Below are 144,179 nucleotides of genomic sequence, written 5' to 3'. Positions count from 1 at the left end.
CCTTTCACAACATGAATTACTGTTGAAGCAAAGGAATCAGCAGACAGACCTCTTAACAGGAGTAGGAGACAATGGATAGAGGCCCCTGTTTCCCAAACTTGAGTCATTCAAGTGCCACCTTCACGATTTGGGTTCTACCCACATATCAAATCAAATTATCATTATTTAGCATTTTATATTATACGTTTCACAGTTTTACTATAATAAATGTCTTTTTAGAAGGACTTTTTCTCCTACTATGGTTAATAGAAAGCCATTGTCAAATATATAAGGTAACTATGAAAAATACAATAATTTAAGAGCTCTACCTGTGTGAGTCCATGTATCACCCCACATCCCGCTGAGTTCTTGAGTATGAGTAGGGGAGTGCATACATACACAGAGATATGGTTTTAGAAACACTGGAATTACAATAGATGTTTTTGGCTGAGCAAGGCAAAGGCCAGTGAGATTCAGCAACATTCTCCCTCCATTAGCTTACAGTGGGCATGTGGTCTATAGCTCCTTACCTTAGACTAAAACATGAAATAAAACTATGGCCCCAAAAGACTTAAGGAATTTATTCACCAAAGGGCATATTCATATTTCATGCTAGTATAATCTTCTTATATATCTGAGGGTTATTATAGAAATCTGTGCAGAGAAGCATCATATTTTCTAAGAAAATGCATCATTGGAATCTCTTCTGACGTGTGGTCACTGTGCCCTTTGACAACTAACCTTCACAATGTTAATCATCTCATCTGTTTGAAAGGGACTAAAATGGTTGTTCCGTTTACAGTTTAATAATGCTATCAAAAGGATTAATGAGAGAAAACCTCTAGAATACTTTAAACTCTCTCCAAAAAGGCAGCAGTAAAACCGCAGGTGCCTCTTGTGAACACACATTTGTCTTCTTCCCATAAACTCATCCTGAAGGACACCAGGCTTCCAGCTTATATTTAATTGGCTGATTATGTTGTCACTCTTGAAGCTCCTTGCCAAGTTACAGGGAAGAGTTTTCTTGGAAACCGTAGTTTCCAAACTTTCTCCAGCTATGCAGTTTAATTACACCAAGCAAAATGACAACAGAGCTCATAATTAGCCTGGAGATTAATTACTGCTGAATCAGTCCAAACATCACAGCTACCAAATTCAACACAGGTGCTTAGGCAAAAAGAAAAGAGTTTTCTCAATACCCAGCAGAAGGTGGACATGGAAGATGTGCTTTATGACTCTCTTCCCATGAGCTTAAACACACAACCTGTGCAAAATGCCTTGTGTCTTTATAGCCAGGATGTCCCTAAGTATTTTAAAAAGAACCAGATCCAAAAACACTCCAAACAGTGATACCATCGATACAGTAATGTACAATGACTGAAACAAATCTTTTTTTCTATGAGAATTTCTGAAACCTAGAGCTCTCTTCCCCTACTCATTTCTTATCTGATTATTGAAGAGTCTAAAAATCCTACATCATTCTTCTACTGCTTTCAGAATTACAAATGAAAGAGCAATAGGGAGATGTGGTTCAATTGGTATAAAGTTTCAGTTATGCAAGATGAGTAAGTTCTAGAGATCTGCTATACAAAATAGTGCCTGTAGTTAACAATACTAAATTGTGCATGTTACAATTTAAGAGGGTGGATCTCATGTCAAATGTTCTTACCACTAATAAAAGGACACAAGGAAATTTTTGGAAGTGATGAATATATCTATTACTTTGATGGTGGCAATGGTTTCATGGGTGTATGCATATGTCCAAATTCATCAAATTGTATGCATTAAATATATGCAGGATTTTTTTTTTTTTGAGACAGAGTCTTGCACTGTGGCCCAGGCTGGAGTGCAGTGGCACAATCTCGGCTCACTGCAACCTCCACCTACCGGGTTCAAGCAATTCTCCTTCCTCAGCCTCCCAAGTAGCTGGGATTACAGGCACGTGCCACAATGCCCAGATAATTTTTTCTATTTTTTTAGTAGAGATGGGGTTTCACTGTGTTGGCCAGGCTGGTCTCAAACTCCTGACCTCATGATCCCCCCGTCTTGGCCTCCCAAAGCCAGTTTTTTAATATATCAATTATATCTCAATAAATCTATTTAAAAAAATAAAGAGAAAAGCAAGTGAAAAACCTGTACCTTGTGTTCATCCTGTGACTCCTGAAAGTGAGTAAGCCCTAGAGTGTCACCATGCTCCCACACAAAGTGTTGAAGCAATGCCAGATCAAACACTCTCAAGCCAACAACCACCTACCTGGAACCTCCTATTACCTCTCTGAGAACTACTAGAAGAGGAAAAGGTTGAGTAAGGAAGACAAAAAAGGAAGCTGGTCTTATTTACAAATGCTGTCCTTTCTTATTTCCTTTTACTTTCAAGTCATTTGAGATACCTTTAAATATACGCAAATCTAGGATCCAACGAAGACAAATTATATCCCCAAGTGATTTTAAGGTGCAACTAGAGTTGATAACGACTGGTCTGGAGGAGTCTCAAAGAGATTGGTCACATTACATAATCACATTCGATTCAGGGGAACCGGCAGCTACATAGTGGAGAAGTAGGGAGGAAGAACAAGGCCAGAATATAGGAAACAGAGAGAATGAAGAGACACAAATCAGGATCCCAGAAGCTTGTATACAAAAGAAATTAAAGGTGTGTAGTAATACACAAATACGTGATTCTTAAACCGTGTAAGAAACAAGCAAACTTGTCTCTGAATCAGAAGCTGATGAGGATTGCGAAGAAGCATTTTTAATGGGTTTATTGGATACATGAGTTTGTTGGTTTGATTTTCTGTTTGCTTATTTATTTGTGCATTTGGAGGAGTGGAGATTTCTTTGTTATTTTTAAAAACCTAATATTGACTAAAAAGAATAAACTGTGTTCATACATCCCAAAGGGAAACCCATGGAAAGAAAAGAGGAAATTTGGAGCAGGCCTTGTGGAATGATTTAAATAAATGAAATGTCTGCAAATGCACAGGTAGGCCTAATGCTTGTATCCTAGCCTACACCGAGATGTGAGGGAAGCTGCTGCAAAGCCATTTGCTTGCACAAGACTGGAGGAGAGAGTACATGGCTGCCAGGAGAGGAATGTTGTCAGAGCGACTTCAAATGAGCACAGCCAAACTCTTCAGCGCTGAGAGGCCGACCACTGTGCAACCAGCAGCACTGCCATCTGCCCAGGCTGCCTTCTCAGTGCTGGGCCAAGCCAAGAGCAGCTCCCCCACCCCACTTTGGAGGATCCAGGGCACGTAATGCTCTAGAACACAATTCTGCTAAAGGAGGGCAGGGGTGGGAGGCCCCAGAGACAAAGACATCCTGCAATAGCCCCGGTGTGTGCAGGCACACATCCCCACATCCATGTGTGTCCTTGCTATGGTAGGGAACAGTGCTCAGTTAAGGGTGTTTCTCCCTGTCCCCTTCATACTCAGATCTCCGGGTCTCCAGGTGGGATGGCTCAGGTCGGCTTGGTGTAGCAGTGGTGTGAAATCTGAAGCTGTGCATTCAAAACTCAACTCTACATCTTACTTACTGGCTGATCATAGGTAAATCATTTCATTTTTATGAGACCCAGTTTCCTCACTTGTAGATTATTAGAGGCTTCCTTGTCTATCCATTTTACAGCTAGAGAAATCGAGAACCTCACAGGAAAAGAAACTACCATCAGAGTGAACAGGCAACCTACCGAATGGGAGAAAATTTTTGCAATCTGCTCATCTGACAAAGGGCTAATATCCAGAATCTACAATGAACTCAAACAAATTTACAAGAAAAAAAAACAACCCCAACAACAAGTGGGAGAAGGATATGAACAGACACTTCTCAAAAGAAGACATTTATGCAGCCAACAGATGCATGAAAAAATGCTCATCATCACTGGCCATCAGAGAAATGCAAATCAAAACCATAATGAGATACAATCTCACACCAGTTAGAATGGCCATCATTAAAAAGTCAGGAAACCACAGGTGCTGGAGAGGATGTGGAGAAATAGGAACACTTTTACACTGTTGGTGGGACTGTAAACTAGTTCAACCATTGTAGAAGACAGTGTGGCATTGTGGAAGACAGTTCTCAGGGATCTAGAACTAGAAATGCCATTTGACCCAGCCATCCCATTACTGGGTATATACCCAAAGAATTATAAATCATGCTGCTATAAAGACACATGCACACATATGTTTATTATAGCACTATTCACAATAGCAAAGACTTGGAACCAACCCAAATGTCCATCAATGATAGACTGGATTAAGAAAATGTGGCACATATACACCATGGAATACTACGCAGCCATAAAAAAGGATGAGTTCATGTCCTTTGTAGGGACATGGATGAAGCTGGAAACCATCATTCTCAGCAAACTATTGCAAGGACAAAAAACCAAATACTGCATGTTCTCACTCATAGGTGGGAATTGAACAATGCGAACACTTGGACACAGGAAGGGGAACATCACTCACTGGGGCCTGTGGTGGGGTGGAAGGTGGGGGAACGAATAGCATTAGGAGAAATACCTAATGTAAATGACAAGTTAGTGGGTGCAGCACACCAATATGGCACATGTATACATATGTAACAAACCTGCCCGCTGTGCATATGTACCCTAGAACTTAAAGTATAATAAAAAATATGTATAAAAAAACTGCAAAAAAAATTAGATGAAGAATAAACAAAAAGAAAGACATTGAGAACCAAAGAACACAAAGTGAATTCCCAACTTCACCCAGCTAACTGACTGCTATGCAGAATCAACACCCAAATTTCCTGGCTTGAGTCATTTTCTTCCCCAACTGTACTCCTCTGCTCAAATATCTCTTCCAGCTCCTTTTTAAGAGATGATCTTAGTGAGAGCTTATGGTTCAAGACAGTGGACTGACTACACGCATCATCTCCACTGCCTCCCAAAAGCCTATTGGATTCATGGAAAATATTTTTTAAGAGGAGAAAGAGGATGGGAAGGGGGGAAAAGTCACCAGCTATAAACCATAAAGTTTGAACAAAATGTGGAAGGTAGAAGGAACGTTGAGATTGGATTGATGGATAAAAATTTTCAAAAGCAAAAAATAAAAAAATTGGTTTAAGTTAAAGGGGATACCCTCATTAATAAGAACTTTGTTGAATATATAGTATATAGATTATGCATTAAATAAGGTATATGTTACATTTTAATATTAAATTTATTAAATACATGTAATTTGTACATAATATGTAATATTACATATATTACAGTTTATAGATATGATAGACTACTGTGAAGCCTTTGTAACACATAGTGGTGAAAATCTGTATATACTGGCAGGAAGGGATGTCAATATAATGTCAAAAGGAGAAACTCAACATTAAAACTGTGTAAATAGCCGGGCACAGTGGCTCGCGCCTGTAATCCCAGCACTTTGGGAGGCCGAGGCGGGCCGATCACGAGGTCAGGAGATCGAGACCATCCTGGCTAATACGGTGAAACCCCGTCTCTACTAAAAATACAGAAAATTAGCCGGGTGTGGTGGCAGGCGCCTGTAGTCCCAGCTACTCGGGAGGCTGAGGCAGGAGAATCGCTCAAACCCGGGAGGCAGAGGTTGCAGTGAGCCCAGATCGCGCCACTGTACTCCAGCCTGGGCGACACAGCGAGACTCCGTCTCAAAAAAAAAAAAAAAAAAAAAAATCTGTGTGAATTACACAAATGTACTTGATGTGTGCATGTAATACACATTTGTGTAGTAAAAGTGTAAGCACTTACACAGTGCTTGCTATGTAAATACCTACAACACTGCCATTAGCACCATTATAAACAGAAGGAAATTGAGACACAGAGAGGTTAAGCAATTTGCCCAAGGTCACAGAGCTACAATAAATAAGTGGAAGGTCTAGGGCACAAATCAAGGCCATCAGCTACTGAGTCAGTGTCTCACAGGTGACTCTCAGCTTGTCAGCAGAACACAGAGAGCTCTGAAAAAGTACCCACCCAAGTCTGACTTCCCAGAGAGGTGATGGATGAAGCATTTCCATTTTACTTTTATATTTCCCTATTGTTTAATAGCCTTCAATAAGAATGCATTCTTTTATTTTGTTTTTAAAATTATTATACCATGAAATTGGCTTTTTTTGATGCACGGCTCTATGAATTATTACACATGTATGGATTTATGTGACCACCAGCATTATCAGGATACAAGATGGATTCACTTTGCCCAAAAAACTCCCTCTTGCTCTCCTTTGTAGTCACACACTCCCCTCATCCCGAAGCCCTGGCAAACACATGACTTCTTGAGAAGATTATGCCATATGTAGTCTTTTGAGATTGGCTTCTTTCATTCAGCATAATGCCTTTTACTTGAAAATTTCTCCAAGTAGTTACATGAACTCATCATTTGTTTGTTTTTATTACTGAGTAGTATTCCATCGTATGGACATACCAGTTTGTTTATCCATTCACCAATTGAAGGACATCTGGGCTGTTTCTAGTTTCGAGTGATTATGAATAGAGCTACTATAAGCACTGGTGTACAGGTTTTTGTAGGAACACATATTTTCATTTCTCTTGGGTAAATGCCGAAGAATGTGCTTGCAAGGTGTTATGATAAGTGAATATTTAACTTTATGCAAAACCGCCAAACTGTTTTCCAGAGTTGCTGTAGCATTTTGCATATCCACCAGCAATGGATGAGAGTTCCAGTTGTCCCACATCTCCATCAGCACTTGGGATCTTCAGTGTTTTTTTCATTATAGTCATTCATGTAGGTGTGTAGGAAGAATATATACCTTATTTTTTTTTTTTTTTTTTGAGACGGAGTCTCACTCTGTCACCCAGGCTGGAGTGCAGTGGTGCAATCTTGACTCACTGCAAGCTCCGCCTCCCAGGTTCACGCCATTCTCCTGCTTCAGCCTCCCGAGTAGCTGGGACTACAGGCGCCGGCCACCACACCCGGCTAATTTTTTTGTATTTTTAGTAGAGATGGGGTTTCACCGTGTTAGCCAGGATGGTCTCGATCTCCTGACCTTGTGATCCACCCGCCTCGGCCTCCCAAAGTGCTGGGATTACAGGCGTGAACCACCGCGCCCAGCCCTGAATGTATGCCTTTTTAAATTAAAAAGAAATGTAAAAGAATTGTACACCATTGGCAAATGTAAGGCAAATAGTTTATATCCTAAGCTGCTAGTAGTTGAAAATATAAATCAGAATTATATTAAATATTTCATTAGTTTATTAAATATTTTAAGCATCTAATATGTACCTGCTGTGCTCCTCATATGCATTAATTTCAAAGCCTTAGGGATGTTCATGTGCTTTACAATTTTTCTTTTTATTTTGTCATTCCTATTTTCTATGTATTTACAATGTTCTCAGTTTGTTTTTGTAATCCAACACTAAAATGTAATAAAAAAGAATAGAGAATAGAAAAGATAATATATTTAATTCTAAATAATTATTACTTATATTAATCATTTGTTATTCAGGAAAACATTTTCCTCTATGGATATACAAGTCAAGATAAGAAGCAGCTCTCACATAGAGAAAACTCAGTTACAGAATTTCGGCTGTTTGCTCCACCTTGAACCCTTCTTTATTTTGTCATATATCAAAAGCATTGTAACAGGCGGAAGAGTTAGTTTACTTCCTACAAATGTCTTGTGAATGCTTGACAATGAGAAATTAATTAGAAAACATATAAAGGCCAATTGATTTTCTGGCTGCCAATTGTCCACTTCGCAGATTATTTATGGAGCCAGAAAGAAAACAGAAAAAAAGGTAAAGAAGTGTGCTTGGGCTAGAAGACAGCAAAGGGGCTGCCCAGGAAATCAATTACAGTCATCCCTGCTGGTTCAGGATTTCCACTGAGTCTTTGCCATGTCCTCCTTGCCAAACCTGAGCCACATAGGCCAAGCGACTATGAGTGGAATCCATCAGCATCCCAAGGACCTCTTTCTCCTATTTTGTGTAGATTTCCAACAACATCTTCAATGATATAGAGAGCAGATGCAGGAAATCACCTTTGCAAATCAAAACCCGCATTACAAACAGGCTGACCAACATGGCCCCAGTCTGAAGAAAAACAGGAATTACTCTCAGAAATTACATTCAATTAAGGAAAGTACTATATTCAAGGAAAGACTTGCACTTCTACCCTAGGGCAGTCTCATGATGGTTCCTGACCTCAGTTCTTCTAAACCACTTGAAATTAAACTAACTAGTTAGAAATGCTTCTCATAATTCTTTTGTGTAGGGTCCTAATTGTTAAGGAGTAGAATTTTAAGTTTGGTTGGATATATGATTTTATATTTTAGTCTAGATTTCACAGATAAGATACTGAGGCCTAGGGAAGGGAAATGGACTTGCTTTAAGACAAAACAATGTCAGAGCAGAATCATAACAAGACAAAAAAGCTTTCACATAACCAGTCCACAACATGGATCAAATTTATTTATTTTGTACATTTATTATGCCTCCTGAAGGAAAGCTATTAAAATGCATTGCTTTGGGAGATTACTGTCACCATCTATGACAAATTGCATTTATTAATGATGTTTCTTTGCAGAAATACCACTCAAGAAAGAAAAAGTGGGAAGAGAAGGGCAAGGAGGAGATCAAAGAGTAGGAAGAAAAGGAGGAACAAGAGGAGGTAGAGGAAGAAAATCCTCAAAATACACATTAAAAACTACTGCAAAGTGATTGGGTCAAACCACTTTTTGATTAAAGTTGTTTTTAAGAATAGGCTCTCATTCTTAATGAGTTCCAGCTGATCCTAAAAGTTTTACAGTTTCACCATATCTTAATTGTATTCTAGTATTCTTGTCACATGAAACAAGATGCATTATACAAGCTGCAAATTAATTTCAATTCCTCAATCAAATTTTAAAGGATGAAATTCAGCCACTCCGCTTTGGCTATTACTATTTATCCAGGAACAACTAATGTGGACTTGGCCTTCAAAGTGAGTAAGGATAAAAAAGGATCCAAGAAAATGGCTGAGATTTCTGGAAGCAAAGATAAGTGATGGATTTTCTATTTCCAAAGAGTTCATTTCTTGGCTCTATGAAAATACATTTAAGTTCATTTATAACTACTCAAATCCTATCTAAGACCCATAGTTAAGGTGTCCCTAAAAATAATACATCCTGATGTGATCTGTCCTCTCTGGGTACCAGCAGAGTGACCTCAAATGCTGGTTAAATTGTCCTTGTTCAGCTACCGCTCCTTAAAATATCTAAATGGATACTTTTAGTTTAGGATTTCATAAAAAATAATCATAACTAGTAATTATTAAGCCTTAACTTTGTGTCATGCACTCTTTTAGTGAATAATGCATGCTAGTTTATTTAATCCTTGAACCCTATAAGGTAAATATTACTGTTATCCTCATTTTACAGCTAAAGAAACTGAAGCAAAGGAGGCTAAGATACAGATGGTAAAAGTCTCCCAGCATATACAAGTGGAGCAGGCAAATGAGCCTGTGCTTGTGAAGAAACAAAACCCATTTATGGGTGAATTATGTAGGGTTTATTAAAGAGTTAACTTAAAGACTTACATGAATAGATAAGGATTTTCAGTAAATTACAAAGTGTTAGCATGGCTAAGCATAGTCTGGGTTTATTATTAACTTCACCTCTCTAGGCTTTTGTTAGAGCTATTAGCAAAAAGTGATTAGAAGCAGATCTTTATCCTGGGTGACACTCCTGTCTTCTTGACTGGTGCTAATTCTATCTGTCCTGCTTCTAGTAGCTCAACATTTGATACTCATTCATGTCATCATTGTTTGGACAGCTCTTTCATAACGAGTATATCTATTGTGAAGCATTTTAACTCCTTTCTATTATTGCACAAATTTCAACCTTTAAAAGAGGGAGCTTTGTTGTCTTAAATCTAAAAATTTCATGTGAAGTTCTATTGCACTAGCTATAGGTTGGCGCAAAAGTTATTGCGGTTTTTGCCAATACTTTCAATTTGCACTAACCTTATACATACTTCTGTCTTCATCAGCATTACATGTATAATCCCTTTAACTGCCATGCCCTCTTCAAATGCCTGCTGAGAAACTGTGAATCTCTTCTGGGTTTTATGGGTCTCCCTGGCTTTGGATACTCCCTGAGTATCACTTAGTTTAAGGGCCTTAGATATACCAGAGCCTCTTAAACTCTAGAATTTCTATATCTCACCTGTGGATTTCATTGAACTGCAGATTCTGGAGCCTGGAATTCTGAATTTCTAACGAGCTCCCAGGGGGAGCTTATGCTACTTCACAGACCATACTTTCAGTGGCAATGACCTAAGAGATTTTTCATTCCTTCCTTACTAATTTCTTGTATCCTCCTCCCATTTCCTGCCCCAGCTGCAATACCCAGGTTATATTATTTTCACATGCAACCAATGTTTTCTCACCAGGTTTTTGGAGTTTTTTCCTCCATTTCTATGGTCACTAACATGTATGTTTCTATGTTCTCCTAAGGACCAGATAATCTAGAAATTTTCTCAAGGTAGTAATTCAGGGCAAGGTATAAGAATAAAAAACCCACTTCTGTTGCGTTAGAAATATTTAATCCATAAATAGACAGGCTGTGAAGTTGCTCTCACCTTGTTTTGTATTTATCCTCTTCTAGCAGCTGAAAGTAGAACTCAGAGGAAATGGAAAATAGATGAGGGGAGGGCTTTGCCCGAGACAGCTTTCATCAGTAAAGTACCAAAGTAATTACTGCACCTGACAAATTTCTACTCCTTGTTTTAGCCCAGTTTTAATAAAAGAAAGATTCAACAATGGTTTATATTACCTGGCATTGCCTTTAATTTTATCAAGTTCCAATATGAAGACTCGCCACGTTTACACTAAAACTGCTTTTTCTCCTGAAGCTCATTTGTGAAGGCAGCCACTGGGGCTTTAATCATCTTTTCTTTAGTCTTTCATTTCTAACACACTGTGATTGATAATGGCTCTCCCAGGACCCCCTGTGAACCAGGCAAATTCTCCATCATGTCAGACCCAGGTAGCCAGTGGTAGAGAAAGCATTCACTAATTAAGAACAGAAAGGCCATTTCAAATACTCTGGCTATAAAGAGTTAGCATTTCACATTCACGGTGGGCTGCATTCAAAGGTAAGGTCCTCTGACCCGATGGACCTGGCTATATTTCACTAAGCTTGGGAATAGCAGGCAAACCCTTGGCATTTCAAAAGTTCTGTTGAAATCTAAGGTAATGAAATGCTGCTCATGTCTGAGAGCTCAAAGCCCTTAGAATAACCTTGTCAGTATTAAGCAGATCACAGGAGTTCAAATCTCAATCACTAAGGTGCCATTGTCTCAAGGAGCACTTAGGAAAACCTTGAAAATGTTTTATGCCTCCAGGATAACTCTTTTAGCATTGATGCTACTTAAAAAGTTCATTTCCTATTATTTTCTCTAAAAACCTATGGCTTATCATTTTTTCGATGATTTTAAAGGAGTCTGAAAACTCAGTCTAATTTGTGGGCAAGATGTTTCAAAATCGATGTTGCAGAAGTATGAGTCAGTAATTGAAATGTATTTGAAATGTGACTTCTATGATGTATATGACATAAAAATACTTAAACGCACCTCATTACAAAATGCTAGGACATAGTAGAACTGTACCTAATATGGTCTTACAGTGCTGCTTTAAGAATTGCGACTGATGGCTGATATAAATCTTCTAAACAAGGAACTGGCCAGATTCTAAGGCAATGCCTCAGACCTCTGCTCTCAAAGTATTGGGGTCGGAACTTTGCATACTAAGGATAGAAATGACCCCCACTAAATGCTCACCTCCAACCAGGCAAAAAATAATCTCCCTATTCCTGAGGTCTGATAACAAGTGTTTTAGTGAAATACCAAAGAATGAGATAGGAGCTAGACACATCATCTCCAAAAAATCCTGCCCAGCAAGGAGAGCACAAGTGTGGGATGGCCACAAACTGGAGAATCACCAGAACAAAGAACTGTGAGGATGTTAAGACAGAAGAGGCAACAAGGAGTTGCTTTCACAAGACTGATGACCATCCTTTAAACACTCATTGGAGAACTATTTGGACAAGGCCAAGAAACTCAACAGTTGGTATTCAACATATATACCTGGCCAAATACATCTGTCAATTTATGAGTGCCTTGAATTGCCTTTGGTTTCTGCTTGTGAGCATAAATAAAAACATATTGGTAAGCAAAAATTTGCTGATTATAGCTGTGTCTTTTTGGAGCACTTTAATCTCTCTATCTACGCACATGCTAAATCTTCCCATGTACGTAGATAGAGAGACTAAAGTGCTCCAAAAAGACAGAGCTATAATCTTAAAATCTCTCCAAAAAGACAGAGCTTTAAATCTTGGGACCCTCAGAGATGTCTTGCCTGGGTTTCAAACACAGGTTTCATTTGTTCTTCCACTTTGGCAGCCCCTGGAATGTCAGGTGTCAGCAAAGCTGTCTGAGGATGACTCTGCAACCCAAAAGCTGCTATTGTGCCCTCCTTGAAGAGAGCCACCTCCACTAGCTCTTAGTCTTCCAGGAAACCAAGAGTGGTTCATGCCCTGAAGATGACAGGACAGTCCTGCATGCCCTTTACTCTTGTTTGAGCCATATTCCATGCAGAAATGCAGAGGTGCTCTCTCTTTCCTTAGGACACAAAACTAGTGTCAGGGGCTGAGCTGAGAAGCCAAACCTTCTTGCCACCTCCACCTCTACGTCTCTGCATCCAAGTATTTGAAGCAAAATCATTCCAGATTCCAAGTGCATTTGTGAAATGCATATATGTAATGTTGAGCTTGAGATTAAGAAAGTGGATTAAAATTTTCTTCTTAGAGCTTAAATTTTGGGAGAGATTACCAGAATGGAAACTCGTATACAGATCAATGGACATGTTTTCAAGGTTAGCGAACAGTCTAACATAAAAAAAAACTAGTCTTCAGACAATGTAAAAATAAAATAAATTGAGTGCCATGGAGCAAGGAGTACAGTAAGGCTTATCAGGGCCACATGCACAACCAAACAAGAAGAACATATAAGCTTTTGAATCCTATTTTCTTTCTTTTATAATAATGTAGAAAAATTTGCAAAAGAATGTGAATTTTGAAGTGGTCCTTGAGGCAAATGTACTGTACATTTTCATATTTGAATATAATGTTAAATGTATTCTATACTTAAATTCTTTCCTAGGTAACTGAACACAAGTCCATACCCATGCAAAATGACAGTTGAGAGTAGCTCTCCCAAGACAGACAATAACTCTGGAGAGTGCCAGCACCCAGCCCCCACCTGGGATTGCCATGTACTGACTGGCAGGATATTTAGGAGTGAGCAGGTAGTGAAGGATGCTGGGAAAGGAGGTGAGAGTTCTTATTGCCCATGACAGAGAGGGCTCATCAATATGTGGGCTTTTCTCAACAAAAACGCCTACCTATTTTCTAAAAGGTAGTTGGTGACTGAGACAAAACCTAAACATTTCTTCTGACCTAATTATACACATTCATAAACAAATCCCCAAGAAAAAACAGGACCCTCTGTAAAGCAAATGCTCTCTCCCCTCTCTTCCAGCAAATTTTCTCATCTTCACCTGAAGTGAATGTGGTAGTAACATTAGTATTGTTGTATTGAGAATCTGAGCATAAAGAGACCACAAAAATAAACAAATTATAGTCCATTAATTCTCAAGAATGGACACCATGAGACTATTGGCCTCTTGGCAGCTTGAATCATTATTTGCAATTATTATACATAATATAATTCTATGTATCCATGCCTTTTGCCATGTGACTTAGAATTCTTGCCCTGCTGCAGTTGTGCTGAGCTTGGCCATGCAATTTGCCAATGGGTTGTGGGTGAGAGATAGTGAGAGAGTTCAGGGCTGAGGCCTCTGGTGGTGCTATTTCTTTCCATTTGCTCTCTTGCACTCCTGCCATTTGCCATATGAAGTGTAGGCTCTGAACAGTTGCTGGTCCAAGGAGGATGAGAAACTCATGGAGCTGACCCAAACTCAACATGTGCCACAGCCTGGGCCTGGAACCTGGATCCCAAAGTCTAGCCTCACCCAGTCAAAGTGCATGAGACCCATAGACATGTGAGCAAATTTTAAGGATGCTCAAAATGCAACACTGTTGCAGAAATAGCTGAGCAATACACTCTACACGCCTGCTCCTGGTATGGACATATGTACATACACATGGTTCTTCACTACAAGTGGTTGAGTTCATAAAGTATAATTGCAATCTATTGATGATCTACCTAAAACAGGCTAGAAGCATCTTTCTAAATTTATGCAGCAGTGGGCAACATCTAGCTTCTTTAATTCTATAGCACAAACTTGCAAAGTAGTACAGAAATTTCCCATATAATTGTCTGTTTCCACTTTGTGCCAGGATACAAATTTTCTTCATTTCTCTCTTACTAGCTGATCATGAGATTACATGATCACTTAGCACATCAATTCTTCAAAGGGGGCAATTTCAATTACATGGAAACCTCCCAACATTGTCATTAAGAAGGAAACGTAGTAGGCGGCAAAATCCCAGGCTAGACACGCATATGGGAGAACTAATGATTACCTCCAAAGTCCACATTTCCTTAATTATAGCATCATGTTCAGTAAAGTTAAGGTTTTGTCAGTCGTTTGCTAGAATCTCTGCGCTTGAAAGGTTTATGCATTTATGGGGGATGGGAAGCTGTATTATTTGAAATTGATACGTTGTACAAGGGGAGGCTACCATCAAAACAGAATGAAATAGATTACACTGCAGTCTTCTTTTTTCAAATAACACATTCTTTTGAAAGAGAGAAAATAAATGAAGAGCAAATCATCTCTTTCATTACACACTTCTAAATCCTGCACTCTTATGGTACCCAAGCGGAATTCACTCTACAGAGTGTACATTCAAACATGAAGCAGCTTGATTGCTAACCCTGACAATTGTGTAGATTAGTAACAACTCTCTACCAAAAAAAAAAAAAAAAGATCAAACTCAATGATGTTTCAAAACAATGTCTAATTTTTTTTAGGGCTCAGATAAGATAAAATAAATAATTTCAGCAAGTGTTTCTTGAGCTAGATGTGACAAGCTATGCCCTTAAATGGAAAGACAGACTCTTCTGTGATTATTTTTTTCTCTGAAGGATAAAATAAATCTAATCTAATCTTTTGCAAACTACTGTATTAAGCTGGGTTCAGTAGCTCTATAACACAAAGGACTCATGCCTGGAACTGGGGGCTGGGAGGAGAGTGGGGGTGAAAAAAGAGAGGAAATACATCCTACTGAGAATGATGGACATGAAAAAATTATTGTCTTTTTTTTGTTGGTTCCAGGTGACCCTGTCACTCAAATGGTCTATATTTTCCTTCTATGTTTGTGAACGGAGTAGGAAATGGGAGAAATATTTGCCAGGGAAAGTATTCTAGCTAAAGCAATATTAGACAGTGCAGTTCAATGGAAAAGGAAATCAGACTGGGGCAGAGACATCTTGGTTCTTATCCTAGTTTCACCCTTAATTTTCCTTGGAGCTTTGGATATGTCAGAACTTTTAGAGTGACCGAGGTTATTAGAATGACAGAGGTTCAAACCAGCTTCTGGGTCTCCATTTTATCACCTGTGAAATGAATAACACCTAAACTACTTACTTCCACTGGGTATAGATAACCAGTACTAAAAAGACACGTAAGACAATGCTATGTAAACAATATTATTCTTTCCACATCTCTATTTGTATTTACGATTTGATCATATATTTTATTAATATGGCAGGTAATACTGGCCAAGAGGTGAATGAGTTACTCTACATGGCTCTAACTAATGCTTACCAGAAACTATTTTTCAAAAACAGATGCCAAACAAGTTTTACAATCTGCCTCAATTTAGCTTTCTGGAGTCATTCTCCCAAACCATTCACCATGTGTCTAGTTACCACAAATGGTTGTCATACCTCAACTATTTACTTTCTGTATTGATTCATGCTAGTTTCCCTGCCTAAATCCCTTCCCCATCACAGTCCCTGACAAAAGGTCTTTGGAGGGTATCCTCTCTCATGATACGCACTTCTTGAATGCTTCCTTAAGTTTTATATTACCCTTGCTCCCCAAATCCTCTCTCAGCTTCTCCTGCAGTATCCTCTTTAAGTCTTCCCTATTTATGTCACCAGCTGTCTATCAGGACATACCAAACTAACTCCCACCCTGCCACCCACCCACCCACAGAATGCCAAAGGTTCAGACCAGCTCATTCCATGTCCCCTATACACGAGTGCCTTTGGCTTCACCTGGTACCAATGGAGGCTTCTGCAGACTCAGTCTGGGGAGAAAGAGTGGATTCTAATTGGGAGAAAGAGTGTGATTTAACTACACTCACCTCCCTCCACCAGCTTTACTAGAAGGGGTTAAGGGGTGGGCGCAGGGGCGGCAGTTCTTTCTAAGAAACCCAGAGGCAAACATAGCTGGTCTCCATCCTAAGTCATCTTCTGGAGACCACTTGGCCTGGTGTATCTGAGGACTGCTCTCCCTACCCACACCCAACCCAGGGAGCAACTCATAGGACTGATTTTGTAAACCCAACTTCAACCCAACACCCGATGATAACTCCTCCTGACCATATTATTCTGAAGTTTCACTTGCTATCTTTCTGGGTCAGCTTTTATTTGACAGAAATCAGTATAAACTCCTGGAGACAGCTAAGATGATGACTGGTGCAAAGTTCATGCCATCTCTCCGATTACCAGGTTTCTGCCCTGGTTGAGGGAGTGGGGGATTCATTTCATCCCACTAACAAGGAATCATTTTACCACAAAGGTGTGTGTTTCATAGGAAGCACAAGACCACAGTGAATTGCACATATAAATAAAGTTTCCCAAAGAAAGAGAAAAAAAAGAGGAAAAATACCTGCTTGTGAATTCTAACAAGAGCACTTGATGAATTGAGAGTCCCAGTAGGTTCATCAAGGGTGTGAGTGTCTCAGAAGAGTCTGGATAATGTGATTCACCTTATCTGACTCTTTCCCATCGAATTAATGGAGGGTTTAATTTAGATTGTGAATATGTAATCGAAATATTCTTATTCACAGAATGATCCAATAAAAATAAATTCATTGCTACATCATTCATTCAAATCTGAGATAGACAACTGTAAACCTTTTTATCGACCTTGTGCCCATCATCATAGGAACAAAGAAGGCAAAAAGAGTATTTCTGTATCTTTCTCAGAGAATGGAAACAGATGGTTTACGCACAGGCATTCCATAAGTACTACCATCTTCACAGACATGTAAATGTAGGCTCAATGGTGAAGGGGTTAATTATCTCTTTACTATCCCTGTTATATACTTACTTTGCCTTTCTAACTTTGTCATTTTGTCTCTCCTTTTTTTCTACTACAAAAATTCAATCTTTGGATTCCCAAAATACAAGAATCTGTGAGGCACCGGCAAGTGTCCTGGACTTTCAGGACTTGTTATTAATGCTTTAGGATAGAATCCATCTGAGATAAAACTCTCCGATCGGGACTTGATTGTTAACCGCTTCCAACATGTGACCCTGGGCACATCACTTACCCTCTTGCTGCTGTGTTTCTTCATCTGGAAAATGAAAGCACCATAATAAGGGCTTCCTGCCTCATAGGGCTGTAAGGAAGGGTCATGATTAATTCATTTCCCAGATGCAAAACCAGAATTATACAGCACAGTAATAAAATAGAAGCAATGAAAACACAGATATTTTAGGATTCTTAAACTACTGAGATGTATGTATTTATTTAGCTTTCAAATGCAATAGAAGACATATTTCAAAAGTTAGGTATTACTAAACTTTAAACTGGAAGACCGATACTCATTGAGAGAGCGTAGGATTGACCATCTTATGAGTCTTGACCTCACTATTGCCTTCTCCTCACCAGTTGACTGCATGAGCTTGGGAAAGATGTTAACCCCCCAGTCTTTCATTTTCCCCATGCTCAAAATGATGAGTTGAATTTGCTGTCTCCAAGTTCCCTGCCATGCCAGCAGCTCACAAATTTCTATTGTGGTGAAAGGTCTTCTCCTTTCTTCCATAAACATCAGTAGACATTGCTTCATTTTACCTTATAGCTTATATTTCAGTGGCCAGGTATGCAATGATAGACCAGAATTATTTCTGTGTTTACCAACTTGGGACCCTTTTTGAAATAAAATATTTTGTTTTTCACATTATAAAATAAACTCCAAAATAAAATTATATGAAAATGTTTTTAGAAAGAAGGCAGTAACCCATTATTTTACTTCTCTTTTTTGACAAAAATTTGGTAGTTTCCTTCATAGTTTTATGAGAATACAAATTAATATATATTATTTTACCAATGCAATGTGAAATGAGCACATCATGGGGAATGGAGCCTTCATCCCCTCAAGCATTTATCCTTTGGGTTACAAACAATCCGATTAAAGTATATATACTGTATTAGTCTGTTCTCATGCTCCTAATAAAGATATACTTGAGACTGGGTAATTTATAAAGGAAAGCGGTTTAATTGACTCACAGTTCCACATTGCTGGGGAGGCCTCACATTCATGGTGGAAGGTGAAGGAGGAGCAAAGTCACATCTTACATGGTGACAGGCAAGACAGCATGTGCTGGGGAACTGTCCTTTATAAAACCATCAGATCTTGTGAGACCCATTCACCATCACGAGAACAGCACAGGCAAGAAACGCCTCCACGATTCAATCACCTCCCACTGGCATCCCTCCCACAACATGTGGAAATCATGGAAGCTACAATTCGAGGTGAGATTTGGGTGGGGACACAGCTAAACCATATCACATACCTATTATGAGACTGTCTTTGTTTTTGGAAATCCTTCTTGGCCAGCAAGTACAGATCTATTTTATTTGTTTTTAGCAGCTGTATTATATTCCACTATGAGCCTCTACCATAATATGGGCATCCTTTTGATACATTTTTGTTTCTAATTTTTCTCAATCAAAAATGTTCTGTTCAGGGCCAGGTGCGGTGGCTAACGCCTGTAATCCCAGCACTTTGGGAGGCCGAGGCGGGTGGGTCACCTGAGGTCAGGAGTTTGAGACCAGCCTGACCAACATGGTGAAACCCCATCTCTACTAAAAATACAAAAATTAGCCTGGCATGTTGGTGCATGCCTGTAGTCCCAGCTACTCAGGAGGATGAGGCAGGAGAATTGCTTAAACCCAGGAGGCGGAGGTTACAGTGAGCCGAGATTGCACCACTGCATTCCAGCCTGGGTGACAGAGCGACACTCTGTCTCAAAAAAAAAAAAAAAAAAAAAAGTTTCATTTAGATCATGGACATAGAGGGTAGAAGGGTGGTAACCAGAGGCTGGGAAGGGTAGTGGGGATCTGGAGGGGAGGTGGGGATGGCTAACGGATACAATAAAATAGTTAGAAAGAATGAATAAGACCTACTATTTGATCACATAATGGGGTGACTATAGTCAATAATAACTTAATTATACATTTTGAAATAAAGAGTGTAATTGGATTGTTTGTAATCCAAAGGATAAATGCTTGAGGGGATGAAGGCCCCATTCCCCATGATGTGTTCATTTCACATTGCATGCCTCATGCAATGTATCCCATAAATTATCTCATGTACCCCATAAATATATACACCTACTAAGTATCCACAAATTTTTTTAATTAAAAATCATTAAAAAAATTATTGGCTGGGTGTAGTGGCTCAAGCCTGTAATCTCAGCACTTTGGGAGCCCAAGGCGGGCAGATCACGAGGTCAGGAGATTGAGACCATCCTGGCTAACACAGTGAAACCCCGTCTCTACTAAAAAAATACAAAAATTAGCTGGGCCTGGTGACAGGCGCCTGTAGTCCCAGCTACTTGGGAGGCTGAGGCAGGAGAATCACTTGAACCCAGGAGGCGGAGCTTGCAGTGAGCAGAGATGGCGCCACTGCAGTCCAGCCTGGGCAACAGAAGCGAGACTCCGTCTCACAAAAAAAAAAAAAAAAATTATATCTGTTTAGAATATCCTTATACCTACATCTTTACACATGTAAATGACCATTGCAGAATAATTCACTCAGAACAGTAGCTTGAAATCATATTTTGGGATGTGTTTCAGTTTTTAATAAGCCTACATGTCAGCATGCACAACTTATTCAAATATGGCCCAACACCCCATCCTATAAGGCAAATAAACAATGTACAAAACATAAGTTATTGTAGATGATAAAAAAAATTAGCCATTTGCCTCAAAAAGATATCTTTTTAAAAATGTCTGCCTTTGTTTGCTATAAATATTCATTTAAATACATAAAATATACTAAGCAGCATTTTGTCTGCATCCCATCAAGCAAATTCATTGAGGCATAAGGGCTATATAAGCAGTGGAGCGGAAGACCATGCTATTACATGGATAAATGCTCCAGAGTTACTGAAGCAAGACAGAAACAATTGCAGGAACATGGGGTTCAGAATACGCTGAGGCAACCATGTTTGTGGGCAGAGGAAAAGGAAGGGGATTGCTCATAAATAGGAAAACCAGGGATCCCGTGATATTCCATAAAATTAAGTTCAAGTGTTTAGTTTGATTCAGATAAATCATTCCTGTTATGCCATCTGCCTATCAGATATTTTATATTCATCAGGAAGCCATGGCCATTTAACAGACATATATAATGGAACGCTTTATAGGATGATTTTCTTGTAATCACCCAAAGATCTAATAGGGTGGTTGGCCTGCTTCCCTAATAAAATTTAAATAGCTTTTGCCTCAGGTCAAAGTGAAGTCGCCTGTCCTAAGAGTTCATCTGTGACATGCATAATAGCTGCCCAGTCTCAAGAGGCCATTTGAGATTACTGCTTCTGTCGGGAAAATAAATAATCACAACACACACACACACACCCACACACACACACACACAACCCAGAGGCATTGCAAGCAGCAGTTCACTAACCAAAACAAATTGCAGCCTGTAGTCGTGTCTTTGCCCTACTAAGGCCCCAGAGAGCAGCACAACCTCCTTGTATGGCCCCCTGGCTTGGCACACCTGATTCTTCCGTTTCCCACTACAGAGGCAGACTTGCCCTGTGAATGAGACCCCAGCCAGACTCCAGCAGCTCAGGGACTCTGCAAGCTCCGTTCTTAGCTCTCAAGCCCTCAGGCTGTGGCCTTAAATCTCTAGTGTGGTTCCGTGGCTTCCCTCCCATTTCCTACCACTCTGCAGCTTCATCCATCCTTCTGTTGTATTTTCTGTTTGGCTTTTAGTGGTGGCTTCGACCTTAAACTCTGACTTGGGAATCACCCCTCAGGCCCATTCTCCAATGCTGAGGCCAGATCCCAGGTCCCAAGGCCCTTATCTGGAAGGAAATTGGGCCTACCAGGTGATGATCATCTGACTGGCTAATCACATAATAGAAGTGTGTATACACACATACACACAAGTTAATACATGTTTCCAACTATTTATGGTTGAGCCTGCCCAGTTACTTTTACAAGTAAAGCTCAAAAGATTTCCCCTGGACTTGCCTCCTCTGCCTCCACATCTTGGATCCATTTTCTCATCGTCAATATCTTTCTATCCCTGTGGCATTAAAGTTTAATGGCTAAGGCTGCTCTAGTATGTTTGAGTTCAAGTCCGACACGAAAAAGTCTCTATGTCTGTTCCTAAATTCCAAGGAATATATTTGATTGTATTTTACTGTCTTTAAATCTATCTCATGACATAATCTGAACCAATTGTTGTGGGCAGAAAATTTTTAAACATCGATACCTCCAAATTTCACCTGAAGCACATAGATTTTAAGGATTGGAGAGAATCTCCAAGGAAACTCCAGATGTGTTGCTGGAAGAAGAGAGAATAACTGATCAATTGCTTTATATTTTTGTGCCAATTATTTAGATTAAGAAGTAGTTCGAGGCCGGGCGCGGTGGCTCACGCTTGTAATCCCAGCACTTTGGGAGGCCGAGGTGGGCGGATCACGAGGTCAGGAGATCGAGACCACGGTGAAACCCCGTCTCTACTAAAAATACAAAAAATTAGCCGGGCGTGGTGGCGGGTGCCTGTAGTCCCAGCTACTCAGGAGGCTGAGGCAGGAGAATGGCGTGAACCCGGGAGGCGGAGCTTGCAGTGAGCCGAGATTGCGCCACTGCACTCCAGCCTGGGCGACAGAGCGAGACTCCTCTCAAAAAAAAAAAAAAAAAAGAAGTAGTTCGATCCAACAGTTCCTAAATCCTCACAAAATCAGACAGTGAGAAGCCTTAGCAATCATCTAGCTCCTGGCTATTCAAAATGTTCCTCATGGACCAGCCACAATATCATCACCAGGAAGCTTGTTAGAACTGCAGCATCTCAGAAACCCTGGACCTATTGAATCAGAATCCGCATTTTACCAAGGTATCCAATTTATACAGTAAAGTTGAAAGTTAATGATCCAGACTTAAATCTCAACGTACAGCTCTGGAAACTGGGGTGAAGCTAATGAACAGTCTTGCTCAAAGTCACACAACTATTAAGTAGCAGAACTGGCACCAGAAATAGAATCCAGGTCTCTTGTCCTTTAGAGGTGGTTTCACTTCAAGTTGACATTACTTTGCATGGTGAACTTTTTTTCTTTCAGTTGTAATGTTTTTAATTATGTTTCTGTTATCAAGACATGCAAATCAGGGTATAAATCATTATGCATTTAGCATAGTGGTTCAGAAATACAATCAAAGAGGCCTGAATTTGAATCTCAGCTCTAGCATTTGCTACCTCACAAATTTGGAAATGTTATTTGACCTCTGAAAATACAGTTCCGTTATGCACCTGCCTCAAAGATTACTCTAAGAGTTGAAAGAGACAAGGCATCTGTATATATTACATATGTTTGAAACTTCATTAGCATCAGAACCCATAGAGCTCAAAAACTATTATTATTTTCCATAGGATAATATTTTTCATCATTTCATTTTTCTTCATCCATGTCTTTTTAGGGATCAGCAATACAAAACAGATAAAACTGATTACCTCACATCAAGGAGAGTATACTCTATCAGAGGAGATAGAGGAGCTACAAATTGAGCTGTGACAGACCCAAAGCCAACAGCATGAACATAGCACCTCCAAAGCACAGAGAGGAAGCAATTAATTTTGTCTAGAAAAGGAGAATAAGACTTCAGAGAAAAAATTACAAGAGCCTGCCCCTTGATGTGAGCCTGGGAGTTCTTCAAGGTATTCCATTAAATTTAGTTTTTGAGGAATTAACAAGCCATTTGGTGTTAACAGTTGGGAGCATTAAAAAGTTAATAAGATTGTCTCTCCATCAGGATCATAGAATCTTAAAATGCAGAGCTGAAAGTGATTTATGATGGCGGCTGAGATGTCTGCCTAATATTTCCCCACTCCCTTGCGGTGAAGTGGGGAAGTGTCACTAGTTGTCAGTGATGAGCTGGGGGCAGAAGTGATGTGTATGGATTCCAGAACAAAGTCCAGAAAAGAAAGCCCAAGAACCCTTATTCCAGGTGGTACACTTACCAGACGGTAGCACTTCAGTAACAGTGTGAAGCAGAGTCACCCACGGCCTAAGTCAGACAGGCTGTGCAAATGAGAAATACATTTTGGTGGTGTTAAGTCATCAGATTTGGGGCTCACTTGTTGCCATAGCATGATGCAGACAATCCTGACTTAACATCTGATGTTAATATTCATGGAAAGTGACTCTTCATTTTACAGTGGAGGGAAGGATGGCTTAGAAGAAGGGGCGGGGAAAGGGACTGGCCTCAGATGAGGTGGAGGATCCGGGTTGTTGCTAAACTTATCTAAATTTTTACTAAGCAGCAATTTATAATAATATTTTACCTAGTCACACGACAATATTTTTAGAATGTAATCTTGAAATCCTCATAAGGACATGCACTCTGGTGTGGCCCATGAAACCTCAGCATGTCATTGGGTCATAATGCATTTCAGTATTGCAAAAACAGTTACGAATTGCCTTAAGCAAAACAGACCCATCTGTGTGTCTTTGCGTGCTACTTCAAAGCCACCCAACATCTAAAACCAAACTTCTCAGGAATAAATAGGCAACAAGGTTGAGTCCCACAGAGTGTCATCTTTAACCTCCAGCAAATTTTTGCAGCTGAGTGGTAAACTCCTCCCAAACATTTCTAATGGGAGGCTGACAGACTTCTAACAAAAGCAGTTCCAATGTGCCACTATAATAACCTACTTCTTTTGATTGCATTTATTTTTAATGATTATTTTCCCTGTATGCCAATCCAACCTGTGCTGCCAACCAGAGAGAGGGGGAGGGGAGCGGAGGAAGCCGAGGACCCAGTATGTTGTCTTGGGCTACACTGCCACCTAGAGGTACTAGGATAACCAACCTACTGCTGTCAGGGCAACGGCAGCTGTGGAGTTAATAGGAGACCTTTCTTCCGCTGTATGGGGCTGGGCAAAAGAACCTACATTGTTCCCTCAGTTTCACTTAAACGAAGCCGATTATGAAATCAAAAAGCATGACCATGGGTATGTTCGTGAAAATTATTATTGGCCTGGAAGTGGGAGGTCCTTTAAGGAATGGTTCTGAGGGACAATTGGAAAACGGTTTTCTCTGCAGTTCTTTTCATTACAGAGGTTAGATTTGATTTGCAGCTTGAACTGCAATTTTTCTTCATCATTCCATTTGGAAATGGAATGTTACAAAAGTCTGAATATGTCCACATGGTCAGAACTGCAATTCGATTGCAAAAATGGAATTTATTTATTTATTTATTTTGAGACGGAGTCTCGCTCTTTCACCCAGGCTGGAGTGCAGTGGTGCGATCTCGGCTCACTGCAGGCTCCGCCCCCCGGGGTTCACGCCATTCTCCTGCCTCAACCTCCCGCGAAGCTGGGACTACAGGCGCCCGCCACCTCACCCGGCTAATTTTTTTGTGTTTTTAGTAGAGACGGGGTTTCACCGTGTTAGCCAGGATGGTCTCGATCTCCTGACCTCATGATCTGCCCGCCTCGGCCTCCCAAAGTGCTGGGATTACAGGCTTGAGCCACCGCGCCCGGCCTTATTTGAAAGTTACTAGAATCAATTCAGAGGACAAGAAGTATTGTGGGGACAGAAAAATGGAAAAAGCCAATGACAACTTGTTGCATACTTAAGTTCTGCAAATGACAGAATTGGACAGATATATTCTTGATAACTGTCTCTATCTTGAGGGCAAATTCAAAAGGCTTCTTGTTGATAAGGTCTTTAATTGGCTTTCTCCTCACGTGATGTCAATTTGTGCACAAATGCAAACCATTTTAAAAAAACATAAGAAATTTGTATTTCATAAAGAAATTATTTCAACAGTATTAACACAACCACCAGTTCAGGGAAAAGATAATTTCGGCAGGCTTTTGCAAAGATAATGATTTAGTCAACATTATTAATGATACTTGCAATAGGAAACAGGTAAAAAAATTGAAACAAATCATTCCTGACCCCAGGGATTTTCAGCTGCAACCTCTTCATGACATTTTAAGCCAGTAATAATGGCTCCTCCTTGAACTTAAGGAGCACATGTACATCAGTAATGCATTCCAGGGACTACAGACTATGTGGCTGCCTTTGTTTGTATAAATTCTGTGAGAGCAAAAAATGATGTGGAAAGGACAACAAAGCAAATCCACAGAAAAGGAAAAAAAGTATTTTGCAGTGCAAAAATTTCAAAGCACAAAATTCAAAACTAGGCAAATTAACAATCCCACTCCTTGGAAGACATGGTCATTTACAGAAGGGCAAAATTTGCCACAGTTAACTGTTTGTATTTTTGAGGACTCACTAGGGTTCTGGTGAGAGGCGACAGCGTGCTGGCAGTCCTCACAGTCCTCGCTTGCTCTCGGTGTCTCCTCTGCCTGGGCTCCCACTTTGGTGGCACTTGAGGAGCCCTTCAGCCCACCGCTGCACTGTGGAAGCCCCTTTCTGGGCTGGTCAAGGCGGGAGCCAGCTCCCTCAGCTTGCAGGAAGGTGTGGAGGGAGAGGCGCGAGCAGGAACCGGGCTGCGCGCGGCGCTTGCGGGCCAGCTGGAGTTCCGGGTGGGCGTGGGCTTGGCGGGCCCTGCACTCGGAGCAGCTGGCCGGCCCTGCCGGCTCCAGGCAATGAGGGACTTAGCACCCGGGCCAGAGGCTGCGGAGGGTGTACTGGGTCCCCCAGCAGTGCCAGCCCACCGGCGCTGCGCTCGATTTCTCACCGGACCTTAGCTGCCTTCCCGCGGGGCAGGGCTCGGGACCTGCAGCCTGCCATGCCTGAGCCTTCCACCCCCTCCATGGGCTCCTGTGCGGCCCCGACAAGCGCCACCGCCTGCTCCATGGCGCCCAGTCTCATCGACCATCCAAGGGCTGAGGAGTGCGAGCGCACGGCGCGGGACTGGCAGGCAGCTCCACCTGCAGCCCCTTTCTTTACTTTAAAAAGTAAAGAAAGGTATGTGTTTCGCAGATTGCTTGACACCTGGCCAATGATTAGAGAGGATGTTCTTTCTAGTTATTTGCCAGGCTGTTTTCCCCACTCTCTGCATAGAACACTAAATGAACACCAAATGAAGTGAAGTATGTGCTAGTTAGGTTAAGGAGTGATACAAACGTGAGCAACAATTTGCAGAGATTTGTTTTTTCTTCTTAAAGAATCTCACCGATAAAGAGCATGACAACTTTATTCTGTAAAGGGATTTGCTCACCTGGGAGCCTTGGGCCATTGGGAAGCTCTCTCTGCTTCCCCTCACCAGCTGTCCTTACTCTGGAGAGGAGGCTGCAGAACGCTTCAAAATGTTAAAAACAAAGAAACGACACTCAGATGAACTGTAGTCAGAAGAAAATTAGTTTCTCTTCAGTTGTGTTTCCTTAGCCTAAGGTGACTCTGTATATGGGTAATGGGAAAAACCAAAAAAAGAGGAAAGAAAAAAGAATGATTGAGGAACAGTTCTAAAGAGATGAACAAAAGCAGAAAAGCGCTTCCTTCACAGTGCTGGTGGTGTCTAGGAAGGAGCTTAAGGTGGTAGTCATTTACTAAATGAGGTGTTTAAATATATCAGCTCTCAATTTCTAGGAGATGGGGTGATGATGCATTTGGATAATCCAGGACGCTTGCTTTTCTTTTACCCATTAGACATCAGAATTTTTGCCATATTACAAAGTCTTAAAAGTCTGAGACCTGAAAGGACTTTAAGGTAACGTTACTGCTAGACTGTGAGATCCTAGAGGGCAGCAGCTGTGTCTTGTTCTTCTGTTTGGTCCTCTCCTCCTTACTACACACACACACACACACACTTGAAGCAACAGAAGTTGATCCTCTCCCAGTTCTGTAAATCAGAAGTCTAAAATCAAGGTGTTGGCAGGGCCAGGCTTCGCTGAAGACTCCAGGGGAGAATCCGTTCGATCCCTTTCTCTTGGCTGTTGGTGTTGCTGGCAGCCCTTGGCATTCATTGTCTTGAAGACACATCACTCCAGTCTGTCACATGGTGTCCTCCCTGTGTGTGTCTCTACATGTTTTTCCCTCTTCATGTATGGACACCAGTCACATAGCGTTAGGGCCCACCCTAGTCAAATATGACCTCATTGTATTTTGAGGACATCTTCAAAAACTTGCTTCCAAATTAGGTCATATTCACTGCTACTGGAATTTAGGTTTTGGCATATATTTAGGAAATATATAATTTGCAACAGTGCCTTAATGAAAAAATGAGTAAATAAGTACATACTTCACAGAAGAAAGGAGGAAAACAGGGAAGGAGGGAAGGAGGGAAAGAAGGAAGAAATGAAGGAAGAAGGGAGGGAGGGAGGGAAGGAAGGTGATTTTTCATAATATTTAAAATATTCTATAAAGAGAAAATAGCCATCTCAGCTAAGTTTCCTGAGTTTATGTTCTGATGAGTCATTATGTGATTTGTATTCCTTTGTAAAACTGTCTCACATGAACAAATCTTTCCCCCTAAGTCTAGTGATTAATTTCCTATCTTTATGCCTATTAGGGTTCTTTTTAAAAAGAAAATTACCTGATAGTCAGTGCTGTGCATTAAATGCCATTAGTAGCTTAGTTTAGGATCTTGTTTACTTGTTTGTTAATGAGGGAAATAATTTTATTTCTATGCTTAAGAGAATCACTAGTAATCAAGTCATATGCATCCAGTTCTTCTTCCCTTCTCTGACTTGAAGCTTAGCCCTATGTCCCTCTGTACCCACCAAAAAGAAAGAAAAAAATACAAAGAAGGAAGGATGGAAGAATGGAAGGAAGGAAAAGGAGAGAAAAAACAAAACAAAAAAAGAAAGAGTGGAGGAAAGCAACCCCACACTGTCGGTTCTTATTGCTACAAAGCAAGAGGAAGTGTGGTGTCTTGAACTACCAGTCTGAAGACAGGAGGCCTGGGTCCTGGGTCCAGTTCTGAAACCACAATGACAACCACAGGCTACCCCTGATTACCAGCTACTTCACCAATTAAAACCAGTGTGTGCGTAATCTCCAAACTCATTCTCAGCACTAGTGCTTGATAACTGTAACCTGAGAGCCTGCTCATGGACTGAATCTATGGAGATGACAAGGTTTCTCCCCGTCTCTGCTCCCACCACTGCCCATTGAATTAGGAAATCAAGAATTAGTTCTTAGGAGAACTGCAGAGCTTCCAATAGCCAAGACTAATGGGAAAAAAGACCCTATAGAAACTATAGTCTTTCTAAAACAAGAACTGCAAGAGTCCTGATCCACCCCAAGGAAAAGACCATTAAGACGGTCGCCTTGAATTTGAAACATAACATTAGCCACCTTACAGTGTCATCCCCTCCTTCCAAGCACTTCAGCCCAGTGAGTTCAGACAGTAGAAAGGGTGGATGTTTCCCGGGTTTTTTTTTTAAACACACACTATAATCATTAAGTCATGAAGTATTTTCTTCTCCGAGAGCATTATGACTTAAAAGTCTGGGTGATCTAGTTTTTGTTTAACTTTTATTTTTATTTATTTATTTTTTAAATTTAATTTTATTTTAAGTTCCGGGATACTGTGCAGGATATGCAAGTTTGTTACATAGGTAACTGTGTGCCATGGTGGTTTGCTGCAACTATCAACCCATCACCTAGGTATTAAGCACTGCATGCATTAGCTATTTATCCTAATCCTCTCCCCCCAACTCCACCACCTCCCGACAGGCCTGGTCATGTGTTTTTCCCCTCCCTGCCCTGTGTCCATGTGTTCTCATTGTTCAGCTGCCACTTATGACTGAGAGCATGCAGTGTTTGGTTTTCTGTTCTTGTGTTAGTTTGCTGAGGATGATGGCTTCCAGCTTCATCCATGGCCCTGCAAAGGACATGATCTTATTCTTTTTCATGGCTGGGTGATCTTTAAGACATCCACTGGCTGAGGCAGGGTACTGTAGTGCAAAGATTCCACTAGACCTAGGTTTGAGTCCCAGCTCTGTCATGTTGGCCCTTAATTAACTTTGTTAAGCCACTCAACTTGGCTAAGCCTGTTTCCTTATCTGTTAAAACAGGAGTTATTGCAAGCATAACATGAGAAAACATGTCAAAAGCTTGTAGGACACAGTCAACACTTGGGAAATACTAGCTTTCCTATCTACAATAAGAAATGGATATCTTATCTGTGCCTTCCAGAATGTGAGCTAAGCACAAGTCTGATTGATACTCTATGGGTGGATTTCTAGCATCCTTTACGATAGACCATCAGCACACAGTCAGTTGTATTATGCCTCCATGTATGTTAATAATTCCTCTGCTTGATCAGTACTCCCACTGACATTTCATTGAGTCTAAAATCTCAGGAGTTATAAACTTCTCAAAAGGCCATATATGTTTATAGCTATTTGAACAACTTCTAAAACAATAAGAAGTACGAAGTAGACAAACCAGTGGCTGGTGGGGAAATCCTGTGGGAACCCACATTCTCCTACTGCTAAACAGCTGGAATTTACTACTGCTTCCATTTTCTCCAGTTGATGAGAAGATAGCCTTTTCTATGATCTTGTGAACTGACCAATATGTTCTTCAAGAATAAGAAGTATACCTTCTTTGTTTTATTTTTCTCTCCAGCAGTTCAAAGACTTCTCTTCCTAATCAGTGCTGCATAAATGTTTAGTTGGCCAAGTCAAGTTGTGGTCATTTACATAAATTTAATGTTTGAAATGACAAGTTGCTCACTTACTGCTCTCAAAGGACATTTAGGAATTTTTAAAAATCAACACACCTCATTAGAAGGTTAAAAAGAAAAATATTAAGGAATAAAACTTCTTCCTTTAAAAAATTTATGTCACTTAGTAACATGGAAAGCGAAAACTTGTGAAAATAAAAAGATAATCATATATAATTATTGCAGATGTTGCAATAAACAGAATAATGGATCCCCAAAGTACAAATCCACAGAAAATCTGAATATGTTACCTTACTGTCAAAAGGGACGTTGCAGAAGTAATTTAGGATCTTAAAATGGAAAGACTCTCCTGGATTATTTAGGTAATCTCAATTCAGTCACAAGCGTCCTTGTAAGGGAAAGAAGGAGGCAGGAGTGTCAGAGTCTAAGGAGATCTGAGGACAGAAGCTGAAACTGGAATGATGCCATGGCTGGAAGGGGCCATAAGCCAAGGATTGCAGGTGGTGTCTAGCAGCTGGAAAAGACAAGGAAGGGATTCTCCCCTAGAGCCTCTAGAAGGAAGGCCATTCTGCTGACACCTTGATTTTAGCTCATAAGACCCATTTTTGTATTTCTGGCCTTAGGAACTTGCATTGTTTTAGGTCATGAAGTTTGTGAGGACTCATTAGAGCAACAATAGGAAAGTAATACAGATCAAGCAGAAAAACAAGACCTATATAACAAACTAATTTTTTGGCTTTTTGATAGATTAATGGATGAATTGTATAAATGAATTATATATATATAAATTTATATATGTTATACATATAACATATATATTTAATATATATATAATATATAATAATATATATATGTTATATATATAAATTTATATATATATATATACACACACACACACACACACACTATATATATATATATATATATACTATATATGATTTGGGCTCACTGCAGCCTCCACCTCCCTGGTTCATCCAGTCAGGATGTTCCCTATGCTGGCCTGCCATTACAGCACCGTGATGTGAGTGATTCAATACCTGCCCTTCAAGTTTGCATTGCTCCTTTAGAGCTGGGTGCTGGGTGCAAGCATGGTCTGTGCTAAGTCTAGGTTACACACCTAAACCCCAGGTTCAGGAGACAGAGAGAGGCAGTATGCTCTTTCCTTTCAGCTTCTCTAGTGATATGTAGAGTTCTGCTTCCCACTAATATTCACAGAGTGAGAGAATCCCCTTAAAGAAAAGGGTGTCCAGATGCCAGTACCAAAAAAAAAAAGTGGCAAATGTCTACCACAGGGGCTGATCATCTGAGTCATCTAATTTCTTATTAATAGATAAATTTAAAATATGGTGAAGACTCATTTGCCTATGGTTATTAAAAATACCGGCAAGTGACGTAAAAGTGTTTTAATAAAATGCAAATATATGTTAGAGAAAGTTTTCTTTTTTTGTTTTGTTTTTGAGACAGAGTCTCGCTCTGTCACCCCATCTGGAGTGCAATGGCATGATCTCAACTCACTGCAAGGTTCCGCTCACTGTGAGGTTCAAGTGATTTTCCTGCCTCAGCCTCCCGAGTAGCTGTGATTACAGGCATCCACCACCACACCTGGCTAATTTTTTGTATTTTTAGTAGAGACAGGGTTTCACCATGTTGGCCAGGCTGGTCTCGAACTCTTCACCTCAGGTGATCCACCCGCCTCTGCCTCCCAAAGTGCTGGGATTACAGGTGTGAGCCACCACGCCCAGCTGAGAAAGTTTACAAATTGCATTCCATAGAATATTAGTCTTCCTCTTCCCTCCCTCCCTTCTTTTCTTCTTTCCTTCCTTCACTCTTTTCCTCATTTTTTCCTTTATTTCTTAATTTTTTCCTTTATTTCCTGAGAATTTATTTCCTTTATTTCCTTATTTCCTTGATTTTAGCTTCCTAAGAGTTTGTAAGAGACCCTCTGGGTGTATCAGTTGAAAATCGATGGGTTCGTTTTTGGAAACGGCGCACCAGAGATGGGCAGCCTTGGAAGACGAGTGTGAGGTGAGCACTGGACATCCACCAGCAACATAGGCAGGGAGAGTGTGCCACTTTGTGATTCTTTTATTCCTTTCTTTTCTTTCCCTTCTTCTCCTCCTCCCTTTCCTTTTTCCTCCCTCCCTTCCCTCCTTCCCTCCTTCCCTCCTTTCCCTCTTCCTTCCTTCCCTTCCAGTTCTCTTTTCTCTTTCTTTCTCTCCATGGCCAAACACTTCCTCTTGGGACAGATAAAACCAGAATGCAGCATCATGTAAAAAAGACTGCACTGACATACTTGAATTCCCAGGACCCTCAGTTCTTTAGGGATGCCTAATGGCTGGTATCATTGCTTACCAAAGTCTTGAGCTTGATGGAGCTTATGTTGAAAACTGAAGTTTATATTTTTAATTTTTATCTTTCAATTCTATTTTTCCACAAAATTTTTTTTTTTTTTTTTTTTTTGAGATGTAGTTTCACTCTTTGTTGCCCAGGCTGGAGAGCAGTGGCGCGATCTCAGCTCACTGCAACCTCCACCTCCCGGGTTCAAGTGATTCTCCTGTCTCAGCCTCCCAAGGAGCTGGCGTTACAGGCACCCACTACCATGCCTGGCTAATTTTTGTATTTTTAGTAGAGATGGGGTTTCACCATATTGGCCAGGCTGGTCTCGAACTCCTGACCTCAGGTGATCCGCCCCCTTTGGTCTCCCAAAGTGCTGGGATTACAGGTGTGAGCCACTGCGCCTGGCCTCCACAAACTTTTTGAAGTCCTCTCATACAGTGTAGGAGAGATCAGGTTTTTTGAGACTTTAAATATCTTGAAAATGTCATTATGATTCACATTTTGTTAATATTTTGGCTGAGTGTAGAATTACAGGTTGGAAACAATTTTCCTTCAGAAATTGGAAGGCATTGCTTCACTGTCTTCTTGCTTTCTGTGTTTCTGTTGAGATCTATACAAACATTCTGATTCCTGTTTTCTAATTTGTTTTCCTTTTTTTTCTGGAAACTTCGAGAATATTTTTCTCCAGACATATGACAGTATACTCTATTTCCATCCACTCTCCTGGGTTCTAGGTAGGCTGTTTCAATGTAGCAACTCACACTCTTTAGTTCCTGATATTTTGTCTTGAATAATTTATGATGATGCCATCCTATTTTCTCCATTGTATCCTTCTGGAACAACTGTTTTCGGACATTGGACATCCTTCCTCTCCTGTCTTTTCTTTCTTTGTGCTCTTCTTTCTGCAAGACATCCAAATTTATCTTCCAAAATTTATTTAGTTGTTGTTGTAACTTCTATCATGTTTTTAATTTCTAAAACCTTTTGCTCTATGAATGTCCTTATTGATAATACCTTGTTCTTGTTTCATGGCTGCAATAGTTACATCTATCTCTTTATTTTTTTTTTTTTTTTTTTTTTTTTTTTTTTTAATCTTGCTCTGTCATATCATGGATTCTCATGCAATCCCCCCGTTCACCATCTCCTGCTCACTCCATGCTGATACAGGCCCCCACACCCGCTAATTTTTTTTGTTTTTGAACGTTTCCTTTTGCCATGTCTCGTTCCTGACTGTTCCCCCCTCGCCTCCGTGCTGGATTAAGCTTGACCCCGGCCGATTTTTTTTTCTTTGTACTTCTGTTTCTGTGTGATTTTTTGTTTGTTTGTTTGGGTCTGCATTTTCCATGTTAAGAGGCTTTCCACAAATACCCAGTGATCCTTAGATTGCTCAGGGGAGCTAAAAACCTGATTTAAAGTTCTGAATGTGGGGAAGAACTTGTGAACTTTGAACTTTACTGTAGGGTGATCGGGGAGCCATTTGTTGTAAACATACCTGATGTCAGTATCTTTAGGGCTTTCCTCTTGTTAGGTCAGCCCTTCAGAGAAAAGTCTCTCAGTCTCTGGAGGATAAAGGATCAGTGTTCTGAAACCTGAGTGAGGAGTATTAGCATTTAGCATTCGGCACTCAGAATAGATGATGTCATCAATTCTGCCAAATTTTGAACAGCACCAACACATTCATTCGACTGCACCCAGGGGCATCCCTCACTCTAGAAGCCCTTGGTTTTTCTCACTGAAGAAAACACATCACCAGGCTCTGCACAGGGTAATAATGGTGTAGCATGGGAGAATAATCTGTAAGGACAGAGCTGCTTCTCAGGCTGCATTCACACCACTTTGCCTCACAGCACCATTTGAGTACCTACTTCTATCACTTCCTGAGTCTTCTGAGAAATCCAGGAGGTATATCTGAATTGTTCACAACTCTCCCCCAAGGACTGACCTAGGATTCAGCTTTCTTGGGTCTGTTAACTCGGAACTCAATTATCTCAATATTCAATTATCCATCTGCTTTCCAGCTTCACAATTTTGATGGTATTGCCTTCTGTTCTTGTGGATAGATTTAAAAGTCCCTTTGACTCTATTATTAATGGGATTTTAGGGAGGAGAGAAATGATATGCTATGTCACCCTAGAAAGCATTCAATATTTCTGATTCTTAACCAAATTACCCTCAATCTTATGTACAGTTTGCTAATCTGTGGATGTTTTGCTGTTGGATTTGTATGTTTTAGTTTTGCTTTTACCTTTTCTTGCTTCCTCAGTCAGTGTCTATGGCTCTAAAAGGGCTAATTAAACCAGAGTGGTTTCGAGGCAGTAACAAGGCAGGAGGTGGGCTGAAACACATTCCTGCAAGGGCCATATTTTACTTGACCTTCAATACTCCTGGCAGGCAAGAGTTGTGGCCACGTGCATTCTTTTTCTTCTGTGACAGTTATCTCCCATGGTGTTAGCACCATACTCCCCTTGCTTGGAGCCTCGAGGGGAGTGTATCAGTAAACAGAGGTTGGGGTGGAGTGAAGAGGACAGAGCAGGAGGACCCAGCCTCCCTTCCCACAGTGATCTTCCAGGCTGAAGCAGACCGGAGCCGGAGGAGGGAGAAGACTTGGCACCACCAAGTTGGGCTTGGCATTTTGATTACTACATGGGAATTCTCATCTGAATACATATGTTTGCAGCTTAAACATAGTATATGTTTTTAACCCAGAGCAAGGATCCTGACCATGAACCAGCTCATTGGGTGTGTAGATAGAAATCCCTATTTCAATCTTGAATAATACAAAAATATTACGTTTATTTTCACTAAGCTCTAACTGAAACTTGACATTTCATTTAATATGAAAGGCTGGCAACTAAACCTTGGTAGTATTATCAGTACCTGTGAGTGTCACCAAGAGAAATCACAGATATTTATAGTTCACATAAGTCTTGTAGATGTCTTGAAATACTGTTTACCTTCATCCCTATGTCAAAATCATGGTGGTTTTAAGACCTATCACCAGATCTTGTAGTTTCACGTGCCATTAAAGCAACAGTAATCCTGCTAGTATCACAAATTTCAAAAAGTATTTTGGAAACAGTTTTTCAGTATCATTGGTTTTCTTTATGATACTATATTTTATTTTATTCATCCAAAAACATGATTCTGAGAGGTTCCTGGGCTTCAAAGAGGTCTGTGGCATAGTAATCTTAAAACCCTGATCTAGAGGAATCAGAAAAGTCATGAGCCTACTGAAGTGTGCATCCATGGAGGAGAAAGTTTACCTCCCACTCAATAAAGTGTAAAGGGAGACTGGAATCACTGGACATGCCAGGCACACAAGAGAACTGATCATGACAACCCAGTCTAATACAGTGCTGTGATGGGCACTGGGGCAGATATGCACGGAGGAGAGGATCTGGCTCAGACTTTGGGGTAGGACATAGCTGCTGGAACTGATCTCTGAATTGAGGTGTGCAGGATGTACAGAAGTTGAGTAGGGAAACTCGAGTGGACAATAGTATTCCAAGCAGAAAGCAAAGCATAAGTAAAGGGCTGGAGGTGAGAGAGCACGGAGTGTCTAAGGAACAGTTTCCTGTGCCCCAGTGTAGACTTCAGGATGGAGAAATATGAGGAGGCAGAATGTGGATCTTCCTTTTGTTTACAAGTTTGATGTCAACCTCCAACAGAATGTAGTCTCTGTGACAGTCTGTCTTATCCACTGTGTATCCCCACTGTCTAGAATAGTACTCAGGACACAGTGGGGCTCAGTAAATATTGACTGACTTGGTGAGTGAACAGGCAGGAACCAGATCACAGAGAACCTTAGACATCATGTTAGGAAGATTTTAGATTTTATCTAAAGGGTAAAACATCCATTTCTAAAACGATTTAGCAAGAATAGATTTGTGGCAAATGAAATGACATAAATTTTACCCCAAAATCAAACGGGAACTACTCATAAGACTCTCTTTGAAAAGGTAATTATCCAGCTCTCAAGTTCTACTCCATTGCCCGGCAATGGGAAAATGTGCAGGAAAACTTGGACTGAAAGATATTCAGAAAACCAACATCCTAAGGACAATGAGGAACTCTGTAAATCTTAAGTCAAATGCTGTGAAATGCGGCTCATGAACTACCAGCCAGACAGATCACAAATTAAAGGGCCTTACAACTGAATTCCCACCTCTCAAAAAATTAGTATAAACTCACAAATAAATCTTACATGTGGATGCAAAAAAAAATTGCAAAGAAAAATAAATGGTTATTCCTAGAATTTTGCATATGAAAATTTATCTTACCCTGTAATATCAAGTTGAAGTATCTTTATCTTTTTCTCCATTTTCAACTATGGAAACATATTTCAATGCTGGTATCTGGAAAGAAAAGTTGTTCTTTTTATTTTAAATCTTGCAAAATGATATCCTTTCCTGGGGATTCATTCCCATTGTGTGGATTTGGGGATGTATCTATGGGCAATCTTTCTTTTTCAACAAGCTATTAGTCATATTATAAAGTTCGGTTTCCATTTAGTTAGAGAATTCCATTATCCCACTACCACTTTTGCTATCATTTAGATTCAAAATCCCAGTCAGGCTCCAATATTTTCCTCATTCCTTCCACTACTTGATCCTAGCAGCCATTAGTAAATGGAGAGCCTACCCTAATCGTGATTCCATTCACACTTTTCCATTCTAACTTTCAGACCCTTATTTCTCTCTCCTCAATTGTTTCCTCCTCTGTTAATCCACCCTACACAATAACCTATCCTATATGATACCCCAACTTTGTGTCCATTGAAACACCAAGAATGTACGTGGAAGGTAGTCAATGAACTTATGTCAAAGAGAATCCTCTAAAACGTTCTATCCCCCATGTGACCTAGCATACTCTTGGAGTTCTGTTACTCATTGGTGGCCATACCCAGGGTCTTGAACAAGACTGGTGCAGCCAATGGTGCTGCAAAATGTTTTGTTTGTTTTTTTAATTGAGGGCAATCAAAGTGTCAGGCATGATTCAAGCTGTTTACATACATTAACTCATTTAGTTCTCAGAACAACTCCACAAGAAAGGTACCGTTATCATTCTTATTTTACAAATAAAGAAGCTGGGATATACAGAGGTTAAGTCCCTTGCTCATAGTTACCCTACTACGTCTGAGGCCAGGTTCAAACCAGGCAGGCTGGCCTCAGAGCTCATACCCATGGACATTATACTGCCTCTTACTTATCTTGTCCACCATCATCATGTATGTGTGTCTATGTGTATGTGTTGGTGGTGGGTGTTGGCAGACACTCTTTGCAAAGCCTACCTTATTTAACCAGTTAATTCTTTGACCATCCATTCAACAATTAGGACGATTAAATTATCAAGCACTGCACACAACAAAAGGGAGGTGGCAGTAGACAAAGTGGCTAAGGGCATGGGGCATCTGTCTATGTAATAAGTAAAAGGACAACAAGGATGTTGACACATTTTATAAGGTACTACAGGAGTGAGGGCAGGTAGCCTCAGCCCATTGGGGTGCATGGGAATGTGGGGGTAGAAAGAAAGGGGTGAGAGTCAGAGAAAAGGTCTAACTCCTCAGAGGACATGAGGATGGCCAGAGCACTGACATTCTTCTACAGAAGCCTCACTATTCCTGGCTGTCCTGCCCCAAGCTGGTCTACCTGTTGCCCTGTTGGCCAGGATGACTTGTCTGTGCCACAGCACTGAGTACCAGGCGTGCATTCTTCTCTCCCAACACTCGGCTTGCCATGGCCAGAAAAGACAAGTGTTTTAGAGGTATGGGATCAGGCAGGTACATCCTAGAATTAAAATTACTTCAGGGATATCTGCAGTAAAGCTGAAGGAAACACTCAAAAGGCCAAAGGAAGCAAGCTTTATTGAATTTACAACGTAGAAAATATTTGTAGTTCCTTAGACATTTGTATTGCTATAAAAATTACACTTTATGGTATAATTATTAATGGTTTGAAGAAAAATAAACAGTGTAAACAAAATATGGCCCACACAATGAAAATGTAAACCATATAAATCAAAATCATAAAACAATTATTCAATACTCAGAGGCCTACTTAATAGATACATATGAATTTTCTTACACACACATACAATAAAAGCCCACAAAAACCATCACTCTGAAGCCGATCACTATACAAATATGAAAATAAATCTTTATCTTTAACCTCAATTTTATCTTCAGCAGGAGGGTTGTGCAACTTGGGTTTATGCAAATCACATCAAGTATTAAATAATCAAATGTCACACATGTCATATAAAGCAGCAAGTGAAAAAAATAAATTATGAAAATGCATGGGCTAAAAGTTAACAGTGAAAAATATCTCCTTATCCAACATTATTTTCCACAATGAAATTAAAATATTTTACAATGTATCAGGATACATTTAAAAAAGGACTGTAGTATAACTGTGATTTTAAAATCTCTTAAAGAAAAACAGGGACAAGGTGAATAACTTCCATAGTAATATGCAAATGTATCAAGTTAAGTCTAAGATAAAAACATTAAATATTTTTGTTCTTACTGATAATGTGCTTTAAATTTGAGAATACCTTCATGAAATCAAAACGTTGGTAATAATCATGCTCTCCCAGCACTGCAGCATACAGAGCTTTAAGAAGCTTCTCTTTAAACATGATTGCTAACTAGAGCTCTAAGTCTCTAATTTGGATTATGTTACCTAAATATTTATCAGGGCTCAAATAGTTAAAGACAATTGGTTGACCATCAAAGGCACTGGTGTAATCTCATCAACTTGGGTATACTGACAGGACAATCCAGAGGTAAAGACTACGAAAATACTTCTGTATTATGGTATACTCTTTTACAGATTGTAAAACAAATATAAAGAGACACTTTGGAGAGAATAAATAAAGGCAACACAGTAACATATAAACTAACACAGTTTTGTGCAACTGCACCAAAACCTAAACATGTGTCCCATATATCAGCATCTATATATATCAGATCCAATCTCATCAAAAGATGCCACTAAGACAAACAGCCATGGCAAAACAAAAGTTTTGCCATGCCACATAAACAGTACCCCTCCTTATTTTGAAAAATTTCCCATATGCAAGACATTCTTTATGATTAGAAATGTAATCTTTTCTTTTTCAGGAACCAGGAAACAGGAATTCATGGTACAGTTACTGAGGATAGAATCAACTTTCCAGCAAAAATATCAGATGTCTTCAATAGGGAGAAGGCATGTTTATAAAATTTAAATGATGTTGTAGCTATTTATAACCTTTGCCTGTAACTATCTGGTCAATTACCATTTTTTAAAAAACTGACGCTTGTGGAATTTAAGGTTCTATCACAAACACCGTGAACAGAAAAAAGATTGCTACATGGAACTGTTTTGATTCAATATAAATAAATGTTTTTAGCTTATATAATACAATAAATAACAGCTATTTTTTAAGTTCCTTCAGCAAGCTACTTGGGGCCTGGACCTAGATGAAGCAAGGTAAATTAGAATCTTTTGTTGTAGCCCCACCCTAGGCTCAAGTGTTGACTCCTTTGGCTCTTAGAGGCATCTCAGTGGGGAGGTCTGGGAAGCAATGCAGGTTCTGGAAGGAGAGTAGGCCCAACCAGGTCATTGGTGATGATGAGCCACTAGTCACATTAAACAAAGGACCCTGACTCACCTTTCCTAATGGCGATTCCTCTTTTACAGACATTATTTCAAAACCATGCATACTATTTCTTTCATTGATTATTACTTAAGGAAGTTAATGTTAGCAACTAGGGAGTTAGGGGACTTGCATTACGTTACAGGTTATGCTTCTAAACCATGGGAAGGTTTGAAATCAGCAGGGATACGAAAATGAAAATTTTGCAAAATGTTAAATCACTCTAAGTACTAGTATTTTTTTAGTGAGATAATTCACAACCATAAAATTCACCCTTTCAAAGTATACAATTCAGTGGTTCCTAGTATATTCAAACAGTTATGCAACTATTACCACTATTCCAATTCCAGAACATTCTCATCATCCCCCAAAGAAACCACATACCCATTAGCAGTCACTCCCTGTCCTCCCTTTCTCAGCCCCTGGCAACCACTCCCTTAAGTGAAGAGTGACAACTTTCCTGGGCACTGTGCTTTCAGTAGTATGTGGCTTTACATGTTTTCATTAGAATTTTTAACATCAAATTTAAACAATGGGCTTTGTAACTATTCTGATATTATGAAATATCCTCTTTTATATACAACTATTTTTGTCTCAAACATGTTTCTTTATACATAAAAAAACAGATGTTTCTGTTTCCATTTTTTTATCAAATTCTGTCCTTATTTCAGAAGTGAGAAAAATCAATACTCCAATATTAAAAAAGCAGGAATAACCACAGTTATTATTATTAACTGTGGGCCACCACACTCTCCTTCCTACTGCTTCCCACAGAGTCTGAGGTGCCAAGGGCTGCAAGGCCTTTGAGGGCAAGCTGCACATTTTACAGATGAAGAAACAGATCCAACATGGGCTTGTGACATGTCCAAGGTCACAAGGCCAGTTAACAGCAAAGTTAGGATGAGAACCCTTTCTTACTAGAACTTTAGTATCAAATATTTAAATGCTGACTTTGTGGGTAACCTAATTCAGCTACCACATGAATCTAATTATGTCAGTTTCCTCTACAGCTTTGATCTGAGCATGTGATTTTTTTTTTTTTTACCATTTTAAAAACATTTACATGTTATCTTTTAAGACCTGTAAGGACATGACTAGTCTATTTAACCAGAGGGCCCAAATCACTCACTGAGACAAAACAAAGAAGAACCAAAGTTCCAGAGGGACCTGAGAGCAGGATTCAGGTTTCCTGCACTGTAACTCTCCATATGACAGTGTCAGTAGGATGTGCCACTCTGTTACGAGCCAAATAAGTAACACAAATTCAGCATTCTGGAAATGAAGACTTCACAGGCCAAGGATGTTTGGGATTTAGCCATTGCAACAATTCTTCATCTGTGGTGACTTTTTGGAATTGGTCCCTGTTAGATTGGTAATGGATTTGCTGTCATCCTTGTCAGTTCTCTTTTTCACTTCTCTGAGAGAGAGATAGAGAGAGACAGAGAGAGAGAGAGATGATTACTGAGGTATAAAAAATAAGCCACAGATGGTTCTGTAGAAATAAAAATAGCCATGCTGAGTGTCTGCATGGCCTTCTAGACATTGTTTTAAATGCTTTATAGGTGTTGACTTAATCTTCATAAGAACCATATAAATTTGCTGTGCCCCATTTTGTATGTGAGGAAATGAGGGCAAAAGAACTTAAGACAGTTCCCTTAGGTCACATTACTACAGAAGTGGGATTCAAACCACACAGGCTGGCTCCAGCACCTGTTTTCTGAGTACAAGGCCACACACACACACACACACGCACACACACACACCCGCCTCCCCTCACTCTCTTCTGAGGTTTCAGGATGCTGCAGAACCTGTGATACACACAGCTTGCTCCTTAACACTCTGGAACCTGGTTTCCAGCTTCATGTAATGGTTGCTGAGCTTAACAAAAGCAATGGTGATTTTATAACCATCCTTTAATTATACATGATCATGAAGGTAACAATGGATTTACCACCATCCTTTTCTGTCATTGTAAGTTTCTTCCAGTATTAACTGCTAGAGGCAAGACTCACAAAAAATGTCTTACTCTCCAAGATCTTATGAAAACCCCCTAGGGAAGTATCCTTCCAGGCGTAGCCATTGGGGATGCTTGTGAAATATGAAGACCAGAAGTCTCACCTTAGACAAGCTGAATGGCTATCTCTGCGGGCGAGATGAGTGCTTCCCTAAGATGGCCCCAAATAATTCTGCCCTTCCCTGTCAGTGCCTGATGCCTCTCCCATCAAGAGGTGAAGGTTTGATTCCCTACCCTCTTGGTCAGAGCTGGTTCTCTACCTGCTTTGACCAATAGAATATGGAGGAAATGGTATTCTGTGGCATCTAAGCCCAAGTGTTTATAATGCAGGGCTGCATCAATCTCTACCCCTTTTGAAGTCCAGGGTTCAAGGAGTCCAGGGTTCCTCAATGGAGAGAGGCCACCAGAGTGGCCCTGGGGACTGAGATGCCACGTGGAATGAAGCCACGAGAAGCACCCTGGTGGCTGACATCCAGCCCGAGCCACAGCCCCGGTGGCCATCTGACTGCAAACATAGGAGATAATCATGCAAAAGCAGTCGAGAAACTTTCCGGCTGACATCCAGCCACCTCTGCCAATTGTGAGAAATAAAAATTGGTTGTTGTTTTGGGCAACTAAGTTTTGGGATGGTTTATGATGGAGCACTTAACTGAAACTACCGGGAATCTGTGTGTCTCCAGCAGAGCCATACTGCTCAACAGAAATACAATGGGATCCATACATGTCAGTTTGAATTGTTTAGTAGCCAGATTTTTAAAAGGTAAAAAGAAATAGGTAAAATTAATTTTATTAATATATTTTATTTAACTCAGTATAGCAAAAATATTGTCATTTCGGCATGTGGTCAATAAAAACACTATTAATGAGATAATGTGTAGAAGGCCTTCAAAATCCGGTCTATAGTGAATGCATACAGCACATCGGAATTGGATTAGCCACATTGTGAGTGGCTAGTGGCTACCAAACTGGCCAGCATAGCTGCAGAAGGTGCCAATAAATCCTACCTTTCAAAATCCACTGCACTGTGAGTTGGAAAGAAGACATCTCAGCAGGGAAAATAATAAACTCTTTCTAGCTATAGGCCAGCTGGTAAATGCAATATACATGTTTTTCATATTTGATATATACCCCAAACACGTACACCCGACAGGAGATGGGTGAGTAGTACTACCCTCACCTCACAGATGAGGCAACAGAGACTCAGGAGAAGAAAGAGGAGACACAATTCAAACCCTAACACCTGGGAAGACTCATTTCAGGCTTCTGACCTCCAAAATTGTCAGATAATAAATTTGCATTATTTAAGCCTCTACATCTGTAGGAGTTTGTTACAAGGACAACGGAAGATTAACACAACTTCCAAATGCAAAATCTCGGTCATTCTGTCATTGAATAAATGCCAAACTTACGCCAGGCTCTGGGACCTTCAGCTAGTGAGCTTTGAGGGAGAGTCAGATGTCTAAATAAATAATTTCGTGGTCCTGAGACAGCAGCTACCACAGATGCACTCTGTGCCCACAGATGTGTTGTGGGCTTCACGGAGATGGGGCTTCATAGAGACTTTTGACATTGGAGAGACCTTTCGAAAGAATAGAAAAGGAGATTCTAGGTGCAGGAAATGGCATGCAGAAAGGCAGAGGCATAAGAGCTTGGCCTGATTGGATGAAGTTTGCTGTGTCTATAGATTATCATTCATTTGGGAAAAAGAGATAGAAATTCAACCAGAAAGGTAGTTGAGGTCAAGCTGTGTATTAGTTCGTTTTCATGCTGCTGATAAAAACACCCAAAAGTGGGAACGAAAAGAGGTTTAATTGGACTTAGAGTTCCACGTGGCTGGGGAGGCCTCAGAATCATGGAGGGAGGCAAAAGGCACTTCTTGCGATCCTGGCTCACTGCAACCTCTGCCTCCTGGGTTCAAGGAATTCTCCTGCCTCAGCCTCCCGAGTAGCTGGGATTACAGGCGCCCACCACCACGCCCAGCTAATTTTTGTATTTTTAGTAGAGCTGGGGTTTCCATGTTGGCCAGGCTGGTCTTGAACTTCTTTTTTTTTTTTTTTTTTTTTTTTTTTTTTTTTTTTTTTTTTAATTTATTTTTTTTATTATACTTTAGGGTTTTAGGGTACATGTGCACAATGTGCAGGTTTGTTACATATGTATCCATGTGCCATGTTGATTTCCTGCACCCATTAACTCGTCATTTAGCATTAGGTGTATCTCCTAATGCTGTCCCTCCCCCCTCCCCCCACCCCACAACAGTCCCCAGAGTGTGATGTTCCCCTTCCTGTGTCCATGAGTTCTCATTGTTCAATTCCCACCTATGAGAGAGAACATGCGGTGTTTGGTTTTTTGTCCTTGCGATAGTTTACTGAGAATGATGTTTTCCATTACATGGTGGCAGCAAGAGAAAAATGAGAGAGAAGCAAAAGTGGAAACCGCTGATAATCCCATCAGATCTTGTGAGACTTATCACAAGAATAGCAGAGGAAAGACCGGCCCCCATGATTCAATTACCTCCCCTGGGGTCCTTCCCACAACACATGGGAATTCTGAGAGATACAATTCAAGTTGAGATTTGGGTGGGGACACAGCCATACCATATCAGGCTGTGATGGGCTATCAGCCACATGCTAAGGAGCTGGGACTCTGTGTTGTTGGTAAGACATCAATGTGGGGTTGGATGCAAGAAAGTAAATATTAACTGGATCTTTATTTATAAAGATTACCTGATTACATGGTAGAGGATGACCTGATATTAGAGAAACTCTGAGGCAGAAATTCTTGCACTAACCCAGGTAGGGAATTTTGAGGCCTGAATCAAAGCAGAAAAAGGGAGAAAGCGAGAAAAATGCATGGATTCAAAAAACTGAAAGACGACCTTCAGAAGCCACTGGAGGCAAGGGGTGAAGCAAGAGAGAAAAGGAATCAAGACTGACTCCAGGTGACTACTGTTTAATTATAGTTTTGGTAGATTCCTGAGAAAGGTAATACAGATTGAGGAACAAGTTTAAAGCCACATGAACACACTAGGATTTGGATATGCAGAGTCACCATGGCTATGGAGCTGCCAGTGGGGGGTTCACTCTCTGCTTATGGAATTTTAAAAAGAGGTGAGGGGTTAAAAATACAAAAACTGGAAGTTACCAGTTAAAGATGGTTCCAGAAGCTGTGTGGATGGAAGACATTAGGCAGAGAGTGAAAAGAAAGAGAGGACAGTTGGAGACCCTGAGATTACCAACATTTAAGCAGCAAGCCAGTGATCCAGGTTGATGGTGAAGAGTCCTCACATTGCCACTTACTGGCTGTGTCACTGAGCAAGCTGATTAAGTATTCTAATTTCCAGTTTCCTCATCTGTAAAATGGATACAATAACCATAATATCTTCACTGAACAATTCACATCTCTCTCTTCTTGTAGATCCAATGGCCTCTATCAGCTACATACCATGTAGCTGCCTGGTCGTATATTGTCATTTTTTTTCTATAATATTAAATTGCAAGGCCAGTCTTTAAATCCCTTGATGTCTCTATTGAACATAACATGGGGCTATGCACATGCTAAGTGCCCATAATGCAGACATTATTGAACCTGAAAGCAAATATTAAGGGGGAAAGTATATACCCACATTTTCATCTGGCCTTCAGCCAAAAATGCAGGCATGCTCCACTTTAAGGAAATTATAAAGATATAATTCCAAACATCTGAAACAGATTTAAGGCTGGGAAAATTAGGGCTCACCAAAATCTACCATATGCTTAACAACTGCAGTTTAAATGACTCAGTCTTATGGAAAGATTTACACCCAATGGGCTCAGCTCTGATGTTGAACTGATACATCAGCTTAAGTTTTTTGTGTTTTTCTCCAATTTCAGGCAGTTGATAATTAAATGCCTCTTGAACTTGAATCTACTGCAAAATGTTTAAAGCCTGTGGTTCTGGTGATGGCAAATTTGCTTACTAATGGGACAGTGGTTATGAACGATGACCTATCAGCACTATATGGAAATTGCATTTCTAGGAGAAACTCTTCCTGGGATTGAGAGATTTTCTAAAAAAATGCAGAATAGTTCAGGTTGTTAACCAAATATTTATGGCCTCCTTTTAAAAATAAATTGTTTCAGACAGTGCAAACCCATACCTTCTCCTAGTTTTATGACATTATATGATCTCACCCTATGAAATCTAAATTGAGAACATACATGTTTTGCATTATACATAAATTTCCCAAGGTTGTAAAACTTCAACAAATGATAATTTTACCTGTGGAGACTATAACATTTCCATTTAAGGGTTGAGTACTTTGAGAAGCCAATCCGAAGGCTAAGTATAAAGCAATTAAAGTCTTCATATGTTTGCTTTATTTATAATTTTTATATTTAACACATCACTAACATCACTAGAAGCCCAAAGCCAGGCCATAATGCAATAACAATAAAACAAAAACCTCTATGCTAAATGATTCGCAAGAAGCTTATCTGATTTCTTTACTTGTCTAAAGCTTTTTAAAATAACTATAACCTATCCATTATGCAGCTGAAATAACCTAGTTATCAAAATGCTTTTGCATACCAGTTGTTTTAAGTAAACACACACAAGGTAGTGTCTAAGCTTCACTGTAAGCAGGGCCAACACCTGGCTGACCCAACATGCCACACAGGAGCAGACGGGGAGAAAGGCACAGGAAACTTACAGCCTCTCCCATCTTTATGACATAATAAAGAGAATCGATTCTTCACCGGGGCACTTTGGAGCCATTTAACTTTAATATGACCCCATAAGACAACCGAGCATTAAACAGTGATTAAGATATTCGGTGGAGTACAGACTGTCATATACAGAGTCATAGGCTCTTAGAATTAGAAAGGACCTTTGAGATCATTTCCTTTAGGCCCCTCCCTCATTTTACAGATTAGAGTTGCCAAAACATTCATGGACACAGGAAGGGGAACATCACACTCCAGGGACTGTTGTGGGGTGGGGGGAGGGGGGAGGGACAGCATTAGGAGATATACCTAATGCTAAATGACGAGTTAATGGGTGCAGGAAATCAACATGGCACATGGATACATATGTAACAAACCTGCACATTGTGCACATGTACCCTAAAACCCTAAAGTATAATAAAAAAAAATAATTAAAAAAAAAAAAAAAAAAGAGTTGCCAAAACAAAGACAGGGACTTGTTCAAGACCTCATAGCTATTTATAAATAGATTTAAGAATGGACTTTGAGCCTCCTGACACCATAATCCTCCAATATGCTAGGGAGCAGCCAGTAACCACATGCAAGGCTTGACCTGCTGCATCCGTTACTGCTGCGTGGGAGCAGCAATGCAGCGTTCCGCTGACCAAGGCTAAGGCATCGCAGGGATGCTCCAAAGACCTGCAGACGCTTCCCCACTGCCATCTGCCCCAGCAACTATATCACTTCCATCCAGCAGTTCTCAGCAACATATGAATAAAACACCAACACAACCATTTGAAAAGTAAAAACCTGACAATTCAACAGTTAATTTGATCTTTAGTGAAGTCTAATTCTGCATTTTACTGAACTCTCCCCTCTTTACTGAATGTAGCTCGTTTAGCCAAAATAGCTGGTGTTCCCTGTGCACCCACAAGTGTGTGGAATCTGTTATTCAACCTGATAGATAAAAGTTTTACTCTGACTTTTTCCACAAATGTGATATTAGCTCATGATTCTCCTACTATTCACAGCCAAAAATAAACAAACAAACATACAAAAAAAAAAAAAACCCATCTAATTTAGTTGAATGTATATGTGTTCAAATATTCACTTTTTTTTTCTTTTAAAAGATGAAACGGTTTGGAGGTATGTCCCCTCCATATCACATGTGGAAATCTGACCTTCAGTATTAGAGGTGGGGCCTCGTGGGAGGTATTGAATCAAGCGGGTGGATCTCTCATGAATGGCATAGCTCCATCCCTTGGTGATGAGTGAGTTCTCGCTCTGAGTTCACAGGAGATCTGGTTGTTTAAAAGAGTGTAGCCCCTCCCCTCTCCTTGCTCCCTCATCATGTGACACCCTGGCTCCCCTTCACCTCCCACCAGGAGTAAAAACTCCCTGAGATCTCACCAGAAGCCAAGCAGATGTCAGCGCTAAATTTCCTATAAAGACTGCAGAACCATGAGCCAATTAAACCTATTTTCTTTATAAATTGCAGTCTCGGGTATTTCTTTATAGAGATGCACAAAACAGCCTAATGCAAAAGGAAAAAATGTGCTAGGTCACATTCAAGGTTAGCACTGTTTTTGCTTTAAACAAAAATGATTTCCAGTGTTGTAGGGGGAGGTGGCTATCTCTCCTAGACTGATGTCAAAGAGGGAAATGTTCAAAGACTCTGAGTGTGAATACAGGGCATCTGCCAAGCCTGCCACAAACTAATGCCAAGCAGGACACCCAAAGTCCATTTCCTGATTCTCTTAAGTGAGGGCAATAGTTTATTCCGCGGCCCTAGTCCAAACATTCTATTAATAGAACTCTATTTTATTAAGCACTATAAATGCCAAGTCATTAATGTATATATGTGTATGTATGTGTGTGTATACGTGTGTGTGTGTGTGTGTGTGTGTGTATCTTTTTTTAAATAGAGACAAGGTCTCACTATGTTGCCCAGGTTAGTTTCAAACTCCTGGGTGCAAGTGATCCTCTTGCCTTGCCTCTCATAAAAATGATAAAAATAATCACTCAGGAATTAATGTCCATCAAGAATCTGTTTCCTCTTGGCCAGCAACTAACACATCCTCCTTCCTGCTAACTTTTCTTTCCTGGATCCAGCAGCCTCCATGTTGCTGAAACCAATAAGATCTGCTGGAATTACAAGTGTGGGCCACTGCACCTGGCCCTAAGTCATTAATTGAAAAACAGCATTAAAGATATTGCAAAGTATTTTAACTATCAATGTTCACTAGCAGAAGAGGCCAATTACCATACTAAAATTAAGATTCTTATAAAACCTTACAAATAATCAGAAAAAGAATGACATGCCTAAAGTTATATTTTAACTTTGTCTGCAATTAAAGATGATTGCTCTGAAATTTGTAATGCACATTTTGATTTTTTTCCTTTTTTGATATTTAATCCCTCTAGGCCAGGAAAGAATAATCTTTTCATTTATGGCAGAAAACTAGGTAGGTGGGAAAAATCTAATGTATAATGTTATTTCCTAAGAATTACTTCAAGGATTAAAACACATACATTTATATCCAAGTTCTTTAATGATGCCATTTTCATTCTATTGTACATCCAAAATACTATTTATTACTAACACTATTGCCTTAGCTTAATAATTACCTGGGTAATAATTCTGACAAAGTGTTTCTAACTGGCATGACATACAATTTGCTTTGTTTCTTTTTCCCCTTTTGCCCGGGAAAATATCATAACAGACAGTTGTATTCATAATAATCCCTTGCGTATAAAATCTGCTTTCTGGAAATGATTCATACACATCAACTATTAGCTTTGTGGTGACATTTTTCAGAAATGTCAACGACACCTCAGATGTACCTCTTTTGTTTGGCAGTAAAGATATTTTGCCAGTGTTGACAGCGACGTTGCCAGTTTTTATAATATCCACATATTTATTTCTCCCACTATGACTGACAGATAAGAGAGTGTTTTCCCGCATATATTCTATCTGCACATTATGGACAAGAAATGTGACATATGCAACAAGTGAAAATTCAATCCTACATCCATTTTCCCAAACTTTACCGAGCAAGGTGCAGAACAGCTTCCACTATGTTAGAACCATCTCTGGCACTTGTTTCACAGAATAATGCCCCATACGTCTGTAGAAAAGAAATACACACAATTAAATGAAGCTCTTCATTGAGTTTCCTGAAATTTTGGCTTTTAAAATCAGCAAAATAAAAATATGTTCCTACTGAGCAGGCTAAGAGTAACTAATAGCTAAGAAACTGAGTTCAGAGTTCAGCAGTTACAAAGAAAATGGTTTAAGCATAGTTACTCCAGGAGCAGTTCCTAGTTGGAGGACTTTTACTTGACATTTAAAAAACAGAACATTTCATGTTTTAAGGTTTTTATTTCCAACAGTCGAAACACGTGCTACCAAATGTTCTTTATCAAATATTCCGAGACAGATAAAAATGAGTTCAATGTAACCACTCAGGAATTAAATGTCCATCAAGAGTCTGTTTCCTCTTGGCCAGCAGCTAACACACCCTCCTTCCTGCTAACTTTTCCTTTCTGGATCCAGCAGCCTCCATGTTTGCTGAAACCAATGGACACGTTCTAGTTCTCTATTATTCAACCTCCCAGCCATAGTGCATATGATATCATGTCACTCTCCTGCTTCAAACCTTTCAATGCCTCCTGTTTGTCTTTAGGTAATATGAAAATGCTTTTCCACGGCCAATGAGGCCCAGCTTCACGAGGCCCCAGGCAAGCTCTGAGCCTCACCTCCCACCTCACTCATCCCCCCTCACTCACAGAGCTGCAGTTTCCCCAGCCTTCCTCTAATTCTCCAGTGTCGGCAAAGCCTTCCCACCTCGGGACCTTTGCACCTACTCTTCCCATCACCTAGGTTCCCTCCACCCTCCACCAGTCTGACACCTACCTACTCTTGGGATTTTTAGGTAATCCTTCCTTGAAGTTAAGATTCAGTCATTCCTAACCCTGAAAAGTTTGTATTAGGACTTCACATCATAAACTTTCATAGCACTCTGCGATCCTCATGCACAGCAATTGCCACAATTATAATTGCTCAAGTTATTTTTGTGTGCCTATCTGACTAGCTGCAGACATTTTATCTTAATAAAGGAGAACTAAGTGTTGTGGGCCTAGGTGTGGGTTAAACAGTCCTGTGTGGGACAAGGGAAGGAGGTGACACTTCCTCTAGAACAGGGAGAATGAGAAAAGCCAGGAAATGGGGAAAAATGCCACAATGGGACCTTTACCCATAGGCCCACAAATCCATAGAAAATCTGCAAACACCACAAAGTAAATGCATTTCTGGTAGAAACCGTCAGTGCTGGTGTTGACTTCTATATCCAGGATGATATGGGGTGAAACAGAGACTGCCTTTGAGGATGCAGGACTGTGGAGGTCAAGAGATGCATAAGGAAGCAAACTTTGGGAACTCTGCGAAACCATGGAGAGGGAATAAAGCTGGCAGGCACCCAAGAATAACTAGATCTCAAAGTGGCTGTGTGAGACCGTGTCTAGCATGTGGATTTCACAAGTTTAACATCTCTCTCCCTCAGATAGTAAACAATATGAGTGCAAGGACTGTTTGCTTTGTTCTCTGCTCTTGGCCCAGCACATAATGAAGTGTTTGTTACATGGTGGATACCAATAAATATGGGTTGAATGAATCTCTTCTGCATTTCATTGCCTAGCTTTGACATTTATCACATTTGGTTTGCAGTTCTATATTTTAAAACAAGAACGATTATTCCAGCTTAAAATATTAAAACTGAAACTTCTTTTTGAAGTTCACGTACATATGCTACAAAGTAGTCCTTTCCTGGTGCTGACGACAGACAACACTATCAACATCAAATCAGACTGCTGCAGTATGAATTTATTTGACCCAAAGTGCATCTGACTACTTGTATAAATAAGACAGGTCATAACAGACCCAGGTAGCATTCTGACATGATGACAGATGACACTGATGGGAGAATAAACAATGCCCATGACAACAATCTGAATAGGAATGAGTTTATTCCTGTATACAAATGCATACCCCAAAATGCATATGCATTTGTGTATGGGAATGATTTTTTGTATCAACTAAACACAAATCTTAGAGAAGAAAAGAAGTCGTCCAATTCCCTTCCACACAGGTGAGACACTGTACCATCTTCTGCCTTTGGCATTATAACCCTCTGAAACCAAAGCCATCTTTTCAAAATAGGACACCATTTTCTTCCTTTACTTGGATTCCAGGACTAGAGAAGGTTGGGGAACTAGGTGAGAGGGAGGAGGAAGATGATGGGATTATTTAGGCTCCTTTTTGTCAGTGATACTCAATGGGAGAAAATGATTATGTGATTGTTTTATTTTCCCAAGGGACTTAATCCTTGGCATAAAAGAGGTGGGAGTCATGGTAGTTCTGCCTGTGTTAAGGACAGATGCCTCAGATGGGGGAGGTTTGTCAAAGGACCTCTCAAGCAAAGGTAGACAAAAGTGAAAGGCCACTGACTTCAAAGCCATTAAACCCCTATGTTCTCTTCCAATTCTGAGGCATCCTCGCTCTTACCATGGCCAGTTTCTCTCCAAAGTGCCCTGGGACACATTTTTGTCCCTCTGCAGCAGCAGTGTCACGAATGTCAGCCTTGTTTCCTACCAGCATGATGGGAACAGTCTCATGGGCTGCATCCTGCCAGGAAGAAAAAAAAATGGGGCACACATCAAACACTGGACACATTACAATGACCACAGAACAACAGCAACAGCAATTACCATTTTCCTTTGCCCCCTTTGTGCCAAATCCTATATAGAGGATATCTTTAAACCTCAAAGTATCTCTAAAAACAGCCATACATCTTCCCATTTATGGAAGAGAGAACTGAAATTCAGAAAGGTTAAATAAGAAGGTAGAAGGGTCAGGGCCTGGGTCCAAACTAACTCCATAACCCTTGCCTTTATATAATGCCCCATCCTTAGATTAATGAAAAGGCTAAAAGGCACTGGGATTAATTAGTTTTATGGCAAAGGAAATACATATCTGTTAATTTCTTATCTCTAGCATACAGAGCACTACAAGCCAATATAAACTCAAAAGGCATGACCACAGAATCATATTTGGCTGTGGTACCCACATAATTTTCTACAACTGTTACTTCAAACAATAGTGATCACAAGTCAAGTTCATTATTACAGTTATAAAACACACAGTAATTTTTCAGCTATAATAAAACAAAAAGGGAGTTTGGAAGTTCCACACTCACTGCTCTCTGGTTTAAAACAAAAGCAAAATATAAAAGTCCTGAAGGTCAACATTTTTCTAAGAAAGAGTCAAGTACCAATCTTTCAAAGTAATGGATTCTAAGATAAGTCTCCCATGTCAGCCTATGCAATTGTCACAGGGTCCCACAGTCACAGTGAAGCTCATGGAATGTGAGACGAGTGTGGCAGACAAGTCAGACCCAGCCCTCCACCAGCTGGACCCACTGGCTGTGTGAGGTCAGGCAAGTCTCTGCAGGTTTCCACTCCAGTATCCCTGTCTGTAAAATGAAGGACTGAATGAGGGCATATCCCACCTCAGCAGGCTATGATGAGAATATAAGAAGACAACCTGACTAGCACAGAAACACAAGTTTCTGGTTCCTAAATAAGAGAAGTGGCAGCCCTGATGAAAACATGTGGAAATTACTCTTTGCAGTGACTAAAGATACCTGCGTACTCATTGGGTTTGGGGCTATTCCTGATACAGGATCAAAAAACGTGCCTCAACATGAAATTATAATTGACTTCCTTTCTCTTCAGGCAACTTTCCTTGGACTGAAGGCTCCAGAGTGTAATAAAATCAAAGGAAAGAAGGGAATGAATGGCCCTCTCCAAAATTAGCTGCTTCACTCATTAATGTGCTAGTTAATTGTGTTCTTTGATGATCTCAGGATACAAGGGGCATAAATTGAAAGTTATTAGTCAACTATTCATTTCAGTAAGCCCAAGAATCCAGGCATCTAAATGACTTCTCAAAGCCACAGAGGTAACGGGCACCTACTTCAAGTTTTGACTTAAATTTATCTCCTTCTCAGCAAGGCTACCTTGAAGAAAACCACAGCCCACTTCCTTATCGCCCGGCCTTTCAATCTGCTCTCGTTTTGTTTCTATAACATTATCACCTTCTAGCATATCATTTCATTTATTGATCTATGTTTGCTGCTTCTCATCTGTCTCCCCCACTAGAACACAAGCTCCATAAGGACAAGGCTCTGTTTTCTTAACAGATATATCCCGAGAACCTAGAATACTACACAGGAACCAGGTAGGTACTCAAAAAATAGTTTTGAATGTGTTAAAATTGGGAAGAGATCTTACACCTCAAGTATCTCCATTCAGCTTTTACTCAAATATTCAATCAATAAAATATTCTTAACAGGTAAATAAATGGCTATAATTTTACTTTATCCATAATTCTATTACAGGATTTTTTAATTCAGCAGTTTTCCATCAAAGTGTATCGATTATTAATTCAGAGGGTCTGTTCACCGCTGACAGTCTACTGCTTCTCAATCCTCTGGCCTATCCCAGTGATCACACCATTCATTTCCACCCATATTTACAGTGGCCATATAAACTGTCCCTGTAGGAGTTCCTCAAATTAGAAACAGTAAGCAGTAAGCCATGGAGAAACTTCACTGTGCCCATTCTTTTTCTAAGGTGAAAGTCAAATGCCATTAGTAGTATGTAATTTTTCATCCACAACAAATTTAAGAATTCATCTCTTCTATAGTTTTCTTCCTTTTCAGACCCTATGAAAAGGTGATACCAATGGCAGAAAAGATGACTTAACGCGTGAAGGTGCTTTGCAAATTATGGCAGTGGGCCACTCTACATAAGGGTTATTTCACTGTGGCTGATGTTGCCTTTTGTGCCTCCTTTTCTTGAGCATAACCCAAAGATTTTAAATAAAGACTAATCCAAAATGTTAACAAAAAAACAGTTTTGCTGTGGATTTTAAACACTAGTATGGATGAGTTAGGGTTATCTGTTATTCTCTGGACTTACTGCTCCATTCCAGGGATCTCCATTTGTTCATTTGAGTAGCCACCGCTCCTCTATGCACTAATTATACCTTGGGATTCCTTTTTTTTTTTTGAGATGGCGGTCTTGCTGTGTCACTCAGGCTGGAGGGCAGTAGTATAATCACGGCTCACTGCAGCCTCGATCTCCTGGGGCTCGGGTGATCCTCCCACCTCAGCCTCCCAAGCAGCTGGGACTAGAGGTCCATACTAACATGCCTGGTTAATTTTTGTATTTTTTGTACAGATGGGGTCTCACTATGTTGCCCAGACTGGTCTCAAACTCCTGGGCTCAAACCATCTGCCTGCCTTGACTACTCAAAGTGCTGGAATTATAGTCCTTGGGATTCCTTCTTGATATCAGAGGCTTCTTCAAGAAATCTTCTACTCACGCTGGTGCTTTATTAAAACAGCAACCACTGTTGAATCAGGAGGTTTGGTTTGAGCCCCTATTCTATTCCTAACCACTAAATAACTCTAAGCAAATGCTACCTATGCTTTCTAGGCCTCAAGTTTCTCATAAAAACTTAGGATAATATGTTTCTTATTTCATTTCTTAGATGCTAGAGAGATGACTATAACAAGGGAAATTTTGTGAAGTAAAAATGTTACATAAATGTAAACACACTTTCATTGTGTTTACAATCATTTCAAGTCATGATAAGTTGGTAGAACAGAGTGCATATTTATTTATCACAGTCAAAGTCTTACTGCCAATTGCAATCAGTCATTTCTCACATTACTTCTTTAGTGAGAAAGAGAACAATAATGCCAGAAGCTAAATTGAGATCAGACAGCAACCAGTCTTCTGTTCAGTCACTACTACAATTTAATGCCTTCTTAAATTACAGATAATATACTTACTCGAAAACTTGTATTAGCCATTACTTTATTTTTCAAGAGAGCATGCTGAACCATAGCTTGAACTGTAGTGTTATGTTAATAACTGTTGGAAGCATGCTAAATGGGGTCAAAATCATTTCCTGCTTTTAAAAATTATTTACCATGAAACCAGAGGACAGGAATGTTCCTCAGGTGAAAGACATCATCTTATTTAACCACAGAAAGCACAGAAGCTACACCCACGTTTAAAATACCAATTGGTATTTCAGTAGTACCTTGAGACATCTAAAGATCCCAAATCACTACCAGAATAAGGTTGAGAAGAGAAGAGAGCTCCCATACAATTTGAACCTTGACGCACACTCATATCCAGGTGGTGTTTCAGCTGTACTTCCCATGCCCGTGGATGCCTCTACATGCCCCCAACTACACTACACACCCAACCACATCGTCTCCTTGTTTGTAATAGCTTCTTCCTAGGCTACCTGGATTTTTACTTGCTTACAATGGGATTCTGATTTCATCTATAAGAAAACCTAGAAGTTTTATTCCCCAAAGCTCCCTTCATTAGTGTCCTTGGCTTCAGGGAAATGTGCCCAAATCCTGAGGAAGAGGTGAATGCTGCCAGTTCTGCCTGTAGCATCCAATTCTTCCTGATGGCTTGGATCAATGGCTCCTAATCAAGTTCATTCCGACAAAGAAGAGCAACAGCATTTTCCAAGATGGCCTAAAACTTCCTCGTGTAATTTTCTGTTTCTCCATTGTGATTTCTTACCTCAATCATATCTACCCATTCTCGTATATTAAGAAAGCTTTTCTCACATGTAACATCATACAGCAGCAAAACACCATCTGCCTTTCTGAAGTAAGACTTGGCAATACTTCTGAATCTGAGAAAGAGAAAACCACATAATCAGTCAGTTTGTGTTGCCTCATTCTTCTTCTCTTTTATACTCACTGTTTTCTCATCTTCTAAAATCAACCCCAATTGAGAAGACTCTAACTGCAATATATGACTGAGAAATAGCCATTTCAAAGGTCCCAAATGACCCAATGAAAGGTAACAGGATGATAATCTGGGTGACTGACTTAAAAAATCCAATCCTTCTCTCTATCAAAGAACCCCAAGAATGTCTACAATCCCCAGAGCATAACCAGGGCAAGGTTGAGAGCACAGTTTCCAAAAATTTCAACCTCAGCAACAAGCTACCAGAACCCACATGTGGGACACAGAGGAGGCTGGAAGGAGATACAAACTAGAAAATACTTATTTTTGGTGGTGGTGGTGGTCAGGGAGTGTTGTGGGTGGGTGGAGGAACTACCAGTGTGGAACGCTGTAACATACCAGGACTTTACATACATGGGGGTCAGGGGATTCACCACTGGAAGAGCACACCTCAACACATGTGCCCTAACTCGAAACCCAGTGCAATATTTTATAAGTATTTTAAATACAGTCATGTCAACCACAAATATTTTTTAAATGTTGAAATTCCCAGTCTGCTAGAGAATACGAGCACCATGGGGGCAGGTATTTGTGCCTGTCTGTCCACCACTGAATCTTAGCATGCTGAATAATGCCTGGTACAGAGGCAGGGACCCCATACTTATGGGTTGAACAATTGAATAGATTTTGTTCCCAAGGAGTTAAACAAGATTAAAATCTGTGCTTAATGCTCTGCTTATCAGTAATGAATGCAAGGTAAGGTGCCATCACCAGATGCAAGTCTGCTATGTGATTTGTGCCTCTGCCCTTAATCAAGGGGAGCTGACTGGTTCTCTTCTCCATCATTTATTGTTCTACAGCCATGGAGTTCCTCAGGCTGCCACTGCACTCAAAAATGCTGCCTCTCTTGTTAGCAAAGGGCACTCTCTGTCTCAACTGAACATGGGCTCAAAAGAAGCTTAAAGATCCTCTTCTCACAGGAGTCATAGGTAAATGAAGGAGATGTGCGAGAATATAAGCATTTTAAAGTTATAATACACTGTATAATTATACATGTAATTGTGCATATAATTATAAAGTATGTTACAATTATAGAATTTTGAGTATGAAGAACATCAAGTGGCTGCAAGGCTTGTTAATGCGAACCCAGGATAGCCCATAGCGCTGCGGAATGCACTTGCCTCTCCTGACCAGCTGTATCCCAGAGCTGCAGAACTGTTCGTTCTCCATCCACAATGAGGGTTTTCATTTGGAAATCAACTCCTGAAAAGGAATATGACAGTGGAGAGCATGATGTAAATAATTCCATTGGCTTTTTACTTTCAAGCCTTCTTTAGATGAGGCAAAAGCCAATAATATACAGCTCAGCCAGGAAGGGAGGAATGAACATGACCTTTAAGGAGAGTGACCTTCAAATAGAAATGACAAGTCAGACCACACGTGTGTGCAGAGGCACCATCTGCAGGTTGGCTGACTTGGGGAATTATTTATGAGCCAAGGGAAAAATCTGTTTTATTTTCCCTGATGACTGGATGAACTCAGTCATATCTGTGTGTGTGTGTGTGTGTGTGTGTGTGTGTGTGTACATGTGTATATGAGTGGGCATGCATGAAGGTATATGTGTATAAATGTATGTATATCTAAACATGTATACATATGTGTGTGTATATATACACACATTAGTGTGCACACACATTTACATGCATCATGGTCTCTGACAACTGAACCAAATACTGTATGTAGTCTTTTTATGAATCAAATTGAAGTAAACTTTCAGCTTTGTTATGTTGAAGAGTGTATCAGAGAACCATAAATTTACAAAGACACTCATTGTAAAGAGGACAATCAGTCTGTTCTAGCATTTCGGGTGATCAAAATAAGAACTCTTTAGACAAAGAAGAAAAATAAATGATAATTTGCATATCTTCATCTCCTTTTACTGATTATTACGCAAATTTGGGAAATCAGGATACTACTTGTTCTATTGTTCTGTTGTGAAGGTGGGGAATGGAGCATATATCTGGCTATGATTTTGACCATAACATCAAATAATACCTTAGTAGAAAGGGTTTTCCTGGCCACCCTGTGTAAAACCGCACCTCTCCCTAAACTTCTTTTTTGTACCTTTTCCCTCCACTGGGATGTAAATGCAGTGCAGGCTGGGATTGTCAGCCTTATTCATGGTGTATCCTTTGTACCTACAACAGCATCTTGTTTTTAGTGGGACTCAGGAAATACATGCTGAATAAATGAATCTGATATCTCAGGCTCTAAATTTGATTCGATTCATCTGATTGGCTAAGCAGATATCTCTTTTGTGTGTGTGTGTGTGTGTGTGTGTGTGTGTGTGTGTGTGTGTGTGGCAGGGTCTCACCCTATCACCCAGGCTGAAGTGCAGTGGTGCGATCTCGGCTCACTGCAACCTCCGCCTCCCAGGTTCAAGCAACTCTCCAGCCTCAGCCTCCCGAATTGCTGGGACAACCAGCACCCACCAGCATGCCCAGCTAATTTTTGTATTTTTGGTAGAGATGGGGTTTTGCCATGTTGACCAGGCTGGTCTTGAACTCCTGACCTCAAGTGATCCACCTGGCTTGGCCTCCCAAAGTGCTGGGATTACAGGCATGAACCACTGCACCCAGCCAGATATCTCTGTCATTTTAGTCTTCCTTTCCTAAAAGCAGGCGTTGGCCAAAACAAGAAGGACCTTTCCATAGACTAGGAGACACACACACACACACACACACACACACATATCTATATATGTGTGCATACACAGAGAAAGAGAAAACTCTTTAACTGAGCATCTGTGTATGTAATCCCTGAAGAAGAGAAAATCAAGCTAAGGAAGGTCATTTTCCCATTATCAACCGAAATAGGAGCCATACCCAGGGTGGCGCTTATATTTTCTCGAAATTCATTCTTGCAAAGTCTCATGAGGAAACTAGACTTCCCCACTGCAGCGTCCCCAGCAAGTACAATCTTGTAAGCCTTCTGTGAGCTAAAAGATTTAGCGTTGTCATCTACCAGGTCTGTCTGGGGGGAAAAGCCACAATGAATGATAAAGGTATTGCCAGTTTTCATCCTAATAAGTAACACTGCACAGAAAATAAGCAGTGTTCATGAACAGGAGTGTCTCGGAGACCACCTACCTGGGGGGAGAGTGCTGAGATGGGCTTTCTTGATGAACTAACAATGCTGCCTTCACTAACAGACCCTTGGGGCTTCCAGTCTAAGATGGAAACCACATCTTCTAAACCAAATGTCTCTTCATCCCTTATGTCAGGAACCTATTTTTTAAAAAATGTCAGCAGTTAAATTAAAAAATGTCACTGGTTAAAAAACAAAGTCTAAAATGTATACGTTATGGATTAAAAAGAAGAAAACTACGCAGCTAAATCAACAGTCAATGCTATTAATATTAGGGAATAGAGTGACACTGAATGGCAAGCTATGAGAATTTCTCCCTAACTCTGCGGAGGAAAAAGCATTTTACTAACTATGCTTTATATTTATGATCTTTAAAACAGATTTCCATGACAGATAGAAGGCAAATAAGGTGACAGATTTCAATCACATAGAAGGCCTAGGAGAGCAGTGGTTTCTGGGGCTTACGTCTGTGTCTGAAGCATCACCTCCAAAGCTCTCCTGCACCCCGTGTGACCTCTGAAATCCCCTCTGGTGCTTGTATTCCACTTCTGAGTCATACTCATTGGGATCTCTCAAGGTAGACAAGCCGCTGTCGAAGCAGCTTTCAGGCAGGCTGTCAACTTCACAATTCGTCCTCTGCAGAGGATCACAGAGGGCCAGGGAGTCACAGTCCTCATCCACATAGGAAGAGCGGGATGACCTGGTAATAAAGGGGAAGACCAACTTACCTGAGGGCTGGAAATGCTCAAGAACGTACAGGCAATAGACCACATGCTATTAGATGGAATCAAGTAGGCCGATATTCTCACTTTTGCTAAGAGCCTCAGTGTATTTCATGATTAGGCATTAGGGGAAATAAAATGCTCAAAGCAGCATCAGTTCATTCTATGAGCAATCAGTTAAGATAAAGACCCTTACCTCAAACACTTAACAAACAAAGCCATTAAAAAAATCATGTTCTTTATTTCCTGATACAAAAAGAATTACAGTACCTAAGACGTAAACACAATCTCAAGTTGTATTCACAAAAACATATGCAGAATATATGAGCCTTTTTACTCTAAGGTGGTCAGACCATATTCTGAACATTGTGTCCATTTCTGGATAACATCTCTACTTAAAAGGGCTGCTGAGGGCCCAAATGGAAAAGGCAACCACAATGTCAGACTCAAGACCCTCAGAGCTGAAAAACAAGATTCAGTGTACTCAACTTAACTCTTAATGGTTTCTCTCTTCAAATACTTGAAGAGCTGATACATGAAGAAGACCACATCCTCTCAGGTTGCACAAGACAAAATAAGATAAGCTTTTCTGGGTGTCATATTTCTAATCAACATGGCGAAAACTGATAGGCAATTAGAAACATCTGATAAAAATATGCAATTAGAAGCATGACTGGAATGTATGATTTGACACATAAGTTTTCTGCCACTAAATGTTGACACACCGTCTGGAAACACTCCTCTGGGAGATGTTTCATAGGGAGGGAGGTGCCTCAGATAAAGGCTGGAACTCCTGACTTCTATAGATCTTACCATTAGTGAAATTCTGAAGATTTTATAAGTGAGGGAGAAATTCACATCGAATAAGAGAATCAAAAGAAAATGTATACATCCCTGTTTACTTTGGCTTTTCCATTTGATTTCCATAAGAATCTAAGTTTACCAATTATGGTTATGACTTATTTACCACCCACTACACCCTGGGCACCATCCTACCAATTTGCTTACATGAATCATTGGAAAGAGAGAATGGGCACGATACATAGGTCTTCAGATATGAGAAACAAGAAGTGGATATGCTTAGATGAGAGAAGGTAAGCTTAATATAATTAAGTATGAGCCATGTAAATCTGAGAAGTCAAAAGTATTTTTATGCCATTAGCAAATGTTTAAAATTAACTAAAAAGATGATTTAACTTTCTCTCAATACTGCTCAATTATAAAGTCTTTATTCTGAACCAAGAATTTTATATCATATCTCAATCTATGTAACTAGCTAGGTGTGTGCACGTGTGCGTGTGACTGTGTGTTAATATACTGTTAATAACAATAAAATATATTGTTAATATATTTTAATATTAATTTATTTATTGTTAATATATATTGTTTGTAACAATAACAATGAAAATATATTGCTAATATATTATTGCATTATTTATAAAACTCTCCTTCCAAAACTGATTTTAGGTCCATCTGTAAAGTACATAAGAAAACCATTCTAATTATAATATACTACAAACTACTTCAGTTCCATGTCTTCATTACTGGTTATGATTTATTTTAAGCCTACTTGTATTTTGACAAGGAGCAAAGAAAACATGAAGTGCTGAATTAAGAATTCACCTGAATAAACATCTAGACTCTAAATTGAAAATATAGGCACACTCAGCATTATGCAATATACCCGTGTAACAAATCTGCGCATGTACCTCCTGAATCTAAAATAAAAGTTGAAAATTTTTAAAAGTCAAAATAGTAAAAATAAAAACATAGGTACAGGTCAAACTTTCTCAAACTCAATTGAACTGCATATCCTTTTCAAAGTCAACCATCTTGCCAACCCTCAATATTTTCATTACAATTAACTATGTAAAAGTACAAAACAAATTAAATCTTTGTTAGAGTTCTTGCAAAAAACAAAGCCAAAATAAATTTTAAAGTTAAAACCAAGCAAAGCTATAAAAACAATATAATTTTATTGTACATCTAATTTGATGTACAACATGCTTTTATTACATTTTTATATTAGCATCAAAAAGAAAATAAAATGTTATCTTCTAATACCAAAATAATCACCCCCCACACACCCAGAAAGGGCATGGTGTTGAGGCTACGGTGGCCTCTCATTACAGCTCAAGGAGGTAGGCACATGAGTGCTACGTCACTCAAACGTGCTGGGGATGTGATGACTTTGTCCCCTAGAATCTTTTGTTGATGAGCTCTACTCCAGTTCTTATGAGCCTTTCACGGTGTCTAATCTTTTCAAAATGAATCATGGTGAAATTTCTGAAATACTTTTCAGTTGTATACCTTTCCCCCCAATTTGCTTAGAATCAATTTTAAATATTAGTCAAAAATGACATCACACATACACATTTTTAAAAATCTATTATTTCTCAATAACAGAATAGTCAGCCATCTATAAATCAAGCCATTAAATTTTTTTATTGAGCAAATCAGTGAACAGTAGAAACCACTTAAACCTGATAGAATATTCTTAGAAATGATCACCAATAAGCCTTCGTAACAGGTCTTCCTAAATGGCAACCTGACCATTTCTAACACCAGGATGTTAAGTACATTATTCTTTTTACCAAAAGTACCCAAATGAAAAGGGGATGAACATGAATCTGAAAGTAACAAAGAAATAGAGAATTGGAAACTTTCTGTTTATGCTTTCACTTCTAATTTCAAATTTTTGACATACTACAAAATTAACTAGCAACACTGGACATATGCGTATAGACATACACATACACTCATGTAATCTCTAAGTGATTACTAGGTCTCAAGTAATAAAAGGCCTAATATTTCACTTCATTTGATTAAACGCAAGGCTAAATTCTAACTTTTGGCAAGCCTCTGTGACTCCTTCAATACAGTAGCTATTTTACAAGGATCTACCAGCCATATTTATATTTGCTTTGAGAGTTTCCCTTTTCTACAACATAGCTCATATAATATTATGCTGAGCTATTAAATATTTACAGATCATGCCAATAGTTTCAACATTATACACCAGAAACACTGCAGCATCATATACCACAAGTCTACTGGTTTCCCTGAAACATCTCTTATTGAGTCTACTTCTAAGAAACAAGACATGATTAGAGATGAGGTAATGATGAGCATATATAAAACCAACTCATAACATCTTCAGGAAATAACTTCGCTCTCTCTGAAACACTTTTAATTTTTACATGATTCATGTTTCAGAACTTTTAACATCATAGAAAATATAAATTAGTGACCAAAGTATATTCTATTATTTTAATCCACCTCCAAGGAAATTTACTTTCCTTTTAACTGTGATTCTGAACTTGAACAAAAAGTGAGGATGTGTTAACATACCTGTCATAGCCTAGAGGTTGAGGGGAATGACCAATGAATTTGGGACTGCTTCTAGAAATTGTATTCCCTGGTGAGATATTATTTATACGCTGTAATATAGAAGTAATTATTTGTTAGTTCATGTAATTTTCATGTAAACATTTTATATACACATCGGTACACATAAACCCACTTTTTAAAACTGTAGCACACTATTCAAACTTCTAATGTAACTAAAAGTGTGTTATACTACCTGAGCAAATGTGAGCAAAAAATCAAGGGAAACATTGCAACGAAGATGACTGCCATAGTACGCTCTCCTCCTCATCCTATCTTACGTCCAAACCCTACTGCACATTCCATAAGGAGTACTGTGGTTCCCCACTTTGCCAGGATCCTGCAACTCAACTTCCTTGAATGTGTCTCTTCTTGAACCATAATTTGGCTTAGTGACTGACTCCTCCATATCCCAATACGACCCTGGAATCTTACACACAAAGCTGACTTCCAAAAGCGGGATAAGAGGCCTTTTGACAAATGCAGTCTGGGAGAGGTCCTTAAAGTTCCAAATGAGCTAAGCTGATTTCTGTAGGAGGGTTTGAAATCCAAGGCTCCCATTCTGAGCATCTCACTGGCATAAAGAATACTCACAAGTCTAAACTCATCCCTCAGACAAAAGCACCCTCTACCTGCTCTCAACCGGGCAGTATTTTATTTTTACCTCTATGGGATTCTCCTACCTACCTGTGTATATCTTAACCTCCTACTACATGATAAACTCTTTCAGGTCAAAGATCACATCTTACACACCTATCTCTAGATTCCTAGGACATCTATAAAAAGAGTTGGTTAACACTGAGACACTTATTTCTCCAGAGGAGAGGCATATTTTTTAATTTGGAAAAATGCTGCCTCGTTTTATTTTATGGAAATATATTCTCATTATTATAAGGACTTACGTGATGTTCTCCTTTAAGCAATTACATTATTTTCATCAACACCAAAATATTCCACCACTAGAAAGAATGAAATACATGATAGAACTACGTGGCATACCAAAGATCTGTTGAACTTGCTATAACTGTTTTCAAGGGCACTTCTAAGGCCATCATTACTGTCATGTAGTTTCCGGTTAGCTGTTCTGCAGAGTAAAGAAACAAGCAGAAAGAGAGTCAAGGAAAGTATAATTGGGGGGTCACTGTCATCACTTTGTTTTCTAGCTGTAACATTCAGAATGTGGAATAGCTTATCATCTTCTGCAACTTTCCACCACTTCCCTTCAAACCTCATAAACTGAGATAATTCATTACTTAAAGTACAAGAACTGAATCGATTACTCCTCTCTCTTTAAAGGTCTCAGGGCCTTGCAGAAGTCAACTGTCTATGCTGTGGAACTCACTCTTCCTTCAGGCAGCCCCGCTGATTGAACAGATTTCATGCGGGTCTTCGAAAGCTCCCTAAATGCCTGAATCTGGCCAGCCAGTTCCCACATTTCAGAGGTCAGGGATGAACGCAGTGTGTTGTATCAGGCTTCATGCTCCTGGCAGCTCCTGCATTCTACGCACAGCTTGGCACTGTTCCACCAGGCACCGTCGTGTAGCAGGTAAACACTTGGGTGATGATCTCAGTCAGGTCTGGGTTCAAATCCTAACTCTTATTTCCATATGACTTAAGCCATTCAAGCTGTCAGAGCTTTAGCGCCCTCTTGTACAGCACAGCTATGATTCCACAGCTCCTACACCACAGAGCGACCAACCTTCCCTAGCTTAAGGCTGGTTCACCCTTCGCATCTTAGCTCAATCCTCACTTCCTCCAGAACACTTCCTTGATCTTCTTTGATAGGCCAAAGCTCCCCTTAGGAGGACATGTACCTTTCTTTTGCTGCATCTCTCTTGTTTCGCCTTTTATATTTATTTCTATGATTATTGATCCATTTCTGTCTTCTTCCCCTAAACTAGCCCCATAAGGGGAAAGAGATTTTTCACCCACTTCCCACTCTATCCTTCGCTCCTGGCATACCTGGCCTGTAAGAGGTGCTGACAAATCTGTTGAATGAATGAATAAAAAAATTAACATGAAGGATTACTGAAATAAATGAACTCAACAACTGCCACAGGTGAGACTTAATAAGCATTCAAAAATGGTGGAAAAAAAAAGGTCAAACCTGACCTGACTTCACTGGGGGGAACTGAAACCAGAAGACAATGCGGCATGGGTGGAAAAGAAAGAAAGAGCAGGCAGAGAGGTAGGTTTTGTGGGGAAGACCCTCAGAGGATGGAACTGCTATAACCTAGTCATAAAGCTGACAGAGTGGGTATATTTCTACTTGGGGAGAGGAAAAGAAACCTAAGAAAAATATACTCCTAAGTAAACACAACAAAATGAGAAATAATTGTGGAGGCAGAGCCCTGTGGCCCCACTAACAGGAGAAACCTGAAAAACTCACGGCACAGAACTCAGAGAAGGCTGAGTGCCCAGGGCCATTCTTCTATTCTTCTTTATAGAGGCATAATAAAGACACACTGGACATATCCCCTGACTTCCAAAGATGTTTAGAGATTTATACTCTATTCCCACATCTGGATAATGTATTTAGGATTATAAGCATCAGAAAGCTAAGAGAAGATGCCCCTGAGAAGAAACAAACACTGACCCACAAACTCAGTGTTCAGAATGTGGCAACTCACGTTCTATGTGTTACATCTTTTATTAACAAAAAAATGAGTGAAATGTAAATGTAATGAGCATTTGATCTGAGAACTTACTGGAGTATTTCAATTTGCCTCTCAAGACTATTTCGATCTTCTGTGTATTCTCGGATTATTTCCAGATCCCTGTAAAATTGTATTTTATGTTTGAGTGAGAATTAAGTGTCAAGTCCCGCCTCACCTATACCTACCCTCCCAGGCCCTTTTCCACCTTTTTCAAAGACGAGTGTCCTTGGCCATGCTTTTACCTTTCCCATGGTAAAGGCCTCTGTGGCCTCAGCAGCCTCCTCTCCTTCTGTGACTCCACAAACACACTCACATCCTGTGCTTTCACCTGTGAGGCTCTGCCCCACCTCTGACATCACAAGCCTAGAGCTTCTCCTCCTCAGCCCATCTCAGTACCCACCAGCTCTTCCATCCCCACCCTCGCTGACCCAGCTCTGTTCTCCATGAGGGCTGAGCCCCCTGAGTCCCCTCTCCTCAGGGCATCTCAGAAACTGTGCCTTCAATCTTCTGAACTTTCCCTACTCATCTAAAGCCGTATCTAATCCCAACTCCATCTATTTTCTCCTTTCCTGTGATTCCTTCCTCTTTCCCTGTCTCACCCTACTCCTGCCCTCCCTCCTCTCCTTACCTAAACCACAGAGATCCCCAAAGAACCAGGCTTGCTAAGCTCATGAGACACTCACCCCGTGGCAATCCCTCTGTTACTTTATGATGGAAGCTCTGGCTTCTTCCCCAAACTGCACTCAGAACACTGGCCCTCTCCTCCAGGCCCTATCCCCCTGAGCACACAAACCTCATCACTAGCTTCCCAAAATGCCCAGGCTATCAGGTTTGGTCCACAATAACCTGTCCATCTGCTTCCTGGATGATAAAAGTACACATTTCCTAATTGTCCATAGGAATTTAAGTTCCTTAACCCAAAATTCGGGGGCCTTCTATTATAACCTTAAATTAGCTTTTAAACTTTTTAATTTTTTTTTAAACTTTTGCTTTTCTATTCAAAATGTCTCTTTCTGCCCTGTGGTCTGACCACCTTTCCCCAAGCTATATCCTTCCCTATGTTCTGGCCCCTGCTTTGGTTACTGCCTCACCTGGAACATCTCTGAGACTTTCTTTTCCCATCTGTAAAACGGACATAATGAAGGTCCCTGTCTCACCAGATTTCTGTGGACTGGATCAGTTAATGCTTGTGAAGGACCAGGACAGTGCCCGGCAGGCGGCAGTGCCACCAGCTCTGAGTTGCTGATGTTGCCATCCTGGCTGTCTCTCTCCCCTTTCCCAGCACAGAGCTATCTTTCTACCAAGGCTCACCTCCAGCATCACCTCTTCAGTACAGTTCTTCACCTCTTCTGAACTAAAACAAAACCTTTTCTGTGATCACACAGCAATTAACCCAAACCATGACTACGTTAGTGGTACTGCTTCTGATATTTTTTAGCTCTTCTGTCGTTAAACCCCATAATCTTTTTGTTTTTTTTCCCAACTAAACTTGAAGTTCTCATCATATATATATATATATGATGTGGGCTCTGTGTTTTGAGATTATATATAAATATAAATATACACTCTCCACTTATAACTCCTTATCTAGGTCAGAGACTTGTATGTAGTAAACAATAATATTTCACTGTTTTCTCTTATAAGACCTTAATTCTGATTAAAGTTTGCAAACAAACCCAAAAAAAGATATTTTTCCCAAGTGTACATGTCCCAGGGGATACACACATATACACATATCTATGCATTTTATATTTACCATCCATATAAAAATATACAGGTCTTTGTTCCTTATATATAAATACGTGTCTGTGAATGTATGTATGTGTATTAGGTTTTATGGTATTAACACCATACTGCAAAACTAACACACACAGAAATTGACTTGCCTACTTTTCCCTTTCTTATGTTTTATGGCCAGGATTCCTGACTTCAAAGCACTTTAATAAGTACTAACCCTTGACACTGTAGGTATATTCCTTTAGCTCCCAGTTAATTCAAACATTTATTAAGCCCTGCACTAGCCTAAACAGACAATAATTATTCTATTTGCTTAAAACATTAAAAACATAAAAAACACTAGGAAACCTGATACTGAAAATAAAATCATTAGAAAGTAAAGAAGATATTAGCAAAGTTAATAACTCTTAATTATTCCATAGCTGAGCTTCTTTTGCCTGGATGATCATCTCAATATTCTACTCAAACTAACAAATAAAATGCAAAGTTCATACCTTTCAGTATTCAGACTCTGATCAGCATAATCACTTTTCAAAGCATCTAATTCACTCTGAAGAAAGGCTATGTTTGTCTGTGCTTCTAAAAGGTCTTTCTTAACTTTCTGGTTTTCCTGGATAAAAGGAAAAGTGAGGGTCATTAGATTCAGATTTTCCTCTGCCTGGGAGAAATGAAGTAAAGTGTCGTGTCACCCTCCCACACCACTCTCATCCTTCCACAACTCTTCAAATCTCAGTGCTCAAAGAACTGTCTGTCAATTCAAGGTAATTTGAAATCAATATAAATTAATAAAGTGTCAAAAATCAAAACCCTCAAAGTTGTTTTTCATTTTTTTATGCTTGATATTTGATACCAAACTACAACAGTCAAGGGTTTATCATTACGTATTTCGACACATTATTGGCAAATTAACTGACACCAACCATTCAAATGCTTGCTTTATTTAATGAGTGCTATAAAATCATTGATAAACATTTTGTGGAATCAATAGTACCTATTACCAGGTACACTGGCTACATTTTACAAATAAATTCTATCACTTAATATTTTAAGTTTTGCACTTAAAAATAAACCAGTGTGATTTGAAAATTTCTGTATTTTCTTAAAATAATATTGGAGACATCCGTTCAAGATGGTGGATGGGGCACATGAATTTGTCTTTTTCCGCTTCCAAAACCTCATTAAAATGAAATGCCAAAGGAAATGAACCAATAACAGTTAAAAGAATGGAAGAGGGGCCCAGAGCATTCAAGTGACTTAAATGCACTTCTAGAAAGTGGAAACTGATGGAAACGTGTTGCCAAAGGGAAGAGAGTGGGAAATGGAAGTCTAGAGGAAGTGTGTTCAAGGTTTTGACACAGAATCCAGAAGGAGACAAGTGACCAGGCCGAACCCCAGAAAGACAGAACCAGATATGGGGTTGGAAAGAGAGATTAAAACTGTATAGTAAGGCACCCTTCCCACCAAGCCCATTCCCTGTCTTACCCTAGCAAGTAACAGTAGAGAGCCAGAGTGGATTCTAAAGACAAGACAGAGATAATCTTTTTAAAACAGAGTGGCTCCTGTAAAAAAAGCTAAGGCTTCTCTCTGAATATCCCTGCCCCACTCACACTGGTAACTGGGGTCCCTTACCAGCTTCACACACAGAACTCCTACGAAGACACTCTCTCGGGAGAGAGGCCTTCAGGTGAGCAGATCTGTTCACACCATCCCACAGGATCCTACACCAGCTGCCTTAAGTGACCAAGCTAGTCCTTCATTTTAAAATATGAACAGATCACCAACAACTGGCAGGTATTTGGAAAAAAATGGTACCTAGAAATGATTAAATTAATAAATCCCAGAGGAGTCCCAGAAAAGCCTATTTATCTAAACAAACTTAATAAATTGTGAGGGGGAATGTAGACATTCTCAAATATTCAAAAACAGAAAATTTCTCTCTCACATGTTCTTTCTGAAGAAATTTCTTGAGGATGTGCTATGGTGAAATGAGGATGAAACCCTCTCCTCCCCAAAAATTGTAATATGCAAAATGCTACAATTCAGTGAAAGGCCTAGTGAAAAGAAATTGCAGAACATATGGGTAGCAAGTTTAAAAAACAATCAGTCCAATAAGAACTGAAATTTTGCCAGGTGCAGTGGCTCATGCCTATAATCCCAGCACTTTGGGAGGCCAAGGCAGGTGATCACGAGGTCAAGAGATTGAGACCATCCTGGCCAACATGGTGAAACCCTGTCTCTATTAAAATTCAAAAATTTAGCGGGGCGTGGTGGTGCGCGTCTATAGTTCCAGCTACTTGGGAGGCTGAGGCAGGAGAATCACTTGAACCCGGGAGATGGAGGTTGCAGTGAGCCGAGATCATGCCACTGTAGTCCAGCCTGGCGACAGAGCAAGACTCCATCTCAAAAAAAAAAAAAAAAAACTGAAATTTTATAGATGCCAAAATTAATATTTTCAGGGAGAAAAACTAAACACATTTGATGCATTGGAAAGAATAAGTAAGTCTTAAGGTATCAGTGATATCATGAAAATGGTAGAGCTTTTTGCAACAAGAAACCAAAAAATCAACCAGAAAATCCAAGAAAAACAAATAACTCTACAAGAATGTCATTATCCAAATACAAAGCCAACTAAGATGTGGAAAAATCTGGAACTAGGAATTCATTTGACCACGAAGCTGGGAACCTTCTAAGTGGAACAGAGATAATGAATGGAGAGAAAGAAATGCAAGCCTCACTCATTTCTTAGCTCTGCAGTGAAAATATTTAGAATCATAATAAAGAAAATGCTCTTTATTTGCTTTCAAATTTGAGAGTTAATCTAAAACCAAAATAAATAAAACTCATAACAGAAGATATATGAATGTTATCAATTTTGTTAGTACTAAGACTAGATGTGGCTGGCGTAAGATGGAAAAGTGACAGAAAAAATAAAACTTGGAGGAAGGGGCAAGGCACTAATATCCTCATCACTAAGCCAGGAATACAGACCAGAGCTGATGTTGGAAGAACACAGGGTTAACTATGTTATATAAAATTTAAGCACTATGTCTTTACTACTTTGTATGAAAAATAAGTAAAAGCTTTCACAATAAGTGGCATATTATTGAGGGAAAAGCCTGCATAAATAATATCTTTGATCAAAGCTATTTTAAGGACTTTTTCTAACTATGGTATTAATTTCTCTTTAAGCTGCTCTTCCTGGAACACTGAAACAAGAGCATGATGATGTGGTCTAACAGGAAGTGCATTTCTGTAAGTGAAAAGGTAATTCTTACCATTGATAAATCATAAATTTGTTTTTTCAATGCAGCCACATCTTCCTTTTGACTTACGCGTTTTGATTGTTCTTCGAGCTGAAAGATCAAATAAAAGTTGTGCGCTTACAAACTCACTTTGAATTGCTTTGGTTAAGTTTAGGACTATCCTTGAATATACATATGAGAATTCTAGAAGTCACCAATTTTCAACATTATGCGACTTTATAAGTCATTAATCTACATAAAATCCATAAGGATTTGAAATTTTGTTCTAAATAATTTAAACATTTGAAAAGGGGTTTTGTTGTGAAATGAACTTTTTTGGAAACAGCCCTTTTTGGAAATCATTCAACTATTAAGCAATCCAATTCTTGCTTTTTTCAGTTATGCTACATTGGAATCTGGATCTTTCTATTTTCCTTTGTATTATCTGCATTTAACACTTTCCATTCTGTATGACAATTATTTAGAAATGTCTTACCTTCCCTCCTAGAGAGCAAGATTTTTTAAGAGCAGAATTAGTGTCAGATTCACCTATGTTTTCTTCATGGTGAGTTCAAGAAATGCTTATTAAATAACTAAAATCAATAAAATCTGAGTATAACATGAAGCTAGAGGCACAAACACACTTGATTATCTAAATACCTATATTTAAGCTTTGCTTGATGATTAACTCATTTCTACATGAGCTTTGCTTGCTGGTTGACTCAATTCTATTACAATTACAAACTCGTTACAATTGTCAGACTAAATTGGTTACACAGCATTTATAACCTGGAGAACAACAACAACAACAAAATGCCTTTCCTACAAACAGCTTACATCCTCTGGGAATGGTGGGGATCTGTTGGTACTCATTACTGGGATGTTTATGCACTGATCAAAATGGATCTCACATTTCACCAAGTCTAATTAGGTGCTTTGATTCTGGACCTTCTTCACCTTGCCAGATGCTATAAAGGGATAGTGTTTACATAACAACGTCATGACTGCCACGAGGCTGACTATGACTGAGAAGAGCCATTGATTTAAACACGCATTTTGACTTCAGAGAAGAAAAACCATCAGGAAAAAATGAGTTTCTCAGAATCAAGGACACAGTGGCAATTGTAACAAATTTGTAAACTATAGCCCTTAATGTGCTCTCAAATAAACATCTTGCTGTTTTGCATAACAACCACATCAGGCATGCAGGAAGTCTGGTATAAGTGAGAAAGCACAAACTGTGTAGTAAGATGGCTTCGTCAGTTATTAGCTGTGTGACTCTGAACAAGTTATTTAACCTCTCTGGAACTCAGTCCTCATCTCTAAAAGTAGGATACTTATACTTTCGTCAGAGAAAGTTTAAGAATTTGATTTTTTAAATCATGAAAAAGAGCTTAGTGAACTGCAAAGTCGATAAAATATCAGTCATTATGGTTAGGAAGGACAGTTTATTATTAATTGCATTTTATAGATCAGAAACTAAAAATCAGGAAGATGATGTGAACTGTCCCAGGTGCTTCAGGGAAAAATGGGTACAGTTTTGACAAGGATTCAGGTCTCCTGACACATGGCCTTTCTTACTGTTCAGACCACTTGGGCCTCAGCATTCGCTGCATCTCTTCTTGTAGACATTCCTTTAAAGATTTGGGAAGCCACAGAAATAAGTCAGCGTAGTGACTCAGTGAATTTGTGGCTCTAGCATAAACAGAAAATTGGTCTATTCAATTCTGTAATATAAGCATAGTATGCATGGCCTAATAACTTTTGAAAATTAGATATAACGTTCAAATTGATATTCATTTTCTAAGGAGGCTACTGGGGAGAATTCTTAATCATCCCAGAGGTTTAAATTGCAATAGTGTATAAAATACAAAATATAGCTAATTGTCACTTAATCTCATCACCACTTTCAGTGATGATTTTTGATTTTTTTTTTTAAGACAGTGACATAATCATGGCTCACTACAGCCTTCCTCTCCCAGCTTCAAGTGATCCTTCTACCCCAGCCTCCTGAGTCACTGGGACTACAGGCATGTGCTACCACATGCAGTTAATTTTTAAAATTTATTTATTTATTTATTTTTGCAGTGGTGGGATCTCAACTATGTCACCCAGGCTGGTCCTGACCTCCTGAGCACAAGCAATCCTCCTGCCTCAGCTTTCCAAAGTATTAGGATTACAGACATGAGCCACCACGCCCAGCAAGGATGATCCTTTTTTAATTATCCATTTTCATTTTAGCTAACACATTCCCATTAGTTATGGGAAAAACAAAAACAGATCCCAGAAGTGTGTCTAGTACAATGCTGGAGCCAGCCTGTACCGGCAGGTTAGAGTCTACTTTAAGCATCTCTTCTCAACCTTAAATTCAGTGATATCAACTTGGTAGCATGAAATCAGTAATGACAGGAGTATTTATACCATGGAAATCGACAAATGATACACATCTCTCCCCTCCCCTCCACCCCCTATACAGCACCTGTTAAACAACTGCCAGAGTATTACTGAGTAAAACAGAACCTGCTCATTAGAAACCAAATAGAGGAAAAGCCAAAAACCAACCACATTAAAAAAACAAACAAACAAACTAATCACATCTTTGCTCACACTTCAACAAGTTCTGCTCTTCTTCAAAAACTGGTGACTCTTGGTGATCAGGGTACCCTAGATCTGAAATTTTCTACTTAGAAGAGCAATATTCAATTTCATTTAATAAATATTCCCTGAATACTTACCATGCACTTTGCAATAAGCTAGCGGTAGGGACACAGGGATATTTGACATGACCAAGAAAAACCATCATGAAGCATGCAGTCTACCAGATACAAGGGACTTGAGAGTACTGAGCTGGTGAAGACCAAGGAAAGCAAACTGAAGTTTTATGGACAGTGGTTGAAGGGATTAGAAAATAATTATTAGATCTATGCAAAAGACAGGTGGCCCCTGGAAACAGAAGAGGAACTCGGGGACCCTTAAAAGTTCTTTCAGGCTGGGTGCAGTGGCTCGCACCTGTAATCCCAAAACTTTGGGAGGCACAGGTGGGTGGATCACCCGAGGTCAGGAGTTTGAGACCAGCCTGGCCCACATGGTGAAACCCGTCTCTATTAAAAATACAAAAATTAGCCGGGTGTGGTGGCGCATGCCTATAATCCCAGCTACTCAGGAGGCCGAGACAGGAGAATCATTTGAATCCAGGAGGCGGAGGTTGCAGTGAGCCAAGATCTTGCCACTGCACTCCAGCCTGGGTGACAGAGCAAGACTCAGTCTCAAAAAAAAAAAAAAAAAAAAGTCTTTCCAAGGAGCTCCTTGATTCTGAAATCTGACCTATCTGCCACTTCAATAGGATTCTGAATGGTTTGGGTTGTTAATGGCTTAGATACACTGAGATGCTGAGGCTGTTCCTACAAGTCCAGCTGCCACATGCCTACCTTTCTTAGCTTTTTAATGGTCACCTGAAGATCTCCTACTTCAGTTTCATACTGACGTCTGAGGTCACTGAGGGCTTCCTCAGCTTTGCGTTTTTCCTAAAAGAAAAATAATATGTTGTTCATTTAAATAGGTTCACCCTCTTAAACAACCTTCAAAACCCCACAGGTGAGAAACATTTTGTGTCAAATTAAGGCTGACTTTAGTTCTCCTTCACAGGGAAGGTGAGAAAGGATATCAGAAGGAAACCAATTGACTTCAGATGCACAGCAATTTTGGAATTGAAACCTATAAAACTGAAAGAAGAGCAGGATCCCACAACCCATATACACACCTCACCCGGGAGTGACACCTCTAAGACTATTACTCACATTGTGATAGAGGCCGTAGCACATCAATCAATTAATTAATTGTTGGCATAATCAGTTAAAAGACATGGCACAGTGAAGGGCTGCTGTGCTTACCGGAATCCTATCATATCATCAGGACTCAAGAAGGCATCCTGGGTCCACCCTTTTCCCTAGAGATGATGCCTTATCCCTAGAGATGATGCCTCATCTAAATCCCAATCACATCACTGCAAATTCCTATGCAAAGTGCTCCCCTGTGGTCTGGTATTTCTCAGGGGTGTCCCTTCAAGTTCTTCTGGAGCAGAGAATGGCAATAAGGCACCCCAGGAGGTCAGGGGATTGCCATTCAGAAGCTCCCACTGGCTGAAAAATCTCTAAATTTCCTTTTCTTTTAATAAATTATATAATTTTATATTTTACATTCAGTATTCAAATAGTTCTATGTTGATAGCCAGTAAAATTCAGTGTACAAATATTCACTGATCACCTACCAATGGTTCTAAGGGACTGGGGACATGGGGACAGAGAGGGGGACAATAAAACTGATGTTCTCAGGCATTCTAGTGGGGAAGACAGAAAAAGTCAATTTCAGGAAATAATACAAAAAAAGAAAAAAGAAAAAACAGGGAGATGTGACGGGAAGTCAGTCTGCTAGAGGATAAGGTAGGGCCTCTCTGCAGCATGCTCCCACATCTGAATACCTGCCAGAGGTAGCATGTCTTACTGCCCACTCATTGGCTGTGGACCCTGGGCAAGTTGCTAAACTTATCCATGCCTCCATTTTCTTTTTAACTATTGTGAGGATTAAATTAAATAATCCTAGTTAAATAATCCATATAAATTAAATAATCCATGTAAATTAAATAATCCATGTGAAATGCTTGGTAGAAGAGCAACATCTTCCCTTAAGGTAACTTTTTTAAAAGGGGCTATCTTGACTTCATCCAGCTTTACAGGTGAGGCAACAAGTATTGCCTGCCTCACATGTGGATGAAGACGCAGAGGCCTCACAATGAGGTGCTAATGAGGCAGCCTTCCTGGCATCAAAATGGACTTGACTGCAAGTCTCTTCATTAGATCCACAGCCACAAACCCAAACATAAACATTTTAGGGTCTAGAAATACTTTATCCAGGCCAGGCACAGTGGATCATAACTGTAATCCCAGCACTCTGGGAGGCCGAGGCGGGCAGATCACGAGGTCAGGAGATTGAGACCATCCTGGCTAACACGGTGAAACCCCATCTCTACTAAAAAAAAAATGCAAAGAAATTAGCCAGGCGTGGTGGCGGGCGCCTGTTGTCCCAGCTACTCGGGAGGCTGAGGCAGCAGAATGGTGTGAACCCGGGAGGCGGAGCTTGCAGTGAGTGGAGATAGTACCACTGCACTCCCGCCTGGGCGACAGAGCGAGACCCCATCTCAAAAAAAAAAAGTACTTTATCCAGAGTTCAATAAAGGAAATGATCACTAGCCTATTTCATTCCCAACCTGTGACAGGTAGATGCTGAGAGATCAGATAAGAGATTGTTACAGTAATGCAGATGAGAAATGGCAGTGGTTCAGATCAATTCTTCACAAACTTCGAGTAAACTGGAATGGAGGGAACACATCCCAACTCATTCTATGAGACCAGAATTTGCCTGATGCCAAAATAAGACAAAGGCATTAAAAGTACAAACCAATATCTCTTCCACATATGAATGCAAAAATATTAAGTAAAATTTAGCAAACTGAATTCAACAATCTGTAGAAAGGATAATACAGGATAACTAATTAGGGTCTATCTCAAGTGCAAGTTTGTTTTAATATTCAAAAATCAATCAATGTAATTCACCACATTAACATTCTAAAAAAGAAAAAACATGATCATGAGACAGAAAAAGTCTTTGAGAAAATCCAACATCCATTCCTGATTAAAACAACAGCAACAACAATACTACTCAGCAAACTAGGAACAGAGGGGACTCTACTGCATTTATAAAGGCATCTATGAACACTACACCCCTAACATCACATTCAATGTTCTCATCTCCTTTACTCTTCTTACCAGTGCAATAAGGCAAGAAAAATAAAAAGCTTCATTCAAGTCAGAAAGAAAAATAAAATGTTTTTATTAATATATTTCATAATCATCATCCCAGAAAATCTGACAAAATCTACCAACAAAAAGGCACTGCGTATAAACAATGTAAGCAATGCTATAGAATATGAGACCAATCTCAAAAATCAAGTGTATTTCTATACATTCACAATGAACAATCAGAAATTGAAATTTTTAGAAATACTATTGACGGTATCATCAAAATATGACATACTGAGTATATCTAATACGTACAAGATCTGTACAGTGAATAACACAAAACATTGCTGAAAGAAGACATAGAGAAATCATATTTTCAATATTGTTAAGACGTCAATTCTCCCCAAATTGATCTATAGATGCAATGAAGTTCCGTCAAACTCCCTGCAGACTTTTAGTTTTTGTTTGCTTTTTTCTTAAAAAGAAATTGAAAGGCTGATTCTATGAAAATTAAACCAATTAAAATAGCCAAAACAACTTTTAAAAAAGCACAAAGTTGAAGAACTAATACTAGTTGATTTTAAGACTTATTATAAACCAATAGGTATCAAGACATACTATAAACCAATATATATCAAGACTTATTATAAACCAGTAGGTATCAAGACAATGTAATATTAGCATAACAATAGACAAATCAATCAATGGAACAGAACACAGAACCCAGAAATAAACCTACACAAATAGAATAAACTATTTTGGATAAAGTGCAAAAGCAATTCAGTGGAAAATGGTTACTCTTGTTTAATAAAGGTGTGGGAACAATTGGATATCTACATGCAAAAAACAAAATATGAACATTGATCTACATCTTGGCACCAAATACAAAATGGATCCTAAATGTAACCTAAAACAATAAAGCTTATAGAAGAAAACATAGGGGAAAAATCTTCGTGAGCTTGGGTTAAAGATTTTTAAAGACCACATGAAAAGTATGATCCATGAAAAAAATTGATAAATTACAATTCATCAAAATTAAAAATTTATACTCTTTAAAAAATACTGTTAGAATGAAAAGACGGGTCACAGTGTGGGTGAAAAGATTTATAGATCAGGTATCTGATAAAAGACTTGCATTCAGAATATAAAAGAACTCTCAAAACAGTAATTTTTTTAAAAAACTATATTTTCAATGAGCCAAAGATTTTTAACAAGATACTTCAGCAAAAAAAAAAAGTTATACACACAGCAAATAAACCTATGAAAAGATCCTCCACACAACTAGTCATTAGAGAGATGCAAGTTAAAACCACAGTGAGATTCCTCTACACACTGATTAGAATTCTGAAAGAATGGGACTCTCATACACTGCTGATTGAAACATATAACTGTACAATCACTCTGGAAATCAGGTCGGCAATGTCTTACAAAAATACGCATTCATCTACACAGATGATCAACCCATTCCACTCCAGGAATTTACTCAAGAGGAATAAAAGTATATGCCTCTATAAAGACTTGTACATGCATATTCATAGCACCTTAATTTGCAATAGCCAAAAACTGGAAATAACTCAAATGTCCTTCTACAGATGAATGGCTAAACACTGTGGTACCCCTACATAATAGAATACTACTTGGCAATGAAAAAGAACAAACTATTAATTACACGGATAAGTCTCAAAATAATTATGTAGAGTGGAAAACGCCAGACAAGAAATAGTATATACTGCATGATTCCACTTCTATACAGTTCTGGAAACTTCAAACTAATCTACAGCGACAGAAAATAGAACAACGATTATCTGGCAAAAAGGGGCAAAGAAAGGAGGAAGGAAGGCTTGTTATGCCTTCAAGGGGCACGAAGAAACTTCGAGGGTGGATAGTTATGCCCATGATCTTGCTTGTGGGAATGGCTTCATGGTGCATACATATGTCCAAACTTCACATATACTGTACTTTATGTGCAGTTTATTGCATGCCAATTATACCTTCATAAAGCTGTTACAGTTTAAAAAAAAAAACTAACTGAAGCAATGCAATATATGCTATATATGCCATAGGAGTCAAGGTCAGGAAAAGGTAAGTGTGGCTAGAGGAGCAGGGGGGGGCATCCAGAAGAAAGTGAGGGTTCCTCTGAGCTTTGCAGAATTTGGGAAGGAGGAAAGGAGTGAAGAGATAATCATCAAGGCAAAGAAAACAGCTGGAGCCAAAGCAGAGTGAGGCACAGTGAGAACACTGGGCCAGAGCTAGGGGTGAAGAACCCTGGGGAACCGAGGGGATGCGCGTGGAATGGAAGGAAATGAGGAAAAATCTTAGACTGGCCTGGGTACGTGATTCCAGGGAAGCTGTGTTTAGAAAGGTGTGAGGTGAACACTGGGATGGGCAGGCAAACAAGTTTCCTCGCAGTGTCAAAGCTGCTCAGCTGGCAGTGAGGTCCTGGACTGGTGTGCTGAGGTGTGGAGACCACATGTATGTGGTGACTGACAGGCCACATGTGTCATTGCTGTGGAATAGAGAAATGATGCTGTAGATGCATGGGTTTGCCACCTCCAGACTGAAGTGAAGAACACTAAAGAAGATGTTGTAACTAACAAAGCATGAAGTTCTAAGTGGGGGCCATGGTAATATCGCCATTACCAACAACAAATTTGGGAGGCATTTATCTGGAAGAAGCAATGAGATATGATGACAGAATAACACATGTGCTTGATAAGTGTTTGATGAATGAATGAGTGCACAGATTAAACACAGCAGATGGAAAGAAAAAAAGGCAGAAAAATGATTTTACCCTTTCCTTTTTACAAAAAGGAAAGTGCTAGCTGAGGAAGGGGTTATCCATTGCTCTGAAGCTGGAACATGAACCTTGAACCATTTACGTGGCTGAATATGACGTCCAGCTTCTTATTAAACTTTTTATAAGGAGATAGGACAACAAAGACACCCCAGGGCATACATGTGGTAAAGCCATTTAAGGTGAAGAATCTAAAAGGAATCAAGAATACACAGAGCCACAGGAAAGAGCAGGACAGTAACAACCAGGGTGCAGCCACCACATTGCAGGCACTGTGCCAGGCACTTTATATAGATCATCATGTTTAATCCCTGTGAAGGCAGGTAGGTTGCATTATCCCATTTTAGAGATGGAATAATAAAGGCTCAGTGGTTGGGTTATTTTTCCAATGCCACCTAGGTAAGATCAGAGCCAGGATGCAAACTAAGGTCTCCCAGATGCCAATGCTCAGGCCACTTGCACATTATTTTGCTGCCACTCAGTGTTAACCAGGCAAATGAATAAACATTAATCACCCAAAAATATTTTATAAGGAAAAAAATTCTTTCTTCAATGGAAATCACTGAAGGTAGCATATAACTTTCAACTTTAAAGGTTTCCTATAATGCTAAATAAAGGTATACAGTCAGCCCTTCATATCCACATGTTCTGCATCTGCAATTTCAACCACTGAAGATTGAAAATACTTTAAAAAGCAATAAAAGTGATGCAGATAAAAATTCAGTATAACAGTTATTCACAAAGCATTTATATTGTATTAAATATTAGGTATTATAAGTAATGCAGAGATGATTTAAAGTACACTGGAGGATATACGTAGGTTGTATGTAAATATACACTATTTGTATAAAAACTTGAGCATGCAGATTTTGGTATGTGGGGTTGCAGGGGAGTCCTGGAACCAATCCCCTGCGGGTACCAAGTGATGACTGAATTCCATTACAAAACACCAAAGTTTGAAGACAGAATTTTAATTTCACTCTAATCTAGATTCAAAGTGGGCAATGGGTGTGGGCAGTGACACAGGTATGGAAAGTCAACCCACCTTCTCTACGAAGGCCGCCTCTGCCTTCTCCCAAGGCCTTGTCTCTGAGGTTACCCCTTCAAAGAGGCCTCTAGCCCTCAACCTAAGCAGCCTCTTCTCCCAGTCACTATCACACATGTTGTTTCTTTACTGCACTTGTCACTATCTGAACTTATATGCTTTACTTATTTATTATTTCTATTTCTTCTTACCCCATCCCCAAAAAACACCACCAGTAAAAATTCCTTTGCTGGGAGGCTCTGCGGGAACCTGGACTTGCTGTACCCATGCATGACATCCAGAAAGAGTGTCTGGGCCCTCTCCATAGAAAGCACCTCATAAAGATCTGCTGAATGAATGGCCAACCCAGAAACTCACGTCTTTCCGTGTCTTATGTTCTGCAGCCTGAATCCTCTGATCCATTTCCTCTTCCAACTCACTCAACTGCATAGCTGCCTTGTCCTGGGCTCTGAAATTCAAAAGGATGCACATCTTTTCATTATACTGTTGAACTTGAAACATGAAGAGAAACTTCAGACTCATCTACGTTAAGCCCTATATATTACAGATGAAGAGAAACATGTCATTCAAAATGATTCCCCATTCCTTCTACATAATAAAATGAGATTGGCAATTTGACCATTTTGGTGTAAAATGATTTTAAAACTAGATACAGTCATGCATTCCTTAACAACAAGTATACATTCTGAGAAATGTGTCTTTAGGAGATTTTTGTCATTGTGTAAGCATCATAAAGAGTATTTACACCAACCTAGCCGGTGGAGCCTACTTTACACCTAGGCTATATGGAATAGTGTATTGCTCCTAGGCTAGAAACCTGAACAGCATGGGACTGTACTGAATACTGGAAGTAACTGTAACACAATGGTATTTGTGTATCTAAACACAGAATAGATACAGTAAAAGTATAGGATTATATTCTTATGGGACCACTGTCATTTAGGTAATCCTTTATTGATCAAAACATTGTGATGTGGTACCTGACTATATTAAATAAATGAATAAATTGGATAAAATGATATTAAACTAGATTGTGGCAAACAATAAAGACATCAAAGTGCTGGGAGGCTCTCAATAAATTCTGAATCTTTTTTTGCTCTCATGACTGAGTTACAATCCTGGATTAAAAAAAGAACTCCGTGGCAAAGTGATGGTTAGATACAATTCTGAAATTTCACTATATAAAACTCACAATGTTATATGTTAAAGTGAGAAGGGAAAAAAAGATCTCAATCATTATTTCTTATTAGTTCCCTAAAGTTCTAAAATGTAGATAAGGTTATCTTTTAGAAAAATTCTGTTTCTGTTATGAGTGCAATTATAAATCACATCTCTATGGAGGCAAAGCACATTGGTCTGCATCTAAACCATGAGCTCTAGAGGTGATTCATTTGGACAAATGACATGCTATTAATAAATGATAGGGCTTATATATATATGATTTTCTGTCTTCTAGTTTGATGGGTCTCTGCTATAGCAACTTACCTGCTTTTGACTTATTTACTCCCTCACAACACAATTTATTCATGCATTGGTTCAACTTCCACATAAAACTCCAAGGAAATATTGTGGGAGGAAAAAGACCCCAAAGTAAAATTTTCAGTAACATTATTATCTTCTGTTCCTATTTACTTCTTCCTCATCTTATAGCCTGTCCAAGGTTATGTTAACCAAGCTTGGGAAGTCAGTTCATTTCTGCTTATAAACACCTGCTATTTGAAGTCTAGAAATTATGTATCTCCATAGCAATGTCTGGTGGTTTTTTTGGTCAACTCTGGGACTGTAAATGGCTAAGGCACATATCCTTTCTCCCTTTGTTATGATCATTTCCCACCTACATCTTCTAGCTATCCAATCCCAAACATCTGGGACTGCTCCATAACAGACTCTTTCTGCCCTATTCACTTCTGAGCAACATTTTTCTTCTTTTGCAAATCAGGGTGATGCATAATGACAGAGTGCTTGCCCCAGCAATTTCTAATTTCTAGTGAAATGTCTGCCCACTGTGACCTAGTCCAGGGCTCCCACCAGGACACTGGGAACCCATTCTTCAGGTGCAGTGCAGAGCAAAATGGCCAAAACCCTCCCCCAGTCAAAAATAGAGGTGAGGATGGATGGCTAAGAATGCAAGGAATGGTTTACAAGTAGCCATTTAAACACTTCCTGAGGTCTTTGATAGCTAAGAAAGGAGCCTTTAGGAGACTTAGGCTCAGCATAGAGGCTGGCTCTGGATCCCCCAGCAGCACAGAAGGGAGTGGATGGGGACACCAACGCAGCTCGAATTAATGTGATGTACTCACTCCACCATGATAAAGCAGCCTAGCTGGTAATGAGAAAATCAAGCATGCCAGTCTGTTTTTTTCCCTTGTAGGTTTACATGGTATTATCTTTAGATGGGGGGCATGTGTATGTGTGTGTACCCACATATCTTTGTGTGGGTCTGTATATGTGTACCTACGTGTGTACCTGTGAGTTTGTCTGTTTTAATATTTATTGGATGCTCTGAAGAATCAATGTGTGTGTCTGCTTGTCACATCTCAAAGGAGGCCAACTCTGGGACTCTGATCCACACTCCAGAATGCTCTACAGAATCTGGAGTTCTGAGGACCACCTTTATCTTCTGGGAAGGCCCCCTAGAAGGCTAATTTGAGAGAAAAGTGGTCAGTCAGGTACTGAAAATGTTCATAAGAAATCCCTCATGAATAGATCAACTTTGGCTTGACTCTAGGACTGCAAGAAAGGTCCTATTTCGTACCACGAATTTAAAATATTTTCTTTCCTACATTGTAATGTCCTTTGGTTACTCCAAAGGTTCAACTAGATAGCTTCAGCATCATGTAGATGGGAAGGATAAAGAGACAGCAGAATTGAAGACAAGTCACCCGCCCCTATGCAGATAGGGCAGCTTCCTGTTAAAAGGGCTGCGTTTATAAGTTCCAGGCAGAAACCAGCAGGGTGCACAGCGTCTTGGGAGCTGCTGGTGGAGCACATGGCAGCAAGGAGCATCCATGGGGCACAATACACAAGAACTGTGACAAGCACGATGCCCTCTCTTTCCCAATATATGCTAAAGGAATGCAGTTTTTCCAGGGGGCAAAGAGGCTGACGTTTGGACTACAACACATATAAATTCTTTTTTTTGCATGACATAGCTGTTAACACCAATAAGACATCCTATGTAAGCTAGCTATGGCTTATAAGAACTGTATTAGAGTAAGGGTTTAATAGTTCTTTGGCTTTCAGTTCAGAGGGGGAGGGCCAAGTGAGGAGGGCTACAGAGTAGAGCCAATGCAGCACTGCTGAGCACCCACCATGTGGTGGGCAGTGTGAGGGGCTCACCCATGACATCATCCACTAAGTCTTAACACCCGGAGGACGTGAAGATATTCATCCTCATTTTGCAGTTGCAGGAACTGAACTCAGGGAGATTAAGTGACCTGCTTGCAAAGTCTCATACACGTAGGTAACAAGGCCAGGCTTCAAATAGTGTTCCTACTTCTCTCCATAAAGTTTCCTGTGTGTTTTAAGCAGCTAGATGTAAAATAAATCTCTAAATTGTTCTGTATCAAGTCACTGATCCTGAAGAGTTTATATAATAGGATCATGATGACCTACTGATTGATTGGTAGCTGACCCACTTCTCCAGTGCTGGCTTAATTTTAAAAGCTCTAGACTCCTGAGGCTCAGGAAGTCCCCCCTATATCATAGTGTGACAATGCAGTTCAGTCCTTTTGCCACCTAGGTCAGAGAGCAAGTTAAAGCACCCACAGGCCACTTATAAAGGAAGGACTTCAATACCTCTTCACCGCAATGGCCAAATTTTCCATTTCTGTGCTTTGAAGTCTGATCTCACGGATGAAGTTCTTTATAACATGTTCATATGGCTGAATTAATCTTGGCTCCACAAGGTTGATGTTTTGGTACAAGGTACTAACTTGCTCTTCTCTGCCAAATAAATAAAGAAAAATTAAACCAATTATAAAATTTTAAAGGCAACTCTGCAGGGGACTTTTAAGAAAGAGAAACATAAATGAAGAACTAAGGAAAGAAAAACCAGCAATCACAGAATGAATGGAAGGAAGGGAAGACAGCAGTCAGGAGATACGGTTGGATTTTTTCCACAATAGGAGATGGGGCCTGCGAGGACAGTGAAAATGCACAGCAAGGGACTAATAAGGAAAGATTTTGTTGTTGTTCCTGCTGTGTATTTCTTAATTTTAATAGAAAGATACATAAATTTACAGAAAAATTAGGTAACATTAAATCAGTTACTTAATTCCATGTTTCACCCACCCCTAATAAGACATGTTTCAGCCTTTATGGTCATAACGGTGGGTGTATTAGTCCATTTCATACTGCTATAAAGAAATACCCAAGACTGGGTAATTTATACATAAAAGAGGTTTTAACTCACTCACAGTTCCACATGACTGGGAGGCCTCAGGAAACTTACAAACATGGCGGAAGGGGAAGCAAGCATCTTCTTCACATGGTGACAGGAGAGTGAAGAGTGAGGAGTGAAGGAGGAAGAGCTCCTCCTTAATTACATCAGGTCTCCTGAGAACTCTTTCACTATCATGAGAACAGCATGGGGGAACCGCCCACATGATCCAAGCACCTCCCAACAGCTCTCTCCCTAGACACATGGGGATTATGGGGATAACCATTCAAGATAAGATTTGAGTGGGGACACAGCCAAACCACAGCAATGAATATACCTATTATGTTATGGTCAGCTAAAAATGACTTCATATAAATTCACATTTTTGTATATATTTGCATTGATGTCAGTCACAATTCTCCTGACACCAAATGTGTGGATTTTTTCCTCATACCAACCAATTCTCCAACATTTCAGAAACCAACTGAGTGTCCAACAATGCAATTTCATTCTGACACTACCCAGAGTTAGCACAGACCCCACAGGTTAAGGGATCAGTCCCACAAGACTGCTCCCCACTTAGATGCCAGTTACAAGTTCCAGGTTGCCACCTACACTTCTGACCAATCACCTATAAATCAGGGGTTCCCGTGACCCCCTCTTCAGTTCCATACTTTGCTTAAATGGCTCACAGAACTCAGGAAAACACTTGACTTAGGTTTACCAGTTTATCATAAAGAATATAACTCAGGATGGCCAAATGGAAGAGATGCTTTGGGCAAGGTAGGGGAGCAGAGTGTGGGTGCACAGAACAACACCCTCCCAGCTCCTCAGTATGTTCATCAATGCAGCAGCTCTCCAAACACTATTGTTTTGGGGGTTTTATGGTGATTGCACTGCACAGACATTAGAGATTACATCACTGGCCAATGGTGATTACCTCAATCTTCAGCTTCTCTCTCCTCCCCAGAGGTCAGGGATGGGGCTGAAAGTTCCAACCTTCTAATCACGTCAGTCTTTCTTAATCTTAATCACGTCCAGCCCCCATCCTGAAGGTCTAGGGGCCCCCGGCTACCAGCCTTCTCACTACCATACAAAAGACACTCATCACTCTGGAGATTCCAAGGGTTTTAGGAGCTGTATTCCAGGAAGCTGGGACAAAGACCAACTACATATTTCTTATTGTATCACACTATTTATTTGTGACAGTCCTTGTAGTTATTATTTAAAATCTTTTACTAAAAGATAAACATTTTCAGAGGTATTTCAAAAGAAAAATTAACCAGATTCAGTAGCTGATCTGATAGAGGATAAAGGAGCCAGCTGGTGAGGCTGGTGGTGTCCTTGACTCACAGTTTAAGAGCTGATTCACTGACAGGAATCTAGCATGATCTATGAATAATATACCCTTTGTGTCTAGTTAATGAAGCCTGTGTAACTCATCTGCTATAGATGGATGCTATAGCCAGGTGTAGGCTTATTAAGCACACTATTCCCCAGCATATCTATGCTTCTCCGGATTGATGGGCTGCATATTGGCCTCCTTGGACATCTTATATCAGAGACTCTGCAATCTGGCCTTCTTCTTCTGATCCTAGTGGATCCCTGCTTGCTAGTATTTAACACAGGCTGTGACTGGGTTGTGACAGCAGCAGCACTTTTTAAAGCAAAGAACATTTATAACAGTTGCAACAAGAAATACCAAAAATTTAGAGAACAGTCAATTCTTTGGGCATGAGATGATAACTTACCATAATACCAGCATCAAATAATTCTATCAATGTTCATTAAGTCCAGAAATGTTGGGGATAGCTAATAATTGCAGGAAAGCCAATCACTTTGACACACTGCCTAATTTAAAAATCACCTACAATGTTTGGATAATTCTTATGTGATCTGGTTCTGTGATTTTACAGTTTCTCCCCTGACAATGCACAACGACTTCTGTCTCCTGCCCCTGACATGGAGAGATTACTCTTCTCCAGGTGCTTGTCTAGTTTTTGGGCAGGCCACTCCAGGAACCAGGAAGTCTGAGAGCATTTCACAGCCAACTATGGTGTGACACCACAGTGACACCAAAGCAACAGCCACAGAAGACCACTCAGAAATCCTGAGCACCAAATTCATACCCACGTACTTGATCAACATTCCTTGGGCTTTTACCCTACTATTCTGTTGAAGGCAGCATTTTAAGATGCTATTAGGGTGCAAGAAAGATGACAATAATCCCAGGCCTCAGTAATTGAAAAGCCATGCAAACAGCCATCTCACAACTGGAAAAGAAGACACAGTCAGATAGAATACAATTCATAATTGTAATAAAAATAGTTATATGTAGCGAGTAGTCACCATATTCCTGGTAATGTGTGAGGAAATGTATATGCATCCTCTCTTCAAATGCTCACCACAACATCATGAAGTACCTTTATTATCCCAGTACTTCAGAATGTGACTATATTTGGCAATAGGTCTTTAAAGAGGTAATTAAGTTAAAATGCGGTCATTAGAGTAGCTCCTAATCCAATCTTACTGGTCACCTTATAAAAAGAGATATGAACCCAGACACATACACAGAGAAGATCATGTAAAGACACAGGAAAAGAAAGCCATCTGCAAGTCAAGGAGACAGGCCCCAGAAGAAACCAACCCTGCTGATATAGTCATCTCAGACTTCTAGCCTCCAGAACTGTGAGAAAATAAACTTGAGTTGTTTAAGCCATCCAGTTTGTGATGCTTGTTACCACAAATACCTAGGCAGTCCTAGCAAACAAATACCGTATAGGGCCCATGGTAACATGGTGGTGAAGTGGCAGAATAAGGATTCAAACTCAGTCTCACTGTGGGCCACCTGATCAACCATAAAATCATATTGCTTCCCTCTGTGTTAACTCTGCTAGAAGAAATGGAATTCAAAATCAATCCATAGACCTAGGAAACACTGAAAAACGTAAGGTACACATTAACTCTGAAGCTTAGTTAAGCCTGGCCCCCCAAGGTGTGTCCATGTGGCTATAAACTCTCCCAGACTTGCTCTTTTTTTTTGAGACTAAGTCTTGCTCTGTCACCCAGGCTGGAGTGCAGTGGCGCGATCTTGGCTCACTGCAACCTCCGCCTCCCAGGTTCAAGCAATTCTCCTACCTCAGCCTCCCGAGTAGCTGAGATTACAGGCGCCCACCACCACACCCAACTAATTTTTTTTTTTTTTTGTATTTTAAGTAGGGATGGGGTTTCACCATGTCTCTGAGACCATGCTGGTCTCAAACTCCTGACCTCAGGTGATCCACCCGCCTTGCCCTCCCAAAGTGCTGGGATTACAGGCATGTGCCACCATGCTTGGCCCCAGGCTTGCTCTTATAAACAAACTGCTTGATCTGTACAGAGGCCAATCATGATTCAAAAGAATTGCTCAAGGAAAATATTATTACTAAACCTGCAGTAGTAAGTCTCTTTATTTGGTGGTATAAGACACAGAAAACTGCCATTATCTTTCCCATCAGAGCTGAGCACAAATTCTGGTTGCAATAGTGAGCCATATTTATTACGGGGCAGTGAAAGAAAAATCTCTACTCTTAGATTGTCCAACGTAATTTCAATGGATCATTAACTTCTTTGCCTTTGTCATTTACTGACTACCAGGAAGATGCAAAGTATAAAAACCTGCTCTTTAATAGAATCCTGCCTGTCAGGGGGTCATTAAGATACCGTCACCTAGGCCGGGTGCGGTGGCTCAGGCCTGTAATCCCAGCACTTTGGTGGGTAGATTGCCTGAGGTCAGGAGTTCGAGACCAGCCTGACCAATATGGTGAAACCCTATCTCTACTAAAAATACAAAAATTAGCCAGGCGTGGTGGCAGGGCACCTGTAATCCCAGCTACTTGGGAGGCTGAGACAGGAGAATCGCTTGAACCCAGGAGGCAGGGATTGCAGTGAGCCGAGATCATATTACTGCACTCCAGCCTGGGTGACAGAGTGAGACTCTGTCACAACAACAACAACAACAAAAAAAAAAGATACCGTCACCTACAGTCTTTGTTTGCTGGCTATCTGTACAACATCAAAATGTTCAGAAGTAGACGTCTCAGTAGATTCCCTCACTTTCTGCAAATTTCTACAATGAGAAAGAAACATAGTGATTTATACATTCTTGGGTAATTTGTTGGTCCTGGAATTCATTACAGATAATTTCAAAAATAGTTTATAGTGAAGTATACAAATAGAATAATTATAGGAAATATCTGCCACTAACAGAAAATATGTCACATGGTTAACTGTTGTGCCAGGACTCCACCACGGAAACTCAACTATCTTGCTTTGCATTACAGGGCACACAGGGAGATCTGATTCCCCAGAACCCTTGGCCGGTAGGTTGAAGTCATGCGAATAGTTCTAGAAAATGGAATGGGTACAGAAATGGTATGTGTTTGCCACCCCCAGGCTTGACCTCTAAAATCGCTTACAAAATCTTCAGCACATTTTCTTTCATTCTTTCTTTTATCTTTCTTTCTTTCTTTCTCAATTTCTCCCTCTCCCCATTGCACCTTCTCCTTCTTTCTCCCTTTCCCACCTTTCTCCCTTTTTCACTCTCTCCCACTTTCTCCCTCATCCTCATCACTGAAGTGAAAAGCTCCAATATGGTTAAGCCTCGTGATAGAACGTGCTTGGATCCCTGAATCACATGGCGGAAAACTGCTCAGGAGAGCTACCTGACCACCTCGATCTGTCAGATACATAAGAAAAAAATGTTTGCATTGCATGAAGCCAGTAAGACTTGTTCTTTGTTACAAAGCCAGTTCTTTGTTACTATCAGCTTAAGCTTAGAAAGTTGGCATTATGGTTTCCTATTTGGGTATTTTATCATCTTCTTCCATATTAACATACTTCCTTACCTCCTTATTTGATAGCTTTACACATTAAGTATGTAATGAAACTTTTATGATCAGGTAAGTCTTAACAATCACTACCCACTCTTCTTTAGAAGGGAACAAAAGGCTATTTTGAAGTATTCATATACCAAAGCAGACATTTATTGATCACCTTATATATGTAGTCCAGGTGCTGATTTAAGCCTTTACATATATTATTCATTTAATTCTCATGACAACGCTATGAAGATGTTATCACTAGTATCCTATTTACTGAGGAGACTTAGGCAAGTATGTCCCTTTAGCAGAGCTAGGATTCCCACTCAATCCACCTGGCTCCAGAGTTGGGCTCTCTAGGGAAGAACTAGCTCTTCACACCAAAAGTAAGTGCTAAGCCAGTTTTCCGGGGTCTTAAGTACATACCTCCATTTAGGAAAATGTAATATAACAAGATTTTTAAAAATTACTTTGGAAGAGGACATGTTTTATTGCTACAAGGATTACCCACATTACAAGAGGACTCCTTGAAAGAATGAAAGCATGAATAAGATAACAATGAGATAACCTTACACAATTTAGTTTACTTAAAGCTATCTGGGGGAAGGACTATTACATGCAGTAGGCACAGTCCCACCTTCCATCCTGCCCCATCTGCCTGTGTGCTTTGCTTGGTCTATACTGTGGAAACGATGCACCTTCTGGGTTATGCCGAGAGACTGTAACATAACGCTCTTGGCCATTCTCACACCTGATAGAAAAAGGAAAAACAAAACAAAACAAAACAAAAAATACTTCCTCATAGCAAGAGATAATACCTGGTCCCTCTACGTCAGATTTATATGCTGTGCCTTGCCTGGGCAGCTAAATGCCTGTGGATTTCTCAACTCAATAAACTTGGCACCATTACTTGGTGCCAAGATAATCTTTTGTTCCCTCACATGAGTGTAGTAGTTACTGGCCTCTTCCGGTGTCCTAGCTTCTGACGTCAAGGGTTAAACAAGCAGAAACGATACAATGGCCACACACACAACTCTGTTTTCTTCTGGGCCTGACCCAGTTGGCACAAGTGAGTGCTGAGAAGGGTGACCAGTAGTGACAAGGCTTGAAAGCATTTTGAATTCATGAAGGACCCAGGGCCTCATCTAAAGCAATTACACTTGCACTCTCAAATACCATGCAGATCTGTTTACAGGTGTACTTGGCAAACACTAGGTAAAGAAAGATTAAGGATCAAGTCGTAAGCATTAGTCAGTCAAGACAAAAGCAGTCTCTGCGTCTGTGCTGAGAGAGCAACCAACACTAATAGACCTAATTTGTGTCTGAAGATATCAAGTGAAATGCAATTAGAGAAAAATGTACCTTGAATTATCAATGTTTTAGATGTTATTTATCTTCTTCAATAAATTATATGACGATTTGTATGAACGATGGTAGCAATGGCTAATTACTGATGAAAACTTCACAACTTAAAATTTTTAAATGATCCCTGGGAAATAAGAACCTTAAATAGCAAATATTCCCATTGAAGCTGAGAAGGAAATTATATGTAGTTGAAGAGAAAACAGGTATACTTAAGATGTATAAAAATGTTTAAAGGTCATGCATTTTCATAAGATTAACATTTTACTCAGAAGATCACATATATATTTATGTTTATATATCTGGAATGCAGTAGGGCTGGTATGTAGAATGCTTGGACACCACTGATCTCAGGACATGCCTGGGAACCAGTTAAGTACAGACAACTTCACTCCACACTAAGAAACACAGTGATCCAGTAGGGTGCTTAGGAAAACTGGCCCTTAGATCCCAAATCATGCTGATTTAAGCATTAAAATAGGGAGCTAAATTATTCAAACTATATGTTTTATGCATCTAAAACCCAGTTTTTGTAAACAAAAGCAGACAGTATTAAATGTCAATGTCTTCATCATTCTACACTAAGGAATGCCACAAGAACATTGATGCTAGGATCCTAACATCTGAACATGAGACACTAAACATGCATGCAATCCAAGGGGCACCATGTGAGATTCTGAAAATAAAATGCTAGGAAGCCAACCGAATTCCTTCCTGCGTAAAGCTCACACGATTGAAAAGTTCTGTGAGGATTAAGTACAAGATGCGCTGACAGCATAGAACAGGTGAACGTGACCAGACCTTGGGGTATTCCCTGAAGCATGCATAGATGTCAACTAGGCAGAAAGAGGGTACAGTAGGGGGTGGTCTCTTCCAGGCATCAATAGCCACAGGCTGTGCACAGCCTCAGGCAGGAGAACTAGGGCTGGAGAAGTTAGCAGGAGCCCCATGAGCACATCCTCAAGGACCGAAGGCGCACTGAAGGAGGTCGGCGGGGATGTCCTGAAAGGATGGGAAGCCATGGCAAGATTTAAAGCAAGAGATGACACGATCGAGTTTGCATTTTCACAGTTTTGGCTGAAGGGAGGAATTAAACAAAGGATTTTGAAATAAATGTGCAGAGACAAAAATAAATCTAAGGCCATTATCATTTAATCCAGAAATGCAGAACTTCAGGAATTGTCACTAGCTTTTACTCTAGGATAGGTAAAATTATAGACAACTAAAATCTGATAGTATAATTATTTCTCCTTCTGGGTAAGAACAAGGAGTATGTTCTTACTAATGTAATACCAGTTAACCTACTTTGATGCCCCAAACAAATCACAGTTGTTTAGTCAGTAAGTGCAAAGGTTTATCCTTTTTCTCCCATACAAGTTAAATAAAAAGTACTCTTTTAAAAATGTATTTTTATTACATAGTATGCATGCTTCCAGAATAAACCCCAAATTAACTAGAAAATAAATTATAAGGGCCAAGTCCTGCTATGCTACTAGAACAGAGCAATATTCATTCCCTTTCTAAAGTTTAAGTCTTGCTTTCTAGACAGGATGACCTCTTCCCACTAATAGAGTTGCCTACGATTGGCTGTGGTCTCAATCTGCATATAGAATGGCTATCTAGCTCTCCAATCTAGAGAAAACAAGCAACGGTCTCCTCAATTTGGCCAGAGCAACCAGCAGACTTAGAAAGACAACCTGGTCCAGGGGCTGAGGCTTCTCTGGCTTCAGTCTTGCTGTTGTCTGATGAGAGGAGTTTCTAATTTACATTTTAAACCACCAATGCCTCATCCAGGGCCCCTTAACCACATACATCTCCTGCAGGTAAAATTCTTTCTGGGTTTGTGTCATCTTGAGAAATATCACTTATCTAAGTACCTATTTTTATAACATTCCCCAAAAGGTATTAAAATGGAAATTTCCTGGAAGATGAGAGAGTTAACTAGATCCATTCAATGTCTAGGAACAATCCAGATTGCAAATTGCTTCCTATTTTCAATCACTGATATTTAGTTACTGGGAGTTCACCAATGGAGGCAGGAAGATAGAAACAGCAGGAAGCATCGTGCTGAAGGTTTACTGCAGGCACAGCCTCAAAACAACTAGGGCTTCTGCAGTCATAAATGAATACAGCACAGGATAAGTGGAATGGCCTGGGCAGATTTAAATGCTTCCTCCACCACATCTAAGCTTTATGACTCAGAGCCAAACACTTTATCTCTCCAGCTTCAGCTTCCTCAACCATAAAGTGGGTATAACAATAGAACCTATCACCTAAGGGTAGCTGTGAGGTACAGTGCATGGTACAATGTTGGTAATCCGTAAGTGTCAGCCATTGTTTCCATCCATTACTACTCTTGACTCCACTCCCCAACTGGGTTAAAAAGAAGTAGATGGTTGTCCCCTGTCCACGTCTGGGTGGTGTTTCAAAAAGGGCTCAAAGGAAGAAAACCTTGTAGTATGGGAGCTCCATGGACAGAAATGTCTTATGGGTGGCAGTACTCTGGGAACTGAAAAGGGAGAATTAAATTAGGTCATGTTCAAGGTCAGTCTGCAAAAGTTATAGTCCTTGGGTACATATCTTTCTGTGAAGCACCAGGTAGAAAATACTTTAGGCTTTGCAGGACATACTATCTCTGTTGCAACTATTTAGCCCTATCACTGCAGTGTGAAAGCAGCCTAGACAATGTATAAATGAATAAGTTTGGCTGTGTTTCAATAAAACTTTATTTACACTAATAGGCAGAGGGATAGCTGATCCTTGCTGTGCTGACCCGTTACTGTCTATTAACATAAGGCCCTGAGCCCTTAATGTGCATGGGGCAATGCAGACCTCACCCTTCCACACTCAGATGAACAGGCTTTTATTCACATCCTGCCCCAGGTCCAGATCAAACTTTTTCATATACAGAAGTTCATTCTGTTGACATTACCGTATGTATGTGCTATACGTGTGTACATGTATATGTAAGAATATGCAGCGCTTTATTTAAGAGCACTTGTCTTGCAATGCACATTTGCTCTCCCCATATTTCTCTTCTATCAACTTAACCTGAGTCAAGTTAAATGTAGGCATAATCTAGTAGTGTTAGTGCAACTAGGTATATTATAGTTATTTTTCATGGAAAAAAATATTCCTACTTTGGCAAAAAAGATAGGAGCTGAGAAGAAAAAAAGAAACATCAATTTTTATGTAAAATTTCTCTTTAGATGACATCTGTCACCTTCCCAGATTTAGGACAGTCCCAGTTTATGCTCGTTGTCCTGCATCCTTTCCACATTAAGCATCTAACTAGAATTTCCCTTTCATTTTAATCAACAAGTTGCATTAACATGTATTACCTATTATTAAACTATGTACCAACTGTACATTTAAACTTACTAACAGTTGCATTAAAATAATCCAGGGTGAATTTGTTGTATCTCCACTTTCACCTGTTAGTGTGTGAGACATCCATGCAGTGAAACAATGGAATAATATGTGGCTAAATCGGAAGATAATCAGGAATAAACCCATCTCTCCTTTCCCGACCTTTTCCAAACACAATGTAACTAAAACTTTCCTTTCGGTGGCAGGAAGCAGAACACTCACACTCACTGATAAAACAAATTAAGCTTGGACAAGAGAAGCTGCAGATAAAAAACTCCTTCAGGACTCAGATGGTGGTGGAGAAAGACTGGAAGCAACTGCCTCGGCCAACCACCTGGAAAGTCAGCCAGTTGTGCTCCTATCTGCAAGATGTGGGAAATGCTGCCAGGCAGCCATGTGGTCAAGTCAGTGGGAAACTGGAAAATTACAAGCATATGAAATATGTACAGAAAACAGAAGTTGGACAGGCCTGCCTCACAGCGATGGAGAGTACCTCAGATGCTCTTGCTACAGTGAGTTGACCTTTTTATATGGTTTAAGTGTATATCTAGTTATTTTATTGGATGGCAATGCTTTTATATTTTGCAGTAAATTCTTCTGGCAGCAACAACCTCAAAAAACAAACAAAAAATGGTGCACGCTTAATAAAAAAGTTGAGTACCCAATTTCCTTTCCTCAAAAAAGTAGATAAATGCATAACTGCTCCAAATGGTTAACTGTCATAGCCAAGAGGAGCATAAGGAGACATGACAACAAAATGGAACGTGGTGTCCTAAATGGATGCTGGAGCAACAACAAAAAGGGGACTTTAGGGAAAAACTGAGGAAATCCGAATATGGACTTTAGTTAATAATAGTGAATCAATAATCAGTTCATTAATTGTAACAATTGTACTGCATCAAAGCAAGATATTAATAAATAAGGAATAGTGAGTACAGGTTACATGGGAACACTATACCATCTTCTTTTTAAAAAAAAATAAAAAATAAAAAGCTTCTCAGTATTATCCTCCACCATGGTGCGCCACGGTGCCCCACAGTGATACCATGGTGCCCTACAGTGGTATCATTAGCCACGTGAAAATCAGAAAATATAAATCTCCTGAAGAAGCAACAGGATCTATGTCTTTTAAGACAACCGTATTCTTCAGAGTCTAAAATTTTACTCATGCAGCTGCAGAAGGCTTATTTACATACCACCCGTGAAACATGACTTTTTTCTTAGGTCAAGAGACTTGTTCCAAATTAATTCTGCACAAACTTTTATTACAGATTATCTTGTACAAATGCAAAGAGTGAAATTATAGCTGTGTATATTGCCTGCACTAGCAGAGAAAGAACTTCAAAAAGGTAAATGAGGCTAGTTTTATATCAGCGCAATGAGATGCTTCAAAAAAAGTAAATAAATAAACAGTTGCATCAATTCCAGTAATGGTTTGTTTTTTTCCCACCTACTGAATGGAATCAACGTTCAGGAAGTTCATTCTGTCAAAGATAAAACATACAATCTTATTATTACGAATGCTATTATAAATTCCGTGAAAAATAAAAGAATGAAGTGTTGTAACAAAAATTATATTTTCATCAAATTAAGAAATCTGTGAAGTAGAAACACACTGGAATTGGTGGCACATATAACTGAATCCAAATACATTTAATATTCTGCAGGCTGAAATGTTATCAAAATTTCAAATATATTTACACACATAATTACATTATCTAAACATTTTTGCAATAGTCATTTTCTCTCTTTGTGGCTTATCACCATTCAGATTTTGGAAATCTTTGAGCCTTTGAAGAAATACTTAGCAAATCATCATAAATGTCCTATTTTTTTTTTGTAAACTAGTCTTCTAAGCTTTCATTACATTTTGTTCAAAATCACTTGGAAAACTTTACTCAAATCACTCAACAGTGGGAACCATATAAAAGCTACCATCCATGTTTGAAGCTTTTTGCAGATTGAAATTAATTGAAAAGTAAGCCTGAAAACAGGAAAACACTAAGGAATTAAACAGATTAAATGATGAGAGTTCAAATGCACAAATGAAATTTTGTAATTATTATCTGGAATATCTGAACTTATGAGAAAGATCTTTTGAGGGTCTTCCTGTCCTGATTAAATTTATATTCTGTAACAATAGGATGGAATTGAGAAGTCCTATAATTTTGATGTATCTAAGTATTGGAAAACATTTAAAAGAATCATAAACAAACACAACTTGATAAGTCTCTTATAAATGTTAATAAATTTGTCAAAGTACTTGTTAAAGCAAGTATTTTGAAAGGAGGTAAAGACATAGAACCTGTGACAGTCATGGACTGAATTATTCACATTCACATATGTTAACATTTACATGTCAATACCAAGACAAAAGAATTTACAACATCCTCCACTTAGAATTTACTCTACAATTATAGTTCAACACTTGAGTGTTTTCTTAATTAAAAAAATTATGATCTACGCAGAAGAGTCAACTGCTGATGTCAACAATTTCAAATTTAATAGTCAAAAAATGAAACCATAACTCTAAAGACTACAAGCAATATTATAGAAAAAATTAAGAATACGACCACATTGAAAGAAGATGTATTCTTCAGAAAAGTACCACTAATTCTGGCATTAGAGATAGATATAGATAATTAGCATTAAAATACGTGAATATGTTCCAGTACTATTTTGCACATGCAATTATTAATATTCACGTAAGTGATAAGAAAATTTTTGCTTCAATGTACATAAACCTTTTATATATTTTACAAATAACTTTATTTTTAAAATTTTTGACTAGAACTAGTATACAGGACCACTATATAATAAAAACAATTTGTCAGATAATAAAATAGTATTTTGATAAAATTATATAATTTAAAGTATATTAGTTATCCTCATTTTATTCTCAAACAAGTCCTGGTTTAGGGAATCAATTCTGTGGCCACTCTAGTTTCCCATCTCATGTCCTTCACTCTTCTTCCATCCTTAGGTGCTCAATGTCCTCAAGTATTTTGTAGAGGGCTCACTACAAAACATGTAACTTTTCAACAAAGAGACAAAGTTCACATGAAGCATGTTTTCTTGACTGATTTCACATCACTGTTCTGGTTTTTTTGTTTTGTTTTTTCAATTTTTGTTACTGCAAAAGTTGAGACACAAATTCTTCCCTCCCTGGTCAAAGTACATTTTAATCTCAGTCTTTGATCAGAATCTAAGCCTTTCATATATGCTATCTAGAAGCCAAATGCTACACATCAGTCAAGGCTTTCCCAAAAGTCACCTCTGAAAGTTGGCCCTGAATACTCCAGCCACAGGGAAATCCCTCCCCTCCTATCCCCTGCCACTCTTTATCTGAGTTCTGTGTATTGAGTTTTCTGTGGATGTTTTACCTTCCTGGTTACCCTATCAGTCTCATATCCATTGTGGCACCTGGCACCTATAGGTTTGACCTGCAGCAGCTTCTCCATTAATAAATGAAGGAGGCAGGAGGTCTGGGGAAGAAGGGCTCAACATGAACTGATGGGGAGAAGGTGGAGTTTTGTACTGGATCTGTGACAGGCTGAGAATTCTGACTCAGAGAGGATAAAGAAGGCAACGGTGGGAAGGAGTGAGCAGGTAAGCCTTGCCTGCACAGGGTTAGGGGGAAGATGAACTACGGGAAATATGATTGCCAAGATAAAAAGGGTCTCCCTGCTGAACACAGTGAGAAAGTAGGAGATTCGAGAAAGCACAACAGATTCCATCTGAACTTTACATGCACCAGCATGCACCAGTCTTCAGCGTACTGCTGCCTACTCCACTATTTTTTCCCTTTTCTCCTTTCACATTGTTTTCAATGGGGATGCGCCCACTATTTACCATATAACAGATGCTAACAAATCTGAAAATAAGTCCAACTCAAGAAACTGTCTGTCTTGCTGGTATCTGGAACTATTTCTGACACGCAAAGGCCCCTTTATTTTGTTCCATGATATGGTTTGGTGGTGTCCCCAGCCAAATCTCATCTTAACTGTAGCTCCCATAATACCCATGTGTCATGGGAGGCACCTGTTGGAAGGTAATTGAATCATGGGGCAGGTCTTTTGGTGCTGTTCTAGTGATAGTGAAAAAGTCTCATGAGATCTGATGGTTTTATAAAGGGCAGTTCCCCTACACACACTCTCTTGCCTTCAGCCACGTAAGACGTGCCTTTGTTCCTCCCTCGCCTCCCAGCCATGTGGAACTGAGTCCCTTAAACCTCTTTTTCTTTATAAATTACCCAGTCTCAGTTATTTCCTCAAAGCAGTATGAAAATGGATGAATACGCTCCACCTCAGATTTGTGTTTTTGTGGGCTGAGGTTGCTGAAATCTCAACATCAGCTGAATGGCTAAACCAATGTATCAAATCTTGAATATATTTTGAATATACTTCAATAATAAATGTGTGGGCATTTTTAACAAAATAATATTTATATTTGTTAATAACATATATGTGAGTTCCAAAAATAAATTACATGACTCTACGGAGATCAACAAAGACAATATATTGCATACATAGATAACTTACCACTAGCTTCTACAAAAGATAAGGATTTGCTTGTCATTCTAAAATCTCCAAATGATTTATTAATACACTAGAGAATCATGAATACCAGTAAAGAACAGTTTTTCTTTCAAAATCAGTACATTCTGGAATATGTAAGTGCATTCTACTTGTTCATTCAATAGCAAATATATTTCCTGAATTAGCACTTATTATATATTGAATACCTACCACTGATTATTAAATAGTTGGCATTTAATTCTGAATTATTACTGGTATCATGGAAAGATAGCTGTTCGGTTCCTCATCACATTTTGTTAACAGTTAAATAAACCTTATGCTCGAATATACATAACACTGGCAAGAAAATTTGTTAGAATTCTACACAACCTGCTTTGGCCTTTTTATTTTATTTTATATATATTTTTTTGAGACAGAGTTTCACTCTTGTCACCCAGGATGGAGTGCAATGGCACGATCTCGGCTCACTGCAACCTCTGCCTCCTGGGTTCAAACGATTCTCCCGCTTCAGCCTCCCAAGTAGCTGGCATTACAGGCATGCGCCACCATGCCTGGCTAATTTTTTTGTATTTACTAGAGATAGGGTTTCAACATGTTATTCAGGCTGGTCTTGAACTCCTGACCTCAGGTGATCCACCCGCCTGGGCCTCCCAAAGTGCTGGGATTACAGGCGTGTGCCACCATGCCCGGTGCTCTGGCCTTTTTAAAAGCCTATTTCAAAGGTTACATTAGTTTGCTATGACAGTTAATGTAATTAAGCATGAAATTATTGTCTATGACATCTTTGAATTATGTTAAAACTATTTATATATGTGATATTATTTCTTTAGTGTCCCAAAAAACATGTCACTGAATTTTATAATCTACTTTTAATTTTAAGAATCACTGATTTTCACCTACCTACCTTGCTACCTAACCATCAAACACAAAGTCAGTAACAGTGTCCCAGTCTGTTTTATGAAAAGATACAAAAATAGATCAAAAGTATCAAACCAAGTAAAATTAGTTGTAGAGATTTTCTTATGAATTTCTTAAACACATTTCCCCTTTGAAATAAAATGCTGCCGACATCTCTAATTTGACATTTCAACAGTTAAGGCCCTTTGAGAGGCTCCTGGTCTCACTCCATGGTGCTTGGGGTACATTTTCCACAAGGCAGAAGCCTCCTGAGACAGACCCCACTGCCCATCATCTGTCCACTCCACTGCTTTCCCAGCAACCTGCTCGAAAGTTTAATTACTTTTTCATTTGATTTTCTGCAGAACGGAAGGGTGATTTTCTGCAATGTGTTTTTAAAAAAAGGTAGCCAAAAATCTCATTAAAATCCGACTTTGGCACATTATTCAAGGATCAGTTGTTCTGCCACTGGTCCATTTTTGTGCTCCCAGAGCCACAGTTCACTAAAAGAGCAAACAGCCTTCAGATCTGCAAACACCATCTGCCAACAGAGTCTGACCTCAACCCCCAAGAAGAGTCAAGAAAAGAAAAACCAGTCTTCCCTTAATTGAGTCATCATCTTAACTCACTGGTTCATCAGATAAGGAAAAAGCAATTTCAGTAAGCTGTATATTTACATTTATCTCAGTTTATATTTTTTTATCCCAAACCTTTAACATTCCATTGGATTGGTTTCCAGCTCTGTGGTCTGAGCTGCACTCCTCTCTCACCTGCTTGGATAATAACATACCCTCTGGGCAGCAAAATGAATGCAAAAGCTACTAAAGAAAATGGAAATAAATGCCTAATTGTTGCTTTAAATCCAAGTACTATACAGAAAGTTGTCATAAAGTTATTACAATAATTTGCATGAGTGGACAAGGAGAATCAACAAAGCAGTAGTATTTGTTTATCTTGGTGTGTAGTTTTTTAAGCATTCCCCTAAGACTCAAAAGAGAAAGGATTAAAAATAATTTCAGTGACCAACATATGAGGTGACTGACAGACTCCAGTGGATTCACTCAGCATGAACTATGCCCACTCCTGGCTGGGCGCCTACTTCTTATTTGTATTCAAAATAATATAACTCCATGTTTTGTGCTTATCTCTCTAAGTGGCTGAATTTCTAAAAGGATAATTTAGAACTACAGTGTCTACTTGAGGAACCTCCAAAATAAACACAATTGAAAAAGGAGTTAATGTATGAATAAAAATGGAACAGGAGTAAAACTACAAATAATATTAATATTATAATTTCAAAATGATGGCAGCACTCCAGCTATCTGAAACTCAGGTATCTGACGCCAAGAAGAATCCAAAAGGAGGTTGGAAAGTCAGAAAAAAAAAAAAAATGAAAAACAGCCTCTGAGACACCCCTGCTTGGTATAGGAATAATCTACATTCAAACAGGGCTTTTAAAACACGATTCTAATGTATCTGATAATTTGTTTTCCAAAACTTCAACAGACAAAAGACCCAGGAAGGAAGGAAGTACTGATAATAGTAAAACGTCATTTGGCAGCCTGACGGCAAGGACAAACACTCCACACAGTAACTTAAAAAGCCAAGCTGAACCACCATCTCCACCAATCCCTGGGGATATCATTCTACTAACTCCTAGGATAAAACTAGACTTCATAGGATGATCCTGAGTTAGCACGGAAAGCTTCAGTGATTTTGCAAACAATTTTTCTGACCAATGCATTGCCCACGTCCACATGCTTACCAAAAGGCTTGGGACAGATGATAACTGCAGTACTATGTGTGACATCCATGAAGTAGAAATTATCCAAATGGACATTTTTAGTAAACTGGATAAATCAATTGTGGTATTTTCACACTGTGGAATAGTCTACATCAATGAAAATAAAAGTTTGAAACTACAAGCTCACAAACATCATGGTGACTGAAAGAAGCCAATGCATTGTATGAACCTATGTATGTAACATCAAAACAGAAGCAAAGGACAATGACTCCTCTGCAAAGAGGGGTCTGCAGTGATTGAGGGGGGACCCTGGGCTTCTGCAATGTAGTAAAATGTTCTGTCTCTTCACCTGCATTCTGATTTATTCAAGCATTCCATCTGAAAACTCAGCAAGCTGTGCACTTACGTTCCGTGTGCTTTTTTTGCATGTGTTTTTGTCTTTGAAGAATACATTCACAAAATATACAAAATACTTGGGAGTACATATGACTGTATCCTTAAGGTAAACTCAGTCATGAACATCTCAAAATTCAGATATCAAATAACCAGAAGCACCCCAAGGCAAAATTTTAAAGTCAGCGAAGTTTATCTCTTCTACCTCGGTTCAGCAATTTTTTTCTGGGTCTTTTCTGCCTTTTTGAAAGCATCTGCCCAGCAGATGTGGCCACATCCAACACTCTCACTTCTCATTTTCTCAGCAGAATTTACTACACACACAAACCATTCAGGGATTCTGTTAAAAAGCAGATGCTTTGGTGAGTCTGCGTTGGGGCTTGGAGTTTGCACTTCTAGAAACGCCCTTGACTAGCAGAGAGAAGATGCGATTTAACACCAGTGCCTGCTGAGCTGCTGGAAACTGAATAATGAATCTAGCAGCTTTCTTGCGGCTGCTTTAGGACCTATACCTGGTGGAATACTTCTGGCTTCCCTGTGCTCTCATATTACATCCCTGTTAGTAACTTCCCACTCGGGGACAAAAACTGGTAGTTGGGCACAGCAGATAGAACTCATTCCTACTGGAAAAAATTTCTTCCTGTTCCTTATTAAAATGTCAGCCTTTGGACTTCTTGGCACAATGCCTTCCTTTCACAGAGCATTTGCAGAAAGAAGGGAAGGAAGGAGTGAGAAGGAAGGAGAAGAAGAAGGGAAGCCAGAAAGCAGTGAATTTGCCCAGGAAAGTCCAGCAAAGCAAAATGTTTGTGTGGCTTGCTGGATGGCTATGGCTGCCCAAATCCAAGATGTATCTTCTGTGAGGTGCTCAGTTTGAAGTTATGATTATTTTGATGAAGAGTGGGATTGCAGGGTGAGGATAGAGGGGTAGGAACAAGGCTGAATAATAAGACCTCTTCTCCCAGAGGGACATCTTAGAGCCATAAGCAGATATAGGGTAAGCCTTTTCTTGGGAGATAAAAAATATTAATAACTTTAAAGTTGACTTAGAAATTTGGTACTTTGTTGTGGAGTGTTTAGGCATTTGGAAGATGGGGGGATATAATATATGCATAGGAATTTTTCCTGATTCAAATAGTTTGAATTTTTCTGTTACTTACAAGCTAGAAGCATTCAAAAATGCTCTGTGATCTTCTCACAACTGAGAATATTTGAAAAACTCTCTTAGTGGCTATGATGGTGAATTTTATTTATGTCAACTTGTCTAGGCCACAGTAGCCAGATACTTGCTCAAACATGTGAGTATGTTGCTGTGAAGGTATTCTGTACATGAGATTAACACTTAAATCAGTAGACTTCGAGTAAAGCAGTTTACCCTCCATAATGTCAGTAGGTGAGTCTCATCCATTCAGTAAAGACCTTAATAGAACAAAGACTGATCTCCCAGGAGAAAGAGGGAATTCTGCCAGCAGATGACCTTTTCACCAGGACTGCAACCTCAACCCCTCCCTGGGTCTCCAGCCTGCCATCCTGCCCTGCAGAGTTTGGACTTACCAGCCTCCACAGTCGCATGAGTCAATTCCCTAAAATCAATCTCTCTCTTTCTAAATAATATGTAAAGATATATGTGTATACATATGGTATATAGATAACACATATATTTTATATGTGTGTCTGTGTGTATGTACATGTATGCACACATACACACATCTTATTGGTTCTGATTCTCTGGAGAACTCTAACTAATACAAATGTCTTAAATCACTGCACTTTCATTAGGGCTAATCAATGTAGACCAATGTACCAGCTTCACAGTGCATATATGCTAGGACTGATGAAAAGAGCTGAATAAGAACTTTAATTGTTACTGATAAGAACCTTAATTTTAAATATCATTCAACAGGGCAGGTCACTTCCCAAGGCTCCAAGTGCTCAGCTATCCCATCATATTTTCATTTTAGCCAGGGTCATTAGGACTCTAACAACCTAATAGATTTCTGAACTTTTGTGGACTAAAGCACTTTTATTATCCTGAAGACAGCTCATTTGCTATAATCTCTTAGGAGAGGGGTGATGAATTATCCTTTTAGACCAATACAAAACCTTGAATCTGTGTACAAAGAATCAATCTGACATTCATTTCTGTCTTTGTGCCTTGCTGGAGCTTCCCATGAGTTCTGTACTCAAAATGTTTTTTTAGGACTTCTCTGCCATAATGCAGGTACCTGCAGCATCAGTTAGCTCACTCCCTAGGTCAGTAAATGAAGGATGCTAAAGCAGAAATTACTTTTCCCAGTGTGCCCCCAAGTAACAGCCACTGAAATGCAAGTCCATTAACAGCTGCACGCAGCAGGCTACAGAGGAATGCAGTGTGGACCTGATGCCGTTTCACACCGTGGTTGTCCTGTTAGCACAGACTGTCCACCTGTGTTGTCTGGGTTCTCTCAGATCCTTGTGCATTTTGTCCTTGCTCCACTAACTAAGCAGCCACAACCCTACACCTCCATTAAGCTACCTTCACCTTCAGAAAAAAAAAAAAAAAAACCTGCAAAATCCTATATTTTCATGTTTAAACGTTTTTTCAGATTATTTTTTAACTCTTAGGCTCAGGGGTACATGTGCAGGTTTGTTATACAGGTAAACTCGTGTCATGAGGCTCTGTTGTACAGATTATTTCATCACCCATGTACTAAGCCTAGTACCCAATAGTTATCATTTTTAAGATACCCACAGGTACTCTGAACTACTGTATTTCTATGTCTGTTAAGAATCTCGCATGACTTTTTTTACTGTGCTAGTATTTTATTAGGATTATTCCTGCTTATTTGAGTATTCCCATTATAGAAGTACAGATATCGAGTTGTCTGCACCATTCCTACTTTTTTTTCCACATGCCCTGTGTATGTTTGCAGAACACTAGGCTTTTCTGGAATGTATACACTGTGTTCAAGCAGAAATGCCTACACTATACTTCATTCATTAGCATCCCCAAGCAAACCATATCTGCCAGTTTGAAGTACATGCTATACCAAGAGATCCCCAAGGAGGAAAAGAAAAAGTATTTTGCTCTGCAAACACTATCACTAGTTTACAGCATTCCCATCAGAAAACATGACACAGGAGTATTCTAAAATAGATTTTCTAAACACATGTGGGTTGGCTCTTCATGAATTCTTCCACCTCAGCTCAGAACAGACTGTAATTCTGTTTGATAGAAGCAAGAATTATGAGGTGACTGTGTCATCCCAAGGGATGAAATGGCAGAGTCCACCAAGCTAGGCAGATGGGCAACAAATCAGGAAATGCTGCCTAAACCTCCCATAAGCCCTTGACCCTTGCACCAGGCAGCTACAGGGAGCTAACAATAGGTGATACTTTCACCACTGCATTCGGATTTCAGAATAAATAATTCCTTTTGTACGTTTTTGCTTTCTATCTAGACATTTAAAATATATAATTGATCAAAGATACTATTATGATGAAATGGCCATCTAAGCATGCGCCATACTTTTATAGTTGTAAATGATCACAGAGGGCATCAAGGCTGAACGTTCCCAGAAGACACCCCAAAACTAAATTTTAAAAATTGAAATTGAAGACAGTGGCTGCTTTTGGTGTGCACGTGGTGGGAAGGAGCTCTCAGAACACGCCATTACCTTGGGTGTTTCTGCCTGGTCATTTAAAAATGAAAGACAAGGACAGATACACGTGAGAACATTTAAGGAACAAAGCTTGACTGAACCTGTTATGAGACTACTCCAAAACAAAACAAAAAAAGAAAAAAGAAAAAAAAAAGAGGAAAAGTAACCCAGACACACAGTTTTTGTGGCTGTTCAAATTTCTTAGCCCTAAAATACAACTTTTGCCTAACGGACGAAGAATTCCAACAATGAAAGAAAACAATACTACAATACCAGAAAATATGGCCTCTTATAACTAAATTCCTTTATTTTTTAATCACAAATCATTTCATTCCAATTAACTTTTCACACGTCTTAAAAACTGTGACAGCCAAGTACTTCCAGCTTCAGATGAAGAGAAAGAAAAATATCAGAGTAATAGGTATCCTGGACATCCCAATGTATTCATAGCTCAGCCCTCCTCCCCTAGGACATACCCATTAGGGCAGCATAACCTGGAAGTAGAAAATATTATACAACAACATCTGTTGAGCCTGAGCAAGATAACTCTGCAAAGTACAATAACATCTAAGAGCAAACAAGAAAGTAAAGATAAACTGTCACTGGGTCAAAAGGGTATCCCACAAACTTAGAAGAGAAATAAGTAACACCATTAAAGTTCTAAGTTAGGATGTCATGGAACAACATGCTCGAATCAACAGGGATCTTCAAAATGAGATCAAACCTAACATTTGAATTCACCAGGGCACATTCACAGGTTGCACACTGGAAATGCTGTCTCTTTAGCTATGCAAAATTGCAAATTTGCACTTAAAATCCAGCATCACTGTCAACATTGGACCTGCATCCTGCATGGCAGCTGCTGTCCAGAGCTGAAAAGTGGCCGAGCTGAGAAGTGGCTTTCCTCCTAGCATATAAAGCAGAGGGCCTTACTGGCCACAGACTCCACATCACTGGGTCATCGTTACCTGCCTGGCTCTGGAGGCCTCCATGTTTGTGAACCCTCCTCCATCAACCACAGCCCACAGTGTAGTAAGAGCGGAAGGAGCTTGGAGGTCATTTGACAGGGACCTGCAGTCCTATTGATGTTGGACTACAAAAGAAAGAAGTTTTGGCACACTTCAGCCTTGCAAAGGAAGGCGTGAAGGCGCCACTTCTCTGTGATAGAGGGGTGGAAACTCCCTGAGTATAGCTGGTCTGTTTGATTTCTGACCACCACTGAGAGCTGGACCCAGGCCATCTACCTCGTGATTCCTGCTACTTTATATCCTCACTGATGTCATCACCTTCTGAATAGAGAGAAGCCAGCCAGGCAACTTGGACTTTTGGCAGGAGACTATTTCTAAGTACTCAGTGCCTCGTGCAGTCCTGGGCATACAGTGGATACAAAAAAAAAAAAAAAATGTTTGTTAAGTGAAGGAATCAATGAGTAAATAAATGAATGAATGAATGAATGAATGAATGAAAAATAGGAAAAACGACAAGAAGTTTCTTCTGTGGGAAAATAACACAGATGTTCCTTGTTTAGGATTGGGAGATTTAAGATTTACTTTTTCCATAGTGTTATGCCCTCAATTTAAATGACAGAGGAGATAAATACACATTGAGAAATGAAACACTTATGTTTTCCAGCCTATACAGTTCTTGAGGATTTCAAGTCCCATTAGAATAATATTTCTCATACCTGATTAATATGTAGACCTTATTAAAGACTCCTGTGAGGCTGTGCACAGTGGCTCATGCCTGTCATCCCAACACTTTGGGAGGCCGTGGAGGGTGGATCACCTGAGTCCAGGAGTTCAAGACCAGCATGGCCAACATAGTACTATCTGTACTAAAAATACAAAAATTAGCCGGGTGTGGTAGTGCATGCCTGTGATCCCAGCTACTCAGGAGGCTGAGGCAGGAGAATCGCTTGAACCCGGGAGGCAAAGGTTGCAGTGAGCTGAGATCACGCCACTGCACTCCAGCCAGGGTGACAGAGTGAGACTCCGTCTCCAAAAAAAAAAAAAAAAGAATCCTGTGAATTCCAGAGTTGACTTAAACATTGCTTATAACACATTACACTTAACTATGAACAAACATAAATCAGATATAAACTTCCTCGTACCAACAGCATCAGTACATTTCTAAAACCGACACACATTTACAAAATCAATGACATCAGAATTAGCAATAGTCAGCTAATCTGACAGGGGATGTAGTTTTCCAAGCTAAATCTCCACAGTCAATGTCAGTGTGGGACTGGCTCATACATGGCTATCTTGAGCACATTTCTATGATCAAAACCCCATTCTCCCACCACTTTTGTATTGAGACCACAGAAAATCCAGCACTCTGTTGTCAGTCACCTTCAGATTATGTGCACACATGGCTCACATGCACAGCCCACCTTTCTGCCTTCCGTTTTTAGCCCATGACAATGCACACAGTGTTGGGGGGCCTCACGAACATAAAGGCAGCTTTTGAAATTGTGTAGCCAAATTTGTAATGTAAGAGTCATCCAAATCTGTAATGCAGGTGATTTGGAATGAGCTCACATCAATTTATTTTACATTATTGCCAAAATGAAAATAAGAATATTTGGTCTCCTAAAACTCCCAAAGATATACGTAAGGACCCCGAAGGGTCTATGGCTCCCAATTTGAGAAACATTCGATGTGAAACATCCATAGTCCAGAATGAGTGGTGTTTTGGTGAGCCAGGAGGAATTTTCCCATTCATTATTCCACATCCCAGATCCTTCAGGTGTCAGAAACTCCTGAGTATTTAAGAAGGTGAGAAACAAGGTCAGGGTCAGGCATGTATAGCACCTAGTGAGATGTCAAGGGCAATGTCAGTATTGGGTGAACTAGAGAAAGGATCAAAGAAACATTCACACTACTGGAGCTGTATATCCTGTTTTTATAAGACATATAGACTAAGGCCTTAAGGGTTAAAATTCACTCTTCTTATAATTACTCTGACAAAAGCAATTATCATTTGGAAGATGCTGAATATTTACAAGTTGAAGCAATGAACTTGTTTGTTTGACAAAATAATTCTAAAGAAATCCTATGTGTCACAGATAAATTCCACCATTAGAACTTCCCTCTGGGAGACAGACAATGTTTACTTTCCATTTTACAACCTCATATGAGACTAATACAGTCAGGTGAGGCAGCACTGAACACTCAGAATAAATATTCTCTTCCCATTTCCCTCTTCTGACTATATACTGCACTCAAGTGCTACCTAAATTGTAGTAAGTTATACATGAAGCAAGAATGTATACTGTATATACTCTCTTAGGAGAGAAAAAGGATTCAAAACACATTTGGAATCACCATGGCACACTAACCTTTCCCCATATGATGCAGCCACTTTCATTTTACAAATGAAAAAAGATTGGATAACCTGGGCAGAAAATAAGAAACAGATAAAGATTTTTACACGCTTAAAGAGATAGGGGTAGTGTAACTGAATTTAACAGTAATTTTAGAGAAGAGTAAATCCCAAGTTCAGGTTCGAGGAAAAGCTAGGGAAGAGTCTGTAGTTCTGGGAGTACAGTCTCCCTGATAACACTAAGTTTTAAGACTTTTTCTTTTTAAGCCTTTTTCTTTTTGCATAAACCAAAAGGATAGAATAAATCATCTTTCTTCAAATTCTGAGAGCAAAGCTCTGAGTAATCAGTGAATTCTGAGGGTCACAGCAGGCCACTGCCCAGATGGCTAACATTGAGAGGCTTCTAAGGACTAGAAGGCCAGAATACCTTTCCAAAATCTGAAAGCCAAAAAGAAATTACTACCTTGAGATTAAATTCAAATATCAGAACCAGAAGTGGCCACCATCCAGCAAGTAGGGCCCATAAAACCTAAGGCATGCACAGATTCACACAAGACCCAGGAGGAAGGATCAAAGGTTCATTCCCCCTAAGATCTGGAGCAAGGCAAGGATGCCCGCTCTCACCACTCCTTCTCAATATAGTACTGGAAGTCCCAGCCAGAGCAATCAGGCAAGAGAAAGAAATAAACCCATCCAAATTGGAAAAGAGGAAGTCAAATTAGCTCTGTTGGCTGACAATATAATCTTATATCTAGAAAACTCTGAAGACTCCTGTAAAAGACTCCTAAGCTTTGATAAACGAATTCAGTTAATTCTCAGGATACAAAAATCAATGTACAAAAATCCGTAGCATTTCTATACACCAATAATGAGCCGTAGTTATTAAGAGACAGGTTTCTCCCACTCAGCAGAGTAATGATACACATAACTGTGACAGAGGACACATTAAAGAGAAAAAGCAAAAAGCTACAGAATAGCAAGTTAGAAAACAAGGAGATACAGATACAGACATAAACAGACACAGATGTTAGGATCCCGGTTCAGAATCCAGAAAAGGTAAAGAAACCTCCAGAAAACCTATGCCAAGCACACTGATAGATCCCAAATCTGGTACTCAAGGTAAACACCCCATACAGTCAAAAGTACCCTTGAACCTCATCTAGGACTTGGGTGTAGCCCACCACCATGTTGCAAAGCTAGAACACATCTTCTCTTTTTGGATGAGAACCAGATATTACTGGCCGTGAGCATGAAAAAATACATACATATATATATAATCATATATATATATTCATATATACATATATACATATATTCATATATATACATTCATATGTTATACATATACATATATATGTATATGAATATACATATATACGAATATACATATACGTACATATGTATACATACATATACGAATATACATACATATACGAATATACATACATATATATTCGTCTTTAAATACCACAAACACATCCCAAAGCACCAAGATGCTCACATGTGGAAGATACTCAAGAGCTGAGATCAAAGAGAAAAGAGCTGATTTACCTCTCTCATCTCAAGGTGGCTCAGGGCCACCTTTCTACTAAGTGGAAAGAGGGGAAACTGAGGCAAGATGGAATCCATCAGTCTCTCTTCCTTTCCCCTCCATCTGATCTCTGTGTTTCACTCCCTCTCACCATGTCCCCCTCTGCCACTCTATCTCTGGCCTTCTCTCCTGCTCTCCGGCTCACTCCTGATGTATTTATGTCTTTCTTTGCCTCTGTCTCTCGTCTCCCTTTTCTATCTTGTCAAGCACCGCATCACGTAAATTAAGGGAGTTGTGAAGCAACTACACTATTACGAAACAAGGCAATCATTCTGAAAAGGGCTAAACTAGAACCCAAGAAGGGGAAATGGAGAAGCAACCCTCACCAGTACTGAAACTTTGCCTCTGCCTACTGGCAGCTACTTGTTTTTAAAAATTTCCCAATTAAATAGGATTGCTGTCCAATGGGTGAGCCTTTCCTCTTGAGTTTAATAAGGTAAGCCGTTTTGCCAATCTCTATACAATTCACATATGGAACATTTTGGTTCCTCTCAATTAAATTTGTTTTTAAATTACCAAATAAAAGAATCTCCTTCAACATTGTGCATGTAGAAACATCGCAAACCGTGTGAAACAGTTAACGGTGCTGATTTTGACGTCTCAACAAATCCTAGCCTAGCACTGCCTGGCAGGTCACCCATCACTAAACCTGTCACACCTTCAGGTACCTGACCTGAGGCTGTCCCTCCTTTGGATACTGTTGGGATACCTGTGCCCACTCACAGACCCACAGTGGTTCCAGTGCCAGCTGCACCCTCACATTCCCGTTTGTGAGAATGTGGGGTTTTCTAAGTTAATTTATCAGCGTGAATCAATTCACAGATAACACTCAAAATTGCTGCAAATGGAGTTGAGAAAACACTGAAAAGCTTCAGCTCTGACTAAAGGTCAGAGAAGAGGCCCTCATCCCTCCTCTCAGCCATCCATCAAATGCTCAATACACACACACACACACACACACACACACACACACACAGCCTATTTCCTTCTCTTGGCAATCTTTGAACACCAAGACTGGCTCACAACAGTAACTGAAAGAAAAGTGAGAGAACCTGCAAAAGAAGTGGAGAAAATGCTCACAGCATGAACTACACTCTCTCTCAAAATGCAGATATGTGAAACAAGAATCAAAGAATACTGATTTATTCTATTCATTCGGCAAACATTTACTGAGTATCTCCTGAGTATGAAACTCCCTTTTCACCAAGACAATGACCTAGGCATCAGAAACTGGCAAGGCTATAAGTTGGCTCTCTGCCCTGCCCCTCCACCCTCAACACCTACACATTTTCTTCCTACTTCCAGGACTTTTCTTAGCCTGGTAGCACCTGCCCTCCCAAATTCTCTTATGTAACTACATCACATTGTCCTGCTGCCTTCACCTGTTGGCTGACCTTATCAAACTGACCGGGAAGTGGTCAAGGCCCATCCTGACCTTGCAGACCCTTCAGACCTGCCATGCTCAGCTTACCAGGTCACATAACTCCTTGGACACTCCTTCCTCAGCCTTCAAAAGAAAAAGTTCCTCAATTTTCTAAGAGAAAATGAACTCAAGAATGACACACATCCCAAAGGCCACTTTCATCCCTTCATGATGCAATATCATCTTCCCTCTAACATCACGATTACTGATGACTGGGGAGTTTAACCCAAAATTGCTTAATATTTTGCTTGAAAGATTCTTTAAATGAAAATCAACAGTGTCATGCTTTGCCTTTATAGGAACCAAACATTTTCCTATTTAATATCCATTCTTCTCAAACTGGATGTGAACACTCCCCAGGATGGTCCTGGGGCAGGCTGTCCCCAGGGATAAGATTGAGTGCCAGGTGGGAAACAAAGCCACAAGTTGGAACAGCACACCTTCCTGGAAAGACAATTCTCCCTTCAGAAGAAACTCTACTTTATATGAAAACAAGTCCCAAAATACTGTATACAAAGATGAACAACTTAATGACTTTTTAAAGAAAAGCTCAAGACTTCAAAGAAAATTCTTGCTTGAAGCCGTCTGTTGGGCTATGTCCACAATACAGGGAGTTTCCTACAAATGTTCTTTGCCTTTAAATGTTCTTCGATGAAGTTGTTGGAAAAATGTTTCATCCACACCATGAGCATCTTGAGGGCATGAACTACATACCATCCTTCTCTTTGTCCCCAGCAACCTAGGACAGTACCTAAGCCAGTATTTGGCATATGGCAGGCAATTGGTAATGTTTGTGGAATACATTTGGCTGAAATAATGCCGACAGCATTATCAATAACAAAAAAATGTTTAAATCACATTTGGATGGAAGGAAGGAAAGGTGAACAGCTGTATGAGGAAGTGAAGTAGAATTAATCCAATTTACCAAAACAGCGGATGGCTGCCATGGTAACAATCTGATGCAGCAACTCAGTTTAGATCTCTTCCACTTGAGCATGAGAGGAAGACAAATATTGTACTTGTTAATCTCACATCAGGAGGTGAGGCTTAGGACAAAAATCTACCAGGTGACACCGGTGTCCATTAAATGTAGTAATCTCTGAAGAATTCGGAAAGGCAACATGATAATAATAATTCCACCAATAATATTAATTCCTGGTTTGTATACTGATCCAGGTCATTTCAATCATTTAAGATTGTGTGTGAAATATTTGTTGCTGAGACTAGACAACTGTGAAAAACAGATCCACATGCATGCATACATCATATCCAATATGATGTGGACTCACCCTGCCTCATTCCTATAATTCTTACTTTTTTTAACTAGCTGCACCCAAACTAAGTTACAGATGAAAGATGACTCAAAGAAAGAGTATAGGTTGTAGCAGTGTTTAAATTTTGCTACTTCCCTGGTTGGGGAGTAACTCATTTGTAAATAATAGAAAAGATCGTTACATACCCACTTCCTCTACACAACCCTTCTATGGCAGTGAGTCACTCTCCATGCCCAATATTCCCCTTACTTTCCAAGCTGGAGGGAGAAGTTGGGAGGAAGAGGTGTGAGGACTTCCAATGAACAAGCACACTGACAACCTTCCAGGGATACTTCCTTTTCAATGTTCTGTCTCAGATGTGCAAACTGCCAACTAAAATGATGCCTTTCAGAGCGTCTTAATAACGACAGCCAGAGCTCAGCAAAATTTCAGCTAAAATCCAAACATAAAGCAGAAAAACACTTACAGCGCTGAAATGGGTGTATCGCCGGGGCATGAAGTGAAAAATAGCAGCTGGAGACACCCACCACACCAAGGCATGGACAAATGCAAACGAAACTCAAAGAAGAAAATCTGAGCCTCTCTCCCTCCAGGCCCTGAAATCCCACCTGCAGGCATCCCCTTACCTCCTGATAATTAAGTCCGTGACTTGACACGTTATTTCTGTCAGAGCAATAAGAGCAGAGAATATACTGTGTCATTTTATAATTTTATTCCATCACATAAAAAGTGAGTTTTTCAGTTCACAAAATGTGGGGTCAGATCTCTGCTGTTTAACTGGGCAAGTCCCTTAACGTCTAATTTCTAGGTCTAAGTTCGGAAATAAGCTAGCCTACCTTCTAGTGATGTTATGAAAATTAAATGCGTGAACTCTGTAAAATGCCTAGCAGGTACATCGATGAATATGTGTCTAGCAATATAAAAGCCCAACAAAGTTTCCTTTTCTATACAGTCTTAGGAAAACGACAAATCAGAAAACTACAGAGGACGCCAAATTGGCAAACAGCCTGGGCCCCAGCCCTGGGATGAGAGCCTAAGGCCTGGGGTAGAAGGTGACGTAACCAGGACGCGGTGAGATGTGGGGCGCGCGCCTAAACTCGCGCGGGGCGCCAGCGGCTGCAGATTTCAGGAGAGCTCCTGTAATTAACACGCTGCCCTTTGCAGGCTCAGGATTCAGCACGTAAAACTTTCTCCCCAAACGCTGACTCTCTGACTCCCTTTTCTTAACTCTAGCGGATCTTGGAAAAGTCAAAGCGAGTAGGTGAAGGAAGACAAGCAACTCACAGAGAAGGGAGGGGGTGGGGCATTGGGTCTGCACACCTGCAAGTAAGTGGGAAGAAGAAAGCAGGAAGCGCCAGAATCACCTCCCGCCCCCAGCTCACACTCGCACCTGGGAATGAACTTGGCTTCGTCCCCGAGTCGCGCCTGGAAATCCTGCCAAGCCCGGCCGGGACTCGCCGGGCCCCACGAGGTGGCCAGCGCCGCGGCCGCGTCCTCGTCGCCCTCGTCCTCCTCGCTGTCGTGTGTCTCCGGCCCCGCCTCAGCCACGGCGGGCGCGGGATCCAGCGGACCCCAGTCCCGGCGCCGCCCCCCGCAGTGGGCCCCGAGGAAGCCACGCGCGAACTCCTGGAAGGTGATGGCGCCGTCACGGTCGGCGTCCAGCCGCTGGAATACTGCCTCGGCGTCGGCCGGCCGCACCCGTAGCTCCGTGCACAGTGCCCGGAACTCCTCGCGCTCCAGACGCCCCGAGCGGTTCGCGTCGCAGGCGGCGAAGACGGAGCGCAGCCGGGCCAGTTCCTCTCCGTCCCCATCCGCCTCCATCCCGCCTGGCGGGTGCGGCCGAGAGGGCTCCGGAGCGCCAGGGGGCGCAGGGCCCTCCCTGGAAGGACGGAGCCACCTGCTGCCGCCGGGAGGCCCGGCGAGTTTGGCTCCTCCGGCTGGTTTGGCCACTTGCGGGAACGTCGGGCGGGGCAAGGAACGTCGGGGGTGGCCGGGCGGCTCCCTTCGACGACGGTTCGGGCCAGCCCCCAACAGGTCCCGGGAGCCGTGGGGTGCGCTCGGGCTCCAGGCACCTCGAAGGAGCGCCTCCCGCGACTGAGCGCCCGCGCGCCGAGGTGTCCCTCACCACTCTCTCGGCGGTTGCGGCTCCGCCCAGCCAGGGAGGAGGAGCGCGCGCCTCCGCTTCTCTAGTTCCCACGCCCCGGAGCCCACCGCTGCTTTCCGCGCAGGAGGGGGAGACCTGGCTGGCCGGAACTGGGGTTCGGGGGGAGCATTGCCTTTCGGCGTAAGAGCTGCTCGGGTAGAGCCCAGCGCTCCGCTTCTCCACAGAACATGCTGGCGCGCGCGTGAGAAGCTAACCGGACAGAGGTAAGGTAGGCAGGGGTAGGATTCCGAATGAGTTAAGTGCATTTTATTATCTTATTCTCGCAACTTGATAAACTTCTTTATATAGAAGTTTCTTACAAACCAAAGTACAAGATTTACCAGAAGACCCCATTCTCAATTTTACTGGCTTTCGTTAACGCATTTTTGTGCGTCTAACGTTAAGGTCCCACTGCTTAAAGATCTTCCAGATCTCCAACTCCACATTTTTTCTCAATCCTTGTCTCCTAAACCTGAGAAGAAATTTGATAAACAAAATCGTTTGGCAGACAGCATTGTTTAAACAAAGACTGAGGTCGTTTTGTAGGTTTTTTTATTTAAACAAACCTCTGTGGAAATTACATATCCAAAGGTAGGTTACCCTTTGGTTTTAAACACTTTTTTCGACAATACTATTGTTCCTTTAATACTGCTTAATGGATATGAGATCTTTAAAATCCACCCATTTTGATCCTTTTAAACACTTTTCCAGGAGACCCTCAGTCTGTCATACGGCTTATGTAACCGTGCCTTTAGGCTATTCTCATAGCCTGTGAAGATACATTTGGCTCATTTTTACTTTATTTACATTATCCATTTCCTCCACATTTTAGACTTTCTGACTATGTATTTTTCTTTTATCTCATTCTGGATTCTCTTTATCGTTTACTTTGATTTTTAAAAAATGTGATCATTAAGTAATTACTGACACGTTCCTGCCAGGCTAGTGTTCTTAAACATAAAGCTAAGTGCTAAACATCTGAGGAACAATTTCCTCTTGAATTGTACAATAAACGTGGTAAACACTAACAGCTTCTGTTAAACTGTAACTACTGCTGATAACCCCCATCTGCAAATTTAACTGGTAAATTATGAGAGGCATTCCATTAGAAGTCCCGGTCTCAGCAACCTAATTGCTAAGTGAATATAGTTGTATACAGTTGGACAGCTAATACAATGAAATGAATCTTATCATTAGTGCAATATAAGTTGTTATTGATTTTGAGCTTATGTGCTTTCCTGTTTATTCGAAAGATTGATTTTTCCATATGAATTAAAAAGTGGCTGGCTTGGTAATGCCTTTAAAGCTTTACAAATGTACTTATTAAACTAAATCTTTGAACTATTATATTTATACTGTTAGCAATTAATGGATATCTATGTCTTTAAAAATAGATGCTTTCATGTTTTTAACTGCTTAGGCAGAAGTGCTTTTCTGAAGACTGCTTGTACAACTTTATTCCTGAATTTTCACGCTGACCTTTGTGCTCATTATTTCTGAATTCTTATGTTATGTGACCTGCTTTGCCCTTTCCCTAAGTCACTTCATTGAAGAGTCATCAAGAAACACGAATTGGCCTGGCACAGTGGCTCATGCCTGTAATCCCAGCACTTTGGGAGGCTGAGGTGGGTGGATCACTTGAAGTCAGGAGTTTGAGACCAGCCTGACCAACATGGTGAAAGCCTGTCTCTACTAAAAATACAAAAAATTAGCTGGGTGTGGTGGCGGGCACCTTTAGTCCCAGCTACTCAGATGGCTAAGGCAGGAGAATCACTCGAACTAGAGAGGCAGAGGTTGCAGTGAGCCAAGATCGTGCCACTGCACTCCAGCCTGGGCAACAGAGCAAGACTACGTCTCAAAACAAAAAACAAAAAAAACCACAAATTATTCCAAATGTCTTGTGCATGCATTTTTCTTATTTCTACCAATATTAATATACTTCAGACCTACGATATCAGTTATTTATCACTGCATAACAACAGTAGTGATTTAAAAATGGTACCATTGTATTTGTTCATAATTCCATTATCATCAGTTTGGGCAGGGCTCAGCTAGGTGGTTTGTCTGCTGGCTTGCCTGGGATCTCTTAAGTGGTTTTCTTGTTGACTCAATTGGGGCTGGATGGTTATAGAGTCTCACTCATTTTTCTGGAAGCTGGTGCTGGCTGTTGGCTGGGCCATGTGTCTTCAGGAAGTTAGCATGGGTTTTGTCACATGGTGGCAATGTTCCAAGCGAGTAAGCCCCAATGTACAAGTGCTCTTCAAGCTTTAGCTTGTGTCATATTTGCTGATATTCCATTGACAAGTCACATTGGCAAGTCACATGGCCAAGCCCTAAGTCAGTGTGGGAGGGGACTACAAAAAAACAGGGATACAGAGAAATGTACTTCATTGGAGGCCCTTACTGTTACAATATACCACACCTAAGGTAAAGGGAGAGCTTCTAATATATTCTCCCAGGCTCCTGTCCTGCCATCCTGTTTGTTCTGCACAACCACAGCTGGACAGTCCTTCTTAAACACCAATTATTCTGTCATTCTCCACTCTTTAATTCACAGTCAACAATTTTGTTTCACAGGGGACATTTGGCAGTGTCTGATGACATTTTTGCCTGTCTTAATTTGATAAGGGGTAGATGCTCCTGGCCTCTAGTAGGCAGCTGCAGGGATGCTGCGGAATATCCTGTAATGCACAGGCCAGAGCCTCCCCTCCTTCCCATTACAAAGAATTATCTAGCCAAAAATATCAGTTGTGCTGAGGCTGAGGAAGCCTATACCCTAACTCATAAACCCCCAGTGGTGCCCCAATAAAAAGAGAACTAAAGGTAAACTCTTAATCCGAGCATCCACAGCCCTCTGTAATTTGCTCCAACTACATAGATTAAATATTTCACCCTTTAGTCTCTATCAGGGCTTTCACTGTCCCCCAAATAAGCCACACTTCATCACATGATTAAGTTAGTAGCTCCTTATTATCAGGACAAAATGTAAATATCAAGCATATCTTTTAGCTTTTCTCTCTTCTGTCTAACCAAACCATTTCCCAGCTTAAGTAAAAGAATTGGATCCTGCTTTTTCTACAAACGTTTACACAATTGCATTGTGACCTGCCACTCACAAATACATCACTAAGTGTGTATGTCAGTTCAGGTATCAGGCAGCAGGAATGTTTTTGAATAACCCCAGCAATATACTCAGGGGAAAGCCACAGTCATATAATCTGTCTCTAATTATTTTCAAGAAACAGCAAAGAGAAAAGAAAGAAATAGGAGGTGGTGCTTTTTTATTTTAGCATCCAGAAACAGCTCGCCAGGAACTGGAGATAACAGAGCAGGCTTTGAGAGCCAATGAATTAGTAGGTAGGGAGAGCTTGCCCATGATTGTCAGCATGACATTTCGGAAGATCAGCTTCCTCTCTGGCTGCTCAAAGATTTTAAAAATCAGAGATAATCTTGTTAGAGCATATTTCTCAAAGCAGTGAAAAGACATCTTTGGAAAGAAATAGTTTTGTGATCAGATACATTTGTAAAACACAAATAAATTTTAGAAAGAATCCTACTATATTCCTTTGAGATAAAGCTGTTCGATCGAATATTTCCTAAATGTATTTGACTATGGTAACTTTGAGTTTTGGGTTTTGGTTTGGCTTGGTTTCAATTTCCGTGAGCTTTCCACAGACTTAGTGCTCTCAAAACACTTGAGGAGACCTCGTGTTAGACAATGACTAGGGTGGTGAGTCATGAGAAGTGATCCTTTTCTCCTACATCATAAATTGGCCCAACTTCCCATAACAGGAACGAGCAATACCACTTTAACCTGCTTTTCAGCTAGTAAGTGGGGAAAGCTTTTAGTGGAAGCCTATTGTAATCCACCCTGTAAGATTTCCTTCAGGTACGAGAGCGCTTCTCAGAGCATGACTTAACAGTGCAGTTACTTTGCCCCAGAAAGATCCGAAATGCCATTGAAAATGGAACTAGATATCTTAGTAATGGCATACCACCGAGGCACCAACTAGTAGGTTCAGGAACACTCTGAAACATACATACCCCTGTAAGAGCTGAGTCTTAGTTTTCTCATGAATATATACTCAGAGCTTACTATTCCTAAGGAAGCTACAGGAAAAAGGTAGGAGATTTTGCAAAAAGGAATGTGTCAGCTTATATCATAGTGATCCACTGACCCTTTATGTAAAGCATGAAAAAGAGAAAATAACACTTATATACTGCTATCCATAATTAGCAAATGTGAACATCCTATGCTATTTGCCTCAGATCTATTTTTTTAAAATAAAGCATTAGAGACCCAGTTGAACTTCCCCTTTGACTGCATATTGTTTCTGTAATTAATATATAGCATTGTTGTGTATGTGTTGTGTTGTCAGTTATCAGACTTTGGAAAATCTTTAATTTAAAAAAATTAAGTATCTCTGTAATGTTTCAAACAATATCAAATACCATTACGTCTTGAACCAGAGGAGAGTTGGCGTTCATTATTATAACTGAGCAAGAAGTGTTGTATTTCAAACTTCTGATCCCATTTTGTGATGACTAAGCAAAACTCAAGTCATTTTCCCACATTAGCAAACTGTGTGTCTCATCCATCTTGCTCCTCTCAGTTAAGACAAAAGTTTGTGTTTTTCATTTATTATTTATATATTTATTTTTTGTGACAGGGTGTCACTCTCTCTCAGGCTGGAGTGCAGTGGTGTGATCACGGCTCACTGCAGCCTCAACCTCCTTGGGCTTAGGTGATCCTCCCGTCTCAGTCACTGGAGTCACTGGGACTACAGGCATGCACCACTACTCCCAGTTAATTTTTTTTGTATTTTTTGTAGAGCTGGGGTTTCTCCACGTTACCCAGGCTGGTCTCAAACATCTTGGCTGGAGATCCACCTGACTTGGCCTTCTGAAGTGCTAAGATTACAGGCGTGAGCCCCCATACCTGGTCGCTGTTTCATATATATGCAAGAAGTAGAGAAATCAAATCTAATAAAAATAAATGGACCTCAGTTCACTTTTGGACAGCAGAAAAAGCAAACTGTGGCAAGCAGAATTCTACAATGGCACCCTGGTTCCCACTCCTTGGTGTACATGCTCTGCATGAAGTGAGCAGGACCTGTGAATATGATGGGATAATCACTCCTGTGATTACATTATGTTATATGATTCCATTCCCCTCCTGGCTTTGAAGAAGTGAGCTGCCATGTCATGTGAACACCAGGTGTCTAGGACCTGAAGATAGCCTCCAAGGAGCTGAAGATGTCACCCTGCTGACAGCCAGCAAGGAAATGGGTACCTCAGTCCTATAGCTGCAAGGAATTGAAACTTGCCAACAACCTGAATGAATTTGGCAGAGGACTCTGAGCTTGTGATGAGAACACATCCCCAGCTTGAAATCAAATCGACATATTGATTTTAGCACTGTGAGATACTGAGCTGAGAACACAGTTCAGCTGTACCTGGACTTCTGAACCAAGAACTGAGATGATAAATGAGTAGTGTTTTAAGTTGCTAAGTTTGTGGTCATTTGTTTACAGTAATTGTAAACTAATACACAAGTGTAAGTTTTCTTGAAGAAAAAAATGGGAAAGGAGGTAAGTGTTAAAGGATCAAAACTCTGACAAAAGGCTAGTTGCAGAACATGACAGGTTGTTGCACTGGAAACTATTTGTCATGCAAGTTTACGTTAAAATAAGTAGCTTTTGAGGACTTTCATTTTCGGTCTTGTAAACATGCCATTTAATATTGTCCAACTGATAATACTTCTTGCAAACAGAAACTGTTAAAACCTTTAAAGCAAATATTACTGTAGAGAAGAAGTAATGTGTTATGAAACTGTGAGGATACCTAAGAAAGATCCTACTTAAGTTTCTTCAGCGTAAATAAACTTGAGCGTTTCAACCACTGTTACTGAGAATGAAATTATTTCTTAATCACTTTTAATGAGGTAAAATTTACATACAATAAAATGCACCCATTTTAAAGTATAGTTTAATGAGCTTGCACAGATGTAAACATCTGTTTAACTCCTACTTAATCAAGATATAGAATATTTCCACAATGCCAAAATTGCCATTGACCCCCTTCCCATCAATCTTTCACCCAACTACAGACCCCAGGTCACCACCAACCTACTGTTGCTCAATATAGATTTAATGTGATATGTCTTTTCTAGAGTTTTATGTCAATAGAATTGTACACTATGCACTCTTCCATGCCTGGCTTTCTTTGCTCAGCAGAAGGTGTTTAGATTAATTTAGTAGTTCATTTCTTTCTAGTAATGAGTAGGATCACATTATACATTATACCACAGAGTGTGCATCCATCACTTTGTTGATTGACATTTGGGTCACTTCCAGGTTTTGGCTAATGTAAATAAAACTGCCTTGACTATTCCTGTACAAGTCTTTGTATTAAGGAACATACGTTTTATTTTCTCTTGAGGAAGTTCCTAGCAATAAGATTGCTGGGTCATGTGGTAGATATACATTTAGCTTTAAAAGCAACTAAGTGCTTTCCAAAGTGACTGTACAATTTAACATTCCCACCTGAAATGTAAGAGAATTCCAGTTGCTCCACATTCTCGTCAGCCCCTGGTAGCATCAGTCTCTTTAAGAATTCTAATGGATGCATAATATGGACTATAGGTTTAATTTGCATTTCTCTGTTGACTAATGATGTTGCACAACTTTTCATATGTCTATCAACCATTCTTGCATCTTCTTTTATGAAATGTCTGTTCAAATCATTTGTTCCCTTTTTACTGTGTCATTTTATTCAGTTGTAAGAGTTCTTTACATATTCTGGAAACAAGTCCTCTGTCACATATATAGGTACTTTGAAAATATGTGCTTTGCCTTTTCATTTTTTAAGGTAACTTTTTAAGAGTAGATAGTTTTGGTTTTGATGAAATTCAACTTACCAGTTTTTCTGTTATGGTATGTATTTTTATGACCCATCTAAGAAGCATCTGTCTACCCAGAGTTGTAAAGACATCCCTTTTCTTACTAGAAATATTATAGTTTTATTTACCATTGCTTCTATGATACATTTTAATTTTTGTGTATTAAGTGAATAAAAAGTTGAAGTTCACTTTTCTCTATATGGATATTCAGTTCTTCCAGCATTATTTTTTTTAAAAACACTATCCCCTCCCTGTTGAATCACTTTTGTTAGAAATAAAATGACTACATATGTGTGGATTTATTTCTGGGCTCTACATTACATTCCTATTGATCTTTCATCTATTCTTTCACCAACACCATATGGTCTTGATTACATTGCCTGATAATAAGTTGAATATAAGTCTCAAAATCAAGTGGTATCAGTCTTCCAAATTTGTTATTATTTTTCAAACTTGTTTTGGATATTCCTGGTCCTAGGTCTTACCATAGAAATTTTAAGATCAGTTTGTCAATTTACACAAAAATACATTCTGTAGATATCATGATTGTGTTGAATCTTATAGCTCAATTTTGGAAGAATTGATATCTTAACAATATTGAATCTGCCCATCAATGAGATTATATCTCTCTGTTTAATTTTCTTTATTTTCTCTCAACAATGTTGAGTAGGTTATGATTTATAGGTCTTCCATATATGTTGTTAAATCTATCCCTAAGTATATTCTGATTTTATGCTATTATAAAAGACATGACACTTTAATTTCAATCTCCAATTGTTACCAATATATAAAAATTCAGTTGATTTTTATAATGATGAACTTGTATTCTGAGACCTTGCTAAACTCACTTTTTAGTTCCGGTGGCTGTTTTATAGAATTCTTAGAATTTTCTCTTTGAAGCAATTGTGAATGGGAGTTCACTCATGATTTGGCTGTTTGTCTGTGATTGGTGTACAAGAATGCTTGTGATTTTTGTACACTGATTTTGTATCCTGAGACTTTGCTGAAGTTGCTAATCAGCTTAAGGAGATTTGGGGCTGAGACAACGGGGTTTTCTAGATATACAATCATGTTATCTGCAAACAGGGACAATTTGACTTCCTCTTTTCCTAATTGAATACCCTTTATTTCCTTCTCCTGCCTGATTGCCCTGGCCAGAACTTCCAGCACTATGTTGAATAGGAGCGGTGAGAGAGGGCATCCCTGTCTTGTGCCAGTTTTCAGAGGGAATGCTTCCAGTTTTTGCCCATTCAGTATGATATTGGTTGTGGGTTTGTCGTAGATAGCTCTTATTATTTTGAGATACGTCCCATCAATACCTAATTTATTGAGAGTTTTTAGCATGAAGGGTTGTTGAATTTTGTCAAAGGCCTTTTCTGCATCTATTGAGATAATCATGTGGTTTTTGTCTTTGGTTCTGTTTATATGCTGGATTACATTTATTGATTTGCGTATGTTGAACCAGCCTTGCATCCCAGGGATGAAGCCCACTTGATTATGGTGGATAAGCTTTTTGATGTGCTGCTGGATTAGAAATGGGGAAAGGATTCCCTATTTAATAAATGGTGCTGGGAAAACTGGCTAGCCATATGTAGAAAGCTGAAACTGGATCCCTTCCTTACACCTTATACAAAAATTAATTCAAGATGGATTAAAGACTTAAATGTTAGACCTAAAACCATTAAAATCCTACAAGAAAACCTAGGCAATACCATTCAGGACATAGGCATGGGCAAGGACTTCATGTCTAAAACACGAAAAGCAATGGCAACAAAAGCCAAAATTGACAAATGGGATCTAATTAAACTCAAGAGCTTCTGCACAGCAAAAGAAACTACCATCAGAGTGAACAGGCAACCTACAGAATGGGAGAAAATTTTTGCAACCTACTCATCTGACAAAGGGCTAATATCCAGAATCTACAATGAACTCAAACAAATTTACAAGAAAAAAACAAACAACCCCATCAAAATGTGGGCAAAGGACATGAACAGACAATTCTCAAAAGAAGACATTTATGCAGCCAAAAAACACATGAAAAAATGCTCATCATCACTGGCCATCAGAGAAATGCAAATCAAAACCACAGTGAGATACCATCTCACACCACTTAGAATGGCCATCATTAAAAAATCAGGAAACAACAGGTGCTGGAGAGGATGTGGAGAAACAGGAACACTTTTACACTGTTGGTGGGACTGTAAACTAGTTCAACCATTGTGGAAGTCAGTGTGGCAATTCCTCAGGGATCTAGAACTAGAAATACCATTTGACCCAGCCATCCCATTACTGGGTATATACCCAAAGGACTATAAATCATGCTGCTATAAAGACACATGCACACGTATGTTTATTGCAGCACTATTCACAATAGCAAAGACTTGGAACCAACCCAAATGTCCAACAATGATAGACTGGATTAAGAAAATGTGGCACATATACACCATGGAATACTATGCAGCCATAAAAAATGATGAGTTCATGTCCTTTGTAGGGACATGGATGAAACTGGAAAACATCATTCTCAGTAAACTATCACAAGGACAAAAAACCAAACACCGCATGTTCTCACTCATAGGTGGGAATTGAACAATGAGAACTCATGGACACAGGAAGGGGAACATCACACTCCGGGGACTGTTGTGGGGTGGGGGGAGGGGGGAGGGACAGCATTAGGAGATATACCTAATGCTAAATGACGAGTTAATGGGTGCAGCAAACCAACATGGCACATGGATACATATGTAACAAACCTGCACATTGTGCACATGTACCCTAAAACCTATAGTATAATTTAAAAAAAAAAAGAATTAAAACCAAAAAAAAAAAAAAAAAAAAAAAAAAAAAAAAAAAAAAAGAATTTTCTCCATACACAATTATGTCATCTATAGGGAAGAAAAGATGGTTTTGCTTCTTCGTTTTCAATCTGTATGTCTTTTCTTTTTCTTGCTTTGTTGCACTGATTTGGACTTCTAATACAAGGTAGAATTGCAATAGTAAAAACAGATAGTCTTGCTTTATTCCTAGTCACAGGGGATGGGGAGGAATCATTTAATCTTTTACCATTGTGATGGTGACTAGAGGGTCTTTTTGTAGATACCCTTTATTGGGTTTGGAAATTCTCTATTCATACATGGCTGAGAATATTTATCATGAGTGGATTTTGCATTTTGTTAGATGCTTCTGGCATCTACTTAAATGATCGTGTTGTTTTTGCTCTTTCATTCTGTTTCTGTTTTTTTGTTTTTTTGAGGCAGGGTCTGGCTCTGTCACCCAGGCATGAGTGCAGTGGCACCATCTCAGCTCCTGGCAACCTCTGCCTCCAGGTCTCAAGCCACCCTCCCACCTCAGCCTCCCGAGTAGCTGGAACCACAGGCGCACACCACCACACCTAGCTAATTTTTATTTTTTTGTGGAGATGGAGGGTTTCATCATTGCCCAGGCTGGTTTTGAACTCCTGATCTCAAGCAGTCTGCCCATCTTGGCCTCCTGAAGTGCTGGGATGACAGATGTGAGCCACTGCACCTGGTTTCCTTCATTTTGTTAACGGTGGTGAATTATACTGATGGATTTCATTCTAATCCAACTCTCACTTTCCATGTGGCCTCAGGGCTTCTTCACATGGTATCTCCATCTGGTAAGTGGGCATCTTATTGTCTCAGGGTTTTAAGGATGAATATTCAATAAGTCTTGTTCCAAAGCTGCAAGACTTCTTATACAATCTAGCCTTGGAAGTCCCAGAACATTAGTTCTGCTACCTTCTATTGGTCTGGCACCTTCTATTCATCACTAAGGCCAACCCAGACTCAAGGGGAAGGTCATTAGTCTCCACCTCTTGATGCAGGAAGAGGAGTTAAAAATTTGAGACCATCTTTAATCTTTTTCTTAAATTTTTTTTTGACATTTCTGTATGTTTGAAGTAGGATGATGTATTTCCCACAGCAGCTCAGTCCACCCTATTGACCAGGTATCTTTTTCCCCTACTTTAGTCCTTAACTTAGTATCATTTGCCTGACCTTCCACACAGAGATTAGGCTTCCCTTCTAAGTATCCCACAGGACCCCATCACCATCCTCATACCTTCTGCCCATGTACCCTGCCCTCCAGCCATACTGTTTCCAAAATATTATGCAGTATTTTTAAGACTCCATACTTCCTGCACGCTGTTTCCTCTGTCCAGTATCCTTTCCCCACTTTGCCACTTTGCTACTGCATTAGTCAGGGTTCTGTAGAGGGACAGAACTAATAGGATAGATGTATATATGAAGGGGAGTTTATTAAGGAGTATTGACTCACACGATCACAAGGTGAAGTCCCACAATAGGCCATCTGCAAGCTGAGGAGCAAGGAACCCAGTCTGAGTCCCAAAACCTCAAAAGTAGTGAAGCCAACAGTACAGCCTTCAGTCTGTGGCCAAAGGTCCAAGAGCCCCTGGCAAACCACTGGTGTAAGTCCAAGATTCCAAAAGCTGAAGAACTTGGAGTCTTATGTTTGAAGGTAGGAAGCATCTAGTTTGGGAAAAAGATGAAGACCAGAAGACTCAGCAAGTCTGCTCATTCCACTTTCTTCTGCCTGCTTTTATCCTAGCCACACTGGCAGCTGATTAGATGGTGCCCACCCAGGTTGAGGGTGGGTCTGCCTCTCCCAGTCCACTGACTCAAATGTTAATCTCCTTTGGCGACACCCTCACAGACACACACAGGAACAATACTCTGCATCCTTCAATCCAATCAAGTTGGCACTCAATATTAACCATCACCGCTACGTTATTTACTCTTTTAAGCATCTTTCATAAAGGAGGTTTCTCAGTTTTAAAGAGGAGAACTCTAAGCATCAGGTTGAGTGATATAAGTAAAATCACACAGCTAGTAGAAGTAGGGTTCAAGCCCAGATCACCCAGTCCAAATTTGTGGCACATCTCTCTCCATCACACATGTAGCAGATGCTGTTTTGCTCAGCCCCATCCCCATAAGTCCCCCATGCATTTCCACAAACCAGCCCCTGCATCACTTCTTGGAGGAGTACCCTCCTGCTGGTAGGGTTTGCTTTACCTGTGTATTCAGAGAGCCATAGGTGCCTGGAAATTTATATCCCCTTTGGAAGTAGCCCATGAACAATGCATGGTAGAATAAATACCCCAACTCTCTTGCCCTCTACACAGAATACCTTTGAGGTTGATCTCCATAATCTTCAGCAATGATACTGAGACAAAGTCACCACCCCCACCACCCCACCTTCCACCCCACCCCACCATGGTGCTTATTGTCAATGTTGCACTACTGCTTATCTTTCTTACTTCCCTTAACCTTCCACACTGACATGAATCCTCCTCTTAATGGTAACCCAGTGAAGGCAGTGTACAACCACTTCCTTGGCATGCAATATTTTCTAGATATTCATGTCTAAGGGTGCAGTTGAGAAAGAACCCTATGTGATGTATGGGCTATCTGGAAGCCACCGCAGTGTCCTGGCACAAGGCCTGAAGAAATCAACACCATGTTTGCTGTAGTGTACATATAAAGCCACTGTGCATACAATTAAATACTAAAGAGTAAAATATTCCTTCTAGAGCTATCTGACTTACTCTTCTCTCATGATATGTTGAGTGGCTAAAGGAAAGTAGATTACAATATGCCAGTCAGTAGTAATCTCAGTCAAGAGTTAAAACCATTGCAAACCAATAATGTAAACAAGCAAGAAAATACCAATATTTAAAGTTCAGTACTTTTTAACTTTATCATTATTTGGGGCAGGTGGTGTCTGGCATAGAAAAATGCATTATTTGGTATGATGCTGAAGCTTCACATACAATTATTTCTTGATTATTTCCAAACCAAAAAATAATGTATATCTCACTTTAATGGGGACACCTCCTGGGCATATTTATGTATATTTTCAGTATCTTTGTTGGCAGAAACTCTATTTTCCTGAAAATGTTAGCAGGTAAGGGCAGATATGTCATGAAATACTTTGACACTTCTGTAAGCTCCTTTTATTTTGCTCAGGTCAGAAGTGATGGTGCAGCCATAGAGATGGAGAATCTTCAATCTAACAACAACAAAAAAGAAGATGAAAATAAAGGATCACAGATCATCTGAAGTGGATACAGCTAGCCTGGATTCTAAGCATGATAAATGCATGAAAAATCTTGCAAATAACCTTGACTATGACTAGTACTTATTGTTTCTCAAAGGAGAAAGGTAGCATCAAACTTGAGAATTACAAGTCTATTTTTAGAATTTGTCACCTGTCTGTGTTTAGTGAGGGGATGTTGAGAATACCTAAGTTAAAAACCAGCTATATTCCAAAGGAAAGGATGTTGGCCCTTTGAGAGGTATCAGATGTCAGTATATCCAGCCCATGACCCACTATTGTAGGGCCCATTCACTGAAATGGTTTTTATGTTTAAAAAAAATCAAAAGAAACATATTTTAGGACATGTGAAAGTTATATGAAATTCAAATTTCAGTGTCCATAAAGCTTTATTATAACATGGTCTCACTCATTAGCTTTCACGCTGCAAGAAAATGGCTGAGTAGCTGTGACACACATATGGCCTGCAAAGCTTGAAATAGTTCCCCTCTGGCCCTTTACAGAAAGTTTGTCAACCCTGCACTGTAGGAAAAAGGGAAGGATGAACACGTTTCGTGTATTCTCATAGCACAAGTTAGATTTATGCAATGGTAAAGAATCTTATTTTCAAACAGTCTTTTACCTTCGGCACCTCTAAAATTTTTTAAAACCGGTTAGAAACATAGTAATCAACCTGTAGGGAAAGAAGTGAAGCAATCACAAGGAAATGGTGGTAGAATGCAGGAAGACTGGAAATTCTATTAATAACTTACTTAAAATTTTAAAAATAAGAAAATAGCAACTGACCATCATCTGCATAACCTCATGCAATTTTGTCTTATTATTACAGAAGGATCCTATGATCAATTCTCCTTAAAGAGTATTAATTTTGCCTTTGTGAAGTATTGGTAGGCCTCTTTTTAGATGGCAGAAAGGATCATGATGTTTATTTTGTTCCCCATGTTGCCTTACCTTCCAGCAAATTCCAACTTACAGTCTGAATTGAGTCTGTATAGACTTCCATTGTTAAACTGCAGTTCTCAGCTTAATCCCAATTCTATTTATATTCTTTCTCTAACTGGTTTCCAATCAACTTTTTCTTAATATAATTTTGAATTGCTCAGTTGTATGTGTGTGTGTATGTATGTGTTTTTACTTATAAAATCTTCAAAGTCTTTTTGAAAGTAGACAGGGTTTATACATTATAAATAATTATAAACAATTCTTAGGCAGTTATGCTCATTTTAATGTTAGAACTATCAGAATGATAGGCATGTCAACATTTACTATTTTACTATTTTACAGCTGCTTAGGACACACTCACCTTTTTCCCAAGCAAATATTCTAACTAAAGACAAATTATGTTCTGAAGACCACAATAGATTTCTTCCTATGGAAGCCTATGAATTTGATCTCAAAACACTCAAAAATTTATTTTAGCTCTAGGGGATGTAATAAGTACATTGTTAGATAATAGATACATTCATAGTCATCCAAAATAATGGAGAAATATACATTTTCTATGTGACATGAAAGTAGTTACCAGCTATAACATGAAGAGATGTTAAAATATTCATCTATTTTTTAGAAAAAAAAAAAAAGATTAAAGCTCCCGTTCCCAGAAGTACAAAATGAGACAAACTAGATAAGTCAGAAGGAGATCTAAAAAATTCTAAAGCCGGCAGGGTGTGGTGGCTCACACCTGTAATCCCAGCACTTTGGGAGGACGAGGTGGGCAGATCACAAGGTCAGGAGATTGAGACCAGCCTGGCCACCATGGTGAAACCCCGCCTCTATTAAAAATACAAAAATTAGCTGGGCGTGGTGGCACGTGCCTGTAATCCCAGCTACTTGGGAGGCTGAGGCAGGAGAATTGCTTGAATCAGGGAGTCGGAAGTTGCAGTGAGCCGAGATCACGCCACTGTACTACAGCCTGGTGACAGAGGGAGACTCTGTCTCAAAAAAAAAAAAAAAAAAAAATCTAAAGCCATTCCTATTCCTCTGGAAAGCATTATATGATTCAGTATTTAAAAGAGAAGATATTCAAATAGATCTCTCTTTACCAATACTTTTGAGTCTTAGATTAACAATGAACCAGGACACTAATTTTCACTAATGTAGTAATTAGAAATACAGAATCAAGATTCCTAATGATATTACATGAATTCCTTGATTTTGCAAGTCTTTAATATCATAGAAGATATGTGGATAAAGTGAAGGTCTAGTTAAAAAAGAGAGAGAGAGAAGTCACATTTGCCACAAAATGAGGTAGAAGACAGATTCTTTCCCCACCAACATATTTGTTGAGAATGCCATGCCTCTACAGAAGATTTTTAAAGATAACGTAGATTTTATTATGTCCTTTCAGCTCCCAGTTAATGTTTTCCAGCAATAAACAAATTATTAATTTTTCTAGATGATATTTACTATTGGCAAACCAAATTTTCTCAAACTGTTCTATTATTTTGTTTGCTTTGAAATATAAAAAGGCCCAGAGTACCCTATAGAAGTGTTTGCTCAATGGATTCCCCAATTTTATGAAAAATTCATTACAAAAACCTCAGCTTTTACTCAAAAAGCTTGGATGTAACAGAGCAGAGTATGACTACTCACATAATTCTTGAAATATGGGACACCTGAAATGCTAACTTCAACTCTGACAAGTCCTGATTTTTTTCCCATTAGCTGATTGTATAATTCTGATAAACAGTATTCCAAAATCAGAAGTCACTCATGACTGAAAAATTTTTAGTTTTAATTTTTTCCAAATATTTTTCACTTTGGAATTTTTATATGAATAAAAATTGAATTCTTATAAAACTCATATGTGGAATTCATATAAAAATTCCAAAGTACAAAGAAACTAATGTATTTTCTGCTATTGGAAAGGTCATGAAAACTTGGTTTATCCTTAAATGAAATTACCAGAAGCTATTTTCTGGGAAATACTTAATGATTGCTACAATTTTGTGTTAATAAAATGGAAACAATGAGGGCTTATGAAGAAACACAAGCCAGTACACAGCCAATGTCAGGCTTCCTCTTCACTTTATGATGACATATAAGACTAAAAGAGACACAAGTGGGCATAATCAACATTCTCTTATCGTCTACAATTTTTGCAAAGTTTTTCAGCTGCATCCAGGGTGACATTCTTACGAAACTGAATTTTACACATGCCAAATTAATATGATAATAATTAGCCACTGAACAACCTCTGGATAGGAACAAGAGGATGAAAAAGTTATTAGAATCAGTCACTAAATGTACTTTTTACAAATAGTTTCTTGAATTTGACCCTCAAACTTACCTTAGCCCTGACATATCCACAAACCCTCCCCTCCCCTATCAGAGTGAAAATGCAAATTGAACTTCTTAAGTACACATTTTGAAGACATTTGATATAATGTCCAGACTGCAAAAAAGGAAAACATTGGGAAAAAAATGAAGCAAAAAAAAAGAAGCAAAGATCTAAAGACATCTGAGTTTCATTTTGAGATTATTAGAGAAATAATCCAGAGAATTATTGTCATGTGTATTTAATAACGTTATCATTGTCATGTGTATTTAATAACGAGGTGAAAATAATCCTTATCTTAACCTCTAGCACCAGAATTACTCATGGGAGGGAACCATCTGTTTTGGATAATACCATGACACGTTAATTTTGCTCACAAATGAACTAGAAGAGCCTGAATTAACATTAACCAGGTAGGAGGGAACAGCAGCCCAGGAAACAAGGGAAGATGGTGGGGAGAAGGAGACATGAGAACTGAGTCCACTTCAGAATTTGTTAAAATCATCGACAATTTTGATCCTCTTAAGCAAATGTTTACCTTTATTTCAGAGTCAAAAAGGCCTCTTCTGGGATAAGGGATCTCTGTATAACCTAAATCACTAGTTCTCAAAGGATAGTTCCTGGGGCAGCAGCAGCATCACCACCTGGGAAATTGTTAGAAACTTTGAGGTCTCACCCTCAACCCACTGAATCAGTAACCGGGGTGTGACTCACCAATCTGTGTTTAACAAGTCCCCCAGGTGATTCTGATGCAGATAAAACTTGAGAATCACTGACGTCATTCAATGGTTTGCAGCTGTCAAAGTAAATTAAAATGGAGGCCAGGCCTGAAGAACCCCTGAGCAGACAAAGCCAGTTAGCCTTCATAAGTGACCTCAGCCTTCCTTGATTTGTAAATATAAGCAAAACTTACCTTGAGCTGTTTCTTGTAAACACCGCTATTAAACAGAAATGAGGCTGGGCACAGTGGCTCAAGCCGGTAATCCCAGCACTTTGGGAGGCCGAGGCGGGTGGATCACTTGAGCTCAGGAGTTCAAGACCAGCCTGGCCAACATAGTGAAACCTGTCTCTAAAAGATATAAAAATTAGTTGAGCGTGGTGGCGTGCATCTTTAGTCCCAGCTACCTGGGAAGCTGAGGTGGGAGAATCATTTAAACCCAGGAAACGGAGGTTACAGTAAGCCAAGATTGCACCACTGCACTTCAGCCTGGGCAACAGAACTAGACTCTGTCTAAAGAAAAAAAAACAGAGACAAATGAAACTTCAGGCTAACCAATCAGAAGCTGCCAACTAACTTATAGCTATACTACTAGGAATTTCCCAGCAGGATAAGGTAACTATATTTGCATTTCTCTAACGATCATTGATATTCAGCTTCTTTTAATATGCTCGTTTGCCACATATATGTCTTCTTTTGAGAAGTGTCTGTTCATATCCTTTGCTCACTTTTTAATGCAGTCGTTTTTCTCTTGTAAATTTGATAAGTTCCTTATAGGTGCCAGATATTAGACCTTTGTCAGATGTATAGTTTGCAAATATTTTCTCCCATTCTGTAGGTTTCCTCTTTTGTTTCCTATGTTGTTAGTTTCTTTTGCTGTGCAGCTCTTAAGTTTAATTAGATCCTATTTCTCAATTTTTGCTTTTGTCGCGATTGCTTTTGGTGTCTTTGTCATGAAATCTTTGCCCATTCCTAGGTCCAGGATGGTTTGCCTAGGTTGTCTTCCAGGGTTCCTATAGTTTTAGGTTTTACATTTAAGTCTGTAATCCATCTTGAGTTGATTTTTGTACAGAGTGTAAGGAAGAGGTCCGGCTTCAATCTTCTGCATATGACTAGCCAGTTAGCCCAGCAAAATTTATTGAATAGGGAGTCTTTTCCCCATTGCTTGTTTTTGTCAGCTTTGTCAAAGATCATAGATGTGGGGCCTTATTTCTGGGCTCTCTATTCTGTTCCATTCGTCTATGTGCCTGTTTTTGTACCAGTACCACGACGTTTTGGTCACTGTAGCCTTGTAGTATAGTTTGAAGTCGGGTGATACCACACACTTAACCAGAACTCTGAGAACTCGCCCACTATCAAGAAGACAGCACTAAACTATTTGTGAGGAATCCGCCTCCATGACCCAAACACCTCCCACCAGGTCCCACCTCCATCATTGGAGATTACAATTCAATATGAGATTTGGGCAGGGACAAATAGCTAAACTATGTTAACAGCCTTGTGATATGATGATTAAAAAAATACTCATGTCAGAGAATCTTCCTCAAAGATCCCATCAACCTTAACAAATTATATGTCTAAACAACAAATTGTTTAAAATAAGTGTATAGGTAGAAAGTTTAAAAATCTCATTAAGCAATATTTTTAATTTACCACTGGTTGGATTTCCTAAAAATAATAATTCTGAATAAACAAAATCCATATTCAGTACCACATTTGTGCCCTTCAAAAGCATGAATTCCTCTATCTAAAACTCTTCTGTTAGGCTAGTTACCAGGTTTCAATGCAAAAATTGTGGAATTGTAGGAGGACAGGTGAGAGTGGAGAACAGGAGGAAAGTGATAGAAATGAGGGGAAGTAGATTTGTAGCAAACATATTTCCACTTCCCAGACCTGTTACATAAAGGAGACAGTCATGCATCACAGATGGTAATAATGGAAATGTAAGAGAGTTCCATACAGATATGGCTGTGCCAACATCAAAGGCAAAGGAACTTTCCTGGCTAAATCCTAAGTATGATGGTCTTTGCCCCACCCCAGATGATAGAGCCAGATAGTATATGTGGCCCGCACACACTATCAAAGATGGCCTGGGTTAGATTTTGAACATTTCACATAGCATATACTAAGGAGGGTACTTCATAAAGCTAACAAGAGCATGGAAAACTTCCAAGGACTTTCCCTAAAAGAATTATTCCAGTGTCAGTAATAGAACACATGTATCTAGTAAGAAATCTATGCCTCTCAATGTTAAAAAAATTATACATGCACAAAACATTTCTTTCCCCATCTTTAAAATGGACATTTTCTTTAATTTCTGTTAATAACAGAAAAATTTCATGGTACTATCTATAAGTACTGAAATTCTGGTATCTCATTAGGTTCCAGTGAGTCATTAGATTGGGGCAATCTAGGAAATAAATCTTCCCTGCAATCATTATGAAAATACAAAATTCTTCATAATGAGTTTACTTAAACTGAGTAATACTAAGTAGTTTTTACTTTTTAAAAAATGTTAGCAAGAGAAGGGATGACCACCTTTTCTTAAGTTAGCAATATGAGTTTATGTACAATAAATAATTCATATTCTTTGGAATAAAGAAAAACTCAATAGCATTAGGAAAATACTAATGCCTAACAGAGTGCTCTCTGTGTTCCAAGCCCCTAAGACCTTTCTTGTATTAGCTCACTTCATGCCCACGATGATCCTCAGGCAGGTGCTATCATCCTCATGTTACTGATGAGGAAACTAAGGCACAGAGAGGCTTGATTAACCTATCCAAGGTCACACCGACAATGAAAGAGCTGGGGCTTGGACCAGGGACTCTGCCTCCAAAGTCCACATTCCAAAGCAATTCTTCTTTTCAAAGTAAATGAAACAGATGATTCGGACTTGTGCAAGCATGAAATCAGTCTTTTTCTGAACATTTTAGTTAGAAAACATATTGTTTTGCACAGAAAAAAGTAATCTGCCTCTCATTCTTGATAGTCCGTTAGTAAATGAGTAGACATGACTCTGGTTTTTGTTTTGTTTTATAATTGTTCTGTTCATTTCTGGCCTGAAAAATAGTATAAATATCTTGTGATGGCACCACCGGATGGAGACACTGGTTTCTATTGAGCATTTTCATGAACACAAGAATGATGTTCCACATTTTCTTCCAAGGAAACAAATTCCCTCATCTGAGGAAGACCACATAAGGAAAGGTTTTATATATCTTGTAATACGTTTCTCTCAAATGATTCAACCACCATTGGAAGTTCCCATCACTTTTAGAATAGTACATTCTTTTCTTCATAATAGAGTAAACCCTGCTAAACTAGGCCAGCCAGGTTCAGGAGGTACCATTGCTCCAAGAGTTCTAGTAAAACAAGGAGATATCAGCATCTCCAAGTACCTGTCATGTATTTACCAACATGATCACCTCTCCATAAATAAAACTCCTGAAGTATAGGCTTGGGTACAATAAACAGTGCAATGTAACTGGTTTTGAATTCACATTTCAGTCAATGAAATGTTTTATTTAAGACATGGAAGTAGAATATAAATGGAAAATACTGAGGAGGCATAAATCAGATAATCCTATAAGAGAGTCCCAGGAGAGCCAACAAAAATGGGGATGTTGCCATAGTTACCAGGAAATGTAGCCTAGACACCCAGCATCAGTAAGAGATTGAAAATGTGGCAAAATAATCCGTACTTAGGAAGTTTTCTCTCTGCAATCTCTACTTCACATCGATGTAATTAGAGAAACAGCCTCCTTCTAAAATGAAGATAATTTCCTAATTAGAGAATGAACCCGACCTATCCATCACTCATGGAAGCCCACTACCATTGGTATCCCAGGGAGAATGATGGTTCTAGCTGAATAACAATGCTTGATTAGCCCTACCTCACCCGAGGAAGCTACTTTTATCTCAGCAGATGAAATCAGTAGTACAAATCTAACTGGTTTTATCATTTGCACCAGCACACCCTATATCACTTTTTTCTTCATTATATTTCAGTCAGATTTAAAAGTGAAATTCAAACATTTGTAGGAGACTGATCAAAGAGATTACAACTACAATTTTCATCAGATAGTCCAAGATGCAAGACAAAAAGGAACAAAGGCAGAAAGAGAGAGAAACAGAAAGGCAAACTTCAAACTATAACAGGGTTTAAACACAGACAACAAGTTAGGCCTAAATTAAAATAGGACTTCAAGGCTACAATGGAGTAAATAAATATATTATGTCTCCCTTTCTATTTGTTTTGACAGTTTTTCTCGTATAAAAGTTTACTGGACTCTGACAATTTTACTTTCTCTACCAACTGTTACATAAATTATGAAAGAGGTAATGGATAGAACTATTATTAGAAAGAGAGATGACACTGGTGAAGTAGAAAACAAAGGTATAAGCTTGTCAGTTTGATAAATCTAAGATCATGCGCCCAGTGATCTGTAAGTATAGAGACACATATCTGTAGCAAACATACCTGTAGTAAACGAGCAAAAAATACATGGGTAGTTCGAATTCATACCTATCCAATATGGTCCTATTTTTTCCATTCAGATCCATTTCTGCATTCTCTATCTAATATATATGTAGTACCACAGCAAGGAACCAAGAACAATTGTTATATTTTTTCTAGAACATCAGTTGGTTACACATTACAATTCTGCCCCAGAGCAGATGAATTCCATAAAGGGATTTGTCTGTGACTCTCCCAAATTGGTAAATGGTCTACAGCCATACTACCATGAATACAACTGATCTCATCCAAATTGGTAAATGATTGTCTTATATATTATCTTTAAGAAGAGATTTTTCAGGTTTAAGAATGTATGTATCACTATAACACATTTTGAAATGCATATATTTTGTGCACATTCAACTATATTCTATCATAAAATGTACTCAATATATCAAGAAAACACAAGAGAATCAAGTGAAAAACTTTACATAAAATGATATACTTGAACAAATATCTACAAAATATTTCAAAAACCAAGTATCAGTATCATCATATCTATAGACTACTTATGAATCTGTGAAACAAGATGTACATTTCAACAACAAGAGGCAAAAAGAACCCCACATATATACACACACAAAATACAAAAGAAATTAAAAATGTAAAATGCCATTAAGAATACTAAAATTTTTTAATGTCAAGAATCATCAGCAAAACCATAAAATAAGACACCCCCTATGTAATGCTGGCTACATATTTAAGTGAACCCTGGATTTTCTTCTGGTATAACAAGATAGGCACTTTCATACACTACTATTAGAATAATTAACTGGTACAGCCTTTCTTAAAAAAACTTAGCAATATTTATTGCAATCCTTAAAAATGGTAAGTTTATAACTTTTGAACTAGTAATTCTATTTCTAGGGCTTTATACCAATGAAACAATCAAAGATGCAAATACCTGTGTACAAGGATATTTATTAGCATGTTATTTTTACTAACTAGAATTCGAAGAATCTATAGGTTCAACAACAGGATAATATATGTTATTTTATATTCATATAATGGAATATTATGCAAGCATCAATATATTTTTGAAAAAATGATGGATAACAAGAACATGGTATAAGTTTAGACGTAAAAGACACAGAGATAAAATTGTACTTACAGAATGATCCATACTTAAGTCTATTGTAATAGTGCCATATCTTTTTATCTTTCATTATGATAAAATATTTATTTTATTACAATAAGTTTAAAATGTTTTATTTGAAACATTATGAAGATATTAAATTAGTAATCAGCATGCTTTCTTACAGGTAGTAAATTTTTTTGTCTTTGCAGGGTTTAATTTATATTTAATCATAGGCCAAGAGACACAATCAAAAATATTATATAGGTTCTTATATAATTATTTAAAATATAACCACTTCAAGTTGTAAAAAGCAGACAGCTGGCTACCGTTTGCCAACTCATGTCTTACATGAATTAACTTGGAAATGTCTCAAGTAGTTTTCTGACTCAAAATGTCCTATTTGGTAGGTGGGAATAATCATACCTGCCCTAAGCACTTCAAAAGATTGTGGGGGCGACTTGATGCATAGGGAAGCTATTGGCAACTGTAAACCGTTAAAAAATACATCACAGTGTGGGACAATTTGCTCTCATCTGGAGTTCCTTTTCCTTTTTCCCACCCGTCTATATCCTGCTGGTCCTTCAAGACTATCTGAGGTTAAACTCTTTACCAGGAAGCCACCCCCACTCTTAAAGCTACATCCATTTATTTCATCTTCACATATGTATGACATTTAGATTTTGCATGTGTATATGATATTTTTTTCTCAAATTGAATGATCAGTATCTTGAGGGAAGAATTGGTCTTGGATATTTTTGTCTTGGATATTTTTTTCTATCCCTCACTGCAAACATCTCACCATAATTGTTTTGAACTAATTATATATTTAAAATATGCTCATTAAATTAAATGACAGGAGCTGCATTGCTGCACCTAGTTCAGGAATACTTGGCTTTGTGATTCCAGGAAATGAAAACTTAACCACAAAGCAGTCCTTTATTTATTTGAAATTTTAAAAAGATATATCCCAGTAAGAACAAGCAGGTACAAGAACATCGTTCAATGTTCTCAGGAAAACAAAATTGCTTCCAGTAAGCCACAGCCATTACCATACCCTCCCACTTCACTTCAAACTAAAAATAGTAATAGTAATAATACCTAGAAGCCAGGAGGCCATCAACTTCTTATAATCAGTCAGACATTAATTCTCTATAAATTCAGTTATTCTAAACCATTATCATTTTATAGACATAAAATCTCAATGTCCATGACATGAAATCATTCAAGCATTATAAAAAAGATGTTGCTGGCAGGACAGAGTAGCTCACACCTGTGATCCCAGCACTTTGGGAGGCCAAGGCAGGTGGATTGCTTGAGCTCAGGAGTTTAAGACCAGCCTAGGCAACATGGCAAAACCCTATCTCTACCAAAAATACAAAAATTAGCAAGGCATGATGGCTGCACACTGGTAGTCCCAGCTGCTTAGAAGGCTGAGATGGGAGGATCACTTGAACCTGAGAGATTGGTGCTGCAGTGGGCCCTGATTATGCCACTGCACTCCAGCTTAAGTGATGTGACAGAATGAGACCCTGTCTCAAAAAAAAAAAAAAATGTGGCCGGGTGCAGTGGCTCATGCCTATAATCCCAGCACTTTGGGAGGCCAAGGCAGTGGATCACCTGAGGTCAGGAGTTCGAGACCTGCCTGACCAATATAGTGAAACCCCATCTCTACTAAAAATACAAATATTAGCAAGGCATGGTGGCATGTACCTGTAGTCCCAGCTACTTGGTGGGCTGAGACAGAATAATCGCTCAAATCCGAGAAGTGGAGGTTGCAGTGAGCTGAGATTGCACCACTACAATCCAGCCTGGGTGACACAGCAAGACTCCGTCTCCAAAAAAAAAAAAAAAAAAAGTTACAAATCTTCAAATAGTAACCAATGATGTGTATGTGACCCTTCACCCTGCACACATTCCAAACTGAGACCTCCTGTGTGTTCTTTATTTCATTATTTTTATCTCTAAAAAAACTTTCAGGTGGCTTTGGCAAAGATGATGCTTTAAGCAATCAACTAAGAATTATCACCTAGTGGTGTACAAAATGTGCTAGGTGTTATCGGTATGTGAAGAGGTAGAATTAATATCTTAAAATCAGAGACCATGTATATAGAAGCTTCAACTATTTGGAAAAGATCCAAGAATAAGATAACAAGAAGAAAAATAAAGATTGTGGATTCATTTTTTTTATAAGGAAGCAACTCAGAGCTCAAGAACATATTTGTTAAAATAAATATCCATAAAAGGGCCAGATTTGATAAATGGGCTCAAGCAGAAACTGTCTGGAGGTCATCAATTTCCTATTCAGCAAGCCAGAATATTTATACTGAACGGTTCTCAGTGTATATTGGTAGTTATCTGATGCATAACAAGTTACCCCCAAACCTTACAGCTTAAAACCATAACTATGTTTTATATCAATTTATCTAGATCAGCAGTTTAGGTTCAGCTTAGCTGGGTGTCTCTGGATCAAGGTGCTTCACGAGGTTGAGGTCAAATTGCTGTGGGGGCTGCAGTCTTATCTAAAGGCTCGACTAAGGGAGTTTGTTTCCAAGTTCCCTCACAGCGTTGGCAGCAAGCAAGCCTCAGTTCCTCACTGGCTGTTGGCTGGAGAACTCAGTTCCTCAACATTTGGGCCTCTTTATAGGCTGCCTGAGTGTCCTCATGAGAAGACAGCTGGCTTCTCCCAGATGAAGCGATGAGAGAGAGAGAAAGAAGAGAATAAGAGAGGGAGAGAGAAATCAAGCAGCCCAGGATGGAGCCATCTATCACTTGGTGATAGCTTCACTTGAGATACCTTCACTTCTGCTGTATTCTATGGTCTTACAGACCAGTGCTAATACAATGTTGGAAGGAACTACACAAAAGTGTGAATCCCAGGAGCTAAGGATCATTGGGGCCATCTTGGAAGTTGGCTGTGAAAAAGGATAACTGTGATAGAATATATACAGCCACTTAAAACAAATATTTTATCACATTTTCTGATTTCCTTGGGACTTCAATACCCGATAAGAAAGAAGTAGATGTGTCTGACTATTAAAGGGTGGGGATTGCAATAGAAGCTAGATTATAGGGAGGAATGGTAGGGACATTGAAGACAAAATTGTTAAAGTTACCTTGCTGTGGACTGAATTGTGTCGCTCAAATTTGTATGTTGAATCCCTAACCCCCAGTGTGATGGTATTTGGAGTTGGAGCCTCTGGGAGGTACTTGGATTTAGTGAGGTCATGAGAGTGGCAGCCTTCATGATGGGAGTAATGCCTTTATCAGAAGAGACACCAGAGAATTTGCTCATACAAATGTTCTTACTCATTCTCTCTCTCTTCATCTCTCTCTCTCTCTCTCTCTGTCTCTCCCCTACTGCCATGTGAGAACACAGCTTGAAGGTGGCTTCCAGCTTTAGGCAATTTTGGTAGTTGATGTTTTTCTAGGAATGTTTCCATTTCATATAGGTTATCTAATTTCTTGGCATGTGATTGTTTACAGTTTTTTTTTTAATCCATTGTATTCCTGTAGGGTGGGTAATGTCCTTTCTTTCATTCCTGATTTTATTTAGTCTTGTCTATTTTTCTCTTGGCCAGTCTAGATTAAAGATTTGTCCATTTTGTTAATCTTTTCAAATAACCAACTTTTGGTTTTATTCATTTTTTTCTATTGTGTTTCTATTCTCTGTTTCATTTACTTCCACACTATATTATTTCCTTCCTCTGCTAGCTGTGAGTTTAGTTTGCTCTTCTTTTTCTATATTCTCAAAAGGTAAGGTTATGGGACTGATTTGAGTTATTTAATATATAGAATAAATTCTCTTCTGCACACTGTTTTCACTGCATACCATAAGGTTTGGTAAGTTGTATTTTTATTTTCATTGATCTCAAGTTATTTTCTGATTTCCATTGTGATTTCTCCTTTGACCCATTGGTTATTTAGGAATGTGTTATTTAATTTCCACATATTTGTGAATTTCCCTTATGTTAATTTCTAATTTCAACCCATTATGGTCAGAAAACATACTTTGTGTGATGAATTCTTTTATATTTATTGAGATTTGTTTTATGTCCTAGTATCTGGTATTTCCTGCAGAATGTTCCATATCCATTTGACAAGAATGTGTATCCTGCCATTGTTGGGTGAAGTGTTTTCTCTATATATTTATATCTATGTAGATAGCTATATATCTCTCTATATAAATATAGACATAGATGTATCTCTCCATATTTATGTATCTATAATTAGATATATCTATCTCTATCTCTTATCTATCTCTATCTATATATGCACACAGAGATATAGATAGATAGATGATAGATAGATAGATAGATAGATAGATAGATAGATAGATAGATAGACAGACAGACAGATAATATGTGAACTATCTTGGTTAATAGTGTTGTTCAAATCTTCTGTTACCTTGCTGATCTTCTCTTTAGTTGTTCTACCCATCATTGATAGTGAGGTATTGAAGTCTCCAATCAATATTGCTGAATGGTCTATTTCTCCCATAAATTCTGTCAAATAAGCTTCATGTATTTTGGGCCTCTGTTGTTAGATGCAAATATGTTTTTAAGTGCTGAATATTTTTGATGGATTGACTCATTATAAAATGTCTTGTCTCTAGTAAAAAATTTTGTCTTAAAGTCTATTTTGTTTATATTACTAGCTACTAATTACAGTTATTCCTACTCTCTTTTGATTAGTGTTTGCATGGTATATCTTTTTCCATCCTTTTATTTTCAATTCATTTTTTGTCTTTGAATCACAAGTGAATCTCTTATAGATACCATAGAGTTGTATCATTTTTATCCATTATGCCAATGTCAGCCTTTTAAGTAGAAATTTTAATCCATTTACATTTAAGTTAATTACTGATAGATAGATGTTATATGTGCCATTTTGCTGTTTGTTTCCTATGCCAAGTGATTTTTGTTCTATTCCTTCATTACAGTCATCTTCTGTGCTAGATATTTTCTAGTCTACCATTTTAATCCCTTGTAATTTATTTTACTATTTTTTATTTTCTAAGCAATTGCTCTAGAAATTGCAGGTAACACCTGAGCATTAAATAATCTAGTTCAAATTAATACCAATTTAATATTAATAGTATACAAAAAATTGCCACTGAAAAGCTTTGTTCTCTTGCTACTTCATGCTTTATTGTCACAAATTACATCTTTATAGATTTTGTTCCCTTGACATATATGAATAATTATTGTTTTACATAGAGTTTTAAAAATAAGATAGAAATAAAAATGAGCTATAAACAAAAAAATATACTGTCTTTTATATTTAACTATGTAGTTACCTGTTCTAGTGCTCTTTATTTATTTATGTTGATTCACATTACTAATATCCTTTAATTTCACCCTAACAAGCCTCTTTAGTGTTTTTGTAGGGAAGATCTGTTAATAAAAAACTCTCTTGGCTTTTGTTTATCTGTGAATATTTCAATTTCTCTTTCATTTTTAAAGGAGAGCTCTACCAGATAAAGAAGTCTGTCGATCTTTTTCTATCAACACTTTGAATATGTCACCTTACTGTCTTCTGGCCTCCATATTTTGATGAGAAATCATTTGTTAATCTTATTGAGGATCCTTTGTAGGTGATTTGTTGTTTGT

The 144,179-nt window shown here is 39.4% G+C and overlaps 1 protein-coding gene across 1 annotated transcript; it reads right to left on the bottom strand.

Moving 5' to 3' along the window:
- Positions 1 to 38,190: 38,190 nt before the first annotated feature.
- On the bottom strand, positions 38,191 to 115,934 carry RASEF (RAS and EF-hand domain containing). Its single transcript, XM_003267450.4, has 17 exons — positions 115,235 to 115,934; positions 84,850 to 84,996; positions 81,409 to 81,499; positions 74,846 to 74,941; positions 71,451 to 71,528; positions 68,670 to 68,785; positions 66,490 to 66,558; positions 64,781 to 64,865; positions 63,746 to 63,834; positions 60,138 to 60,372; positions 59,675 to 59,812; positions 59,411 to 59,558; positions 57,707 to 57,788; positions 56,355 to 56,469; positions 52,246 to 52,365; positions 49,734 to 49,810; positions 38,191 to 41,406 (listed from the first exon to the last, which is right to left on the bottom strand). Exons 1-17 carry the CDS (start codon positions 115,663 to 115,665, stop codon positions 41,301 to 41,303), a joined length of 2,223 nt encoding a protein of 740 aa, XP_003267498.1. The 5' UTR covers positions 115,666 to 115,934; the 3' UTR covers positions 38,191 to 41,300.
- Between the last annotated feature and the right edge of the window lie 28,245 nt (positions 115,935 to 144,179).

This window comes from Nomascus leucogenys, chromosome 1a, assembly GCF_006542625.1.
Source record: "Nomascus leucogenys isolate Asia chromosome 1a, Asia_NLE_v1, whole genome shotgun sequence".
Classification (NCBI taxonomy): domain Eukaryota; kingdom Metazoa; phylum Chordata; class Mammalia; order Primates; family Hylobatidae; genus Nomascus; species Nomascus leucogenys.
The sequence above is the reverse complement of the archived record's forward strand: the minus strand, read 5'-3'. Positions and strand labels throughout refer to the sequence as shown.

What these genes read in the sequence shown, in the direction of transcription:
- RASEF (XM_003267450.4), bottom strand. Translation starts at nt 115,665, where the DNA reads ATGGAGGCGGATGGGGACGGAGAGGAACTGGCCCGGCTGCGCTCCGTC. An exon ending in AAATTTATGATTTATCAATG is followed by an intron (nt 68,786 to 71,450) that starts GTAAGAATTACC and finishes CCTTTTATCCAG; the next exon opens with GAAAACCAGAAAGTTAAGAA. An exon ending in CAACCTCTAGGCTATGACAG is followed by an intron (nt 60,373 to 63,745) that starts GTATGTTAACAC and finishes CTTTATTACCAG; the next exon opens with GTCATCCCGCTCTTCCTATG.